General features: G+C 42.6%; 5 protein-coding genes across 6 annotated transcripts in view; 3 read left to right on the top strand and 2 right to left on the bottom strand.

Moving 5' to 3' along the window:
• Positions 1–1,297: 1,297 nt before the first annotated feature.
• On the top strand, positions 1,298–8,879 carry LOC311147587 (macrophage colony-stimulating factor 1-like; the record flags this gene model as incomplete). Its single annotated transcript, XM_084184330.1, has 8 exons — positions 1,298–1,339; positions 3,742–3,852; positions 6,640–6,702; positions 7,097–7,267; positions 7,434–7,629; positions 7,868–8,019; positions 8,691–8,740; positions 8,837–8,879. The coding sequence occupies 8 exons, from the start codon at positions 1,298–1,300 to the stop codon at positions 8,877–8,879; spliced, it is 828 nt and encodes a 275-aa protein (XP_084040456.1).
• An 18,244-nt stretch (positions 8,880–27,123) lies between these two features.
• On the bottom strand, positions 27,124–59,375 carry LOC311147586 (MAP kinase-activated protein kinase 2-like; the record flags this gene model as incomplete). The annotated part of the gene is made up of 12 exons (XM_084184329.1): positions 27,124–27,281; positions 32,665–32,800; positions 33,046–33,126; positions 33,971–34,056; positions 34,197–34,321; positions 34,430–34,505; positions 34,688–34,722; positions 35,070–35,161; positions 35,259–35,338; positions 38,569–38,633; positions 38,708–38,847; positions 59,133–59,375. 12 exons carry the CDS (start codon positions 59,373–59,375, stop codon positions 27,124–27,126), a joined length of 1,317 nt encoding a protein of 438 aa, XP_084040455.1.
• Positions 59,376–64,675: 5,300 nt separating this feature from the next.
• Positions 64,676–81,566, top strand: eif2d (eukaryotic translation initiation factor 2D). The gene is made up of 15 exons (XM_084184447.1): positions 64,676–64,931; positions 77,612–77,802; positions 77,897–77,980; positions 78,080–78,170; positions 78,280–78,387; positions 78,879–79,144; positions 79,471–79,588; positions 79,743–79,788; positions 79,988–80,094; positions 80,193–80,351; positions 80,452–80,541; positions 80,700–80,795; positions 80,887–81,007; positions 81,098–81,272; positions 81,390–81,566. The coding sequence occupies exons 1-15, from the start codon at positions 64,876–64,878 to the stop codon at positions 81,461–81,463; spliced, it is 1,782 nt and encodes a 593-aa protein (XP_084040573.1). The 5' UTR covers positions 64,676–64,875; the 3' UTR covers positions 81,464–81,566.
• A 5,038-nt stretch (positions 81,567–86,604) lies between these two features.
• On the bottom strand, positions 86,605–88,374 carry LOC311147585 (putative G-protein coupled receptor 139; the record flags this gene model as incomplete). Its single annotated transcript, XM_084184328.1, has 3 exons — positions 86,605–87,351; positions 87,821–87,969; positions 88,296–88,374. The coding sequence occupies 3 exons, from the start codon at positions 88,372–88,374 to the stop codon at positions 86,605–86,607; spliced, it is 975 nt and encodes a 324-aa protein (XP_084040454.1).
• A 43,846-nt stretch (positions 88,375–132,220) lies between these two features.
• LOC311147327 (solute carrier family 12 member 5-like) overlaps positions 132,221–144,179 on the top strand; it is a gene marked incomplete at both ends in the record, with an annotated part of 75,007 nt that continues 63,048 nt past the window's right edge. For both annotated transcript variants that reach the window (XM_084184015.1, XM_084184014.1), the window contains one exon: positions 132,221–132,275. In XM_084184015.1, the coding sequence (XP_084040141.1) occupies positions 132,221–132,275 (55 nt within the window). The remainder of the gene's footprint in view (positions 132,276–144,179) is intronic.

Genomic DNA, 144,179 nt, shown 5'->3' with positions numbered 1-144,179 from the left:
CATGATATGTGCCTGTATTGATGATGAGTGTTATGATCCCATGTACTGTGTGGTAATTTGGATGTAATATCCTAGGCATGCTAGTGCAGTATATTGATATGTGTGATTTACAACAGTCAGAATGACATCCTCAAAATGACAATTGAACAGGTAAAGCGGTATGCTTAGATAAACTATTCTGGAAAAAAAATACATATTTTTTACATAGAATTAGGCATAATGATTTTGGCTCTAGATTGCAAGAAAAAGCTGTTTCTCCAACCCTCCATCTTCACGTACTTCGTGGCCCTTCAAAAATAATGGGTTCATGACACCCCTGAGGACAGCACACCAGATGACAAGAGGAGAAACCAGGCATAAACAAGTAAGCAAAATGGAAACCAGGCGAAGATCTGTTTTGGATCAAACGTTATATTGTTATTATGATACTGGTATGTGTGTCGCTAGGTGTTGGGTTAAGGAGTGAAAAGTGTGCTCCCTGTTCGCTTCTCCCTTAGGGTGATCTAGATGTGGGCTATTGATACAGTGATAAAGAAACTCAACCTCAAACGCAAAGAAATGCAAACTGGCATTCTTAATGGTACACAAAGTTGAAATAGATTGTAAAAAACACAATGTTTGAGTCAATGTACTTTCACCAGGATTTACTTTATTTTCTCTGCCAGATGTTTATTTGGCATATTAACATCCATACTGGGAGAGCTGAAAAGTTAAAGAGAATTTCCTATGTCCAGGAATTTACTCTAAAATATATGGCACAATGTGTTGAACATCTGTAAGGCATTATCACCTTGCGCTACCTGTGTTTCTGTGAAGCATTGCATCTAAGTGTAGTTGCACAGTGGTTCCAAAAGTTTATTCTGTGCAGGGAACCAAGACCACATAAAACATTTTAGTTATCTAGAAAACTAGACCAATATTTGTCTCAAGTCATGACCCTCCAGCGGTTAATGGAAAAACACCAAGCTGGGATACGGAGCATAGTTTCCTGTGGACCATATGAGAGAGAGCAGGAGGAGGGAGATCTTAAAACAGTTTCTGAGTTACAGCTAAGGCAGGCAGTCACACTGTGAGCGCTAAACCTTTCGGAGGGGAGTAAAACCACATCACTCCATGCTGGGGGAACCTCAGATCCTTCCACGCCACAGGACTGTCAGGTTCTCTTTAGTGCATACCTTGTCTCCAGAGGTTTACTAGAGGGATTGATCAGGGCTAGAAGAGGAGAGACTCATCCTCTATCGGCTCCAATGCTTCTGACAGAGGAGTCTGGTCTTCTCTATTTTCGTATGTGAGCCAGATGAACCTTCACGTGCCAGCCCACATTCAGTGCAAAACCAAGGTAAGAGACACAGTTACTTCTGCATGATACAATGCTCTTTTGAAGGAAATCTTTTGTCAAAACTTCCTTTGACATTGACGGTATTCTGTTTGATTCGTCTACAATTGCAGCATTTTTCCCTGCGAGTTGATCTTAAAATAAAACAATTAAATAATCTACAGTATGTCCCTCATTTGTAAGTGTGAATGTACTTCTATTTTTTGTTTTAGTGACATCAAATAAAATCAAATTGTATTTGTCACATACACGTGTTTAGCAGATGTTATTGCGGGTGTAGTGAAATGCTTGTGCTTCTACTCTGACAGTGCAGTAATAAAATAAATAAATAAATAAATAATATCTAACAATTTCACAACATGCAACAATTTCAAAGATTTTACTGAATTACAGGTCATATAAGATAATATAAGTCAATTGAAATACATTTATTAGGCCCTAATATATGGATTTCACATGACTGGGAATACAGAAATGCATCTGTTGGTCACAGATACCTTAAAAAAAGGTAGAAGCATGGATCAGAAAATGCCTGCCCATACCATAACCCCACCGCCACCATGGGGCACTCTGTTCACAACATTGACATTAGCAAACCGCTCGCCCACACGACGCCATACACGTGGTCTGCGGTTGTGAGGCCGGTTGGACGTACTGCCAAATTCTCCAAAACGACGTTGGAGGTGGCTTATGGTAGAGAAATGAACATTACATTCTCTGGCAACAGCTCTGGTGAACATTCCTGCAGTCAGCATGCCAATTGTACGCTCCCTGAAAACTTGAGACATCTGTGGCATTGTGTTGTGTGACAAAACGGAACATTTTAGAGTGACAAGATGCACCTGTGTAATGATCCTGCTGTTTAATCAGCTTCTTGATATGCCACACCTGTCAGTTGGATGGATTGTCTTGACAAAGGAGAAATGCTCACTAACAGGGATGTAAGCAGATTTGTGCACAGAATTTGAGAGAAATAAGCTTTTTGTGCATATGGAAACTTTCTGGAATCTTTTATTTCAGCTCATGAAACATGCGACCAACACTTTACATGTTGCGTTTATATTTTTGCTCAGTGTAGTTGTACATTTTCAGGTTTGTCTCCAACAGGTTTGAAATGAATAGATGTAACTACTGATGAAAACGATCAAACACGGCATGGGTGGTTAACTTCACATCATGTGACTATAATGTACAGTACTGCATGAATGTGGATCATCTGTATGGAAGCTCGTTGATTGTTATTTTCGATTATTACAGAATTCCCCTCAACTAAAGGCCCATCTCAAACAACAGGAAAACAAAAACCTGAGTCCATTTTTTAAAAACAAAACCAGGAGATGGGATGATGTAGAAACAGAGAGAAAACATTGTGTGTCTCATAGGATTCTAAGAACAGTGTAGTAAAGTCCAAATGCTATTCAATCATCCACTGTGCAACAAACCACAAAATATGGTTTCAATATTCATAGGAACAAAGTCCATTGAGAAATAGGAAATATGATGTTTTATATATTATTTAAAGCTATATTCCACAGTTGAAACAATAACAAAGCGTCACCCTGCCTTTGATTTGGTAAAAAGCTGAGGGATGGTCCTGGAGAAATGTAACCACTCTCAAATTCATAGACAGAGCTAAGGATGCAAGGACTGACCATCCATGATATAAAAATTATAGTTGTACCATGTTTTGACACTATACAGTGTTGGATTACATTTACGTTGTTTAAAAACAAATGGAGTAAAACCAGCGTATATTTTGGGTTCTGATGGGGTATGACATGTGAACTAAGCTCATGAGGGATTTATAAGTTAAATTTTTTAAGAATCAATGGGTATATACAGGTAACTGTCTAAATAAAGTCTTAATTGGGCGCTGCCATGACAACTTCAATGCGCCTTGGCATAGATTGTCTGGAACTCTATTGGAGGGACACAAACCAATTTTTCCACAATAAATTCCATAATTTTGTGTTTTGTTGATGGTGGTGGAAAATGCTGTCTCAATTGTCGCTCCAGAGACTCCTCTTTCAAAGTCACTGAGATCTCTTCTTCTAGCCATGGTAGCCAAAATAATGGGCAACTGGGCATTTTTATATATGACCCTAAAGATAATGGGATGTTTTATTTGCTTAAATAACTCAGGAACCACACCTGTGTTGAAGCACCTGCTTTCAATATACTTTGTATCCCTCATTTACTCTTTACTTTATTTAGGCAGTTATCATTAATGTATAAGTCAAAAAATTGATGTATCAACAAAGGATTTTAGCTTTAACATATAATATTCAAAAAAAGTCAACACATTTTTTACTCTTTTATTTTTCTGTTCATGAAGCTGATACGTTTCACCATTGGTTTCAGATCTTCATCAGAGCAACAATAAACATGGTTTCCCTCCCTTTCAGGTAAAGTGTCTCTGTGTGATAGTGTTCCTGAGTCTCCCCTTGACCATGGGAGACCCTGGTCCATGCAGACACTCTATCACCAGACATCACCTGCTGACCATAAGACGCCTGGTGAGTAGTACAGCTAGAACGAACAATAGAAAAAAACATGAACAAATTAAAGTTGTATAAAACTCGTATAATATGAAAAAATGAATCAAATCAAATCAAATCAAATTTTATTGGCCACATGCGCCGAATACAACAGGTGCAGACATTACAGTGAAATGCTTACTTACAGCCCTTAACCAACAGTGCATTTATTTTTAACAAAAAAGTTAAAATAAAACAACAACAAAAAAAGTGTTGAGAAAAAAAGAGCAGAAGTAAAATAAAATAACAGTAGGGAGGCTATATATACGGGGGGTACCGGTGCAGAGTCAATGTGCGGGGGCACCAGCTAGTTGAGGTAGTTGAAGTAATTTGTACATGTGGGTAGAGTTAAAGTGACTATGCATAAATAATTAACAGAGTAGCAGCAGCGTAAAAGGATGGGGTGGGGGGGGGGGGCAGTGCAAATAGTCTGGGTAGCCATGATTAGCTGTTCAGGAGTCTTATGGCTTGGGGGTAGAAGCTGTTGAGAAGTCTTTTGGACCTAGACTTGGCACTCCGGTACCGCTTGCCGTGCGGTAGCAGAGAGAACAGTCTATGACTAGGGTGGCTGGAGTCTTTGACAATTTTAAGGGCCTTCCTCTGACACCGCCTGGTTAGAGGTCCTGGATGGCAGGAAGATTGGCCCCAGTGATGTACTGGGCCGTACGCACTACCCTCTGTAGTGCCTTGCGGTCGGAGGCCAAGCAGTTGCCATACCAGGCGGTGATGCAACCAGTCAGGATGCTCTCGATGGTGCAGCTGTATAATTTTTTTAGGATCTGAGGACCCATGCCAAATCTTTTCAGTCTCCTGAGGGGGAATAGGCTTTGTCGTGCCCTCTTCACGACTGTCTTGGTGTGTTTGGACCATGATAGTTCGATACATAACCAAGAGTGATCTATTGGTGAGATTTCCAAAAATACATTTTTGATCAAAGTGGGAATAACTTTGGGGAGTATATCACTGTGGGGAGCATATTAAAGTTATGGCCAAGTTTACATTTTTGCAGTTAGACAAGAACCATTAGACATTCATTGGGATTGTTGAATGTAGATCATATTCCTGTCATGAACACAAGATATGAGAAGTTGATATACAGTTGAAGTCGGAAGTTTACATACATTTAGGTTGGAGTCATTAAAACTCGTTTTTCAACCACTCCACAAATTTCTTGTTAACAAACTATCGTTTTGGCAAGTCGGTTAGGACATCTACTTTGTGCATGACACAAGTAATTTTTCCAACAGTTGTTTACAGACAGATTATTTCACTTATAATTCAATGCATCACATTTCCAGTGGGTCAGAAGTTTACATACACTAAGTTGACTGTGCCTTTAAACAGCTTGGGAAATTCCAGAAAATGATGTCATGGCTTTAGAAGCTTCTGATAGGCTAGTTGACATCATTTGAGTCAATTGGAGGTGTACCTGTGGATGTATTTCAAGACCTACCTTCAAACTCAGTGCCTCTTTGCTTGACATCATGGGAAAATCAAAAGAAATCAGCCAAGACCTCTGATTTTTTTTTTTTTTACCTCCACAAGTCTGGTTCATCCTTGCCTGATCTGTACAAACAATAGTACGCAAGAATAAACACCATGGGACCACGCAGCCGTCATACCGCTCAAGAAGGAGACGTGTTCTGTCTCCTAGAGATGAACGTACTTTGGTGCGAAAAGTGCAAATCAATCCCAGAACAACAACAAATAACCTTGTGAAGATGCTGGAGGAAACAGGTACAAAAGTATCTATATCCACAGTAAAACTAGTCCTATATCGACATATCCTGAAAGGCCACTCAGCAAGGAAGAAGCCACTGCCCCAAAACCGCCATAAAAAAGCCAGACTACGGTTTGCAACTGCACATGGGGACAAAGATCGTACTTTTTAGAGAAATGTCCTCTGGTCTGATGAAACAAAAATAGAACTGTTTGGCCATAATGACCATCATTATGTTTGGAGGAAAAAGGGGATCCTTGCAAGTCGAAGAACACCATCCCAACCGTGAAGCACGGGGGTGGCAGCATAATTTTGTGGGGGTGCTTTGCTGCAGGAGGGACTGGTGCACTTCACAAATAGATGGCATCATGAGGAAGGAAAATTATTTGGATATATTGAAGCAACATCTCAAGACATCAGTCAGGAAGTTAAAGCTTGGTCGCAAATGGGTCTTCCAAATGGACAATGACCCCAAGCATACTTCCAAAGTTGTGGCAAAATGGCTTAAGGACAACAAAGTCAAGGTATTGGAGTGGCCATCACAAATCCCTGACCTCAATCCAATAGAAGATTTGTGGGCAGAACTGAAAAAGCGTGTGCGAGCAAGGAGGCCTACAAACCTGACTCAGTTACACCAGCTCTGTCAGGAGGAATGGGCCAAAATTCACCCAACTTATTGTGGGAAGCTTGTGGAAGGCTACCCAAAACGTTTGACCCAAGTTAAACAATTTAAAGGCAATGCCACCAAATACTAATTGAGTGTATGTAAACTTCTGACCCACTGGGAATGTGATGAAAGAAATACAATCTGAAATAAATCATTCTCTCTACTATTATTCTGACATTTCACATTCTTAAAATAAAGTGGTGATCCTAACTGACCTAAGACAGGGAATTTTTACTAGGATAAAATGTCAGGAATTGTGAAAAATTGAGTTTAAATGTATTTGGCTAAGGTGTATGTAAACTTCCGACTTCAACTGCATATGTTATTAATGACTTCTAACAGATATGTTGGTTTCTGTGTTTATTTCTGTTTAACATAGATAGATAACCAGTTGCAGAGTGGATGCTCAATAACCTACACATTAATTGAGCGGAGAAGTTTGGTAAGGTCATTTTTATACATCATGTGCAGTGAAAACATGGGAGATCATAGGCAAATTCATAAAGAACATTAGTTTATACTTTTAGTTAACTATTTTTTGTTTTTTTACTTTAAGAAATAAAACTTTGTTTGGTTTTGGTACGAAAGGTTACAAATGATGTGCTATTATTTGAGAGGAGTGCCAGAAAGTATCCAATGTCCACCACATAATTGATCCTAAAAGGACTGTAAAAATAAGCATTACCTATTAGTATTATGGCCAGGTTAATCTCACCTACCAGCCGGCTCTATGCGGTAGCAATTGCACCTGGGGATGAGGTTATGGCTAGGCCAGAGTAAGTCACTGATATCAAACTAATATGAATATTGACTGTTCTTCTTCCATTCCCTGACAGAGTAAATGTTGCTATGTGAAAGCTGCCCTGCCCTGGATCTTGGAGCTCCTGACCAGCCACTTCAGATACACCCAGGGCTCAGACAACCACAGCTACGTCCTGTCTCTGATCGGTCTCATCCACAACATCTACTCTCAGAGATGTGTACCACAGATCAACGAGGAGCTGGAGGTGAGGGGGTGGTTTGATGCTGAAGATATCTCTTGAATAACAGCCTAAGTTGGGTGTTTTAAAGAGGATTTAAGGAACTTAAAACTAAGCTCATAACACTCTTGTATAATTGTATTGATAGGACATGTACATTTTACCAACATTCCTCTCTGACTCTATTGACCAGGATGACCCAGTGAGGTTTGGGATGTCATTCAGCAGTTCCCCATCAGAGGCACTGGGGAGGGTGCAGGATGTCCTGTCTGAGTACTGGGAGCTGGTGACCACCAGGGACTCCCCAGTAGACTGGAGCTGTGAGAGGGAGTACACAGACACAGCAGAGCCCCCCACAGCCCTCCCTACAGCGCTCTCTCTGACTACAGGTGGACAACTTCCTCAAGGTTCTTGAGAGGTTCCCTGGCGAAGGCCTAAAACTGGGAATTACATTATTATAGAATATAATGATACAGTATGGCAATTTATCAAAGTAGCTTACAGAATCAGACCCACTGTCCTCTGGTGTTTGTTGTATGCTTGAACTAGCCGAGCGATCTGATGATCGTAACCTGGACCTTGTCCATATTTTAACCCGGCTGTTATGACCTATCTCGTCGTCCACAGTAAGCACCTTTTGGGACTCAGCGAAAGCCCCTCAGACTGGTCTAGATGGAGACCAAGATGGAGACCTGAAGTTTGATTTCATGGTCATAGCTCCATCAGTCTGTGGAGTACTGATGTTCATATTCACTCTCTATTGCCTCATCACACACAAGGTAATAATGCAGACTGACAAGTTACATTTACATTGCATTTTAGTCATTTAGCAGACGCTCTTATCCAGAGCGACTTACAGTAGTGAGTGCATACATTTTCATACTTTTTTCATACTGGTCCCCATGGGAATCGAACCCACGCGTTACAAGCACCATGCTCTACCAACTGAGCCACACGGGACCACGTGTGAGTTGAAGTTAACCTTTTACTGCGGTGGGCTAAATCAAGGTCACTCAGAGTGTTTCTTGGTAGTCTTAAACAAATCTACTTTGAAACAAAAGTATACACCTCACACACATTGTTATGGTATTAAGAAAAATAGTTGAAATGTATTCAATTCTGAGTTTGCATCCCAATATTACACTTTATGTACATCACAGAAGACTGAAATATAACTAAACCATTTGACATAGAAACATAGGATTTTCGGCATAAAAATATATATAATGTTTATTAATTATGAAATTATGAAAAATATTAATAGAATTCCATCCATGAGACAATAAGCGGGCAATTTGGTCATTTGACTGCAGGAATTCATAATCAGCATTAAAGACCCCTGCTGCGTTTAAATTCAGTATCACAGTAAAAAGGAAGAAAAGGCAGAAAAAAACATGTTTTAAATGCAATTGACACATTTGTTTATTTGTGTGATTTTGTTCCACCACAGATGTTCCACAGTACTTATCAACACACATCACAAGTGTACCAAAACTCAAGGTAAAGTATCACACAGTATCTAGTGTAATCAAGGCAATGCAAAATGATGACAAACAACACATATATGTAACTTCTAATTCAAAGTTTTACTTATAGTTTGCGTACAGATATTCAGGACATAGAGATGCAGGTGCAATAAAGTGAGTATTATTTTCAGTCCATCTATCATCTGTCAGTCTGTCCATGTATCTGCTGAATACTGAATACTCTTCCTCTCTGCCAGAAGGCCATAAAAGACAGATTGCTACTGATGGAGGAGCACATCTGGAGATGAGGATTTACCTGAAGCTCTCAACTCTAATACATAAAGTCCAATAGTGTTAGACATTCCATAGAAATTTCCAGTATTTTTCTGGCCGGCAGGCACCATAAGCACTATCAATGGATTTTAATGAACCTTCTCTTTTTGATAAGCCTTTCAAGTAGGGGATGTTTTGATAATCTATATTGTATATTGTGTGTGTATACAGTGCATTCAGAAAGTATTCAGATCCCTTGACTTTTTCCACATTTTATTATGTTACAGCCTTATTCTAAAATGTATTAAATTAAAAATGTTCCTCATCAATCTACACACAATACCCCACAATAACAAAGCGAAACATAAATACCTTATTTACATATGTATTCAGACCCTTTGCTATGAGACTCGAAACTGAGCTCAGGTGCAGCCATTGATCATCCTTGAGATGTTTCTACAACTTGATTGGCGTTCACCTGTGGTAAATTGAATTGATTGGACATGATTTGGAAAGGCACACACCTGTCTAAATAAGGTCCCACAGTAGACAGTGCATGTCAGAGCAAAATCCAAGCCATGAGGTCGAAGGAATTGTCCGTAGAGCTCCGAGACAGGATTGTGTCGAGGAACAGATCTGGGGAAGGGTACCAAAAAATTTCTGCAGCATTGAAGGTCCCCAAGAACACAGTGGCCTCCATCATTGCTAAATGGAAGAAGTTTGGAACCACCAAGACTCTTCCTAGAGCTGGCCGCCCAGCCAAACTGAGCAATCGGGTGAGAAGAGCCTTGGTCAGTGAGGTGACCAAGAACCCGATGGTCACTCTGACAGAGCTCCAGAGTTCCTCTGTGGAGATAGGAGAACCTTCCAGAAGGACAACCATCTTTGCAGCACTCCACCAATCAGGCAATTATGGTAGAGTGGCCAGACGGAAGCCACTCCTCAGTAAAAGGCACATGACAGCCCGCTTGGAGTTTGCCAAAAGGCACCTAAAGAACTCTGACCATGAGAAACAAGATTCTCTGGACTGATGAAACCAAGATTAAACTCTTTGACCTGAATAACAAACATCACGTCTGGAGAAAACTTGGCACCATCCCTACGGTGAAGAATGGGGGTGGCAGCATCATGCTGTGGGGATGTTTTTCAGCGGCAGGGACTGGGAGACTAGTCAGGATGTAGGGAAAGATGAACGGAGCAAAGTACAGAGAGATCCTTGATGAAAACCTGCTCCAGAGCGCTCAGGACCTCAGACTGGGGTGAAGGTTCACCTTCCAACAGGACAACGACCCTAAGCACACAGCCAAGACATCGCAGGAGTGGCTTCGGGACAAGTCTCTGAATGTCCTTGAGTGGCCCAGCCAGAGCCTGGACTCGAGCCCGATCTAATATCTCTGGAGATACCTGAAAATAGATGTGCAGCGACGCTCCCCATCCAACCTGACAGAGCTTGAGAGGATCTGCAGAGATGAATCGGAGAAAATCCACAAATACAGGTGTGCCAAGCTTGTAGCGTCATACCCAAAAAGACTTGAGGCTGTAATCACTGCCAAAGGTGCTTAAACAAAGTACTGAGTAAAGGGTCTGAATACTTATGTAAATGAAATATTTCAGTATTTATATTTTTAATACATTTGGAAACATTTCTAAAACCTGTTTTTGCTTTGTCATTATGGAGTCTTGTGTGTAGATTGATGAGGAAAATGTTATCCAATTTAATCCATATTAGAATAAGGCTGTAATGTAACAAAATGTGGAAAAAGTCAAGGGGTCTGAATACTGTCCAAATGCACTGTGTATACGGCATATGTGCTCTCCATCATGTTGTACAGTACCAGTCAAAAGTTTGGACACACCTACTCAATCAAGGGTTTTTCTTTATTTTTACTACACTGCTCAAAAAAATAAAGGGAACACTTAAACAACACAATGTAACTCCAAGTCAATCACACTTCTGTGAAATGAAACTGTCCACTTAGGAAGCAACACTGATTGACAATACATTTCACATGCTGTTTTGCAAATGGAATAGACAACAGGTGGAAATTATAGGCAATTAGCAAGAGACCCCCAATAAAGAAGTGGTTCTGCAGGTGGTGACCACAGACCACTTCTCAGTTCCTATGCTTCCTGGCTGATGTTTTGGTCACTTTTGAATGCTGGCGGTGCTTTCACTCTAGTGGTAGCATGAGACGGAGTCTACAACCCGCACAAGTGGCTCAGGTAGTGCAGCTCATCCAGGATGGCACATCAATGCGAGCTGCGGCAAGAAGGTTTGCTGTGTCTGTCAGCGTAGTGTCCAGAGCATGGAGGCGCTACCAGGAGACAGGCCAGTACATCAGGAGACGAGGAGGAGGCCGTAGGAGGGCAACAACCCAGCAGCAGGACCGCTACCTCCGCCTTTGTGCAAGGAGGAGCAGGAGGAGCACTGCCAGAGCCCTGCAAAATGACCTCCAGCAGGCCACAAATGTGCATGTGTCTGCTCAAACGGTCAGAAACAGACTCCATGAGGGTGGTATGAGGGCCCGACGTCCACAGGTGGGGGTTATGCTTACAGCCCAACACCGTGCAGGACGTTTGGCATTTGCCAGAGAACACCAAGATTGGCAAATTCGCCACTGGCGCCCTGTGCTCTTCACAGACGAAAGCAGGTTCACACTGAGCACATGTGACAGACATGACAGAGTCTGGAGACGCCGTGGAGAACGTTCTGCTGCCTGCAACATCCTCCAGCATGACCGGTTTGGCGGTGGGTCAGTCATGGTGTGGGGTGGCTTTTCTTTGGGAGGCCGCACAGCCCTCCATGTGCTCGCCAGAGGTAGCCTGACTGCCATTAGGTACCGAGATGAGATCCTCAGACCCCTTGTGAGACCATATGCTGGTGCGGTTGGCCCTGGGTTCCTCCTAATGCAAGACAATGCTAGACCTCATGTGGCTGGAGTGTGTCAGCAGTTCCTGCAAGAGGAAGGCATTGATGCTATGGACTGGCCCGCCCGTTCCCCAGACCTGAATCCAACTGAGCACATCTGGGACATCATGTCTCGCTCCATCCACCAACGCCACGTTGCACCACAGACTGTCCAGGAGTTGGCGGATGCTTTAGTCCAGGTCTGGGAGGAGATCCCTCAGGAGACCATCTGCCACCTCATCAGGAGCATGTCCAGGTGTTGTAGGGAGGTCATACAGGCACGTGGAGGCCACACACACTACTGAGCCTCATTTTGACTTGTTTTAAGGACATTACATCAAAGTTGGATCAGCCTGTAGTGTGGTTTTCCACTTTAATTTTGAGGGTGACTCCAAATCCAGACCTCCATGGGTTGATACATTTGATTTCCATTGATAGTTTTTGTGTGATTTTGTTGTCAGCACATTCAACTATGTAAAGAAAAAAGTATTTAATAAGATTATTTCCTTCATTCAGATCTAGGATGTGTTGTTTAAGTGTTCCCTTTATTTTTTTGAGCAGTGTATTTTCTACATTGTAGAATAATAGTGAAGACATCAAAACGATGAAATAACACCTATGGAATCATGTAGCTAATCAAAAAAGTGTTAAACAAATCAAAATATATTTGAGATTTGAGATTCTTCTAATAGCTACCCTTTGCCTTCATGACAGCTTTGCACACTCTTGGCATTCTCTCAACCAGCTTCATGAGGTAGTCACCTGGAATGCATTTCAATTAACAGGTGTGCCTTCTTAAAAGTTAATTTGTGGAATTTCTTTCCTTCTTAATGCATTTGAGCCAATCAGTGTTGTGTTGTGACAAGGTAGTGGGGGTATACAGAATATAGCCCTATTTGGTAAAAGACCAAGTCCATATTATGGCAAGAACGGCTCAAATAAACAAAGAGAAACGACAGTCCATCATTACATTAAGACATGATGGTCAGTCAATACGGACAATTTCAAGAACTTTGAAAGTTTCTTCAAGTGCAGTCATAAAAACCATCAAGGGCTATGATGAAACTGGCTCTCAGGAGGACCGCCACAGGAATGGAAGACCCTGAGTTACCTCTGCTGCAGAGGATAAGTTCATTAGTTACCAGCGTCAGAAATTGCAACCCAAATAAATGGTTCACAGAGTTCAAGTAACAGACACATCTCAACATCAACTCTTCAGAGGTGACTGTGTGAATCAGGCCTTCATGGTCGAATTGCTGCAAAGAAACCACTACTAAAGGACACCAATAAGAAGAAGAGACTTGCTTGGGCCAAGAAACACGAGCAATGGACATTAGACCGGTGGAAATCTGTCCTATGGTCTGGAGTCCAAATTGGAGACTTTTGGTTCCAACCGCCGTGTCTTTGTGAGACGCAGAGTAGGTGAATAGATTATCTCTGCATGTGTAGTTCCCACTGTGAAGCATGGAGGAGGAGGTGTGATGGTGTGGGGGTGCTTTGCTGGTGACACTGTCAGTGATTTATTTAGAATTCAAGGCACAGTTAACCAGCATGGCTACCACAGCATTCTGCAGCGATACGCCATCCCATCTGGTTTGCATTTAGTGGGACTATCATTTGTTTTTCAACAGGACAATGACCCAAAACATACCTCCAGGCTTTGTAAGGGCTATTTGACCAAGAAGAAGAGTGATGGAGTGCTGCATCAGATGACCTAACCTCCATAATCACCCGACCTCAACCCAATTGAGATGGTTTGGGATGAGTTGGACCGCAGAGTGAAGGAAAAGCAGCCAACAAGTGCTCAGCATATGTGGGAACTCCTTCAAGACTGTTTGAAAAGGCATTCCTCATGAAGCTGGATGAGAGAATGCCAAGAATATGCAGAGCTGTCATCAAGGCAAAGGGTGGCTACTTTGCTAAACACTTTTTGGGTTACTGCATGATTACATATGTGTAATATCATAGTTTTGATGTCTTCACTATTATTCTACAATGTAGAAAATAGTAAAAATAAAGAAAAACCCTTGAATGAGTAGGTGTGTCCAAACCTTTGACTGGTATTGTATGTATATATATATGTTTATAACTTGACTTAAAATCAATATGTTCTAATAATGTCTATGGCGATTGGTGAATGATGTGCCCTTGTCCACTGTATATAAAAAAAAAAAAAATGTTTTGTTGTTTCAAGTCAATTAAATAAATGTAGTTAAACTGTTACAAAAGTTTCATTAGACAAATTCCTATCCAGTTACCGCCAACATTACTGGTAATAATACTGAACTAATAGGTTTTGTACCATTATATTGCTTCCAGTTCTTTGACTGTGGGGGAATTTTGCGAACTTGCTTCAAAACAGCCAATCAACGAACTCATTAAAACTTTATAGCCACTAAATCCTTTTTCTCTCACCACTTTATGTTACCTTTTTAAAAATGTTTAAGCCTACCCAAGGGCAGATTTAGTGATTTGGAGGCCCCAATTTTAATGATAACATTCACCTAGGATCTCTCTTGGTGAAGGCCACAGGACTGAAAATGTACGAATTCAACAACCATGTCTCTGTCACTAACAAATACAGTCATGGGTGGTAACTCTACAATTCACTCAAAAAGGCTAGGCACACTGGAAAATATGCAAATTAAGCTTTACACCATGCAGTGTTAAAACAACACCCCAAAACGAGTTACTGTAACACAACACTATGCAAAGTGTTAATTTAACACTGAAAAGTGTGGACCCGTATAGCCACTGGAACAGTGTTAAATGTAACACTCTCAGTGCTGATTCAATACTGGAGAATTTGCTATGTAACTGAAAATACTTTAAATGCCCTTCACTAGTAAAGGTCTTTGCATAACCATATAGAACAGGGGTGGGAAATGTTGACTTGAGTGCAACATCAGGATTTCAAAATTCAATGGAGGGCATCAAAGATTTTCTGGGGGAACGATTTGTTTGTCAAAAACCATTTTCGGGCCAGAAAAAGGGCAGAGGCCCACTATAATTTCTATATACACTGCTCAAAAAAATAAAGGCAACACTAAAATAACACATCCTAGATCTGAATGAATGAAATAATCTCATTAAATACTTTTTTCTTTACATAGTTGAATGTGCTGACAACAAAATCACACAAAGATTATCAATGGAAATCAAATGTATCAACCCATGGAGGTCTGGATTTGGAGTCACCCTCAAAATTAAAGTGGAAAACCACACTACAGGCTGATCTAACTTTGATGTAATGTCCTTAAAACAAGTCAAAATGAGGCTCAGTAGTGTGTGTGGCCTCCACGTGCCTGTATGACCTCCCTACAACGCCTGGGCATGCTCCTGATGAGGTGGCAGATGGTCTCCTGAGGGATCTCCTCCCAGACCTGGACTAAAGCATCCGCCAACTCCTGGACAGTCTGTGGTGCAACGTGGCGTTGGTGGATGGAGCGAGACATGATGTCCCAGATGTGCTCAGTTGAATTCAGGTCTGGGGAACGGGCGGGCCAGTCCATAGCATCAATGCCTTCCTCTTGCAGGAACTGCTGACACACTCCAGCCACATGAGGTCTAGCATTGTCTTGCATTAGGAGGAACCCAGGGCCAACCGCACCAGTATATGGTCTCACAAGGGGTCTGAGGATCTCATCTCGGTACCTAATGGCAGTCAGGCTACCTCTGGCGAGCACATGGAGGGCTGTGCGGTCCCCCAAAGAAATGCCACCCCACACCATGACTGACCCACCGCCAAACCGGTCATGCTGGAGGATGTTGCAGGCAGCAGAACGTTCTCCACGGCGTCTCCAGACTCTGTCACGTCTGTCACATGTGCTCAGTGTGAACCTGCTTTCATCTGTGAAGAGCACAGGGCGCCAGTGGCGAATTTGCCAATCTTGGTGTTCTCTGGCAAATGCCAAACGTCCTGCACGGTGTTGGGCTGTAAGCACAACCCCCACCTGTGGACGTCGGGCCCTCATACCACCCTCATGGAGTCTGTTTCTGACCGTTTGAGCAGACACATGCACATTTGTGGCCTGCTGGAGGTCATTTTGCAGGGCTCTGGCAGTGCTCCTCCTGCTCCTCCTTGCACAAAGGCGGAGGTAGCAGTCCTGCTGCTGGGTTGTTCCCCTCCTACGGCCTCCTCCACGTCTCCTGATGTACTGGCCTGTCTCTTGGTAGCGCCTCCATGCTCTGGACACTACGCTGACAGACACAGCAAACCTTCTTGCCACAGCTCGCATTGATGTGCCATCCTGGATGAGCTGCACTACCTGAGCCACTTGTGTGGGTTGTAGACTCCGTCTCATGCTACCACTAGAGTGAAAGCACCGCCAGCATTCAAAAGTGACCAAAACATCAGCCAGGAAGCATAGGAACTGAGAAGTGGTCTGTGGTCACCACCTGCAAAACCAGTCCTTTATTGGGGGTGTCTTGCTAATTGCCTATAATTTCCACCTGTTGTCTATTCCATTTGCACAACAGCATGTGAAATGTACTGTCAATCAGTGTTGCTTCCTAAGTGGACAGATTGATTTCACAGAAGTGTGATTGACTTGGAGTTACATTGTGTTGTTTAAGTGTTCCCTTAATTGTTTTTAGCAGTGTACTTTCTATTTGGTTTTAGTTAGTTAGGGATGCACTGATGTGGAAATGCTGTACCAATACCTATATTTAATAGTTTTTCATTGTATTACCTTTTTAACCATTCTAGCACAGATACAAACTGCAACCAAGTTTCTATTTTCATAAGGCCAATAAGAAAATATGTCAAATGACTTGAATATGGGAAAGGTGTAATAATTTCAATTTGCATCAAAAAGTTTGTGAAATGCCTCAAAAAGGTAGGCTAATGGAAAGCTGGGGAAACGTCAGGGAAGATCATCAGTTAATAATTGTGTGTAGAAAAAAAGATATGCATTGTTTTCAATGGCAGACATTACACACCATTGTTTTCAATGGCAGACATCACACACCCAACAGCCAAGTATTTATACGAGGGGTGTATTCGATCAGACCTAGACCATAGCAAACCGTTACAAAACGTATTGCAATTGAAACCATTTACTCCAAAAGGAAAACATCTTGTAAAGAAAACAAGAATTTCTATTGGGCAAATGCAGGTAGTTCCCTCCCCGTTTCATTCTGTTCGCTTCCGTTTGGTTTGTTTGGTTCCCAGTGGATTTATGCTTAGTGATTCCATCGTTGTGGGTCTGCATCAGGTGTGGTCAGAGAGAATGGCAGAGCTTTTGATATGAGATTAACCTGTTCCAAACCAAACTAACCAAATGGAAGCGAGCAGAACGAACCAGTGGTTCCCAACTTCAGTCCTCCAGTACCCCCAATAGTACACATTTTTATTGTAGCCTTGGACAAGCACACCTGATTCAACTTGTCAACTAATCATCAGGCCCTCAATGAGTTGAATCAGGTGTTTTTTGACCGAGGCCACAACAAAAATGTGTGCTGTTGGGGGTACTCAAAGACTGGAGTTGTGAACCACTGTCATAGACAATAGACTTGCAGGCTGTCAGTGCTGTTGGTCTACTGGCTCTAGTTTCCCCATAAACACTTTTTCAAGAAGCCAAATGTGTTTTATTTCTCTATAGCCTGCTTCTTACATGCCCCACTAAAACATGTTTGAGTGCATTTCACACACTATCATACAAACATCTTCTGTTCTGTACTATAATGTATGGTACAAGTGAATAACATATCCTCAGTGTGGATGCCATGGTATGAGCTGTATGATGTGTAAATAATCTCTCCATTCCTGCTCCGTTTTGAGAAGTGGGGAAACGTTCCTATAATTCGATTGAACTGCTGTCTGTTAGAGATTAAAACCAGCTGTTAAAGATGAAAAGAGAAGTCTTTGACAGATGTCCCAATATGATTTAGTTCAAATATGTGGAAAATGGCCCCAGAATAAGAGAAGTATTGTCTGGAGAGCCGCCCACCCTCTGAGTGAGAGCGTTAAGGTGAAACATGAAGGAGAAGGCATAGCAGCAACATGAGGCTGGTTTTGATTCCTGCAAACAATGAGCTGGTAGAAATCGAATTAAATATGACAGGCAATTAAGTGTGTTTTTTTATTTCTATATGACTCTAAAAAAAACACAGTTGAATTGCATTACACTGGTTGGTCAGGCTTAAATGATGTAATTATATTTGATACTTTAAGATCCAAACATGGTCTTTGTCAATCTCTGATTATCCATCATCACATATCTAGCGAATCCATTAATATCACTGTGCACACATAATGGATACGTGCAACGCGAAAACACATACAAAAATTGTTGACCTCGAGACCTCTCTGAATCATGCATACGAGAGTATCGAAGATCTTAAACGCGCAAACACTGCAACCTCTGATAAATGTACTGCACAGGAGAAGACCATCGCCGACATGCAAGAGCGATACCAGAGAAGGTGGGGGATACGGCTTTATGGTGTCCCCGAGGACCAGGGTGAGAATGTGAAGCGCAAAGTAAGTGACATCTGTAACTGTGTGGCCCCGGACTTCCCCAAAGGATATATGGACATGGCTGTGGATGTCGCTCATCGTATTGGGAAGAAGCAAGATGCCATCGGCAGCCACTCGTGTAATATATGGAGCTATACACCTTTAATGATAGTCCATAACTCCCTTGTGTTTAACAGCCAATCAGTATCACTCGAGGTTGAGGGTCTACCGTGCTATCTAGAGCACGACATGGGGTCAGAAGTGGCAGAAGATGGAACAACAAAATGAGGAAAAAATTCCAGTGCTAGCTGCATGAGTGAGAATGTGAACTTCACCAGCAGACTACTAAAACGAGTGGCTAGTTAGCAGGCTAATGCTAACGTGAGTGAAACAACATACTTTGATATTGTTAGCTATCAAGTTTGGGATTAGCAGCAATGCAGTCGTTTACACCACCAACTCCGTTGTTATTGACTGGAAACCTCTCAGAAAATTTGCAGAAAGGGAACAAAGACTGAACTTGTACTACTTAGCCAGTGGGCTAAATGACAAGCCAGAGGCTAGGAAAATGGGAGTTTTGCTATACTGCATCGGCGAAGACGTGCTGGAGATATACACTACCAGTCAAAGGTTTGGACACACCTACTCATTCAAGGGTTTTTCTTTATTTGAGATTCTTCAAGTAGCCACCTTTGCCTTGGTGACAGCTTTGCACACTCTTGGCATTCTCTCAACCAGCTTCATGAGGTAGTCACCTGGAATGCATTTCAATTAACAGGTGTGTCTTCTTAAAAGTTAATTTGTGGAATTTCTTTCCTTCTTAATGTGTTTGAGCCAATCAGTGTTGTGACAATGTAGGGGAGTATACAGAAGATAGCCCTATTTGGTAAAAAAACTAGTCCATATTATGGCAAGAACAGCTCAAATAAGCAAAGAGAAACGACAGTCCATCATTACATTAAGACATGAAGGTCAGTCAATACGGAACATTTCAAGAACTTTGAAAGTTTCCTCATGTGCAGTCACAAAAACCATCAAGGGCTATGATGAAACTGGCTCTCATGAGGACCGCCACAGGAATGGAAGACCCAGAGTTACCTCTGCTGCAGAGGATAAGTTCATTAGAGTTACCAGCCTCAGAAAATGCAGCCCAAATAAGTGCTTCACAGAGTTCAAGTCACAGACACATCTCAACATCAGCTGTTCAGAGGGGACTGTGTGAATCAGGCTTTCATGGTCGAATTGCTGCAAAGAAACCACTACTAAAGGACACCAATAAGAAGAAGAGACCTGCTTGGGCCAAGAAGGACACATTAGACCAGTGGAAATGTGTCCTTTGGTCTGGAGTCCAAATTGGAGATTTTTGGTTCCAACCGCCGTGTCTTTGTGAGACGTGGTGTGGGTGAACAGATGATCTCCGCATGTGTAGTTCCCACCTTAAAGCATGGAGGAGGAGGTGTTGTGGTGTGGGGGTGCTTTGCTGGTGACACTGTCAGTGATTTATTTAGAATTCAAGGCACACTTAACCAGCATGGATACCACAGCATTCTGCAGCGAGACGCCATCCCATCTGGTTTTTGCTTAGTGGGACTATGATTTGTTTTTCAACAGGACAATGACCTAACACACCTCCAGGCTGTGTAAGGGCTATTTTACCAAGAAGGAGAGTGATGGAGTGCTATATCAAATGACCTGGCCTCCACAATCCCCCAACCTCAACCCAATTGAGATGGTCTGGGATGAGTTGAACCGCAGAGTGACGTAAAAGCAGCCAACAAGTGCTCAGCATATGTGGGAACTCCTTCAAGACTGTTGGAAAAGCATTCCAGGTGAAGCTGGTTGAGAGAATGCCAAGAGTGTGCAAAGCTGTCATCAAGGCAAATGGTGGTTATTTGAAGAATCTCAAATATAAAATATATTTTGATTTGTTTAACACTTTTTTGGTTACTACATGATTCCATATGTGTTATTTCATACTAGTGTTATTTCTGTAGCTCAATTGGTAGAGCATGGCGCTTGTAACGCCAGGGTAGTGGGTTCGATCCACGTGACCACCCATACGTAAAATGTATGCACACATGACTGTAAGTCGCTTTGGATAAAAGCGTCTGCTAAATGGCATATTATATTATTATTATTATTATTATTTCAATTTCATTCTACTGTGCACCACGCAGGAATACTGTGTTCGAGAGACATCGTTTTTGGGCACACAAGTTCAATGAACAGGCAGGTATTGACAAGTTTGTAACTGAACTGAGACTGAAAGCACGCAACTGTGAGTTGAAAGACACTGAGGATCTAATGCTAATGGACAAAATTGTGTTTAGCGTCACAGATAATGGACTAAGAGAGAAATTACTCTACATTTCAGATTCAACCCTAGCTAAGGCCATAGATGTTTGTCGTGCAAAAGAAGTTACATCAGCTCAGGCTAAATCTATGTCAGCTAGCAATAGCACAGAAAAGTGTGTGCATGCTATGGAAAAAAAGGGCCGCCATTTTAAGCATTCACAACCACAGTCAGAACAAAGGCAGGCCACGCACTCAACCAGCGAGCAGCAGACAAAGACTTGTGGCAAATTTGGAAAAACACACAAACCAAAGAGGTGTCCTGCATTCAATGTTGAGTGTAAAAGATGTGGCAAGAGAAATCACTTTGCAGCTGTGTGTATGTCAGGGACAGATGTTGGTCCTGTTGAAACAGAGGTCAATGAAGTGGACATTGCAGTGACACAAGCATACAAAAAAGATGCTGTATAGGGGGACAGACGGTCAACTTTAAGTTAGACACAGGAGCTGAAGCTAACGTGCTCCCACAAGCAATAGCAGACAAATTGCCTAAGCAATTCAAAGTGAAAGAGACTGAGACTGTACTCATAGCCTATGGACGCACCCGCATTAAACCAAAGGACATCATGACATTGCAAGTGCACACGTGGCACAAACAAGCCCATCTACAGTTCTATGTTACAGATGCATCTGACACACCACTACTAGGCAGAGAGGCCTGTGTGCAGCTTGACCGCATCAGAAAAGTTACAACAGTTACATGCCATGCTCCGCCATGCTCCAAGGAAGAGCTCCTCAAGCACTATGCATCTGTGTTTAAAGGACTCAATGAGTTTCCAGGCCAGCACCACATCTACATTGATCCAAAAGTCCCTCCTGTTGTTCATGGACGTACGAAAATACCATATGCTGTGCTTGACAGGCTGAAAGAGACATTGGACAATCAAGAGCAGAGGGGTGTGGTCAGAAAATTAACAAAACCAACAGCGTGGGTGAGCAGCCTAGTCATAACAGGAAAAAGAAGCATGGGTGTGTTTGGATCCTTAGTACCTGAACAAGGCCATACAGCGCCAACACTTCTCCATTCCCACCTCAGAGGATGTGCAATGCAAACTAGCAGGCAAGAAGATCTTCACTATCCTAGATGAGAAGGAGGGGTATTGGCAAATCAAGCTGGATGAGGAATCAGCTGATCTCTGCACATTCAATACCCCATGGGGGAGGTACCGGTTTAATCGCTTACCTTTTGGCATAAAAAGTGCCAGCGAGGTATTTCAGCAGATCAACTCAGAGAGCTTTGGCGACATTGATGGTGTCTATGTAATTGCAGATGACATGATAATTGCAGCAGCCACCAAAGAAGAGCATGACGGCATTCTACAGCAGGTGATGGACAGAGCTATCCGTCTGAATGTGAAGTTCAACGCTAACAAGATACAATACATGGTGAGTGAAGTGAAGTACATGGGGCACATCATCAACGCAGATGTAGGTTAAAGCAGACAACTCCAAGGGGACAGCAATCACACAGATGCCCCCACCAGAAGACAGAAAAGGTCTATAGAGGTTACTGGGTATGACACGTTTCCTAACCCAGTAGATCCAAGATGAAGCCACGCTCACTGCACCACTCAGAATGCTCCCCAGGAAGGACATGGCATGGCAGTGGCACCCAGAACAACAAGCAGCACTGGAGAGACTGAAAGAAGCCGTCTCCACTGCGCCGCTGCTGAAATTCTTCAACCACAGGAAGAGATTGAAATACAAGCTGATGCACCCAAAGATGGACTTGAAGCTGTTCTGATGCAAGGTAAACCGCCTATAGCCTTTGCATCCAGAGCTCTGTCTGGGGCAGAACAAAATTATGCCCAGATAGAAAAATAACTCCTGGCAATCGTGTTCACACTGAAGAGGTTTCCCCAGTATGTCTATGGTGTCCCGGTCAGAGTTCAATCTGACCACAAACCACTTGAGGCTATAATCACCAAGCCCATTGGAAAGGTGCCTACCCGTCTTCAAAGGATGTTGCTTCAAATACAGAAATATGACATTCACATCGTCTACACCCCAGGTAAAGACATGTTAATAGCAGACACGCTAACCAGGGCTGTACCCCAGACTGCCACACATGAAGAGTGTGACCTCAGTGACAAGAAAGTAATTTATGCAGTCTCCGCACATCAGCCACTGGAGGGTACTGTTATACAACAGCTGAGAGCAGACACAGACGCAGACAGTGAGATACAGCTGCTGAGGAACCTGCACAGAGATGGATGGCCAGACAAGAAGAAAAGTGCACCACTGAAAGTGCAACCCTACTGGCACATCAGAGACTCTCTTTACATTGAAGATGGACAACTTATGGTAAACGAACGTATTATCATTCCCAAAGACTTTGGAGCTGAGGTACATAAGAGGCTCCACATTGCACATCACGGCATTCAACGCTCCTTAGCGCATGCCAAAGCTCTCATGTATTGGCCAGGCCTTACTGATGATGTACGAATGATGGTCGAATCGTGCACTTCCTGTCAATCAAAATATATACAGGTAAATGGCATAGGTTTACTAGATAAGAAATTAAACAATTGTTTATTAAGGGATATTTTCTACAGGAATTCTATTCCTTCTGCTATAATTTGTTGGGCTTCATCGTTTGATGTGAACTGGCGCCGTGCTTGGCTCACTTCACACATTTATGGTGACCAATAAAGTAAAGAGATCTCCTTTAAGATTATCCATAGATTCTACCTGTGTAATAGCTTGATTTCTAAATATATACCTGACGTTACCAGTGAATGCAGTTTTTGTGAACTAGAAACTGAATCTATTGAACACTTATTTTGTAATTGTTTACATAGAGAGGTGTTCTGGACTGATGTGAAACTATATATTGTCAACAAAATGCATACAACCATTGAAATATCTAAGTTTGACATATTATTTTACTACACTGATTACACAATTGAACGTCAGTACGCCATGAAGCTCTATTTTATTAGGAAAAACTTTCATACACAAATCAACATTTATGAAGAAAAGGCACTTTTTAAAACTGATTTGGAAACCTATTTAGAATCATTAAAGCATATGCAAAACAAAATGTATCAAATGTATTTCCTACATGTCTGGATTTGTTTTGCTTTTTGCTCTTCGTTATTTCTTTGTGTAATCCCTCTGGCTGTTCTGTTTTTTGTGTTTTGCATGTTACGGTAGTTTTATAAAAATAAAATTAATTCTCAAGTAAGGATTCGGCCCTGGCAGCAGCGCAAAGAGCCAGTCAAGAGCAGTTACTTCAAATAAAGTGTCACTAAAATGTTATCTGTGCACCTTTAGAGCATCTTAGCAAGAATGACTGTAGCTAAGTACAAAAGCTTCAAGCATCGTGAATTTCACATTGTTTATGACAGCTTTAGTGGTAGCCGAAAAGATTGTAAAACAGGATAAGTATCATATAATAAAGACTGAGTGTTGTCCAATGTTACCTTGATACAAAAACATAAATAAATAAAAAATAATTTGAATACTAATTTACCCCCATAAAACATAATACAGGTAACTGCCAAAATAAAGGAAACACTTGAGTAAATGAGGGATACAAAGTACAGTTGAAGTCGGAAGTTTACATACACTTAGGTTGGAGTCATTAAAACTCGTTTTTCAACCACTCCACAAATTTCTTGTTAAACAAACTTACATACAGTAAGTTGACTGTGCCTTTAAACAGCTTGGAAAATTCCAGAAAATGATGTCATGGCTTCAGAAGCATCTGATAGGCTAATTGACATAATCTGAGTCAATTGGAGGTGTACCTGTGGATGTATTTCAAGGCCTACCTTCAAACTCTGTGCCTCTTTGCTTGACATCATGGGAAAATCAAAAGGAATCAGCCAAGACCTCAGAAAAAAATGTGTAGACCTCCACAAGTCTGGTTCATCCTTGGGAGCAATTTCCAAACACCTGAAGGTACCACATTCATCTGTACAAACAATAGTACGCAAGTATAAACACAGCCGTCATACCGCTCAGGAAGGAGACGCGTTCTGTCTCCTAGAGATGAACGTACTTTGGTGCGAAAAGTGCAAATCAATCCCAGAACAACAGCAAAGGACCTTGTGAAGATGCTGGAGGAAACAGGTACAAAAGTATCTATATCCACAGTAAAACTAGTCCTATATCGACATAACCTGAAAGGCCGCTCAGCAAGGAAGAAGCCACTGCTCCAAAACCGCCATAAAAAAGCCAGACTACGGTTTGCAACTGTACATCGGGACAAAGATCGTACTTTTTTGAGAAATGTCCTCTGGTCTGATGAAACAAAAATAGAACTGTTTGGCCATAATGACCATCGTTATGTTTGGAGGAAAAAAGGGAATGCTTGCAAGCCGAAGAACACCATCCCAACCGTGAAGCACGGGGGTGGCAGCATCATGCTGTGGGGGTGCTTTGCTGTAGGAGGGACTGGTGCACATCACAAAATAGATGGCATCATGAGGAAGGAAAATTATGTGGATATATTTTAGCAACATCTCTAGACATCAATCAGGAAGTTAAAGCTTGGTTGCAAATGGGTCTTCCAAATGGACAATGACCCCAAGCATACTTCCAAAGTTGTGGCAAAATGGCTTAAGGACAACAAAGTCAAGGTATTGGAGTGGTCATCACAAAGCCCTGACCTCAATCCTATAGAAAATGTGTGGGCAGAACTGAAAAGGTGTGTGCGAGCAAGGAGGCCTACAAACCTGACTCAGTTACACCAGCTCTGTCAGGAGGAATGGGCCAAAATTCACCCAACTTATTGTGGGAAGCTTGTGGAAGGCTACCCGAAATGTTTGACCCAAGTTAAACAATTTAAAGGCAATGCTACCAAATACTAATTGAGTGTATGTAAACTTCTGACCCACTGGGAATATGATGAAATAAATAAAAGCTGAAATAAATCATTCTCTCTACTATTATTCTGACATTTCACATTCTTAAAATGAAGTGGTGATCCTAACTGACCTAAGACAGGGAATATTTACTAGGATTAAATGTCAGGAATTGTGAAAAACTGAGTTTAAATGTATTTGGCTAAGGTGTATGTAAACTTCCGACTTCAACTGTATATTGAAAGCAGGTGCTTCCACACAGGTGTGGTTTCTGAATTAATTAAGCAATTAACATCTCATCATGCTTAGGGTCATATATAAAAATGCCCAGTTGCCCATTATTTTGGCTACCATGGCTAGAAGAAGAGATCTCAGTGACTTTGAAAGAGTGGTCTCAAAGGAGCATAGGGGGTTTAAAGGTAGCGTGTTTGTGTGTGTGTGTGTGTGTGTGTGTCTCTCAGTCACCAGATCTCAACCCAATTACACTTATAGGAGATTCTGGAGCGGTGCCTGGGACAGCGTTTTCCACCACCATCAACAAAACACCAAATTATGGAATTTCTCATGGAAGAATGGTGTCATATTCTTTCAGACACTTGTATAATCTGTGCCAAGGCGCATTGAAGCTGTTCTGGTGGCTCGTGGTGGCCCAACACCCTATTAAGACACGTTATGTTGTTTTCCTTTATTTAGGCAGTTACCTGTATATGTACTAGACCCATTTGAAATAAAAGCATATGATACTGAAAACAATACATGGTGGAAATTCCCTCTTGCCCATGCTTATGTCAATACAATGCATTTGAGTACATGAGGGGGCGTGATCAAGTAGGCAACATACCTCTGGAATTGGAATGCAGCCAATAATGGTAGAGGATAGGTAGGGTTACAGATGGATGGAGGCGCAGGCAGTAGACGGCCTAAGCAGGGACATCTTTGGCACTGATCTTGTTGACTTCCATACGCAGCACTCTGAGCTGGGAGTAATTCATCATGTCCAACACACACCGGAAACCTCATTGGAAGAACTCTGACATGAGGACAGAGAGAGAAGGCACAGTTTATTGGTGATTTCTTCTTGAATACCTCCCTGACAGCAATGGTTGGGAATGTTGTTTTGTTGTTGGTCATGTGTTGGTCAGGTGAGAGAGAAAAACAATCTGAAAGTTGAAAACATTAAACAATAAGCCATCTCTTCGTAATAAAAATGTAAATCTTAGGCAACTATATTGTGAAATTCGATGCAGTAACTTTTCAGATTCGACCACGGCCACTGGATCTTGGAGATCTTGCTGTGACACAGGTGTAGATCATTGATGGACTAGGGCAGGTTCGTGGGCACGCAGGTCACCTCATTGTTATGCCAGTACAGGCGGTCCAGGTTTTTGAGCTTGCTGAAGACGTTCTTGCCCACCTTTGTCGGAGCTGAGCTGGTTCTGGTGTTGCATGACCCAGACCAGGCTGGTGGCGTTGTCAAAGACCCCGTCCTGGATGCCTGTGATCTGGTTGCGCTGTAGGTAGACATACTTCATACGGGAGGGGACATACGGGATGTGCTGTTGGTTGCAGCTGTGGCCGTACATGACTACGGGGAAGCTGGCGGGGCAGTCACACTACAGGGTGCAGTCATCGTCCAGCCGCTCGGCCCACATGGACGAGGGGTGGTGGCGGCTTCGCAGGTAGTTGAGCCACTTGAGGGCATTGGGGTGATGGGTGTAGCTCAGGTTCACCAGTCCAGCCACGATCAGGTGTACCACTGTCCGCATGGTCACTGCAGGGAGAGGAAAGGGAACATAGATCAGAATACAGGTATAAACTGTGGTGATTTGAATTCTACGTAAAAAAATTTTATAATTGAAGGTTGTCCATTACTCACATTGTCAAAGCCTTTCATTGGTGCTCAATGAAAACTCAAACTCTCCAAGTATGTTTATCCACAAACAATGACTTTAATTTAAATACATAATTTTACAAATGAATGGAAATAAGCATGAATTAAAATTCCAGCTGTTGTTTAGAGGCAGTCGCTCCTCCCCAGTCTCTGTTGCAGGGTCTCCTTCAGACTGAGCTGGAGAGCGGTTTTAGCATGGTGTAAATAGCCCTCTCCCCTCTCTCGGTCATCCCTCTCTCTCCCTCCCCAGCTGCATCCCAGCCACTCTGTCTCTTTACAACACATACACTTTCCACAACTATGTAAGACAACATATCACCCCCAGCCATGTCAATATACTGTAAATCCCATCTGTGTGTTGGCGGCGCTACCATCTGGTCTTTAACAACCTTGTTTCCCCCCTCTCTGTTGTAGCTTATCATTAGCTTTATATCAGCAAAGGGCTATGCCTTGATGTTTCTATCTGAAGGCTTTCAGGAAAGGAGTGCAGGAAAAGGGGGGTATGGTACGACATATAGTACCTTAGCATGTATTGCATGATTGGATATTGTCAGCATTGTATCCTGCAATCAAATTAGACCTTCATACCAGGGCAAAAGTTATCTATCTGGATTTCGCCTATCAGATAGGATTAACTGCATAGAAATAGAATCAATTAAATGGACGAATCATAGACTTGAACGGTGACTCCCATTCTATTCATTCTATTTCTAAACATTTAATCCTATCCGATAGGAAATCCAGTCCAAATTCAAGTCAATGATTCTTCCGTTCTATTCATTCTATTTCTAAGCATTTAATCCTAGAAAAATGGTCCCTGGATGTGCTCTTCTCTGTGTCTGACCGCCTCGGGGCACAAACTCACAGCTTTGAAGCCTTAATGCAAATTATATTAATTTAACTGGAAAGACAAATAGGCTCCTCTTTCCTCCATTACCTGGAAAACAGCAAACAATTGCCTGAACTTTCCAAATGATCTCAACTTATCTGCATCCTGTGGAAAGAGAAAGTCCAGAACCAAAGTAGTGTTGTTAACACTTGCCACAGTTAATTACCATTGTCTTTTATCACAAAGAAACTGCCCTTCCATTGAATGGGGTATGAACATGGTCCTCTGTAGCTCAGCTGGTAGAGCACGGCGCTTGTAACGCCAAGGTAGTGGGTTCGATCCCCGGGACCACCCATACACACAAAAAAAATTTTATGCACGCACGACTGTAAATCGCTTTGGATAAAAGCGTCTGCTAAAAGGCATATTATTATTATAACATGGCAAGAGCAATGGATGAATATTGGGTATACCTGGATATTGCCAGGACACTGCTGCACTTACTGAAACATACAACCTCAAACTACAAACAACCTCAGGATCTAAATCCATGACTTAAACACCATTAAAATGCTATATTTGTGCCCAAGTGTCTGCATCTAAACATACACCTCTGTGATAAGGGTGCTGGCACCACTGATTCTGCCTGAGGAGCTCCAAGTAGACTTGATAATGGAGCTCTCCATGCGTAGTGAAGATAGGCCAGGCTTGTGATCCGAATGACACCAAGCAGAAAGAATGCAAAGTGCTTACCGGTGCAATGCCTTGGTCCTTGTGGTGGGCGCATAACTGTGTTTTAACCCAGCAGTAACACACCTGATTCAACTAATCTTCAAATCAGATGATTGCAGGGTTGGAACAAAAGCCTAGCTGCACATAAAGCAGTCTTCTATGGCCAATACTGGTCACCCCTGGCAAAGGAAAATAAGCCAAAAAATAAAGTTTGAATAGGAAAGATATGTTTTGTTGAAGCAAGATGAATAAATAGAATAGAATGCATATTTCTTCCATTTGAGCATCGTGCTTTAATTAACACATCCAATAGTGTGTATATTTTATCTTTGATCTAGAACAGGGATAGGCAACTTTGATGGGGGTGTGGGCCACAAAAAATCTGAACTATATTATGAGATCCATACACACATGCAGTCAGAGGGACATTTTGTTGGGGGAGCAAACCACCACCTTGTGAGCAAAACATTTTAGCTGCGCCACTCTTGAAAGCGGGGAGAAAAAAATGTTTTAGAGTTAATTTCCAGCAATTCTACACATTTTGCCATGGGGTGGAGAGAAATGTTTGCAGTTTTTAATATGATATCAGAGTGAGAGTGACTAACAAACTCAATGGGGCCCCCCCGGTCGACCATGATTCCTACAAGTTTAGATAACTGGATAGACTAACTTACCAATCAGAAAATGATTTACTGACGTGCTAATTGAGTGACTGTCAGTGATTGACGAGAAAAACTGCTGATTCAAAAACAAATATCACCTTGTGTATTTCTACTATTCTAACTCCCAACAGTAAGTTGGGGGAGAAGGGGGGAATTGATCTGCTGGATGTAACCACACATCTAACACATCAGGGGAAATGGCTCCAAGCCACCTTGAATTTGTCCAAATTGTGTTGTGTTATAGCCTGAATTTAAAATTGTTTCAATTTAGATTTATTGTCACTGGCCCTCACATAATGTCAAAGTAGAATTATGTTTTTAGAACTGTCTTTGTCATTAAGTATTCAACTCCTTTGTTATGGCAAGCCTAAATGAGTTCAGGAGGGGAAAAGGTCACATAATAAGTTGCATGGACTCACTCTGTGTGCAATAATAGTGTTAAACATTATTTTTGAAAGACTACCTCATCTCTGTACCCCGCACATACAATATCTGTAAGGTCCCTCAGTCGAGCAGTGAATTTCAAACACAGATTCAACCACAAAGACCAGTGAGGTTTTCCAATTCCTCACAAAGAAGGGCACCAATCGTAGATGAGTAAAAAAAATAAAAATATATCGCTTTGAGCATGAAGTTATTGATTACACTTTTAATGGTGTATTAATACACCCAGTCACTAGAAAGATACATGCGTCCTTCCAAACTCAGTTGCTGGAGAGGAAGGAAACCACTCAAAGATTTCACCATGAGGCCAATGGTGAATTTAAAACAGTTTAATGGCTGTGATAGGAGAAAACTGAGAATGGATCAACATTGTAGTTACTCCCCAATACTAACCTAACTGACAGACTGAATAGAAGGAAGCCTGTACAGAATACAAATATTCCAAAACATGCATCCCATTTGCAATAAGGTACTAAAGTAATACTGCAAAAAATGTGGCAAAGCAATTAACTTTTTGTCCTGAATACAATGTGTTATGTTTGGGGAAAATCAATACAACACATTACTGAGTACAACTCTCCATATCTTCAAGCATAGTGGTGGCGGCATCATGTTATGGGTGTGCTTGTAATCGTTAAGGATGGGGGAGTTTCAGGATAAAAAAGAAACGGAATGGAACTAAGCACAGGCAAAATCCTACAGGAAAACCTGGTTCTGTCTGCTTTCCACCAGACACTGGGAGATGAATTCACCTTTCAGCAGGACAATAACCTAAAACACAAAGCCAAATCTACACTGGAGATGCTTACCAAGACAGTGACTGTCCTGAGTGGCGATAATGGTTGTCTAGCAATGATCAACAACTAATTTGACAGAGGTTGAAGAATTTTGAAAATAATAAATGGGCAAATGTTGCACAATCCAGGTGTGGAAACCTCTTAGAGACTCACAGCTCTAATCTCTGCCAAAGGAGATTCTAACAAAGACTCAGGAGGGTAAATACTTATCTAACCATTTTGTCTTTAATTTTTCTTCCACTTTGACATTAGTATTTTCTGTAGATCGTTGACCCAAAAAAAAGACAATTCAATCCATTTTACTCCCACTTTGTAACACAACAAATGTGGAAAACGTCAAGGGGTTTGAATACTTTCTGAAGGCACTGTGTCAGAGGTTGTCTTTCCATCTCCATGACAGCAGAGGGTGCTCAGGGCTGCACAAACAGGATAATATCCTGCATTGCCCCAGTATGACATCAAGGTTACTTTAGGATTCTGGCACAACACCATCAGTCACAAATGAATCAACACATTCGCGTGGATAAGGGAGTTTGTACAAGTTTTAATCCACAGTAAAAGACAGCCAGGACATTAGTATAGCAGTTTGAGACTAGACGTGCTACATGTCATATGTGTCCCACCATTCCCCCATGCATTACAATGGTGCCCTTACCCTCAGTGTTCCCCATCACAGCAGAAACCCTCAACAACATTATTGCTTCTGCGTGGAAACTGATAGTGACACTTCTGTTGTATAGTTCATTAGTAGAAATTCACTGATAAGATATTTAAACAAGTGCAATCAGCATTGAACTGTGACTTTCATCAGGATAGTTGTGAAGTGGGCTACACCATCGGTGGGATGTGGGGATTTTGTGAGCTCATTTTATGGGTTGGATATTTGATAACATTATATACATTTGCTACCTCCACAAAGTGGCTTGAATATTCCCTCACCGTCATCACATTGGGAAAAATCCGAATTTGAGATTAGTGCACAGATCTTGAACTTCAATCATGCATAACCTCAATGGGAGATTTGTGTGAAAAGTTAGGCTACGTGCACAGATCTCAAGTAAGTATTTTTTCCCAACGTCCTCAAGGCACACAGTCTCTCTAAACAGTCAGTCCACTCGAAAAAGATGCTGGCTATAACTCTGGCCACAGGTGCGTTGGCTAAGAAATCAAACCCAACCAACAATGAAAACACTTTCAACTGCGTTCATACAATTCAGAGGTCCAATCAAAACAAAAGCATTCATGGCAACAAAAACCCCACACAACAAATAGAAAATGTATACTGTTGGTGTGAGGTGTGAATAAGTATATACAACTAAAGGAACTAAAAGACATTCAATTATACACAAACAAAAACGATGCTTCCTCCATTGTGTAGAGTTAACCAGTGCATAGCAGAAACCAACTTAGCCATGTCCTTAAAGCAGTGGAACCACAGTATAACTGGAGGGTCATTCACATTGTTGTCATGGTCTCTCAGCTAACCATGACAGTATCATCTGAAGACCCATAGATACAGTATGAAAAACATGTGGCCAATACTGAGGGGACTCAACAATGAAAAACACAGAACAGAGCTGGGTCAGATCCTGGATTAGTTACAGTGCTGTCAGCTTGCATAGTGATCAGTAACAACGACAGAAAAACCCACTGCATCACCGAGACGTGATGATAAACATTGGATCTCTATGTGGACAAGAAAGCAAATTAACAAAATATGGTTCTTTACCTTGAATGGCAATGTAATGTGTGTGTGTGTGTGTGTGTGTGTGTGGTGTAAGTTATTTTGTTTCACGGGCCTGGTGGCTCACTGGCTGCATTTCTTGCTTTCTTCCTCCTCTTAATCAGCAGGGGATTGATCGAGTGCTCGATGGCCTTGATTTTGGTTTGCTCACAGTCCACTCTCATAGTTGCCAGGGCATTCATAAATTCATCCTAGTAACAAAAATCACACCATTAGCATATCGCAAAGAAACAATTAAAATATTGTGTAAAGCACAGAGAAAATCCAAAGGAGCAAATGCGCAATTGTGTGGATAGAAGCAGACCAAAACACTGTATTTTGTACAATCTAGAGTAGGATATTGTTGTTTTTGTGCCCAATCTGCATGCTAGAGGTGTGTGGATCCAAGTAAGAAGCAGAAAGAATGCATTCACATCACTGCAGTGCCAGTGCTCACCTTGATCTCTTCCCAGATGTCCTGTTCCTCCTGCAGCACACGACTGGTGTGGAGAGGGGTCTGAGGAACCTCCATAGACTGCTGCAGGGAGACCAGTATAGGTTAGCTCATTGCTCTGGAAAACACATTGTGTCCAATCAAGGAACATGAATATAGGATCAAACTGGAAATGTGAAAAGTATTCAGCAACTCTAGGAAGGTCAATTATTATAAAAAAACATTGTAACAAAAGATGAGCCCGGTCCCATACCGTATGTGGTTTTATGGTTGCCAAGTTAACATTGCAGTGAGGCCAGTTTCTTTGGCATGACAAAGAACCAAAACTTAGTTAGCTTAAACACAAACAGACTGGACAACCAGGCAAGAAAAGGATGCGAGTGCAACAACATAATATGCTATGACAGCAAAGATGTCTTGTGTTGACATTACATGGCCAGTTTAGTTTGGTTGACTCACATGTTAATGAGGAATGTGGTTGTCATTAGGACTTCATGCGGTGGTACATATGATTAACTTTATCCATGACGCTTCTATGTTTCTGTAATTGTAATGTATCTGTGTTATGTTTGATATTTGTCTGAATCATTGTTCCCCTCTGCTGCTGTCTTGGTTCGACCAGGTCTCTCTTGAAAAACAGATGATTATCTCAATGAGACTAACCTAGATAAAGTAAGGTTAAACAAAAATGTAATACGATCACTGGAGACTTTTGAGAATTGTGAAATTCCATTCTGAAAAAAACTACCATTAATTGCGCTCTTCTGTTTTCTTCTGGTGGTCTTGTTGCATTGAAAGTTGCTCGTGAATAATCAGTATGTATCATCATAACATTGCGTTCTTTGTAATTAATACACAAATGCGACAACGATTGCTTCATGGTCATACTGCCTGGACTAGGGGGATAACAGAACGGTGCTGTGCTTACTTTGATCCAGGGGTGGTTCATTAACTCTGTGATGCTCATCCTCTGGGTGGGCTCAGTCTTCAGTAAGTGGCAGATCAGCTCATTGGCTGGGAGAGAGAAAACACAGGAAAACAGAGTTACAACTTTTGTAAGCAATTCACATAATTGCCCAGCATTATTACCATCAAAGTCATGATATTCATTTTGAATCCGGCCCATATAAATACCCCTGTCTTCTCTCTCTTACCTTCCTCTGACACGTCAGACCACTCTGCGTTGGGGAACTTGTACTCTCTGTTCCTGATGCGTTCTTTCATCCCAGGGGAGATGGCCAGGCCGTGGTTAGAGTAGAAGGGAGGATATCCACACAGCCTAAGTGGAGGAGAGGAGAATGTATAAGAACCACGTAAAGTGCTACGTCCTGTACACTGCTGTTATTGGGAATTGATTCATGCTGTCAACCTATTTTGTATCACTTACAGCATATACATGATGACGCCCAGAGACCACATATCACAGCATTTGTCGTACTTCTCTGGACCAAGAACCTCAGGGGCTGGGATCAAGGAGAGGAAATACGGACTTAGAATACATTCAAGCCTTATATTTTATGAACCTAATAATCAGTGCCACTGAAATATTCATGAATAATTGTACCAACAGGGTTTAGACTGTATTATAAACCAGTCAGTAAGACTGTTGAACAGCAAGCATGTAGACCGAGTCGCGTGCCCTTACCAACATAAAAGGGGGTGTAGCATGGCGTTGCCAAGGAGTTGTGTCACGGTCGTTGAAAGGATTGGACCAATGCGCAGCGTGGAATGCGAACATACTTTATCATTTAATTCACCACACGAACAAAACAATACGTGAAGTCCTTGGTAACAACCCACAAACCATACACAGAACAAGATCCCACAATACACTGTGCCAAACAGGCTGCCTAAGTATGGTTCCCAATCAGAGACAACAAGCAACAGCTGATTCTCGTTGCCTCTGATTGAGAACCACCCCGGCCAACATAGATACACATGAACTAGAAACTGAAACAAGGAACACAAAACATAGACTCTACACACCCTGGCTCAACATAAAAGAGTCCCTAGAGCCAGGGCGTGACAAGTTGAGTGTGGTGCTTTCTTTGGCAAACCCAAAATCAATAAGTTTGAGGAGTGCGTCTGGCCTTTTGGAGGTGTACAACAGATTCTCTAGCTGAGGGATGAGAAAATAGCATGATTATTTATTGGACTGATCATGTATGTAAAATAAGGGATGTTTTAGTATAATTCTGTTCATTGACAGACTTTACCTTAATGTCTCTGTGAGCGATGTTAATGGAATGCAGGTACTGGATGGCTTCTCCTATACTCTTCATGATGTCAGAGGCCTCTAGATGGGGTGGGAGAGAAGAGAAAGACTGAGTTAGAGAGGCATAACTGAGCGAGTGAACAGAGTTGAATACCAGTGGAGTGAAGGGAGACATTATTCAAATGGTCAGAAATTAGAGAAAGGATTTCTCATTACTAGGGCTGTGGTGGTCATTACATTTTGTCAGCCGGTGATTGTGAAGCAAATAACTGCAGGTCTCACGGTTACTGACCGTTAATTAACATAAACACATTTAGCATCTCCTGGCTTCCATGCATAGCCTACAAACCACTGATGCAGACCTTTGGAACATCTACATTAAAAAAAGTCTAATAAATCCATGTAATATAGCCTACACCATCACAATAAATGCATTATTTATTTTAGACAGGTCTAAAGAAACATGATATGAAGAAAATGTAGTCTATTTCAGAAGAACAGAATAGCATACTCTGAGTTGTCCTTATGTTAGGCCCTGATCTGGCTATGCCATATGGCTTTGGCTAGTTCATTTAGCAGACAAGATTTGCTTAGAATTCTGTGGCATTCTTTTATATTATTTTATAGTATGAAGAATACAATTGAACAAAGCTGAATAAAATAGAAAGGATATTTTCTCCAACCGATTTGAGGGAGTGCGCACATGCGGCTATTCTGTGTTAAGCGGTTAACAAAGAAACAGGTACTCCTATATGCTTCATTTAGAGTTATTTATGTAACTTTAGTTGTGATACAAACGTTGGGCTATATGTTTAGATTTTTAATACATTCTAAGGCTGCATGATGTGACTAATGATGATTTGAAAAAAGTTGCATGAAAGGCATGCGCAACAGCACTCTGCATTGTTTTTTGCGCAGGCTGTACACACTTCATCAGTTTATGATTTGGAAAAAGTCACAAAAAAAGCATGCGCAACAGCAGTGCATCATTCACAAATGAAAATATATCATTCACAAGCGATAGGCTAATAGTCACCCATCACACTATTCTTGATTTAATCTTGTCTTTACATATACAGTTGAAGTCGGAAGTTTACATACACTTAGGTTGGAGTCATTAAAACTCGTTTTTCAACCACTCCACAAATTTCTTGTTAACAAACTATAGTTTTTGCAAGTCGGTTAGGACATCTACTTTGTGCATGACACAAGTAATTTTTTCAACAATTGTTTACAGATAGTTTATTTCACTTATAATTCACTGTATCACAATTCCAGTGGGTCAGAAGTTTACATACACTAAGTTGACTGTGCCTTTAAACAGCTTGGACATTTTTAAAAAATAATGTCATGGCTTTAGAAGCTTCTGATAGGCTAATTGACATAATTTGAGTCATTTGGAGGTGTACCTGTGGATGTATTTCAAGGCCTACCTTCAAACTCAGTGCATCTTTGCTTGATATCATGGGAAAATCAAAAGAAATCAGCCAAGACCTCAGAAAAAAATAATTGTAGACCTCCACAAGTCCTATATCGACATAACCTGAAAGGCAGCTCAGCAAGGAAGCCACTGCTCTAAAACCGCCATAAAAAAGCCAGACTACGGTTTGCAACTGCACATGGGGACAAAGATCGTACTTTTTGGAGAAATGTCCTCTGGTCTGATGAAACAAAAATAGAACTGTTTGGCCATAATGCCATCGTTATGTTTGGAGGAAAAAGGGGGCTTGCAAGCCGAAGAACACCATCCCAACCGTGAAGCACGGGCATGGCAGCATCATTTTGTGGGGGTGCTTTGCTGCAGGAGGGACTGGTGCACTTCACAAAATAGATGGCATCATGAGGAAGGAAAATTAAGTGGATATATTGAAGCAACATCTCAAGACATCAATCAGGAAGTTAAAGCTTGGTCGCAAATGGGTCTTCCAAATGGACAATGACCCCAAGCATACTTCCAAAGTTGTGGCAAAATGGCTTAAGGACAACAAAGTCAAGGTATTGGAGTGGCCATCACAAAGCCCTGACCTCAATCCTATAGAAAATTTGTGGGCAGAACTGAAAAAGCGTGTGCGAGCAAGGAGGCCTACAAACCTGACTCAGTTACACCAGCTCTGTCAGGAGGAATGGGCCAACATTCACCCAACTTATTGTGGGAAGCTTGTGGAAGACTACCCAAAATGTTTGACCCAAGTTAAACATTTTAAAGGCAATGCTACCAAATACTAATGGAATGTATGTAAACTTCTGACCCACTGGGAATGTGATGAAATAAATAAAAGCTTAAATAAATCATTCTCTCTACTATTATTCTGACATTTCACATTCTTAAAATAAAGTGGTGATCCTAACTGACCTAAAACAGGGAATTAAATGTCAGGAATTGTGAAAAACTGAGTTTAAATATATTTGGCTAAGGTGTATGACTAAGGTGTATGAGTGGCGCAGTGGTCTAAGACACTGCATCGCAGTGCTAACTGTGCCACTAGAGATCCTGGTTCGAATCCAGGCTCTGTCGCAGCCGGCCGTGACCGGGAGACTCATGGGCGGCGCACAATTGGCCCAGCGTCGTCCAGGGTAGGGGAGGGAATGGCCGGCAGGGATGTAGCTCAGTTGATAGAGCATGGCGTTTGCAACGCCAGGGTTATGGGTTCGATTCCCACGGGGGGCCAGTATAAAAAAATAATATATATATGTATTCACTAACTGTAAGTCGCTCTGGATAAGAGCGTCTGCTAAATGACTAAAATGTAAATGTGTATGTAAACTTCTGACTTCATCTGTATGTGTGAAATTTGTTCTGATTTAGAATGGACCATTATCATGCACCTGTCTCGAAACAGGGGCAGCGGGGGAAAAAAATACAGGTAATCTATGCACTTAAATAGCGTATGGAGGATGCTTTTCCCGTTGTTCATTTTCATGTCAGCCAGGTAGGCTATACTCCTATTGTAAAGAGAAGCATTGTGCTTAATATTTGGAGAGTTTATAAATAAATATAGTAGGTCTAGTCTATAGAAAGCTGATGGGATCCTCCTCTTTTTAATAGAGGCCATCTCATGAAGTGTTTGATTAGATTTTTGATTACATTTGCATTGATGTCAGAGTGATTAGAGAGACAATAGAGTGCTGAGTACCAGGCAGTTAGCAAGTTTGGTAGGCTACTAATGACCATCAGCAGCATCAGAGCTTGGAGAAGCCTAGTTACCGTGACTAAACGGTCACGTGGAATTTGACTCTCATGACTTGTGACCGCCGTGTGGCGGTAATATGTGTGGCGGTAATATGGTCACTGTAACAGCCCTACTCATTACCTCTTTCTGTGAATGCTTGGTTCCCTCGGTCTTGAAATTGGCGGAATAGCTCACCTCCATGCATGCTAAAATGGAGAGAGAAAACATTGAATAACATAGACTAAATTTGTGTGTGTGTGTGTGTATGTGTGTGACCCACCACTCCATGACGATGAGCAGGCACTTCCTGCCTTGGTAGAGGTTTTCGTAGACGTCCATGATGCGTACGATGTGAGAGCAGGGCGACACCCTCCAGTGGAGCTCTACCTCCCGACGAGCATCCGCACAGTCCTGCAGCATCTGAAAAGAGGGGGCGGAGTAGATGAGAAGAGAGAAGGGTATCAGAGATTACATCTGATCTTAATGGCTTCCTTTCCTCCTCTCCTTACCACCATTACCACTGATATCAAAGATAATAGGTCTAAATAAAAGTTAAAGCAATATGATGGAAGAGGAAGAGTGAGAGACAATTACCAGCATGAGCAGGGGATTTTTAGACCCGAACCAATAACCAACAATGGTTATGGTAAACCACACAGAGCTGAGCTGCTGACTAATGTCTTTCAAAAGGTTACATCTAGATTTCTCCCCAACCAGTGTCTAGTGTAGCCTACTTTCTCCACTATTGATAGTACATCAGGCCAGGGGTCTCAAACATGCAGTGTCTAACTTGTCATTGTTTCTGAATTAGAAAAAGAATGCAGTAGATTTTCCGTCCTCAGTTCACTCCAAGTTGAGACCCTCAAACCACGACGGAGCAAAAGCCATCCAGAGGTAGTCACTTCCCTTATTTTGACAATCAGATCTGATTACGGCAGCCTCAGACACATTATAATACAATTGCCTTCCTTCCTAGATGGAACAAGCCTAATGCAACCTAATGACATTACTCACCCATTTGGGAGTTCAAGAACAATACCACACAAAACACCAAGCTGGTTGAAAAGGTGAATGCTTAAACCTTGGCCTGCCTGTCGTGTGGCTAGTAAGCAAACACACATTGACAATCACTTTACAGTCAGATGCATGAATAACCTCCTAGAGTCGATGTCCGCGCCACAGTGGAAATTGAATTAGCATAATAATAAAAAATCCCCATCAGTCTGTTTAAGCTAGACATGTTTTTGTGTCTCAATCCACCGCGTCCGCCAATGGTGGCCTTCCGCATCAGCGGTGGAAGGCGGCCGAGCTACAGTGGTGTTTGTCAGACCATGAGACACGATGGTGTTCTCGGTTTTGCTCTACGACACCTACAAGTGTCAAGTGACTCGTCTGAAGTCGGTACTGCCAATCTGCCCACAGTTTAGGCTACACACTAATATGAAACCTCCATGAAAAGGTGAGACTCTCAAAACACGTACAAATATGTTTTAGAACACCTACTCATTCAAGGGTGTTTCTTTATTTTTACTATTTTCTACATTGTAGAATAATACTGAAGACATCAAAACTATGAAATAACACATATGGAATAATGTAGTAACCAAAAAAGTGTTAAACAAATCAAAATATATTTTATATTTGAGATTCTTCAAATAGCCACCCTTTCACTTGACAGCTTTGCACACTCTTGGGATTCTCTCAACCAGCTTCACCTGGAATGCTTTTCCAACAGTCTTGAAGGAGTTCCCACATACAGTGAGGGAAAAAAACTATTTGATCCCCTGCTGATTTTGTCCATTTGCCCACTGACAAAGAAATGATCAGTCTATCATTTTAATGGTAGGTTTATTTGAACAGTGAGAGACAGAATAACAACCAAAAAATCCAGAAAAAAGCATGTCAAAAATTTTATAAATTGATTTGCATTTTAATGAGGGAAATAAGTATTTGACCCCTCTGCAAAACATGATTTAGTACTTGGTGGCAAAACCCTTGTTGGCAGTCACAGAGGTCAGACGTTTCTTGTAGTTGGCCACCAGGTTTGCACACATCTCAGGAGGGATTTTGTCCCACTCCTCTTTGCAGATCTTCTCCAAGTCATTAAGGTTTCGAGGCTGACATTTGGCAACTCGAACCTTCAGCTCCCTCCACAGATTTTCTATGGGATTAAGGTCTGGAGACTGGCTAGGCCACTCCAGGACCTTAATGTGCTTCTTCTTGAGCCACTCCTTTGTTGCCTTGGCCGTGTGTTTTGGGTCATTGTCATGCTGGAATACCCACCCACGACCCATTTTCAATGCCCTGGCTGAGGGAAGGAGGTTCTCACCCAAGATTTGACGGTACATGGCCCCGTCCATCGTCCCTTTGAAGTTGTCCTGTCCCCTTAGCAGAAAAACAACCCCAAAGCATAATGTTTCCACCTCCATGTTTGACAGTGGGAATGGTGTTCTTGGGGTCATAGGCAGCATTCTTCCTCCTCCAAACACGGCGAGTTGAATTGATGCCAAAGAGCTCCATTTTGGTCTCATCTGACCACAACACTTTCACCCAGTTCTCCTCTGAATCATTCAGATGTTCATTGGCAAACTTCAGACGGGCATGTATATGTGCTTTCTTGAGCAGGAGGACCTTGCAGGCGCTGCAGGATTTCAGTCCTTCACAGCGTAGTATGTTACCAATTGTTTTCTTGGTGACTATGGTCCCAGCTGCCTTGAGATCATTGACAAGATCCTCCCGTGTAGTTCTGGGCTGATTCCTCACCGTTCTCATGATCATTGCAACTCCACTAGGTGAGATCTTGCATGGAGCCCCAGGCCGAGGGAGATTGACGTTTTTTTTGTGTTTCTTCCATTTGCGAATAATCGCACCAACTGTTGTCACCTTCTCACCAAGCTGCTTGGCGATGGTCTTGTAGCCCATTCCAGCCTTGTGTAGGTCTACAATCTTGTCCCTGACATCCTTGGAGAGCTCTTTGGTCTTGGCCATGGTGGAGAGTTTGGAATCTGATTGATTGATTGCTTCTGTGGACAGGTGTCTTTTATACAGGTAACAAGCTGAGATTAGGAGCACTCCCTTTAAGTGTGCTCCTAATCTCAGCTCGTTACCTGTATAAAAGACACCTGGGAGCCAGAAATCTTTCTGATTGAGAGGGGTTCAAAAACGTATTTCCCTCATTAAAATGCAAATCAATTTATAACATTTTTGACATGCGTTTTTCTGGATTTTTGTTGTTGTTATTCTGTCTCTCACTGTTCAAATAAACCTACCATTAAATTTATAGACTGATCATTTCTTTGTCAGTGGGCAAACGTACAAAATCAGCAGGGGATCAAATACCTTTTTCCCTCACTGTATGTGTTGCCACCGTAGGGTCATGCACTACTAATAAAGCAAAGAAGGGCTTTGTATCCGTCACGGAATAGAGAATAACAATGGTCCAATGTATGCTTCTCCCCCCAAAAATAAATACAATTAAATAAAATTAAAAATTAAAAGATGCGTTGGTGAAATTTCGGGAGATTTTTCCCAAAATGTCCTTTGTTAAAGTACAATGAATAAGGCCTCTGGATATGCTGTTTCCAATTTGTTCCAAGTCCCGTGTAATTCCTTGAGTGCCAGCGTGGTGTCGGATTGTGGGGGAATGTACACAGATGTGATACAAACAGCTGTGAATTGTCTCAGGAGATAATGGGGTCAGCATTTGATCGTGAGGTATTCCAGGTCAGGGGAACAGAAACTCTTAAGTGTTTGTACATTCCTACAATCACACCATGAGTTGTTATTCATGAAACATACAGGTGACCCTGTAGCAGGTGACCCAAAAGTGGTTTATGACTACTATGATTTCCCATTGTAGCCAATTAAATTGCAGTAATTCTGTAATTTTTCAGTTTTCCATTACAAATTTGGTAACAGAATTACGAGTTTTATTCACTTAATAATTCATAAACAAACTTAATATCAGTAAAAACACAATAACTAAATTGGTACGTTTACCTTTACTTGTTACTTCTGTGAATTTTCATTACCCTCCCTCCTCATGACGCAGAGAAATTAGAAAGTATGTTAAAAATACAGTGCATTCAGAAAGTATTCAGACCCCTTCCCCACATTTACAGCCTCATTCTAAAATGGATTAAATAAATAAAAATTCCTCAATCTACACACAAACACCATAATGACAAAGCGAACAGGTTTTTAGAAATGGTAGCAAATTTATTAAAAATAAAAACAGAAATACCTTATTTACATAAGTACTCAGACCCTTTGCTATGAGACTCGAAATTGAGCTCAGGTGCATCCTGTTTTCATTGATCATCCTTGAGATGTTTCTACAACTTGACTGGAGTACACCTGTGGCAAATTCAATTGATTGGACATGATTTGGAAAGGCACACACCTGTCTATGTAAGGTCCCACAGTTGACAGTGCATGTCAGAGCAAAAACCAAGCCATGAGGTAGAAGAAGGAGCTCCGAGACAGGATTGTGTTGAGGTACAGATCTGGGGAAGGGTACCAAAACATTTCTGCAGCATTGAAGGTCCCCAAGAACACAGTGGCCTCCATCATTCTTTAATGGAAGAAGTTTGGAACCACCAAGACTCTTGCTAGAGCTGGCCGCCCGGCCAAACTGAGCAATCGAGGGAGAGGGACCTTGGTCAGGGAGGTGACCAAGAACCCGATGGTCACTCTGACAGAGGTTCAGAGTTCTTCTGTGGAGATGAGAGAACCAACCAGAAGGACAACCATCTCTGCAGCACTCAACAAATCAGGCCTTTATGGTAGAGTGGCCAGACGGAAGCTACTCCTCAGTAAAAGGCACATGACAGCCCGCTTGGAGTTTGCCAAAGGGCACCTAAAGGACTCTCAGACCATGAGAAACAAGATTATCTGGTCTGATGAAACCAAGATTGAACTCTTTGGCCTGAATGCCAAGCGTCACGTCTGGATGAGCGTAGCAGAGAGAAACGTGCTCCATAGCGCTCAGGACTTCAGACTGGGGCGAAGGTTCACCTTCCAACAGGACAACGACCCTTAACACACAGCCAAGACAACGCAGGAGTGGCTTCGGGACAAGTCTCAATGTCCTTGAGTGGCCCAGCCAGAGCCCGCATTTGAACCCGTTCGAACATCTCTGGAGAGACATGAAAATAGCTGTGCAGGGACGCTCCCCATCCAACCTGACAGAGCTTGAAAGGATCTGCAGAGAAGAATGGAAGAGAACTCCCCAAATACAGGAGTGCCAAGCTTGTAGCGTCATACCCAAGCAGACTCGAGGCTGTAATCGCTGCCAAAGGTGCTTCAACAAAGCACTGAGTAAAGGGTCTGAATATTTATGTAAATGTGATATGTTTTTTTTTTTTTTATAAATTTGCTAAAATTTATAAAAACCTGTTTTTGCTTTGTCATTATGGCGTTTGTCTGTAGATTAATAAGAAAAACAAAACAATTTAATCAATTTTAGAATAAGGATGTAACGTAACAAAATGTGGAAAAAGTCAAGGGGTCTGAATACTTTACGAATGCACTGTATGTGGGTTTTTGGTAACGGAATTACAAGGCACAAGGCAATGTTTCTTAAACTTAAAGAAGGCAAATCATTTCTACAAAACTTAATATAAAAGTGTTGATATTAGTTGGCAGGGGTCTTTTAATTTAATATTCTGTTTTTACATATTTCTAAATAGCTTTTAAGCCTTTTTCTGGTAGAGGTCTAAAACCCCTTTTCCATCTGTTTGACCAGAAATCAAACCCTTTGCTTATTCCTAATTGTAGGATGGCAAATGGTAGAAAAATTTATACAGTGGGTATAGAAAGTCACCACCCCCTTTCAAAATGTTCACCTTTTGTTGCTGTAAGCCTGAAATGAAAACACATAAAATTTAACTTTCTTTACACAATATCCAAGTAAAAAAAAAAAAAAAAAAAAAACTCTGAAAATGATTTACAAGTAAAACAATAAAATACCCTATTTGGATAAGTGAACACCCCCCCCCCCCCCCCCCCCCTTAGAATTGCAATTGCAAACTGGCTGAGGTATAACCAACCACTTTCCAGATCACAAATCAAGCTAATTGGCTTCCATCTGTGATCAATTGTAGTGACTTTGATTAGTTCAGAATAAAAGCAGTTGTTCATAGAGGACTCCACTGCTTAGTAATGCAATTCAAAGCAAAGAATCCACTATGGGCGGAAAGGTACGTTCAAAAGACCTACGAGATAAAGTTGTGGAAAGGCACAAGTCAGGGGATGGATACAAAACAATCCCAAAGGCTTTGTCTATCCCTCAGAGCACAGTTAAGACCATTATTAAGAAGTGGAAGGCATATGGTACCACTCAGACCCTGCATACATCAGGCCATCCCTCCAAACTGGATGAGCGGGCAAGGAGACTGATCAGAGAGGCTACCTAGAAGCTAATGGCGACTTTGAAGGAGCTTCAGGCCTTTATGGCAAAGACTGGTCAATGTGTGCATGTGACCACAATATCACAAGCACTCCACAAATCTGGCCTTTATCGGAGGGTGGCAAGAAAGAAAACACTCCTCAAAAGAAGCCACATCAAGTCTTGGTTGAGTTTTGCCAAAAAGCACATTGTTGATTCCGAGGCCAAGTGGCAAAAGGTACTATGGTCAGATGAGACCAAAATTGAACTTTTTGGCCTGAACGCAAAACGATATGTCTGGCGAAAACCCAAAACGTCTTCCACCTAAAGAACACCATGCCTACAGTAAAGCACGGCAGTGGCAGCAACCTGTTGTGGGGGTGTTTCTCTTCAGCAGTGACTGGAGCACTTGTCAGGATAGAAGAGAAAATGGACAGTGCAAAATATCGATTCTTGAGGAGAACCTGCAGCCCTCTGCCAGGAAGTTGAAAATGGGAAGATGGTTCAAGTTTCAACATGACAATGACTCAAAGCACACCGCCAAAGCAACCGTACAGTGGCTGAAGGACAAGAAGGTGAATGTCCTTGAGTGGCCTAGTCAGAGCTCCGACCTAAATCCCATCGAGAATCTGTGGAATGACTTGAAGAGTGCAGTCCATGAGCGGTCACCATGCAATTTGACTGAGCTTGAACAATTCTGCAAGGAAGAATGAGCAAATATTGCACAGTCTAGGTGTGCAACGTTAGTAGAGACATATTCAAAGAGATTCATGGCTGTAATTCAAGCAAAAGGTGGTTCCACCAAGTATTAACTCAAGGGGGTATTCACTTATCCAAATAGGGTATTTTACTGTTTTAATTGTAAATCATTTTCAGAGTTTTTTTGATTTTTTCCCCCCACTTGGATATTGTGGGTTACTGTGTGTAAATAATGCCGGATTATATGTGTTTTCATTTTAGGCTAAGGCAACAAAAAGGGGGTGGTGACTTTCTATACCCACTGTATATGCCTTAATTTCAACAACAAAAAATATATAGACTCTTTACTTTCATTTGACACTCAATTTGACATGCTCCTATGAACTTCACGTTGGTGCTCATGGGTCCTTTACATGGAAATGCCCAACCCACACAGAAACAGATACAAGACAGAGATATTTTCCTCATTAAAGTATTGTATACATTTGGAAATACCCAGTACCGTTGACTCCTGATATCAACTCAATGTAAATAGTCCTATATGTACTAAACCAGAACATGCCGAAATCCAGAGCAACTAAAAAGTAGGCAAACTGATTTTGAACAGGTGAACGGCACTAATAGGCATAAATAGTTAGCACTTAATCCATGTTGGAGGTTTAAGGCGCAAGGTGTCAGCGATGTTGCGTCCTCATGACCCTGCTTACTGCATGTAGCCTACCCACTTCCACATCACAAACATGAGTCACTCCCTGACGTCATTCAGTATTCCCGGGAGGAGGGGGCGCCGTACAGCTGGCACTGCCATTCCCTCAGCATGACACACACCAACCACACGTACATACACACACACCAGACATGTCTATGGGCCACCTAAGCATTGTTACGACAGCAGGATGTGATTGTCACAACTTTTTCTTTTTTATCAGGGAGAACGCTACTAGCCAGTCAGTTGTAATGATAAGATGGACAATTCCACGGTGACGGAATTACACTTTGATTCCGATTTGTCTCAAAAAAAAGATGTATGCCAAACAAAAAACAATGATTTCAAAAAGTTACTCAAAAAGACTACTTTGTACAATTTACACAGAAAAGTTCAGAAAAACACATTTACTGGATGAACTGTCTAGATGGAAAGTTGATGCAACCAGTCAGGATGCTCTTGATAGTGCAGCTGTAGAACATTTTGAGGATCTGAGGACCCATGCCAAATCTTTTCAGTCTCCTGAGGGGGAATAGGCTTTGTTGTGCCCTCTTCACGACTGTCTTGGTGTGTTTGGACCATGATAGTTTGTTGGTGATGTGGACATCAAGGAACTTGAAGCTCTCAACCTGTTCCACTACAGCCCTGTCGATGAGAATGGGGCCGTGCTCAGTCCTCTTTTTTTTCCCCTGTAGTCCACAATCATCTCCTTTGTCTTGAACACATTGAGGGAGAAGTTGTTATCCTGGCACCACACGGCCAGGTCTCTGACCTCCTCCCTATAGGCTTTCTCATCGTTGTCGGTGATCAGGCCTACCACTGTTGTGTTGTTGGCAAACGTAATGATGGTGTTGGAGTTGTGCCTGGCCATGCAGTCATGGGTGAACAGGTAGTACAGGATGGGTCTGAGCACGCACCCCTGAGGGCCCCCATTTTGAGGATCAGCGTGGCAGATGTGTTGTTACCTACCCTTACCACTTGGGGGCGGCCCGTCAGGAAGTCCAGGATCCAGTTGCAGAGGGAGGTGTTTAGTCCCAGGGTCCTTAGCTTAGTGATGAGCTTTGAGGGCACTATGGTGTTGAACGCTGAGCTGTAGTCAATGAATAGCATTCTCACGTAGGGGTTCCTCTTGTCCAGGTGGGAAAGGAGTGCAATAGAGATTGCATCATCTGTGGATTTGTTGGGGCGGTATGCAAACTGGAGTGGGTCTAGGGTTTCTAGGGATAATGGTGTTGATGTGAGCCATGACCAGCCTTTCAAAGCACTTCATGGCTACAGACGTGAATGCTACGGGTCGGTAGTCATTTAGGCAGGTTATCTTTGTGTTCTTGGGCACAGGGACTATGGTGGTCTGCTTGAAACATGTTGGTATTACAGACTCAGTCAGGGACATGTTGAAAATGTCAGTGAAGACACTTGCCAGTTGGTCAGCGCATGCCAGTTGGTCAGTACACGTCCTGGTAATCCGTCTGGCCCTGCGGCCTTGTGAATGTTGACCTGCTTAAAAGCCTTACTCACATCGGCTACGAAGAGCGTGATCACATAGTCATCCGGAACAGCTGATGCTCTCATGCATGCTTCAGTGTTGCTTGCCTCGAAGCGAGCATAGAAGTGATTTAGCTCGTCTGGTAGGCTTGTGTCACTGGGCAGCTCGTGGCTGTGTTTCCCTTTGTAGTCTGTAGTAGTTTGCAAGCCCTGCCACATCCGACGAGCATCGGAGCCGGTGTAGTACGATTCAATCTTAGTTCTGTATTGACTCTTTGCCTGTTTGATGGTTCTTCAGAGGGCATAGCGGGATTTCTTATAAGCGTCCGGGTTAGAGTTCTGCTCCTTGTAAGCGGCAGCTCTACCCTTTAGCTCAGTACGGATGTTGCCTGTAATCGATGGCTTCTGGTTGGGGTATGTACGTACGTACGGTCACTGTGGGGACGAAGTCATCGATGCACTTATTGATGAAGCCAGTGACTGATGTGGTGTACTCCTCAATGCCATCTGAAGAATCCTGGAAAATATTCCAGTCTGTGCTAGCAAAACAGTCCTGCATCTGCGTCATCTGACCACTTCCTTATTAACCGAGTCACTGGTGCTTCCTGCTTTAGTTTTTGCTTATAAGCAGGTATCAGGAGGATAGAATTATTGTCAGATTTGCAAAATGGACGGTGAGGGCGAGCTTTGTACACATCTCTGTGTGTGGAGTAAAGGTGGTCTACAGTTTTTTTTCGTCTGGTTGCACATTTAACATGCTGGTAGAAATTATGTAGAATGGATTTAAGTTTCCCTGCATTAAATTCCCCGGCCACTAGGAGCGCTGCCTCTGGATGAGCATTTTACTGTTTGCTTATGGCCTTGTACAGCTCATTGAGTGCGATCTTAGTGCCAGCATCGGTTTGTGGTGGTAAATAGACAGCTACGAAAAATAGAGGTCCTGGATGGCAGGAAGCTTGGCCCCAGTGATGTACTAGGCCGTACGCACTACCCTCTGTAGTGCCTTGCGGTCAGAGGCCAAGCAGTTGCCATACCAGGCGGTGATGCAACCAGTCAGGATGCAACCAGTCAGGATGCCCTCGATGGTGCAGCTGTAGAACCTTTTGAGGATCTGAGGACCCATGCCAAATCTTTTCAGTCTCCTGAGGGGGAATAGGCTTTGTTGTGCCCTCTTCACAACTGTCTTGGTGTGTTTGGACCATGATAGTTTGTTGGTGATGTGGACACAAAGGAACTTGAAGCTCTCAACCTGTTCCACTACAGCCCTGTCGATGAGAATGGGGGCGTGCTCAGTCCTCTTTTTTTTCCTGTAGTCCACAATCATCTCCTTTGTCTTGATCACATTGAGGGAGATATTGTTATCCTGGTTTGTGGTGGTAAATAGACAGCTACGAAAAATATAATTGAAAACTCTCTTGGTAGATAGTGTGGTCTACAGCTTATCATGAGATACTCTACCTCAGCCGAGCAAAACCTCGAGACTTCCTTAGTATTAGATTTTATGCACCAGCTGTTGTTTACAAATATACACAGACAGCCACCCCTTGTCTCACCGGAGTCAGCCGTTCTATCCTGCCGATGTAGCATATATCCCGCCAGCTGTATGTTATCCATGTCGTCGTTCAGCCACGACTCGGTGAAACATAAGATATTACAGCTTTTAATGGGACATTGGTAAGATAACAAAATGGACGACCTAAGATCAAGGTTTTCAAATGATTGTACGTTGGCTAATAGAATTGATGGAAGAGGCAGTTTACTCGCTCGCCGTTGGATCCTTACAAGGCACCCCGACCTACGTCCACGATATATCCATCTCTTTCTCATGCGAATGATGGGGATTTGGGCCTTGTCGGGTGTCTGTAGAATATCCTTCGCGTCCGACTCGTTGAAGAAAAAATCTTCATCCAATACAAGGTGAGTAATCGCTGTCCTGATATACAGAAGCTCTTTTTGGTCATAAGAGACGGTGGAAGAAACATTATGTACAGAATAAATTACAAATAACGCGAAAAAACACACATAATAGCACAATTGGTTAGAGGGCCGTAAAACAGCAGCCATCTCCTCCGGTGCCATCACCATCTGTTGTGACAATTTTATCATGGCTGTGACGTGGTCATAGCCACGAGGCGAAGCCAAGTGTATTATTGTATTATTGCTTAAATCAATGGGAGCCCATGCCATGACATTTTTTGAATTTTTGATTCTTGCTGAATGTCTAGTTTATTTTTGTGGAAATTGCAGGAAACTAGCTTTGAAACTGCAATTTCTCTCTCAGCCCCATGGCAAAATGTGTAGAATTGCAGGAAATAAGCTTTAAAGAGAAACTTTCATTTGTTTTTTAATTCATAGAAAAACATGTTTTAGGCTAAGTTATAATGAAACAGTTTGTTGCAAAAGTGATATATTTTGGTCTTTTAGTAGTAAATCTACTTATTTTTGCCCCTAGCGGTTCAACTCCATTGAAATCGTGATGTAGAGGCACCTTGAAAATACACTCCCTTTTAGATGTGCTGGGTGGTACCACCTCAAGGCTTACTATAACAGCAGGTGACAGCACGCATTATTTGGCAATGGTCCTGGTAAGTGGAGTGTGCCAATATATTTTGAATGATGCTTCCTTGACTAGACTACTGACGTTACACAAAATTCAAAAGGCAGTAAGGCACATTTCCGCAAGTTTTTGCTTACCATTTCACACACATCTATGGGCTTTTATGAAGATTATACGTTTATATTCGTAGCTACATCCATCGTAACAAGAAATATATGACAATGGTGGTCATGTCTGTGAGTCAAAGTTTCAAAATATTTTTTTGCGTGCAATGGGGTATTCAAACTTACACCGCAAGTGGAAATAATTTAGATGTCAGGAACTCGGTTCCTTACCACTGTGAGCTAACTGTCCTGGGCTCGGTTTCCCAAAAGCATTTTAAGGCTAAGTTCATCGTTAGAACCTTAGTAGGAGCATCGTTAAATATCCGAGCTGTTTCCTAAAACCATTGTTATTAACATCACACTTAAACGCGTGTAATCTAACACCAGCCTCAGACCACTCATAGAACAGCTAAGTGCGTTGTTAGAGGCTTTTCGCCCTCACGCGTCACTTTATAAAGAGAAGATCTCCAGTAAACAATCACAGTGTTTATCAGTCTCTCCATGACGGCCTATAACTTCACAATGAAGTTGAATACATTTTATTGTCAGCGGGGGCGAATTTCATGTTGATTCAATTGAGTTTTATTTGGCTATTTGGCTACTGTCAAATTTTTGCCTCAATATATTTCATAATGAACGAAGCTACTCAGTGCCACGTATGTCTTCACTTGGGTCATACACCTAACATGTGCAATGATCTGCCAAATCTTGATTTAGTGCATTATTATAGGGTAAGCATTAGAATAAGCCGCTTCAATATTTACAGCCATAGAGTGCCTTGCAAAAGTATTCATCCCCCTTGGCGTTTTTTCCTATTTTGTTGCATTACAACCTGTAATTTAAATGGATTTTTATTTGGATTTCATGTCATGGACATACACAAAATAGTCCAAATTGGTGAAGTGAAATGAAAAAAATAACTTGTTTCAAAAATTCTAAAAAAATTAATAACGGAAAAGTGGTGCGTGCATATGTATTCACCCCCTTTGCTATGAAGCCCCTAAATAAGATCTGGTGCAACCAATTACCTTCAGAAGTCACATAATTAGTTAAATAAAGTCCACCTGTGTGCAATCTAAGTGTCACATGATCTGTCACATGATCTCAGTATATATACACACACCTGTTCTGAAAGGCCCCAGAGTCTGCAACACCACTAAGCAAGGGCAAGGGGCACCACCAAGCAAGCAGCACCATGAAGACCAAGGAGCTCTCCAAACAGGTCAGGGACAAAGTTGTGGAGAAGTACAGATCAGGGTTGGGTTATAAAAAAAATAATCTGAAACTTTGAACATCCCACGGAGCACCATTAAATCCATTATAAAAAAATTGAAAGAATATGGCACCAAAACAAACCTGCCAAGAGAGGGCCGCCCACCAAACCTCACAGACCAGGCAAGGAGGGCATTAATCAGAGAGGCAACAAAGAGACCAAAGATAACCCTGAAGGAGCTGTAAAGCTCCACAGTGGAGATTGGAGTATCTGTCCATAGGACCACTTTAAGCCGTACACTCCACAGAGCTGGGCTTTATTGGAGAGTGGCCAGAAAAAAGCCATTGCTTAAAGAAAAAAATAAGCAAACACGTTTGTTGTTCGCCAAAAGGCATGTGGAAGACTCCCCAAACATATGGAAGAAGGTACTCTGGTCAGATGAGACTATAATTGAGCTTTTTGGCCATTGAGGAAAACGCTATGTCTTACGCAAACCCAACACCTCTCATCACCCCGAAAACACCATCCCCACAGTGAAGCATGGTGGTGGCAGCATCATGCTGTGGGGATGTTTTTTATCGGCAGGGACTGAGAAACTGCTCAGAATTGAAGGAATGATGGATGGCGCTAAATACAGGGAAATTCTTGAGGGAAACATGTTTCAGTCTTCCAGAGATTTGAGACTGGGACGGAGGTTCACCTTCCAGCAGGACAATGACCCTAAGCATACTGCTAAAGCAACACTCAAGTGGTTTAAGGGGAAACATTGAAATGTATTGGAATGGCCTAGTCAAAGCCCAGGCCTCAATCAAATTGAGAATCTGTGGTATGACTTAAAGATTGCTGTACAGCAGCAGAACCCATCCAACTTGAAGGAGCTGGAGCAGTTTTGCCTTGAAGAATGGGCAAAAATCCCAGTGACTAGATGTGCCAAGCTTATAGAGACATACCCCAAGACACTTGCAGCTGTAATTGCTGCAAAAAGGTGGCTATACAAAGTATTGACTTTTGGGGGGGTGGGGGGGGGGGGGGGGGAATAGTTATGCACGCTCAAGTTCTGTTTTTTTGTCATATTTCCTGTTTGTTTCACAATAAAAAATATGTTTCATCTTCAAAGTGGTAGGCATGTTGTGTAAATCAAATGATACAGACCCCCCAAAAAATGTATTTTAATTCCAGGTTGTAAGGCAACAAAATAGGAAAAATGCCAAGGGGAGTGAATACTTTCCCAAGCCACTGTAGGTGATAATCTCTCTCTAGGAGCTGATCCGTCGTCAGTATTGTGGAATAATTATAATGTTAAGGTAAGATTTGAAAGGAGAAAGCTGACCAGAGAGCACCGCCGCCTTTCTTTTCTTCCTATCAGTATCGACAAATGCCTCAACGACACACTTAGCAAAAGTTCTCTCTGCGTGGTGTTTTGGGAAACGCATATTTGGCCGTTATAGGAAAGATGCATCGTTAAAAAACACTCGAAAGCCTAAATTTCATCGCTAAAGGGAAAACTGGCCTAGAGCCATATTTGCTTGTGGTGCACAATTTAATTATCAGTGTGCCAGTGGACATCTAATAAAAAATACTTTAGTGAGAAAGTGTTGGGATCAGGTATGACTACGTTTACCACCCCCAAAATGACTATTTATGAGCAATTCCCCAAAACCCACAACTTCTCACCTCAACACTTTATTTATTTGAAGAGGTTGGGCAAAGGCTGAAATTGGGATTGAGTTACCCTTTAACCGCAACATTGTCTCTGTGGCCTCTATTAACCGTGCCATTAGGAAATGGTTGAAAAATGTAATCTATCCATCCATCCATATACAGTGCATACGGAAGGTATTCAGACCCCTTGACCTTTTCCACATTTTGTTACGTTTAAGCCTTATTCTAAAATTGATTAAATTGTTTATTTTTTTCTCATCAATCTACACACAATAACCCATAATAACAAAGCAAAAACAGGTTTTTAGAAATGTTAGCGAATTCATAAAAACCAACTTAAATATCACATTTACATTAGTATAGACCCTTTACCCAGTACTTTGTTGAGGCACCTTTGGCAGCGATTACAACCTCAAGTTTTCTTGGTTATGATGCTACAAGCTTGGCACACCTGTATTTGGGGAGTTTCTCCCATTCTTCTCTGCAGATCCTCTCAAGCTCTGTCAGGTTGGATGGGGAGTGTCACTGCACAGCTATTTTCAGGTCTCTCCAGAGATGTTTGTCCGGGCTCTGGCTGGGCAACTAAAGGACATTCAGCTCAGCTCTGTCATGTGCCTTTTACTGAGGAGTGGCTTTCGTCTGGCCACTCTACCATAAAGGCCTGATTGGTGGAGTGCTGCAGAGATGGTTGTCCTTCTAGATGGTTCTCCCATCTCCTAAAATGTCTAAAAACCGGTTTTCGCTTTGTCATAATGGGGTATTGTGTGTAGACTGATGAGGATTTGTTTTTATTTAATCAATTTTAGAATAAGGCTGTAACGTAACAAAATGTGGAAAAATTAAAAGTGTCTGAATACTTTCCGAATGCAATGTATAAATTGCACAACAATTTTATATTTATGGATTTAAGGTATTGCTCTCTTTATTCAACCTGCCCGCCACCCACCCACCCTTCATCCACACGATATTTAACAACCCTAAACCAGTCCACCCCGCTTATATAACTATGGGGACTGCGGATTATTAGTCAACCCGCGCATCACTATAAGGTAGTATTCTGGTATTCCAGTTTGCTGATGTCAGAAGAATTCATCATGAATCATAAATTCCGGCTAATTAATTCAGGCAAAAACAGGAAGGAATCTTTTCCCTCCTCACAGACAGGCTAGCTATTGGCAGATATATGGGAAAAATCTTCCCTCCGTATACCGGTAAGCATTTGCAGATAGGGAAGAATCTGCTCTACTCACGCAACAGCCCCTGAAAGAACTCCGTTGGGAAGGGCAATGTTGGACTTATTTCCAGCACAACAGAATTTCAGACAAACACACACACACACAGGGCCAGATAATCATACAGTACTACGCTCAAGAGCCCAGTCAGCCCAGCTTGTTGATAGAGGAGTTGGCTATAGAGCATACAGATCTGAGGCCAGGCTAGTAGGCAAACCCCTATCCAGAGTGGGAAAGGCCATCTAAGATGGTGGTTCGTCATTCCAGGGAGGTCTCTCTGCTGTTTGTGCAGAGTAAGTTTACCCGTCTCTGGACACCTTCCCTGCCCAATAATTGCTGAGAATATATCACTGTGGAGCATGGTGCTGTAGGAATCCAGACTGAATAATCCCCAATCCTCTCTGGCCTCTCGCGCCAGGCTCATTTTAGACTTAGGTATGTCCCTCTCTTTCTCCTCCAGTGAAAAGTATTACCATGGGCCAAGCAGTGGAGGAAAAGACAGCAGGGATGGGGTTATTCATTGCAAACCTGTCATCTTCAGATCGTAAATGATCTTGACTTAAGGTAGAGTAAGAACAAAGCAGTGAGCGTGGTTGTCGATTACGCAAATGCTGTACAGTGAACACGTGCCATTCTCTCTAGCCCTGTTAGGCCTAATAGTATTAGCCTGACCCAGGCAGAGGAGGAAAGGACAGGGATAGGGTGTAAACTATAAGCCTAAAAGCAAAGCTCTCCTTCTCAAAGACTTTGGATGCAGTAGAAAGGAAGGATTTGTGAGGTTACAAAAAATTCAGAAGTTCATGATCTTGAGTCTGTATTCGGATATGGCCTGAGAAAAAATTGATCTAAATATCTAGCCTTATATGACTGTGGGAAAGGAAGAATGACATAAGTTGTTGTATAATTCCTCCTAAAGGCAATGTGTAAAATACACTGGATCAACAAACCACTGATCAATGAAGCCCATCTACTGTATAAGCTTAAGGGGCCTGACACAGAGCCAAAGCCACGGACACAATACACCACTACAAGCTGCTAAAGGGTGATCGATGAGTAAGGGATAAACGCTGACGTCCTGTACATTACCTTGGAAAATATGGACGACGCAGTGCCTCGTCCCTTTGCGGAGTTCATATTTCCAAGGTAATGTACAGAACAGAGGCGTATATCCTGCTTATACCACAGTTGGCAAATAAAACAATACTAAAGCACAGTATAATTTTTTAAAAACATTTTTCATTTCTATAATTCATACTTCCGCATGTTTTGGTTGCTAGAGACTCGACCCAGTTGTTTGTTCGATTAGTTCTATATTTATGGACGCGACCCGGTTGTTCGTTCTACATGTTCCGTTGCCATGCTCGCTGGCAACGTTCTTATCCCTTGCTTATTAGCTAGCCAACTAGCTACGGCTAAAACAGTCACGACCTCTGCAGCCAGAATAACAGCAAAGTAGCTGCATTTGCTTAAGCTGTTTTCTATTGACATTCATTTGGATACATCAATAAAAATGAACTAACAATGCCCAATTTTGCATGGCATAACTAGAAAAGTTTGCCTTCTCATCAGGACACAACACTGTTCCTTACGAGGAGATCGCATTGCATATCAAACATTAAGCTAGAAGCTAGCTAAATTCTTTGTTGCTAGCAAACATGCCAATATGACAACCACATTTTTTAAAAATCAGTTGCTGAAAAAAACTGCTGGTCAAACTAGAAAATTGTGGGAGGATGACAGTGTCATGACTGCAACAGTAGGGACTGGAGAAATTCATGTTCATCACTCACCACGTTAGGTCATCAGATGCTCCAAAATAAATGTCTCTACAAAAACAAATCAGCTAGCTAGCTTAGTTTTTCATTTTTGGTACTGCGTTTACAATTTCAGTTTGTGTGGTTATTGGTTTAGCTTTCTGTAACTGTGTAGCAAGTACGGTCTGCATGTATAGGCGCATATTGCTTCAAGATTGCAAGGTGTCCTGATTTATTTTCCAACTGTCCATTATCTGGTTTTAATACCAATCAAAAACGAGTAATCAACAATGCTGTGGTATAAACGCATTTATGCATCTGATACCTCATCCTCATCTCCACTGCAAAGTCAAGCTGTGCTCAGCATCCCAAAGCTGCCAACCCTGGTCCCCCAATCAGAGCAGGTGTCCAGGTGGAGGGGAACATGTGCATCAGGGCTGACTAATAGAGCCCAGAGGAGCAGACTGAGGAACTATCAGGGGAAGTGATCCATTTTCAATGATCTTTGCTTGCCCACTAACACTGGGGCTTGCAGGCAGAAACACTACCCCGAGGGGTAATGAAAGGAGGAAGAGTGTGTGTCTGTGAGATCAGAGGAAGAGTGTGTGAGGTGAAAGGAGACAGGAGGGGGTGGGATGCTGTTATTGGTTAAGGTTTATCTGGGAGATCTAGAAAACAGCATGGGACATCTGTCTATTTCAAGTCTGTCAATGATCTAGAAAAGGGGTATTCAACTCTTACCCTACAGGTACAGAGCCTGCTGGTTTTCTGTTCTACCTGATAATTAATTGCACCCACCTGGTGTCCCAGGTCTAAATCCCTAATTAGAAGGTAAAAATGAAAAAACGCAGCGGAACTGGCTTCGAGGTCCATAGTTGAGTTTGAGGGATCTAGAAGATCTTAGGGTTGACTAAGAGCAAAGGAGTGATAGTGGACTCTTACAACAATGCAGTGAGTGAAGAGAACAAATTAGTGGCATATCAGTTACTGAATTTCAGAAATAACCGTTTAGGTGTACAGTATTTGAAAAACATTGGCCCTTTTCTAAAATGTTTCCTGGAAACCTCTAATGTTATAAAAGCTGTGGAGACAAATGGTTTAATTTTAGCCTTGAAAGACAAAGTTGCCTGCGTAAAACTAAATAATCTGATTATCACTTTGTATTACTAAACATATCTTCATAAACAATGGATTATTCGTAACTCATTGAATCAGACAGTTGCTGAAATTGCCTGTACTGTAGTAGCCTACTAAGTAAATAATGGGGCAAAGACAGAATGACTATATAACTGTGTGTTATATAAATAGGCCTACAGATCTGATAATGTGTTAGACTCTTTTTTTTTTTTTTTATATACTCTGAAAAATGAAAGCAATGTCAGAATTGGTGCAGCAGAGGAGGCCTAAATGCAGACATATTCAAACAAGATCAGAAAGTATTCCCATTTTAAAATGAAAGGAGAGGCTTACCGTAATGCAATCAAAAGAGCAATGATTTGCACTATCAACAACCCTGAAGGTCGGATATGAATCATAGGATTTCTAGTGTACAGTCAGGGCCTCAGAGAGAAAGTGGCATCCACAAGAGACTAACTAGGTATCAGTGGGACTCTGGTCTGCTCTCTTATGAGCAGTATACAGTTGAAGTCGGAAGTTTACATACACTTAGGTTGGAGTCATTAAAACTCATTTTCAACCACTCCATACATTTCTTGTTAACCAACTATAGTTTTGGCAAGTCGGTTAGGACATCTACTTTGTGCATGACACAAGTAATCTTTCCTACAATTGTTTACAGTCAGATTATTTCACTTATAATTCACTGTATCACAATTCCAGTGGGTTAGAAGTTTACATACACTAAGTTGACTGTGCCTTTAAACAGCTTGGAAAATTCCAGAAAATTATGTAATGGCTTAAGAAGCTACTGATAGGCTAATTGACATCGTTTGAGTCATTTGGAGGTGTACCTGTGGATGTATTTCAGACCTCAGAAAAAAAATTTGACCTCCCAAAGTCTGGTTCATCCTTGGGAGCAATTTCCAAATGCCTGAAGGTACCACGTTGATCTGTACAAACAATAGTACGCAAGTATAAACACCATGGGACCACACAGCCGTCATACCGCTCAGGAAGGAGACGCGTTCTGTCTCCTAGAGATGAACGTACTTTGGTGTGAAAAGTGCAAATCAATCCCAGAACAACAGCAAAGGACCTTATGAAGATGGAGGAAAAAGGTACAAAAGTATCTATATCCACAGTAAAACGAGTCCTATATCGACATAACCTGAAAGGCCGCTCAGCAAGGAAGAAGCCACTGCTCCAAAACCGCCATAAAAAAGCCAGACTACATTTACATTACATTTACGTCATTTTACAATGATCGTACTTTTTGGAGAAATGTCCTCTGGTCTGATGAAACAAAAATAGAACTGTTTGGCCATACTGACCATCGTTATGTTTGGAGGAAAAAGGGGGATACTTGCAAGCTGAAGAACACAATCCCAACGGTGAAGCACGGGGGTGGCAGCATAATACTGTGGGGGTGCTTTTCTGCTGGAGGGACTGGTGCACTTCGACTGGAAGTTGAATAAGTTAATGTGCTTTGAAAAGTGTGGGTATGTCTTAAGGAATTGATCTGCATTTTTGCTGTCGAAATGTAAGTCCTTCTATTGCACATCGAAGTGCACTACCATAATGTATCATTCATCAGTGAGATGGTAAAAATACTCATACTCCATTGTTTTCAAATATGCATGGCTATTGGCTATAATAGCACCATTCCTCAAAATGTAAAATGGTTCCACTTTCTTGACCACTTTACTTGGACAGTTTCACTTGGTAGTCTCAAATAAAAAGAATAAAGCAACATTGTTTCAAGTCGTGTTATACACAACACATTTACCTTCAGAGCGTATTTATCTCCACTTCCTTTTTGGAATATTTCAAATACTTTCCCATTCCTGCCCGTGCCAAGGATCTGATTTGAAACTTTGTAGTCGTCAATTATGGAATTCTTTTTTATTTTAAGAGGGTTGTGGGGTTTGACGAAAAATGGAGGAAAGTGAGCAGAGTTCAGATTTGGCGCTTGTTGTTGTTGCTGGTTCGGAAATGATGGTTGGTTCTGGTTTTGAGCATTCGACAACATTGTTCTGATTTGGTTTGAGAGCCCTGGTACACTGATGACAATTCAAAATTTTCTGCCGTGAAATCCTCCGTTAAAATACAAATCGTGGCTTCCTTAGTGGTTCGCTAAACGCTAGCTACCTTCTGATATGTGGTTGCACTAGCATGCTAACGATCTAGCTATAACTTCAACGGTGCCCTTAAAATAACTTTAGATAGATAGCCAAAGAGCTAGTTGCTCATGAACTGTCGCTTCATATTCGCAGATAGCAAAGTTATCTAGCGGCAAAGCTAAGTTGACTTGTTCCGACTCACTCACTGCCATTGAAGTCACCGCCAGAAAAAGTAGGATGGGTTATTTTTCGTGAAGCGGACGCCACAGATAGAACAATGAGACAGGTATTTCAGTGGATGTATAAATATGAAGCATCCGCTTGGCGTTTCCACTCATTACCTCAATTTGACCTGACTTGATTGTACAGTGTAATCAATGTACAGTATGTCCCTCAGAGGGCTTTTTTATTGCTTTTTATTCACTTCACCTCTTGAGCCAAAAAGGAACACTTGAACTTCTTATTCTATTGTAGCGATCCTCACTATATGAGCTACGTTACAATTCTCTCTCTCGCTCCAGTTAATGTCGCCTCTCTTACTGACACCTACCCATGAGCCGCCGCTCTTTCCATTTACCGTAACCAGCATCCTCACTCACTGAGCACCAACACCGGACGTCCATGGACGTTGAAAAGCAGTTCAGTCGTTTTTTGGTCCGGTCTGGACCGGCCTTGATTTCAAAATGGCAAAGGCTATACAGACACTCCTGATTGCAAAACACTATTTAATTTTAGAATTGGTTGAAGTTAGGGTAACGGTCAGTTTTAGATTTTGGTTAGTCTTTTTACAGGTCAAGAGTGTCCTTATAGCCTCTCCCTTACAAAGTAGAGTTTTGGGCATTGATTTGGCCCAAACATAGACGTCTATGATTGGTTCAGATTTGGTCTGGTCCAGACAGCACTGTACACTACAGTACGGTAACGTAAAGAATAGTAAAGTATAGTTCAGTACAGTCCCGTACAGTAGAGCTGAGTACATTACAGTACAGTAGTGCACAGTTTACCCACATATTATTTTTACCTCTACGTCACTGCTTTGTGTACCGATTCAGGATACATCACCATGAAGAGAATGACATTCATATCCATAATGATGCATTTCTGTGTAGTACTGATCAGAGACCTATGATGTAATACCATTACCATAATTCTGTTACCGGGTGTAAATCCACTTCACGTACTGTAGTTCAATAACCAAGAGATTTTTTCAAACTCAAGGTGGCATGTCATAGCTGACACCCCATTCTTTCTGCAGATATCTTTTAATCTAAATTCGGGGGGCAGAGATTTGTCATATAACAAACTGAGGGAGATTGTACTGTAATTCTATTACCAAACTTTGCATCTGCACAGTTCTTCCAGTAAATGTGTTTTTGTACAAATGTAACATTTTGAAATCAATACATTTTAAAGTGAAAAAACGGAGTCTCAGTGTAATTCCGTAACTGTGGAATTGACCTAATGCAAGTCAATGTCCTTATCATCCTCTTTGGTCAGCCAACATTTCATTGGAGCCAGGTTTCCTGATTAAATATCACAATACAATTCCCTAACCATGTCAAATTTTTCCAAAAACACACTTGGATACTTATGGTTGGTGTCAAATATTATATACGTGTGATTTTGCAAATATGGGCACTTTAAGCATTTCATATATTTTTTTTTATAGAATTTTATTGAAAAAAAACTTTTATCAACAGAACAACTTTTCTCATTTTGTCAGGAACCATAAACTGGTATTGGTTGTGACCATTTTATACGACAATACATGGATTTGACTCAGTTTTCCCAAAACATCTGCAGATGTAATTACCTTCACAACATAAAACATTTAATTTAATTTTATGACAAACACAATGGGTTTTTTGATTATTTGGTTTATCTATCTATAGAATCACAATAAGAAATAATTATTTGAATTCCTTAATCCATAAATATGGGCCTGTGCTGGCTGTGCTTGTATACCTGCACAGAGGCTACCATCAACAATGCAATTTCTTGTAATAAAAAGAAATATATATACAGTGAGGGAAAAAAGTATTTGATCCCCTGCTGATTTTGTGCGTTTGCCCACTGACAAAGAAATGATCAGTCTATAATTTTAATGGTAGGTTTATTTGAACAGTGAGATACAGAATAACAACAACAAAATCCAGAAAAACACATGTCAAAAATGTTATAAATTGATTTGCATTTTAATGAGGGAAATAAATATTTGACCCCCTCTCAATCAGAAAGATTTCTGGCTCCCAGATGTCTTTTATACAGGTAACGAGCTGAGATTAGGAGCACACTCTTAAAGGGAGTGCTCCTAATCTCAGTTTGTTACCTGTATAAAGACACCTGTCCACAGAAGCAATCAATCAATCAGATTCCAAACTCTCCACCATGGCCAAGACCAAAGAGCTCTCCAAGGATGTCAGGGACAATATTGTAGACCTACACAAGGCTGGAATGGGCTACAAGACCATCACCAAACAGCTTGGTGAGAAGGTGACAACAGTTGGTGCGATTATTCGCAAATGGAAGAAACACAAAAAAATGGTCAATCTCTCTCGGCCTGGGGCTCCATGCAAGATCTCACCTCGTGGAGTTGCAATGATCATGAGAACAGTGAGGAATCAGCCCAGAACTACACGGGAGGATCTTGTCAATGATCTCAAGGCAGCTGGGACCATAGTCACCAAGAAAACAATTGGTAACACACTACGCCGTGAAGGACAGAAATCCTGCAGCGCCTGCAAGGTCCCCCTGCTCAAGAAAGCACATATACAGGGCCATCTGAAGTTCGCCAATGACCATCTGAATGATTCAGAGGAGAACTGGGTGAAAGTGTTGTGGTCAGATGAGACCAAAATCAAGCTCTTTGGCATCAACTCAACTCGCCGTGTTTGGAGGAGGAGGAATGCTGCCTATGACCCCAAGAACACCATCCCCACCGTCAAACATGGAGGTGGAAACATTATGCTTTGGGGGTGTTTTTCTGCTAAGGGGACAGGACAACTTCACCGCATCAAAGGGACGATTGACGGGGCCATGTACCTTCAATTCCTGGGTGAGATCCTCCTTCCCTCAGCCAGGGCATTGATAAAGGGTCGTGAATGGATATTCCAGCATAACAATGACCCAAAACACACGGCCAAGGCCACAAAGGAGTGGCTCAAGAAGAAGCACATTAAGGTCCTGGAGTGGCCTAGCCAGTCTCCAGACCTTAATCCCATAGAAAATCTGTGGAAAGAGCTGAAGGTTCGAGTTGCCAAACGTCAGCCTCGAAACCATAATGACTTGGAGAAGATCTGCAAAGAGGAGTGGAACAAAATCCCTCCTGAGATGTGTGCAAACCTGGTGGCCAACTACAAGAAACGTCTGACCTCTGTGATTGCCAACAAGGGTTTTGCCACCAAGTACTAAGTCATGTTTTGCAGAGGGGTCAAATACTTATTTACCTCATTAAAATGCAAATCAATTGTTAACATTTTTGACATGCGTTTTTCTGGATTTTTGTTGTTGTTATTCTGTCTCTCACTGTTCAAATAAACATACCATTAAAATTATAGACTGATCATGTCTTTGTCAGTGGGCAAATATACAAAATCAGCAGGGGATCAAATACTTTTTTCCCTCACTGTATATACACTACCAGTCAAAAGTTTTAGAACACCTACTAATTCAAGGGTTTTTCTTATTTTTTTTTTTACTATTTTCTACATTGTAGAATAATAGTGATGACATCAAAACTATGAAATAACACATATGGAATCATGTAGTAACCAAAAAAGTGTTAAACAAATCAAAATATATTGTATATTTGAGATTCTTCAAATAGCCACCCTTTGCCTTGATGACAACTTTGCACACTCTTGGCATTATCTCAACCAGCTTCATGAGGTAGTCACCTCGATGCATTTCAATTAACAGGTGTGCCTTCTTAAAAGTTAATTTGTGGAATTTCTTTCCTTCTTTATGCTTTTGAGCCAATCAGTTGTGTTGTGACAAGCTAGGGGGGGTATACAGAAGATAGCCCTTTTTGGTAAAAGACCAAATCAAATCAAATTTGATTGGCCACATGCGCCGAATACAAAACGTGCCGACATTACAGTGAAATGCTTACTTACAGCCCTTAACCAACAGTGCATTTATTTTTTTATAAAAAGGTTAAATAAAACAGTGTTGAGAAAAAAAGAGCAGAAGTAAAATAAAATAACAGTAGGGAGGCTATATATACAGGGGGTTACCGGTGCAAAGTCATGTTGCAATTGTGGTGGGAACCATGAAGCCACGTCTTCCGAATGCCCGACAAGGGTGAAAGAGAATGAAGTGGCCAAAGTCAGGGTTGTCCAGAGCATTTCATATGCAGCAGCTGTTAAAAGGGTTGAGGATTTAAATGGTGCTCCTGAAGAGTCCATGGTGGTGGATAGGCCTTCACTGCAGGCTGCAGGGGTTGCCTTTCACCAGCAGGACCCTGATATTTTATTTTTGGCACTGCCAAGGTGGAGAGAAGGTCCAGGAAAATATATATTATTGTGGATGCGGCGGAGCGGTTCTTGGGACTGAAAGATTTCTCGGCGGAGGAATTACATTGAATATTGTCACAAGCCGTACCACCGTCTCAGGCCCTAGAGCCTGATAAGGGAGATATGGAGATTTGAAAGAAGTGGGAGTTTTTTGTCAATGTACTATTTTTATTTGGGTGGATTAAGTTAGTTTCCCTATCACGTATGGATTTGATTTTTCCATTCTTTTTTTGTTTTTTTACCCGTCCAGTTGGTGGCGGCTATACACCTTTTTGGGTAGTAGTCCTCCATTAAACAGAAGAAGAAGAAGTGCATGTCAGAGCAAATACCAAGCCATAAGGTCGAAGGAATTGTCTGCAGAGCTCCGAGACAGGATTGTGTTGAGGCACAGATCTGGGGAAGGGTACCAAAAAATGTCACAGCCGAGGCCGTGCAAGAAATTCTGTCGACGAATGTTCCGCCATCACAGGCCCCTGAACCTGTGTAGGGATGTATTTAGGAGTGGACTGTGATTGAAGAAGTGGGGTGGGTTTTGTTAGTTTAAGTGTTTAATTTTGTATGATGTCGTTATCCCACTTTCCCTCAATGTTTTTTTAGTTTCTTATTCAATACCCCGTCCAGTTGGTGGCGCTAATGCATTGGATGCCAACCGCCGTTAAACCCCATCGAAGAAGAAGGTAGCTATGTTAGCGTATATCCTAGGAACCAATGAGCAGCAATGGCAGTGTCTTATCGGACGTAGTTTGTGATGCACCAAAATGGACACGCTGCTGTCCATTTCAAGTGCTGTATTTTTTTACGAAATAACTTGCGAAATGTGGGTTTAAACTTAGTAAATATACTTGAATACATGTCAGGAGTAAGAGCTTGAATTAACGACGGTACCCCTTTCAAGATGTTTGCGAAATCGTTCCGTGTCAAGTCCAACACAGTGATCAAAGGATCCGACAGGTGAGGAGAGTCCCTTGCTCCATTTGCCAGCTATAGCTAGGCAGGGCAAACCCGTTCTGGTGATTTATTACATTTACATTTACATTTTAGTCATTTAGCAGACGCTCTTATCCAGAGCGACTTACAGTTAGTGCATACATTATTTGATCGAACCCACAACCATGTCATGCTCTACCAACTGAATTTGGCATTTATGTGTATCACAGCACGTTTTTGGACTCATTCAGCAGTTTCTACCTTGTTAAGTACAATACCATTAGAAATTAATGGTATTGACAGTTATATTCCTAAAACTGAAGTTGAAAATGGTGATGCTGCTTCCTGTTGACAACATTTTGATAAATAGCCAAAATGTCACAGTTTTAACGTGTCCAAATCAATAACCAATATGCAGAAACAGTTCGTGATATATTGAAAACGTAAAATGTACTATTTACACACGTGCATCAATAGTAACCGTATTACTTGTATTTATTTAAACGAAAAAACACCAAAAACACTGTTTTGACAAGTGGCAATAAATCACATGCAGTGCTTTCGGAAAGTAATGGTTCGAGATTTCAGTTTTGCACGAATGCTGCCATCTATCCACGGGTTTTGGTTTGAATAAATTCCAAACGTCACAGTGGGAACCACACCCTCTATGCACTTCATGATGAACGCATTCACCGATTCCGTGTACACCTCGGTACTATTCTCACAGGCTAGACCTCCCTGGAATGACGAACCACCATCTTAGATGGGCTTTCCCACTCTGGATAGGGGTTTGCCTACTAGCCTGGCCTCAGATCTGTATGCTCTATAGCCAACTCCTCTATCAACAAGCTGGGCTGACTGGGCTCTTGAGCGTAGTACTGTATGATTATCTGGCCCTGTGTGTGTGTGTGTGTGTGTTTGTCTGAAATTATGTTGTGCTGGAAATAAGACCAACATTGCCCTTCCCAACTGTGTTTTTTCAGGGGCTGTTGTGTGAGTAGAGCAAATTCTTCCCTATCTGGAAATGCTTGCCGATATACGGAGGGAAGATTTTTTCCCATATATCTAGCCTGTCTGTGAGGAGGGAAAATATTCCTTCCTGTTTTTGCCTGAATGAATTAACAGGAATTTATGATTCATGATGAATTCTTCTGACATCAGCAAACTGGAATACCAGAATACTACCTTATAGTGATGCGCGGGTTGACTCAAAATCCGCCGTCCCCGTGTGGAGGACTGGTTTAGGGTAATTAAATACAGTGCATTTGGAAAGTATTCAGACCCCTTTACTTTTTGTTATTCACATTTTGTTACATTATAGCCTTATTCCTCATCAATCTTCACAATACCCCATTATGACAAAGCGAAAACAGGTTTTTACAAATTTGTGTAAATTAATGAAGAATAAAAAACCGATACCTTATTTACATAAGTATTCAGACCTTTTGCTATGAGACTCGAAATTGAGCTCAGGTGCATCCTGTTTCCATTGATCATCCTTGAGATGTTTCTACAACTTGATTTGGAGTCCAACTGTGGTAAATTCAATTGATTGGACATGACTTGGAAAGGCACACTCCTGTCTATACACGGTCCCACAGTTGAAAGTGCATGTCAGCAAAAAAACAGGCCATGAGGTCGAAGGAATTAGCCGTAGAACTCCGAGACAGGATTGTGTCGAGGCACAGATCTGGGGAAGGGTACCAAAACATTACTGCAGCATTGAAGGTCCCCAAGAACACAGTGGCCTCCATTTTTAAATGGAAGAAGTTTGGAACCACCAAGACTCTTCCTAGAGCTGGGGGAGAAGGCCCTTGGTTAGGGAGGTGACCAAGAACCCGATGGTCACTCAGACAGAGCTCCAGAGTTCCTCTAGAAAATGGGAGAACCTTCCAGAAGGACAACCATATCTGCAGCACTCTACCAATCAGGCCTTTATAGTAGAGTGGCCAGACGGAAGCTACTCCTCAGTAAAAGCCAGATGACAGCTCGCGTGGAGTTTGCCAAAAGGCACCTAAAGAACTCTCAGACCATGAGAAACAAGATTCTCTGGTCTGATGAAACCAAGATTGAACTCTTTGGCCTGAATGCCAAGCGTCACGTCTGGAGGAAACCTGGCACCATCCCTACGGTGAAGCATGGTGGTGGCAGCATCATGCTGTGGGGATGTTTTTCAGCAGCAGGGACTGGGAGAGTAGTCAGGAATGAGGGAAAGATGAATGGAGCATAGTACAGAAAGATCCTTGATGAAAACCTACTCCAGAGCGCTCAGGACCTCAATCTGGGGCGAAGGTTCACCTTCCAACAGGACAACGACCCTAAGCACACAGCCAAGACAATGCGGTAGTGGCTTCGGGATAAGCCTCTGAATGTCCTTGTGTGGCCCAGCCAGAGCCCGGACTTGAACCTGATCGAACATCTCTGGAGAGACCTGAAAAGAACTGTGCAGCGACGCTCCCCATCCAACCTGACAGGGCTTGAGAGGATCTTCAGAGAAGAATGGGAGAAACTCCCCAAATACAGGTGTGCCAAGCTTGTAGCGTCATACCCAAGAAGACTCTAGGCTATAATTACTGCCAAAGGTGCTTTAACAAAGTACTGAGTGAAGGGTCTGAATACTTAGGTAAAGATGACATTTTCCGTTTTTAATTTGAATACATTTGCAAACATTTCAAAAAACCTGTTTTTGCTTTGTCATTATGGGGTGTTGTGTGTAGATTGAGAAACAATTTAATCAATTTTAGAATAACGCTGTAACATAACAATGTGGAATAAAGTCAAAGGGTCTGACTACTTTCCGAATGCACTGTATGTATTAGTGGGGAAATCAGGTTGCATGAACTGTTGAAACTACCACAGCTTAAAAACCACATTGAAATTGGAGGTATTTTTACATCACTGATTAGAGAACAACCTGCAGGAGACCGACAGCTATGTTATATAATGTTGCATTTTTGTATGTGAGTCACCAAAACAGAAAGAAAAACTCAACACCTCAATCATTCATCGATTATCACATTAAAGAGAATTTGTTGAATACACCCTTACAAAAAAATATTGCAGTCAGAGTGCAGTAGGAGATGATTGTGGACTGCAGGAAAAAGAAGAGGACCGAGCATGCCCCCATTCTCATCGACGGGGCTGTAGTGGAGCAGGTTGAGAGCTTCAAGTTCCTTGATGTCCACATCACCAACAAACTAACATGGTCTAAGCACACCAAGACAGTTGTGAAGAGGGCACGACAAAACCTATTCCCCCTAAGGAGACTGAAAAGATTTGGCATGGGTCCTCAGATCCTCAAAAGGTTCTACAGCTGCACCATCGAGCGCTACCCAGACTTGTTGGATGGAGATTCCGGGAGGCTGCCGAAACGGGGCAGAAACAAGGACCGAGTTCGGGAAACCCTGATTTAACTGATAGTTTGACTCTCAAATTGGTGTATTGGTGTTCGGCCATCAATTTTTATACAGAGAGCGTTCAGAATTATCTGTGCCATGCAGCGGTCTAAGGCACTGAATCGCAGTGCTTGAGACGTCACTACAGACACAGGTTCGATCCCGGGCTGTGTCGCAGCCGGCCGCGACCGGGAGACCCATGAGGCGGCGCACAATTGGCCCAGCATCGTCCGGATTAGGGGAGGGTTTGGCCGGCTGGGATGTCCTTGTCCCATCGCGCTCTAGCAACTCCTGTGGCGGGCTGGGCGCATGCACGCTGACACGGTCGCCAGTTGTATGGTGTTTCCTCCGTCATATTGGTGCGGCTGGCTTCCGGGTTAAGCGAGCAGTGTGTCAAGAAGCATGTTTATTTTTGAGAAAAAAATAAGTCATTCGACAGACAGGCGCGTATAACAAAATCAACGGTACCAAACCAAATATTTGAATATGTTTAAAACAATTGATTTAATGTGTTTTATTAACATTGCTAATCTGAAGCAAAAAGGATGTGTAGCCTAATTCCACTCAATTTTATGTGGTGAAAATGCGAGCTTGTGTAATGTAGTAGGCCTGACACTTCACCATAGGGGAAATATAATGTAATATAACATAATTAAATGTAAAAGTAAGTCAATATATGATCATAGTCAATGTAGCACACAAACACATTTTTACAACAATGACATCTACAGTGCCTTGTAAAAGTATTCAGACCCCTTGGATTTCTTCATTTTATTGTGTTACAAGGTGGGATAAAACATCTTTTAATTGTCATTTCTTTTAACAATGTACACAAAATACTTATGTCAAAGTGGAAGAAAAATGTGAATAAAAAATATTAATAAACATTAAATAACTAAATATAGTAGTTGCATAAGTACATGTTAGAAACACCTTACAGTGGTGAGTCTTCTTGGGTAAGTCTATAAGAGCTTTGCACACCTGGATTGTGCAATATTTGCCCGTTTATATTATTTTCTAAATTCTTCAAACTCTGTCAAGATGTTGGGCATCATGGCTAGACAGCAATTTAAGTCTTGCCATAGATTTTCAAGCAGATTTAAGTCAAAACGTTAACTTGGCTACTCAGGAACATTCACTGTCTTCTTGGTAAGCAACTCCAGTGTATATTTGGCCTTGTGTTGTAGGTTATTGTTCTGCTGAAAGGTGAATTCCTCTCCCAGTCTCTGGTGTACAGCAGACTGAAGTAGGTTTTCCTCCAGGATTTTGCCTCTGCTTAGCATCCATCCCGTTTCTTTTTTTTCCTGAAGAAGTCCCCAGTATTTGCTGTTGTCAAGCATACCAATGCCACGATGCAGCCACCACCATGCTTAAACAGGAGGAGGCAGTTACTCAGTGATGTGTTGTGTTTTGTTGGATTTGCCCCAAGCATAAGGCTTTGCATTTAGGCGGCAACTTTTTTTTGTAGTATTACTTTAGTGCCTTGTTGCATACAAGATGCATGTTTTGAAATATTTTTATTCAGTATATTTGTGTTCTTTTCACTCAGTCATTTTGGTCATTATTGTGGAGTCACTACAATGTTGTTGATCTATCCTCAGTTTCCTCCCATCAAAGCCATTGAACTCTGTAGCTGTTTTAAAATCACCAATGGCCTCATGGTGACATCTCTGAGCAGTTTCATTCCTGTTCTGCAGCTCAGTTCAGAAGGACGACTGTATCTTTTGATGTGTCTGGGTGGTTGAATTCTGTAATTATTAACTTGACCATGCTTAAAGAGAGATGTCATGTCTGATCTGTTATTGTTTCCCATCTTCCAATCACTGACCTTCTTTATGAGGGTTTCGGAAAGCCTTGGTCTTTGTAGTTGAATCTGTGATTGAAATTCTATACTTGACTGAGGGACCTTACAGAGGTTGTATGTATGTATGTATGTATGTATGTATGTATGTATGTATGTATGTATGTATGTATGTGGGACACAGGAAGGGTTAGGCATTCAAAAATCATGTCAACCCGTATTATTTCACACAGTGAGTCCATGTAACTTATTATGTGGTTTGTTAAGCCAAATTTGACTCCTTAACTAATTTAGGCTTGCCTGAACAAAGGGGCTGAATACTTATGCAACGACTGTATTTTAGTTATGAAATTTGAATGTATCTTTTAAACATTTTTTATCTTCCACTTTATTTTGTGTAGATTGTTTACAAAAAAATGACAACCATTTTTAATCCAACTTTGTAACCCAATAAAATATGAAGAAATCCAAAGGGTTTGAATACTTTTGCGAGGCACTGTATTCCTCCCAACTTTAACCATGGAGAGAGAGATTACAAATGCTCCTATGCACAATTTAACCATACGCTCTAGACTAGAACGTCCATAGGGTCTGTGCAACAGGCTGAACGTTTGACATCCCTACAGCTAGTAACGTTATAGGCATCCCAGAGATAAAAGGGGAAAGTTAGCAGAAACTATGCGCATCCTGCCTCTTTGCTAGTTAGATTGTAGGACAGCATAGTAACAATACTGGACTAAAGGAGCCTAACGTAAGGCCTACAATTTATAGTAGGGGAGAAAATGAATCTGTTGTTCAGGTGTTATACTTTGTATTCCATGTTGGAGAAGCTTCTCAGGAACACAGATCCTCGTTTTCATGAGGATAAGACTTACCATTTCTGAGATCTTATTTTCAAGTTATCGGAAAAGGTCAAAAATGTTGCGGACAGGTCAATCTTAATCCCTAGTCATAAGGCACCAAATCATCTGTCTGAATTCTTAAATTCAACACTTTTTGTCCAATAACTGCAAGATAGGGTGGTCATATTGGTATGACTTTTTCATGGTCCACGTACAACAGAGATGATAAGTGCAAATTAGGCACTTAATATGTAAATTAGACCGTGTGGAATACATTTCCATAATATTGCTCTATGCATCCGTAAGGGAGCGTGGTTTATAGCATACAGTAGAATTTAACAGGTGAACAGAGTTTTGCATTGAAGTGTGTAGGCTACCACTGTAACTAGGCCTACTGTAGTTTTTCATTTTTTTCAGAGTAGACAATGTTTCTGAATTCGCTGGCAGTGCAGCATATTTATGTTCGGGACAAAGTAAGTTCAAAACATTATTGAATTCAAACGATCTGGTTACAGGTCCACAACAATTTGCAATAGGTTTTTGTTTCAGAAACCGTCAGATACAGCAAATGGCACTGATTTAAAAAAAATCTGCCAATACCTCCAAAGACATCTGATCAAGTTCGGCATTTATACCGATTTTGCAGGTTTTCCTACTTACAAAGCATGTAGAGGTCTGTAATTTTTATCATAGGTACACTTCAACTGTGAGAGACGGAATCTAAAACAAAAATCCAGAAAATCACATTGTATGATTTTTAAGTAATTAATTTGCATTTTATTTTATGACATAAGTATTTGATACATCAGAAAAGCATAACTTAATATTTGGTACAGAAACCTTTGTTTGCAATTACAGAGATCATACGTTTCCTGTAGTTCTTGACCAGGTTTGCACACACTGCAGCAGGGATTTTGGCCCACTCCTCCATACAGACCTTCTCCAGATCCTTCAGGTTTCGGGGCTGTCGCTGGGCAATACGGACATTCAGCTCCCTCCAAAGATTTTCTATTGGGTTCAGGTCTGGAGACTGGCTAGGCCACTCCAGGACCTTGAGATGCTTCTTACGGAGCCACTCCTTAGTTGCCCTGGCTGTGTGTTTTGGGTCGTTGTCATGCTGGAAGACCCAGCCACGACCCATCTTCAATGCTCTTACTGAGGGAAGGAGGTTGTTGGCCAAGATCTCGCGATACATGGCCCCATCCATCCTCCCCTCAATACGGTGCAGTCGTCCTGTCCCCTTTGCAGAAAAGCATCCCAAAGAATGATGTTTCCACCTCCATTCTTCACGGTTGGGATGGCGTTCTTGGGGTTGTACTCATCCTTCTTCTTCCTCCAAACACTGCGAGTGGAGTTTAGACCAAAAAGCTCTATTTTTGTCTCATCAGACCACATGACCTTCTCCCATTCCTCCTCTGGATCATCCAGATGGTCACTGGCAAACTTCAGACGGGCCTGGACATGCGCTGGCTTGAGCAGGGGGACCTTGCGTGCGCTGCAGGATTTTAATCCATGACGGCGTAGTGTGTTACTAATGATTTTCTTTGAGACTGTGGTCCCAGCTGTCTTCAGGTCATTGACCAGGTCCTGCCGTGTAGTTCTGGGCTGATCCCTCACCTTCCTCATGATCATTGATGCCCCACGAGGTGAGATCTTGCATGGAGTTCCAGACCGAGGGTGATTGACCGTCATCTTGAACTTCTTCCATTTTCTAATAATTGCGCCAACAGTTGTTGCCTTCTCACCAAGCTGCTTGCCTATTGTCATTTAGCCCATCCCAGCCTTGTGCAGGTCTACAATTTTATCCCTGATGTCCTTACACAGCTCTCTGGTATTGGCCATTGTGGAGAGGTTGGAGTCTGTTTGATTGAGTGTGTGGACAGGTGTCTTTTATACAGGTAACGAGTTCAAACAGGTGCAGTTAACACAGGTAATGAGTGGAGAACAGGAGGGCTTCTTAAAGAAAAACTAACAGGTCTGTGAGAGACGGAATTCTTACTGGTTGGTAGGTGATCAAATACTTATGTCATGCAATAAAATGCAAATTAATTATTTAAAAATCATACAATGTGATTTTCTTGATTTTTGTTTTAGATTCCGTCTCTCACAGTTGAAGTGTACCTATGATAAAAATTACAGACCACTACATTCTTTGTAAGTAGGAAAACCTGCAAAATCGGCAGTGTATCAAATACTTGTTCTCCCCACTATATGTAGTGTATCATTTACAAAACGGTTATGAGGCCCCTGGAGGGCATGCAGTGTGCCCCCGGTGATGCGTTGGGCTGACCGCAACACCCTCTGGAGAGGTGCAATTGCCATACAGCCCAACGGGATACTGTATTTTTCCTCTCTGACAAACGGTTTCAACTCGCTATTTGCATTTGAGGTTTGACTTAAACTGATGTACCAATTAACATTAATTCTGGAAAATTAATGCTCAGTTTGTCAATAAAGATTGCCATACTAGCTGTTTAGTCTGTGTTTTATAAATGTGCAATAAGCATAAAACAATGATATAAGGAATTGGAAACTCATTCTCATTCTGAGAAATAAGGTAGGCCACTCTGAACAAAGTGGACAGGCTAGCATGCTGTTCAAACATTTGGAGACTGAGAGAAGGTTGTGTTCATAACAATTCAACTGTTTTGCCTTGTTAGCTGAATTCAGAGCTTGTGAAATTATACCTAGATCTAAGTTGGCTAAACTTGAAATATAATTATTAGCTGGCTACTCACTAGCACGTGGGCTTGAGTGTTTTAGACCCTAGTTCATTTTCTATGCCTGTTATTTATTAGTGAAAGTGCGTTATGCATGGTTCTGGTTAAATGTGTAACAAAAAGGGCATTTTTATAGACCTGAAAGCCAGATCAGTGATTATTGCAATAAAAGCAGGTACAACTATTTTGATTAAATTATTAGTGGGTCTTATGGTTGTGGAAGGCATATATTCAGCCTAGGTATAATTTCATAAGATCTGAATTTATTAGATTATTGCTGACTGTTTTAAATGCAGTGTATTTGACCTTTTAATTGTACAACAAAGCTTATTTAGAGAGAATTTAAAATCGCGATATAATTTATATTGTGACTCGCCCATGAGTTTTATGCCATATCGCCCAGCCCTAACTTGAAGCTTTTGACCCTCTCTACTGCGGCCCCATGGATGGGGGTGTGCTCTCTCTGCTGTGTCCTGTAGTCCACGATCAGCTCCTACGTTATTTTCCAGGCACCACTCCGCCAGGGTTCTCACTTCCTCCCTGTAGGCTGTCTCGTCGTTGTTGGTAATCATGTCTACCACTGTTGTGTCGTCAGCAAACTTGATGATTGAGTTGGAGATATGTGTGGCCACGCAGTCATGGGTGAACAGGGACTACAGGAGGGGGCTGAGCACGCACCCCTGTGGGCCCCCATGTTGAGGATCAGCATGGCGGAGGTGTTGTTGCCTACCTTCACCACCTGGGGTTGGCTCATCAGGAAGTCCAGGACCCAGTTGCACAGGTTGGGGTTCAGACCCAGGGCCCTAAGCTTAGTGATGAGCTAGGAGGGCACTATAGTGTTGAAAGCTGAGCTTTAGTCGATGAACAGCATTCTTACATATGTGTTTCTCTTGTCCAGGTGGGATAGGGCAGTGTGATGGCGAATGCGTCGTCCATGCATCTGTTGGGGCGATAAGCGAATTGTAGTGGGTGTCGGGTAAGGTGGAGGTGATATAGTCCTTCACTAGCGTCTCAAAGCACTTCATGATGACAGAAGTGAGTGCTATGGGATGAAAGTCAGTCATTTAGAACAATGGTGGACATCTTGAAGCAAGTGAGGACAACAGACTGGGATATGGTAAGATTAAAGACATTCAAACACTCCAGCCAGCAGGTCTGCACATGCTCTGAGGATGCAGCTTGGGATGCTGTCTGGGCCGGCAGCCTTGCAAAGGTTAACACGCTTAAATGGCTTACTCATGTAAGCCACGGAGAAGGAAAGCACATAGTCCTCATGAGCGTCAGGGGCCCGTGTCGGTGGCTCAATGTTTTCCTCAAAGAGGGCAAAAAAGGTGTTTAGCTCGTCTTGGAGCGAGGTGTTGGTGTCTGGGACGTGGCTGGTTTTCCCTTTAGAATCTGTGATTGTCTGGAGTCCCTGCCACATGCGTCTCGTGTCTGAGCCGTTGAATTGAGACTCCACTTTGTCCCTGTACTGTCGTTTTGTCTCTTTGATTGGCTTACGGAGATCGTAGCTGGTCTGTTTGTACACATCCATGTTCCCAGTCACCTTGCCATGGTTAAATGTGGTGGTTCGTGCTTTCCACATTGTTACGTTATAGCCTTATTCTAAAATGGATTAAATTGTTTTTTTTCTTCATCCATTTACACACAATACCCCATAATGACAAAGCGAAAACAGGTTTTTAGGCATTTTTGCGAATGTATTAAAAATTAATATAAAAAATACCTTATTTACATAAGTATTCAGACCCTTTGCTATGAGACTCGAAATTGAGCTCAGGTGCATCCTGTTTCATTGATCATCCTTGATGTTTCTACAGCTTGACTGGAGTCCACCTGTGATAAATTCAATTGATTGGACATGATTTTGAAAGGCACACCTGTCTATATAAGGACCCACAGTTGACCGTGCATGTCAGAGCAAAAACCAAGCCATGAGGTCAAAAGGAATTGTCCGTAGAGCCCCGAGACGACAGGATTGTGTCGAGGCACAGATCTGGGGAAGGGTACCAAAACATTTCTGCAGCATTGAATGTCCCTAAGAACACAGTGGCCTCCATCATTCTTAAATGGAAGAAGTTTGGAACCACCAAGACTCTTCCTAGAGCTGGCCGCCCGGCCTTACTGAGCAATCGGGGGAGAAGGGCCTTGGTCAGGGAGGTGACCAAGAACCCGATGGTGACTCTGACATAACTCCAGAGTTCCTCTGTGGAGATGGGAGAACTCTTTGGCCTGAATGCCAAGCGTCACGTCTGGAGGAAACCTGGCACCATCCCTACGGTGAAGCATGGTGGTGGCAGCATCATGCTGTGGGGATGTTTTTCAGCGGCAGCGACTGAGAGACTAGTCAGGATCGAGGGAAAGATGATCGGAGCAAAGTACAGAGAGCTCCTTGATGAAAACCTGCTCCAGAGCGCTCAAGACCTCAGACTGGGGTGAAGGTTCACCTTCCAACAGGACAACGACCCTAAGCCCATAGCCAAGACAACGCAGGAGTGGCTTCGGGACAAGTCTCTGAACGTCCTTGAGTGGCCCAGCCAGAGCCTGGACTTAAACCCGATCTAACATCTCTGGAGAGACCTGAAAATAGCTGTGCAGCGACGCTCCCCATCCAACCTGACAGAGCTTGAGAGGATCTGCAGAGAAGAATTGGAGAAACTCCCGAAGTACAGGTGTGCCAAGCTTGTAGCGTCATACCCAAGAAGACTCAAGGCTGTAATCGCTGCTGAAGGTGCTTCAACAAAGTACTGAGTAAAGGGTCTGAATACTTATGTAAATGTATATTTCGTTTTTTTTATTTTAATACATTTTGGAAACATTTCTAAAAACCTGTTTTTGCTTTGTCATTATGGGTTGTGGTGTGTATATTGAGGGGAGAAAAAAAACAATTTAATCCATTTTAGAATAAAGCTGTAACAAAATTTGGAAAAAGTCAAGGGGTCTGAAACTTTCCGAATGCACTGTGGTGTCCAAGGACCTTTACATGTTCTGTTTAGAGGTGAATTGGCTCCGGCAGCCAAATACTCCATCTTAACGGGAATCAAATAGATTCTCAATTGCGGTACGGTTCTAGAAACATAAAGCCCTCTACTTTCATATCCCATCAAAATATACACTTACTGTACACTGTTTTATCCGGTTTTAACACAACTGCAGCCGACAGTATTTTTCAGTGACAACACGTTTGTGGCGTCCATCTTCTGTTTACACACAGGTGTTCGGAGATGCAGATATCTAATTAGCACTGGTACGCCTCTCTTCCGTCTGTTTTCCGTAAACAAGTGCTGTAATAGGGAAATATGGCCGTGTGGTAACCCTATAAAGGTGTGTAGTACTTAAAAAAAAAATACTTTATTTGTTTTAGTATTTTTACATTTTTATATATTAATTTTTTTTTTTTTCTCACTGATTTATTGAAAATGTGTTCCTTAGGTTTCCAAAACCGTACAGCAAGGGATGCGTATTCACATTTAGAGCAAGCGTCGGGGCTCTTAACAAAAGTACCCCATGAAGCGCCTATTGATCCCCCTTCATCAATAGACGCTAAAGGTAGTTAGCATCTACGATTAGCTTAGATGGGTACCTAGCTGCTATTATTAACAACGCTGGAGTATTTACACTGCAGCATTGCTCCCTATTGTATTGGGTTGCACAAAAACTGTTTGTGGGAAGACAGAAATTACATTTCAATTTACTGTGCCGGTAGCCCGAAGGCCGGCAGATGGCGATGAAACGACTAAATATCGTCATCTGGCTACTAAAGATTATTGCATACATCTGTTCTAGGTTTTGGCTATTTGTCCTGTTCCATTTCCTACTCTCACCACTAAGATGCAGTTGGTGGTTGAAATTCAGTTATTCTAGGCTTGTGGAAATGAAAGCATCACAACATTTCCTGAAAACTATTTCAGATATATATTTCATAACACCTCTCTACCCACCTTAGGAGGAAGCTGAAAGCTGACGTATCCACAGCCTTTCCCTCTCTGTCTGTGGAGGAACTGTCTGAGTTGGTCCCAAACAAGGAGGAGCTGAATGTAGTGAAGATTTATGCCCACAAGGGAGATGCAGTGACCCTCTACGTACTTCATAAGAACCCAGTGTTCTTTGAGCTGGAGAAACGCCTCTATCCCACAGGTAGGGTTACAGTCAAGTGGCAGAGATGCACTGACCATATAATTCAGAAAAAAAGGGAAATCTTGACTGTACTGTATGTCTTGTTGGTTTTCAGTGTATACGCTTTGGCATTATCCCCATGTCTTGCCAGCATTCACAACATGGCCTCCAGTGCTACAGAAGCTGGCTGGAGGGGCAGGTAAGGTTATTTGTCTTATGTAAAACCTGGACTAATATTAATCAATGTATCAGTCATTAACATGTATTCTGAAACTCTATCCTCCCTGCTCCTCCACAGATCTCATGCTGCCTGGAGTGGTGGTGCCTCTAAGTGGTCTCCCAGAGGTGAAGAAGGGGGACTGCTGCGCTGTTAAAGTTGTTAGCAACAGGTAGGCCTAAGCTAATCACTGATTGGCTGTTACTGCTGTCTATAATGAACACATTGACAATGGCAGGCTTCATATTCTTGTTCAGAACGTCCTGGTTGTTTCTTTCCAGGGCTCCCATGGCAGTGGGCACTGCCACCATGTCCAGTGCTGAGATGCGGAGCTTGGGCATGAAGGGCAGAGGGGTGTCAGTCCTCCACACCTACCTGGACAGCCTGTGGTGAGTGCCTGGTCAACCTCAACACACACACACTGAAGCGTGGTCAGACTGTCAATGATTATAACCCTGACACAACATTTGTTTGTCAATAGCTAGGTTTCCATCCAATTACGGACAGATTTTCATGCGTATATTCTAAAATCCACATCAAGAAAATATCCGCATTTGGTGTGTTTCCATCCAACAGACTTGTTGCGGATTAAAATTAGTGCGTGATGACGTTTTGCAAACAAAATGACACTTTTTCGCTTAAGTTTTCATGTACCGAATAGCCAACAGCTTGCAGAAACAGTGTGATTAGTCTAGTCTACATGATGATATTATTATGGATAAGAGAATATTTTTATTTGTGGAACGGCAGTCAAGCATCGATCATCATGTCACCAGAATAAGACCCTTGATATCTATTGGAAAGGATCATCAAGATCACTGTGCACTTTCACCACCCTGAGAAGTTCCTCATCACTTATTTCATCTGTTACTCTCTTTAGGGCATTTGGAGACAAGTCTGGTCCTCCCTCCATTCCTGATGTGGACGCTGAGGGTGTCGAGGCAATGTATGGAGAAGAGGAGGAGGATGAGGATGAAGAGGCAACAGAGGGGGTTGAAGAGGAACCGTGTCCCAACTCTGATGGTGACAAGGCCACAGATGCCCCCTGTCCTGGTATCCAGGAGCTCAGCCTGGCTGACAGGGAGGAGGGGGAGCAGGGGAAAGAAGAAGGAGAAGAATACCCAGAGGACCCGAGGAGCCAACAAGGTAGCTATTACTGCTCAAATGGAGATCCAGTAAGAGGAGAGTTTGGCAGTTATTATGATATGTGTCCATGTGTTTGGGTCTAAGGGAATTGAGAAGAGTTCTGGTATTCTTTGCTCTAGTGTTCTGTTAATATTTTATTCCCAACACAATTACATTGTCCTTAACAAATCAAAATCCTTAAAACAAAGAGATTGATGGCAAACATATTTGATTTTATGTGTATTTCTTTGAAAGCAAGTATCTTATTGCATAAAAGAGTCATGAATTGACAAACAAAAAAAGAGAGAATTACAGTGTATATCACAAACATAGTCCTGTCCTTACAGAGCAGATGGACGCCCTGCTGCTGCAGTGTTTCCTCCAGGCGCTCAAGAGCAAAGTGAAGAAGTCAGAGCTCCCCCTGCTGACCAGTAGCTTCCTGCGCATCCACATGTTCTCCTGCTGGTGAACACTACTCGGGGACATTGAGTTTCCCACTGACATCAGTGCATAAATGCAAAAGTTTGAGTTGTGTGCATGTGGCCTATCTCAAGTTAGCATTCTGCTTAAGAGAAGTAGCTTTGAACTGAATATTCATAAATTTTGTTTTGTTTTACAGTCCAAGTGGAAAGCAACTTGACATCAAGAAATCAAGCTATAAAAAGGTAACCCGTCTTAGAATAAGAGTGGTCCTCGACTTGACTTGTAAAGGACGTCTCATTTCATAATGCTATGATGTTTCTAATAAACTTGAATCTTGAATTTTGGAAAGAGGATGGCAAAACCCAGACATTTTCAATTTGACTATTCATCAATAATCACTGAATTATCCCTTAAATCCTAAATCTAATGTTTTGTCCCCAGTTATCCAAGTTCCTTCAGAGCATGCAGCAGCAGCACAGCCTGGTGAGGGTGAAGGAGCTGAGTAAAGGGGTGGAGAGCATCGTAGAGGTTGACTGGAAGAACCCAGCGTGAGTATATCCTCTTCCACCTACGGCATTTATGGGGGGGACTTGAGATTAGCAATAGTGAAGTGTTTTTTTTATGCTGTCTTTTCTGCTGCATCTAGACTGCGCTCCTTCCGCACCCCAGAGGATCCTGGGATAGAGGAGGCCCCAGTGGAGGTGGGAGGAGCGGAGGGTGAGAAGCCCTACCATCCCCCTGAGATCACTACTCTCTACATGGTGTCCTCTCGTCTGGAGCCTCTGTTTCAAGATGCCAAGAAGAGGTGAGTCTGGGTACATGCCTGCAAGCGTCTGTGTAGTCTTTTTTATGTTTTTAAGTAAATGTTTTGAGTTGTACTGACATGTCGGTGCTCTCTCTCAAAGGAAAGGAACAGTACTCCAACCAGCGGAAGTGAGAGAAATCATCACAGATTATGTGAAGAGGAACGAGCTGGTGGATGAGAAAAATAAAAAGTGAGGAGATTGCATGGATTCAAAGCTTTCACTTTCATTCAGGATTTAAGACTTTCAATATCCAGTTGTTTGGGAGATGCACTGCCAGCGCAAATATCTGTTCAAGGTGGTAGCTATCAACTCTCCTATATTAACACAGTCTGTGTGAACTCCACCAGTTATGTCGTCATTAACCCGATCCTATGTGACTGCCTACTGGAGAAGTCAGAGTACCAGGAGGTGGAGGCACTCAAGTGGGATGACCTCTTCAGCAGGTAAACAGCTATGGGTAGTGAAACACTGGCCTGAAGTCATGCTGCATCACGCCTTGGATTATGATTTAACACCACCATCTTGTGTCCACAGGACGCTATACAAAATGCAGCACTGCCACCAGCTGGTGTTCCCTGGCCAGCCACCCATAATAAAGAAGGGCCACATTGAGCCCATAGACATCTCTGTGGCCTCCAGGGGCTCCAACAAGAAGGTACACCCATGACAACATGTTTTTAAAGCAGCACTCCTCAATCTTTGTGATTTTATAATAAAATATCCTTCCTTCCTCCCTTCTCTTTAGGTGACAATGATAAAGAACCTGGAGGTGTATGGTCTGGACCCCATGGCGGTGTCAGTCGCCCTGCAGCGCAGAGTCCAGGCCAGCTCAGCCCTGAACCCCGTCCCCGGCTCCAAGGACCGAGTCCTGGTCCAAATACAGGGAAACCAGGTCCAGCAAGTCTGCAAACTGCTACTAGGTTCGGAAATATGTCCTCTTGGAAACCTCATGACAAGACTGTCTTGATTCCGGCTCTTGATTTAACAGGTGTTTATGTGCATCATTTCTAAGGCTTTTTCCCCACTTTTTTTTGCAGATAAGTATCAAATTCCCTGCAAGTACATCCAGGGACTAGACAACAAAGTTCAGAAGCCTGGGAGGAAGAAATAGTAGAACTTCAATATTTCATCAACGTGTATGTATAGCTGTGCAGAAAAAGCCAAACAACAACAACTAATTGTTTATCGTTCATGAAATAAAGTCTACTCCAGGATTTGGCTAAATTGGTGTTGTCATTCATGTTTCATGGTGCCAGCCTGAGATGTCTGTTCAGTAAGAATATGCTACACAATTAGTGTGACCTGGCCAAGCATCATCCTCTCTGTCTATGGGTGAGGTTAGCAATACCTGACATTGTGCATTCTGTGACCATGGGTTACTTATGACAAAATGACCAAGTCATTAAAATATGACCGCCCTGTGTTCCATAGAAACAGCCCCCATTAATGAAACAATGGCAAAAAGTTTCTTTGCCAGAATTACCAGGCTGAGAAAGTGAAGCAAGTCTCTTTCTTGCATCCAGGCTAACATTGTGCTCTCTGTAGCCTTAAAATGAGGACACCTGCTTCAATGAATAGGCCTTATTATTGTACATTTAAAAAAATGTGTAAAGAATGGGTTGATATTCTTTTTTTTGATGAGTTTAGGATCTCTATTAATCCATCCCCTTAAACTAAATTATGCTGATATGAAGCTATGAGATTTTGCACTACATGTATATGACATCTGCTTTGAATACATTTTCTACTGAATGACTCAAAACGTCAGTACGGGATGCTACATGTAAGTGTCCACACACTTCCATAGTGACAGACAGAATGCAATGACGTATCTCTGACAAAGCCTAAGCTGTTAGAAGTACTGGTTTTGTAATTGTTATTACACGGCAAAATCAGTGCTAAGCAGTAAACATGTCATATATTTACATTTTTGGAAGATTTTAATCATGGGAAAATACTGTGGTCAAGAGATGGAGCGTTGCACCAAAACCTACCATCACATAGTTCTGTAATGGAGTCACTGGTGAATTTCCATCACAGGCTTTACAGAGGTGAGAAGTTTACACTGCATTATCAGATTAAATCGATATCCTTGATTTCCTTTACTAATACATTTTAATGTAAAATGTATTTTAATTTCCTTCCAAATGTAGTGGTTTAAAGCAACAACAAAAAAATTATAGCCCAATCGATAAATAAATACATTTTAGTATTGAAGAATCATATAAAACTGAGTCACAGTATATGCACATTCAATACTATAGTAGCTAAAAAAAAATGTATGCCTTTTGCCCAATTCTATACAGTATATTTGATATTTATAGTGCGTAGTGGTCTACACACCCCTTGCACAGTCTTCACATTTTGCTGCCTTAAAATGTAATCTAAAACGGGATTACATTTGATATTTTTCTTACTGATCTACATAACGTTCTCCACATTTTGAAAGTGAAGGAAATTTGAAAATGTTCCCAAAAAAATTGGAACAGCTGTGAATCATTTTGAATAAGATTCTACCAACCTTGCACAACTCTTAGGGCAACATAACTGCCAAAATAAAGAAAACAACAAAGTGAATTAATAGGGCTGCCAGAACAGCTTCAATGCGCCTTGGCATAGATTCTGCAAGTGTCTGGAACTCTATTGTAGGGATGTGACACCATACTTCCACAATTTATTATATAATTTTGTGTTTTGTTGATGGTGGTGGAAAACACCGTCTCAGGCCCTAAGCGTGGTGAGATGTTAATTGATTCATTAACTCAGGAACCACACCTGTGTTGAAGCACCTGCTTTCAATATACTTTGTATCCCTCATTTACTCGAAGTGTTGCCTTTTATTTTGGCAGTTACCTTTATAATAATAATAATATGCCATTTAGCAGACGCTTTTATCCAAAGAGACTTAGTCATGTGTGCATACATTTTTACGTATGGGTGGTCCCGGGGATCGAACCCACTACCCTGGCGTTACAAGCACCATGCTCTACCAATTGAGCTACAGAGGACCATTGTTTTTGTCAAAATTGCTGAAGCTCAGTAAATTTGGTTGGGAATCATAGATGGACAGCAATATTCAAACATTGTCTCAGATTTGTTTAAGCAGATTAAAGTCAGGACTGAGTGGACCATTCTGGTGTGTCTTTCGCATAAACATTTGTGTAATTGTCCTGCGGAAAATAAAACTATCCCTCCCAGGGTTAGGTTTTCAGAAAACTGAGGATGGTTTTCCTCAAGTTTTTACCTGGGTTTTGCTCTGTTATTTATTTTGATCCTGACAAACTCCCCAGCTCGAAGTAGCCAATCACACAGTGTCTGTTGAAGACAGACAGGTCGAGTGGCGAATGAGGTGAGCCCCTCTCCTCCATAAAGGGAGCCACTTGCCCACCCAACTGGTCTTTCTCGCCTGTCTTCCTTGCGGAAGTTGACTGCGTTCACTAAAGCGCTCTTCAACTCGACTGGATTTCTGTTTTCTTACTGAACCGTAGTCAGGAGAACCGTGAGGTTAACACTGCCAAACGTAGGACCTCAACTCAAATGGTTTTGCTTAGTAGAATTAATTTTCTACTCATCAGTCTCCGTTTAGCAAGCACCACAAGGCTAGCAAGGCTTTAGCTAACTAGTTGCAAGGCTATCTAACCACGCTAACAAAGGATTCGCTTTCGCCGTAAGGCAAGCTAACCGTACCAGCACTACTACACAGCAACGGTAGTGTTGCTAGCTCCGGTCTCTCGTCTAGCCAGCTAGAAAGCTAGCTAATGACACTACAAAGATTAGCTCTCGCCGTAAGGCTTAGCTAACCCGGGTAACTCGCCGGAAGGCTAGCTACCCCAAACTAGCTTTTTCAACCGCGAGTCCTGCTGTGTAAAACACTCGCTGCGCTTACCCATTCGCCCTCAAAACAGCCTATGGACGAGGAGGCTACCCCGCAGCCTCAACCCACTTGGGTCGGTTCGAGCCGGTGATCGAGCCTTCACAGGCTTACCACTTCAACCCCAGTGCTTCGTTTATGACCAGCACTACACTCCCTGGAAAGATATTTGTGTCTGGGGCATGTTCAGTTGGGCTTACCTGTTTGCTTTTCAGGCCAATTTGCTACTAGAGATGGGAGATCACATTGTCGTGCCATTCATCCGCCGCCATCACCTCATGTTTCAGCATGATAATGCATGGCCCCATGTCGCAAGGATCTGTACACAATTCCTTGAAGCTGAAAATGTCCCAGTTCTTCCATGGCCTGCATACTGACCAGACATGTCACCCATTGAGCATGTTTGGGATGCTCTGGATCGATGTGTACGACCGTGTGTTCCAGGTCCCGCCAATACCAGCAACTTTGCACAGCCATTGAAGAGTGGGACAACATTCCACAGGCAACAGCCTGAACAACTCTATGCAAAGGAGACGTGTTGTGCTGCATGAGGCAAATGGTGGTCTTACCAGATACTGACTGGTTTTCTGATCCAAGCCCCTACCTTATTTTTAAGGTATCGTGACCAACAGATACATCTCTGTTTTCCCAGTCGTGAAATCCATAGATTAGGGCCTAATTAATTTATTCCAATTGACTAATTTGCTTATATGAACTGTAACTCAGCAAATCTTTGAAATTGTTGGATGTTGCATTTATATCTTTGTTCAGTGTAATACATTTTGAATTCAGGCTGTAACACAACAAAATGTGGATTAAGTCGAGGGGTATGAATACTTTCTGAAGGCACTGTATCTTTTTCCATCACAGCTGTCATGATTTTTGTTTTTATACGAAATGACTTTACTTGCATAAAAACTGTGGATGGAAACGTGGTTAGTTATGACATAATCCTGTGGTTGAAATGTCATCCTCTCAACAACAGTTTACATTGATGACAGTTTTCAAAGCCAATGTATTTTCCACGTAGATTCCACCTACCAATACGTTGACAAATTACGTTGATTCAACCATTTTGTGCCCAATACACAGAAAAAGCATATTTTCCATAATTTTTGTCAAACCTGGGCATTAGCACACAAACATACCTTTCTCTGACATTGTAGATTCCCTCAAACTACTTAGAAAATCACTTCTGAATAATAAGCACTTTACCTTTTGAGGATCTGACATTCTGGGGCAGAGATATTTGGATAATGATAGATTTCGGCCGTTGGGCACCAGATTGCTATGATGTGGATAACTGAAATGTAAATTACCTATCCAGGCGGCATAAGGTCTGGCATGCTTCAGCAACGTCTGAGCAGGCGAACACGACCTGAACCTGCCATCCTGTAAATCATTTGTGCTGACTTCAAAATGGTGTGATATATGATTTGTGTAGGCCGACAGCACAGTCGTTGATGTGGCACTCAACCATTGGTTGATGCATGCAACGTCTGAGCAGGAGAAGTCGAACTCATTGGGTATGTTCGAGTTGTAAGGCTACTGAAAGCGACTACAGACCGAAGTCGTCAGGGTAGGTGCATCTGCAATCTGAAATCATATGTGTGTACATTGTACAATCAATTGGTGAGAGTGTCTCATATCACACACATTTGTATATCCATTGTATACATGAATCCTATCACACAAACACTTGTTCTCTCTCTCTCTCACACGCACAACACATACACCATATTATACTTAAGCTAGCATACGTGGGTAAGGAATGTGACGACACCGTTACAGCAGTATCCATAACATATGTCCATGTTGACGTGACCCTCCATAATGTAGCTCATTAAATATCAAAACAACTCTAGCAGGCTTAAGCAAACAGCAGACAATGCTACCACTCCAAAAAATGTGTTGACAAATCAATCAAGATAGCATTTCTTAATCCCAGACACCTGTTTTAGGAAATGAAAAATGCTACTGCCAGGAACAGAGCTCTCCCTTTATTGTATATCTGTCTCCTTTTGTTTGCATTGTGACTGGAAACCTATTCTAGGAAATTAATTTTGACTGCAGGGGCAAACAATGCTGCAGATGTGTGTAATTCTGCTGTGAGCATTGACAGGGTGATGTTATCCTACTTTTACAGAGCAACAAAAGGCGTAAAGTACACAAATACTAACCGGGTGAGAATATTAAACTGAGTTTTATGGAGTTCCTAGTCAATTATAGATGTCTGGAGAAACGGTAACCATTTATGAACGTGTGTTATGAGAACTCATCCATTTTCCATTGTTCTGAGAAACTAGGGTTTAAAACAGGCTCACTAACCCCAAGTACCTTCAGCTTGGTCCAGACCAAGTGTACTGCTGGGTAGGGTTTTGTTAGTCTTGGGACAAAACCTGTCTGACACAAGTTGTGAACTCCCGACGGAACTTGGCCTGAGTGCAGGCGTACAGGTACATGTTGATGGCTGCATTACTGAGGCTCAGCATGCTACCAATGTCAGCCACCACATTGATCTGCAGGTTGTAGTCGTTGCGATCCTGGCCGTAGAAGAAGGTGGTGCGTAGGATGATCTGGGTGATTGCGCGGGTGACGGATAGCAGCACAAAGCTCATGGACACGGTCACCAGGAGCACTACAGACTTCCTCTTCCTGGAGCGCAGCAGGGGCGTCACCCTGTAGGCCCCTGAGGTCAGGTCGGCAGCCGCCACCATGTGGACCCTGCTGCTAAGGGAGATCTGTCGCAAAGTCAGCCCGTTGAGGGTGAGGATGATGAGGAAAGGTAGGACGTAGACCACTAAGGTCTGGGCCCCCACCAGGGCATGCACATAACCATGAGGGGCCTCAGGTTCGTATATACAGGCCCATCTGGTCTGGTTGTGGTCGTAAACCGAGACATTGGACCAGTAGTAGGGTATGGCCAGGAGGTGGCTGAGGAGTAAGATGGTGGCGATGGCCAATAAGGCACTGCGCGGGGTGCAGAGTTTGGTCTTGATGGCCCAGGTGTGGATGGCTATGAAGCGCTCTGCGGTGAAAACCACCACCAGCCAGGTTGAGGTGTTGTAGGCCCCGTAGCTGAAAATGTCTCTCAGGCGGCACCAGGGCTCACGGCTCCAAAACGGCTCCTAAAATCAAATCAAGCCTTAATTAATGTGCATTTAAAATGGAGGGAATAGTAATAGCGACTATTCCTAATGCCGTCAGTGTAATAACAACAAACACTAAAAATCCAATACAAAGAAAGGACAAAACAATTAGTAAAGCAGGCCAGGGTTTCCTAAACTCGGTCCTGGGGCCCCCCGTGGGTGCACGTTTCGGTTTTTGCCCTAGCACTACACAGCTGATTCAAATAACCAACTCATCATCAAGCTTTGATTATTTGTATCAGCTGTGTAGTGCTAGGGCAAAAACCAAAGCGTGCGCCAGAACAACATTAGGAAAACCCTGAAATAGGCTACTAGGTAATGGCATGTTGATACAATGCTGTTTGCTGTTACTGTAGTAATTACAGCATTACTATAGAAATCCAATGTAAAGTGTTACTGACAGAACTATAAATTAAAAGAGCAGTGACATTTCTGACTAAAGAAGTACCTCCTGGTAAAATTTGACAGTGATCTCCAGCACCACAATGAAGACGAGGACCAGAGTGTCAGCTACAGAGATGGCCATCAGATAGAAGGTGCTGGACTTGGACAGCAGGCAGTTCCTCCGCCAGAAGATGAGGAAGGTAACAATGTTGGCTGGAGGAGGGATTCGTATCATTAGGGTTTTTCCATTGGAAACAAATGAAGCATTTAATCATAATTAATTAATTAAACTTCATGTTACTATAGCCATATATATTTTACTCAAATAAATATTCATTATAACCATTAAATTCATTATCCATTTGATCCATTCAATGATTTGACAAATTCATTTGTGGAAAAAAATAACATGCATATTCCGATGTGTGCTGAACAAATTTACCAATTTTCCTACAACACCCCTAGTCATTGTACTCATCCATCTGTATAAGACAACCATACCTAGCAGCAAGTAGTTCTATAGGTTTAGGTATACTCACATGGGATGCCCACTATAGCCAAGGCTGGGTAGAACACACCCTGCAGAGTGTCCATCCAGTGTTGCTCTTGGGGGTTCATGTCTTTACCCACCAGATATAATGTATACTATTAGCAGAAACAGCATCCAGGAGAGTCCCTCTCCTCTCACCATCACTAGCACATATCTGTGCTATGGTCATATCACTGAGAGTTAACCCCTCACACGCACACAGACATGCAAACGTGCACACACAGTGTCTTTATTTACCTATTGTTAATTATTACTCTGTGAGGATCTCTGAGGCACAGACAAGCTTATTGGTTGGACTTCAGAGGTTGGATATTCTACTCACCTTTTGTGCATCTAAAGATACTTCTTCCACTCATCTACTTTTCTTGTCTCATACTGTCACATTGTGTAATGATTAGAAGACAGGCGCAGGAATATGTATTAGGGGTTTTATTTACTCTACCCAACACAAACATAAATATATATATATATCAAAGGGATGTAACCCAAACAAAGAGTGAGGTGTAACCTCTACACAATACACAGGACGAGACCCGTAAACAACAAGAGCACAATACATGGTACTCACGAGATCAACGGACATGGGACAATAATGGACAAGGACAATGGGGAACAGAGGGCACATATATACACATACTAATCAGGGGGAATGGGAACAAGGTGTGCGTAATGAGACAAGACAGTCCGGGGTTGGTGGTAATGATCCATGTCAGTGACGCCTAGAAAGCCGGTGACGTAGACCTCCGGAACTGGTGAACGGAATGAGTAGCAGTACGGGGGGGATCCGTGACACATACTGACATCCAAGCTAACAATTCTAGGTAGAGAGAACGTTTTTGTAATACCCGTAATGTTCCTCTGATGTTTGAGTGTCCAGTTTTCCGTTAGATAAGGGAACAACAGCAAAAACCTCCTGAGAACCTATTTAGCATGTATTGTTGTTAGAGTTAGGAGAACATTCCCTTAATGTCAAACAAAACTTACCCAGAACGTGGTTAGCATGTTCTCAGAATATCCTGTATTAATGTTCTAGACACGTTTCATGGGACATTGCAAGAACATTCGTGTCCAGTTTTCTAAAGGTTAGGGGAATATTCCATCAATGTCACACAAACCATACGCCGAACATGGTTGCCATGTTCTCAGAATAAAGATAGCAATGTTCTAGATAGGGGTATGAATGTAAACATGAAATTGGGATTGTTAACATTTAGAAAAAATCCCTAACCGGAAAAGTACATTTCAATCACAGTGCAGTTATTGCAAAACTACCACTAACAGGTCCCGATCATCATCATAAAGGGGGAAAAAATGTTTTAACAAATACCTAACGCAACAATGCTGTGACATTAGTAGGAGGAGATATGCATCTTTCAAATTATAAAGTGCTCAGCATGTCATCGTCGTTGACAGTTGGAAAAATGGCAGAGAGAGAGGGAAGCGACAGCAGGGAAGTACTGTCTGGCAATACTTTCACAAGTTAAATGAGAAGGTGGTGAGTGAAACGCAAACTTTGCAAGGTGGAATTGAGCTACAGAGGCAGTACAGGTGCAATGCTTAAAGCGATGCTACAGAGGTTTTTTATAATTTTAGCCAGGAGTTTTAAAAGGAGTGCTCACGAGCCAAAACTGGTCCACAAAAATGTTGCACAATTGTGTACTATGTCATCCATTTTGTTTTGTGGGGGGTGTGGCGGCAATTCATATGATAGGTTACGAATTTCAATTCGTATGATATGTTATGAATTTCAATTCGTACAGTATGTTATGAATTTGTAAGTGCTTAAGGTCCCAGAGTGGATCTTTAACCATCTGAAAGGGAGGCACTGTGAGACCCAAACCGTTGCTGGCAGCAGCGGAGGCCCCCAACCACAGACATTAGACAGGCTCTTCACACGAAGGAAGTGCGATAATGGACGGAGTGAGAAAATCACAGCGCTGATTACAGAAATGATTGCAGTTGATATGCAGCCATTGTCAATGGTAAAGGATGCGGCTTCAATGTCCTGATGGCATATCTAGAACCAGACTACAAGACGCCATGAAAATGATAGATAATGACCTAATGAGACTCTTAAGGGAACGTTCTCTTACGTTGTGTTAAAGTTTGTTGTTAGCTGGGATGTGTGTATGTTCTATCTCTTCTCATTCAAAATATAATGGCCCAATACTTTAGCCTGTCAGAATGGGAATAACACTTCTCTGAGTAGGTAATATCTGCTCTGCTGTTCCATCTCCACTGTGACATGACAGTAAGCACTTTAGACTGGAGAGGCAGGGGCTGGATAGTATAGGCTATGGCACTCCATTACTGCAGTTATCTGCTAAGAAATGAGCTCCGCCTCTATGGATTTTATATTTCTGCAGCTAACAACTAAGGGACTGTTTGTCTAGACAGTTAGTGTCTGTGTTCTCTTTCACAGTCCCTTTTTGAAGTGATACTGAAGTGAAAAAAAATCATAGCTCTGACTGGAATATGGCTTGAAATAGAACATTAATTAAATGAATGAGAGAACGTTTTTCAAAACTCGCTCTCAGACTCATTGTGTGTTTCTGGACATGTTGCCTCAGGCTAGAATATGCAGACTCACCCTTTCTCTCTCCTCTCATGGCTGACTGAGTGGGGGGAGACAACATCCATCTGTGTATATGCCTAGTGGTGCAGCATAAAGCACTGTTTCCCAGGCAGCATAGCAGGGAGTCTGTAGATGATGCATTCCTACTCCATCCGTCTGCCACTGCCATAACCTGTAGGCTATGACGTCAAAAGTAATGCATTATAAGGTATAGGGTGTCATTTTAGACAGCCTATGACATTACTATTTTGGCAGTCTTGACAAACGGGTTGGTGCATGCCAACGAACACTGTGCTGACGTTGGCAATGAATGACCTTCTAGAAGGCAGAATGAGCATTCTATTTTGTTTCCTGCTGAGAGACCATAGACCGTATGAGACAGGCGGGATAAGGCTGCTGTGACTTGCCCATTATCAAGTCACAGGTGTTATAGCGTCAGAGGTTAAGTGAAGTGCTTGGTGGAAGTTTAACTGGTTTCCGCCTTAAGGGGTGAATTGCTATTACTCCAATGTGAAATTGGTTGTAGGCTAGAGTTGCATAATCAAGTTTAATGCTGAACATTTGCCCTTTAAATTGATGACACAAATTCTTCCTGCTCAGATCTAATCTCATCAGATTCCAACCTGGACTTAGGTATAGATGTAACATAGTAAATGTAATACTGTCTTCCTCCATTTAGTACGATATGTTACATTTCATATGGTATGTATTAATTTGTGGATGTCCATCATCCATTTCGTGTGATATGTTACGAATTCCACTTTGTTGTGGCTAACGTTAGCTAGGTGGTAAACTTTAGCTAGGCTAGGAGTTAGGGTTAGGGGTGAGGAGAAGGGTTAGCTAAGTAGTTGCAAAATAGCTAAAAAGTAGTAAGTCGTTTCTAAAATTCTAAAGTTGTCTGTGATGTGATTCAAACATGCAACCTTTGGGTTGCTAGACGTTCGCATCAGACGCTCACTTATCCTCCCAACCAACCAACCTTCCTCCTTTTGTTTTTTTGGCTTAAGTTTGAGTTTGAGTTTATTTTTTTATGAACGTTTCAGTAAAAGTGCTGGCTAATTTTCAACCGCAGTCCCTGGGCAGGTTATTAAAAACAATTACAATATCAATACAGACAAACAATGAGCAGTGAGCACATGCAAAGCAACAAAACAAAATACATAAAAGCAATAAAGTGTTTACACACTTCAAAAGCTACAGATAACATGGAAAGTAACATTTTGTCTTTTTGTAACCATACCAAATGTGATATCAAGCTAATTTGAGTTTTACGGATTTACATTTACTATGATACGTGTAGTCTTTGAGGCCAGGCTGCAGATGCAGATGAAGATTAGGTTTTATTGAGGAATTAGTGTAATGCTGAAGCCAGCCAACAGATGGCACTGTGTGGGTACTTTGGATAAAGGATTCCTTTCTAACGGTTTGATATTTTTTTAACTCACATTTTCTACACCACAAGCAAGGAATCTGTTCTGCACTGCATTGCACAATACTACACAATCGTACATGGCAATTAGCTGGCCTAAAGACATCTCTGTGCAAAGGTTATACGCTGAAGATAGTTTACAATTTTTCCCATAATATGACTGACCCCAGGCAGTGAGTGATGGCATTTTGGGCACCAACAATGACAGTAATGACAATAATTATGCCTTCAAGGCTCCGTTTATTAGGTACCAGGATCCAGCTATGTGATTTTCCAACTTAACCTAAATTAGTCCTTTGTCCTGGGGTGCTTACATGCTTGACATTTTACAACGTACAACAGCACGCCAACTACACTGATTAGAGGTGTATAGAAAAGGATTTCTGCTGCTCATAAAACATGTTGAAAGCAGAGGGGAAAGCCTTGGAGGAGTGAACAAAACAGGCATGGCACTGAGTGAAAAGACAGGAAGAGAGTAAGGGTTGGTTTGTTGGAATTATAAAAAATTAAAACATCTGACACGTGCGCTGGTTGCTATATTAGAAGAGGAGCCTTGTTGCCAGGGAAACCAGGGTTCCATGATCAGTATTCTGAGCAGTGAAGAGGAATTGCTGCGGAGGATTCGACATCTGGGGTCATCTTGTACTTCACCCCCCAAGGGACAGAGAATCCTACATACCCCCCCCCCCCCCATCCCTGCTCCGTCGTAGTCTCCCCAGAGGTGAATTATGGGTATATGTGGCCATTCATACAGTATCTGTGCCCCAAAATGGCACATATAGCGCACTACTTTTGACCAGTAAAGCACCATTTGAGCCAGAGTCAGTGTGCCTCCTCACACTAAACATGACCATGAGCACTCAGCGCCTGAGGATATTATGTAACCCTTTAAGCTGTAAGCTGGTCATTGGGAGATATGTTTTTCAAGGCCCAGTGCATAAAAAAAAGTGATTTTCCTGTGTCCACACTATGAGGTTGGAATAATACTGTGACATTGTGAAAATGATGATAATGCTGTTTTAGTATAAGAGCTGTTTGAAAAGACAGCCTGAAATTTCAGCCTGTTTTGGCCTGCCTGGTGACATCACCAGTTGGTAAATTAGTTAATAGACCAATAAGAAAAATAGTTCCAAACCTCTCTGCCAATAACATATAGTAAGGTACTTCATTGTTACCCATAGCATTTTTTACATTTACATTTTAGTCATTTAGCAGACGCTCTTATCCAGAGCGACTTACAGTTAATGCATACATTTTACATACTGAACCCCCGTGGGAATCGAACCCACAACCCTGGTGTTGCAAGCGCCATGCTCTACCAACTGAGCTACAGGAGACTAAAATGATATGATATTGAGATAAAAACGGCATTGGACCTTTAAATATTTCTGTATTTGGCATCTGTTCAATCCCATTCAGTAGATGGCAATGGTGATGATAAAAGGGTATCATTCTACTGCAACTGCTGAGGACGGTTTTATCTCCCACAGTTCCATTAACTCTGGCCCAAATTGCAGGGCAGGGGTGTGTGCACAGCAGTAGTTTGTAAACAAGACATGGCGTAAACATTTCCATGGCAATTTCGATAGAAGTCCAGATTCTGTTGTATCTGCTCACTGTACCGTTGTACACCACTGTCAGTTATATACTGTAGGCAGGAGTCAATACATAACTGAAGTCATGCACCTGTTCTTCAATATGGTTCAAAGTCTTTATTTTCTCATAAATCATATACAGTGAATCTTTGTGATGTATCCATTATTTCTGGTGGAAAACCGTACAAATGCATGAAGAAGTGATGTAGGTATAGATATGCTCATTGCTCACCAACTGTGTCTCCCTCCTGTGTAGCTGCGTGTCAGGATCTATGCGATCATTTACGCATGACTGCCTGTCTAACCACCGCCTGAGGGGAAAACGAAGAAAAGGACAATTGTTTCTGTGTTGTTTTACAGAATTTCATGTAGCATCTACACAAAATGTTTCTTACCTTTTTATTCTGTAATGCATTATTAGATAGTTGATTTGATCTTATGTGGATTTGGTATATTGGTCCTCAGAAAACGATGGGGAATCAGGTTTGGAGCTCTTACTGTTATTAAAAAGGAGGAGTTACAGGTGCACTTCTTCGTTGGTAGATTGTTGGACAAGGGAAACCACAGACACCAGTTGAGCTGCTCCTTCATAATAAGGTGAACTGAGTGGATCTCATCAAACGGCTCTCTTGCCTAGGACAGGTCTGGGACAGGTCTTTACTGGCTGTCAAGATAATGCCTTTTCTGGATGGAAGTAAGGCTGGTTTGAGAATACTATATCCATTACAGACAGCATCGATCGCTTTCGTCAGCTCACTACACAAAGATAAAAAGGTGTCACCGGACCCAGGGTGGAAAGACTGGTACCTGTTAAGTGCGACATGTCACACTGTCATTGACTTCAACACAAGTCCATTACCTTGACCTTCTGCTGTGTTTCTGATGTGGTGCCTGGAGCCACAATCAGATAGAGAGCTTGGCCACTACGGCTTGGAACAGAACAACATTTTGATGCTTTAGATGACATTGGAAGCCAGGTGATTGCCAACAGGGCAACCTCAACCAGTGGGTTGCTCAGTGGCAGCTACATGGCATCCTTAATATGTGATTCTGGTTGTGCCAAACTGTTAATAGACAGATCATCAATGAACTGGAACAAAAACAAAGAGATCTCACAGATGCAGTCAGTTAGTACCTGACTCTAAGGGGATGACACAGCAGACTCCATTGACTTTAACCATGTCCATGATGACTAATCTTAGGGCCCAAGGTGTCGGGATAATTAGGTCCCAGGAGAGGAGACATGTTTTGGGATGCTGCCTGGTGTTGGGGCCAGGTCACTCCTGTTGTGATGGTTGTGTTATTATACTGACTCCATCTGCCCTGGGATGGAGCTATGGGATACTGCTGGAGAGAGCTACAGTACACTGAATTTTGTTGTTTCACTAAGTTTACCCTGTATCCTGCAGAACTGTCTGTATTGCAAAGTTCGTTTTCCCTTTGATGGAAGGTTACTATTAAAATGGATCTGGTGAAAAGAACTACACTGATTACTATCTTGTTTCATTGCTTTCTCTCTCTACCCCCTCCTTCTCTCTCTCTCTCTCTCTCTCTCTCTCTCTCTCTCTCTCTCTCTCTCTCTCTCTCTCTCTCTCTCTCTCTCTCTCTCTCTCTCTCTCTCTCTCTCAATGTGTTATCCCTCCTGTCAGGCCCCTCTCTCTCAATGTGTTATCCCTCCTGTCAGGCCCCTGTTTGTTTTATGAGACATGGAGTGAACTCTGGAGATGCTCCTCGTCACTGATCCATTGAACAGAATACGTTGTCATGCTGAGAGGATTGGGGATCTAAAATGGATTACACTGCTTGACATGTTTTTCCCCAACCCAAACCTGCTTAAGCGCTTTGATGAGAGAAGAAATATAACATTTATGATGACGGAGGTAGATCAGATTTTTGGGCCCGATCCTGACTCCCTGGGATTGATGTGGTTGAGTCACGGATAGATGATGGGCATCATACAGCCCCCCCCCCCCCCCCATATGATAGAGTACAGCCGTATCGCCAGCCTGGTCTCAGAGCAAAACATATCATATTTTACTAAAATCCGTGCCACTCCATTTAGTATGTTACTTTACGTTACGTTACATTATTTAACTCTTTAGTATGATATACTATGTTCTACTGCTTTAGTATGATATGCTACGTTCGACTGCTTTAGTATGATATGCTACGTTAGGTTAGTGGTTAAGGTTAAGGTTAAGGTTAGGGTTAGCTAACATGCTAAGTAGATTCAAAGTAGCTAAAAAGTAGTAAGTAGTTGCAAAGTTAATGAGATTCAAACACGAAACCTTTGGGTAGCTAGATGTTTGCGCTATATGGCCACCCATCCACCCAATCACCCATCCACCCCGAACAACCACCCTCCTTTCGTTTTTCTGTTAAGTAACCTACTGTTGTATGTAACCATATCATACTAAAGCAGTCAAATGTAATATATCATACTAAAGAGGTCAAATAATGTAACGTAACGTAAAGTAACATACTAAATGGAGTGGCATGGATTTTAGTAAAATATAATATGTTTTGCTCTGAAACCAGGGTCCGGTTTCCCGATAGCAATGAAACTTTGGCTTATGAGTGTTTTAACTATGATTCTTTCCTACAACAGCCGAAGATGTAGCATGCGTTTCCCAAAACGGAGCATGTGTCGATATTGATACGATTGAAAGAAAGGGAGCGCTCCTCTCGGACCAGCTTACTCCATTCAAATCTTACTTTAACGTTATAATTATTTCACAAAGCTGACGATGGATCAGCTCCTAGGGAGATATTACCACCTACGGCTGCAAATGTTGAGATGGTTTATTCTAATGTTTACCCAATAAAAATTCACAAAATCACCAATTTGGCACATCATTGCACACGTTAGGCTACACATTCTAAACAGTGGAGGCTCTTCAGAGGAGGAAGTGGAGGACCATCCTCCTCCGAAAAAAAAAAAGAAAGAAAAGTGAAACATTTAAGAAGTTATCCTTTTGGAGCCTCCAGAGTGGCGCAGCAGTCTAAGGCATTGCATTGCAGTGCTAGAGGCGTCACTACAGACTCGGGTTCGATCCCAGGCTGTGTCGCAGCCGGCCGCGACCGGGAGACCCATGAGGCGGTGCACAATTGGCCCAGCGTCGTCCGGGTTAGGGGAGGGTTTTGCCGGCCGGGATGTCCTTGTCCCATCATGCAAGCTGACTTCGGTCGCCAGTTGGATGGTGTTTCCTCTGACACATTGGTGCGGCTGGCTTCCGGGTTAAGCGAGCAGTGTGTCAAGAAGCAGGGTCATGTTTCGGAAGACACATGGTTCTCGACATTCGCCTCTCCCGAGTCCGTATGGGAGTTGCAGCGATGGGACTGTAACTACCAATTGGATATCACTAAAAATAAATTAAAAAGAACAAAACCAAAACGTATCCTTTTTAGATAGAACTATACTAAATATATTGACGTCACCAAATAATTGATTAAAACAAACTGTTTTGCAATGGTCTACATTAGCCTCAACAGCACTCTGTAGGGTAGCACCATGGTGTAGCCAGAGGACAGCTAGTTTCTGTCCTCCTCTGGGTATATTGACTTCAATACAAAACCTACGAGTTTCATGGTTCTCACCAACTTCCATAGACATACACAGGTATTATGACAACTTCCAGAGGACGTCCTCCAACCAATCAGAGCTCTTGCAGCATGAACTGACATGTTGTCTACCCAATCAAAGGATCAGAGAATGAATCTAGAACTGAAAGCATAAGCTACACCTAGCTAACACTGCAGTGCATAAAAAGTGGTGAGTAGCTGACTCAAAGAGAGAAAGACAATAGTTGAACAGTTTTTAACAAATTAATTTCTTCAAAAATGAAGGAGAAGCAAGAGAGAGAGAGAGAGAGAGAGAGAGAGCTAGCTATATATATATATATATATATATATATATATTTCCACTTACTTAGCTAGGGAATGCAGCTAGCTAGTTTAGTTTAGCCTACTCAAACACCCGGCTCAAACAGAGAGGGATGCCATGTTAGCTAGCTGGCTATGGCTATCCAACACTGGACATTTTCCAAGTCAAGGTAAGCTTTTGGTTTTATTAATGTATTGTCACCGGGGCCCGCTGGTGTAACTGCTGTACTACTTGCTGACTGTACACTGTACTGCATGATTGTAGCAGGTTTACTAACGCGTTAGTTCTAGTAGCTATGTTGACTATGACGTTAGCTAATATGGTGACAACAATGTAGGCTGTGTGTAGCGGTTATGATATGAAGGTTTGGCTTGGAAAGGATTTTTCGCCTGGTCACAGACAGCTAATGTGTTGTGCACTGAAGTCCACAAGCGAATGGAAAAGTTGAGAGGAGGAGATGCGTAGATGCGAGAAGGAATTAACGAGCAAAGTGATCATGCTGTTTGGCTGCTATGAAACTGAACTGTGCTTGTGTGTGATCAGGGGTGTATTCATTCCTCTGATTCTGTTGAAAAACGTTTCTTAAACGGAAGCAAATGGAACAAAACGGGGACAAACATACCTGAATTTGTCCAATAGAAACTCTTGTTTGCAACTGTTGGACTAATGATTACACCCTAGATCAGCTATATGCAGGCAAGAATGTACAAGGCAATATTGAAAGTGTCACTGTCTGTCGCCTTGATTACTCAAATGTTTCTCTCGACGTGTGCACCTACGTTGGAAACTTTCAATCATAGGCGAGGTTGTAGCAACCTGATGATGGGTATAGGGAAAATTTGAGTATGTAGTAATCTAAACCTATCGATGTTACACTGAGCTAGGTGAATGGAATAGGAATGAAAGTCATCCAATATGTTGTAATAGAAATAAGGCCATGCTCATAAAAAAAGAATCGTGCTCCCTCATCGTAAACGGCACTGACCGCCACTGATTCTGAAATATATTGAACAAATTACAAGTACCAAAATATAACTCAATTTATTGAACATAAAATCTACACTACAGGTAAAAGTATGTGGACACCTGCTCGCCGAACATCTCATTCTAAAATCATGGGCATTAACATGGAGGTGGTCCCCCCTTTGCTGCTATAACAGCCTCCACTCTTCTGGGAAGGCTTTCCACTAGATGTTGGAACATTGCTGCGGGGACTTGCTTCCATTCAGCCACAAGAGCATTAGTGAGGTCGGGCGCTGATGTCGGGCGATTAGGCCTGGCTCGCAGTCGACGTTCCAATTCATCCCAAAGGTGTTCAATGGGGTTGAGGTCAGGGCTCTGTGCAGGCCGGTCAAGTTTTTCCACCCTGATCTCAACAAACCATTTCTGTATGGACCTCGCTTTGTGCACGGGGGCATTGTCATGCCAAACAGGAAAGGGCCTTCCCCAAACTGTTGCCACAGGGTTGGAAGCACAGAATCATCTAGAATGTCATTGTACTGTATGCTGTAGCGTTATGATTTCCCTTCACTGGAACTAAGGAGCCAAGCCCCAGACCCTTATTCCTCCTCCACCAAACTTTACAGTTGGCACTATGCATTGGGCATGTAGCGTTCTCCTGGCATCCGCCAAACCCAGATTAGTCCGTCGGACTGCCAGATCGTGAAGCATGATTCATCACTCCAGAGAATGCTTTTCCTTTGCTCCAGAGTCCAATGGCGGACGGCGAGCTTTACACCACTCCAGCCGACGCTTGGCATTGCGCATGGTGATCTTAGGCCTGTGTGCGGCTGCTCGGCCATGGAAACCCATTTCATAAAGCTCCCGATGAACAGTTATTGTGCTGACGTTGCTTCCAGAGGCAGTTTGGAACTCGGTAGTTGAGTGTTGCAACCGAGGACAGACGATTTTTATGCGCTATGCGCTTCAGCACTCGGCGGTCCCGTTCTGTGAGCTTGTGTGGCCTACCACTTTGCGGCTGAGCCAACTGACTTGTTGGAAAGGTGGCATCCTATGACGGTGCCACGTTGAAAGTCACTGAGCTCTTCAGTAAGGCCATACTGCCAATGTTTGTTTTTTGAGATTGCATTGCTGTGTGCTCAATTTTATAGACCTTTCAGCAACAGGTGTGGTTGAAATAGCCGAATCCACTAATTTGAAGGGGTGTCCACATACTGTTTTATATACAGTGTATTTCAATATAATTGAAATAGGCCTATAGACTACTGTTTATATTAATCTCGGTTTTCATTTTTATATGTCGATTGTATCAATTGCAAAGACAGTGGCAACTTTCTATTTGTAGTCAATTTTGTTCTGAAGTTATCGGTGGTGAGAGAGACGGATAAACCATGTGATTCTATGTTTAGCGGAGATATTCTGTGTATAAAGTGACGCAAAAAAGCATCTATCGATGCACTTAGCTGTTCTAGTGGGCTGAGGCAGGCTTTAGATTACGAGTGTTTTCAAGTGCAACATTGGAAACATTACTTAGATTTAACGATGCTCCTACGAAGGTTCTAACAATTAACTTAGCCTTAAGATGCTTTTAGGAAACCGGGCCCTGGTTGGTATCTCAATAGTTCAAAAACCACTTCCTTTCCTCATTTCCTTTCCTCCAGCTGCACTTGTGTAAGAGATGGACATGTGAAAGCTGGTATTTCAATTAGTTATGGTAAATATAGCTTTAACCTATCCTGTTTTTAGTTAGTGACCACGTTTACATGAACACCAATATCCCTTTATTTTTCGATATACTCAAGTATTCAGTTCTTGAGATGATACATATAAACATCATACCCATTTACAATAACCCGAAAAAGATTGTATCCCGGTTATGAGAAATCCGTCTAGAATGCCTGGGTTATGCTGATCTTAGATGGAATACTGTGGCATGTAAACATCTTATCCTGTTTACTGTTGTTTTTCACGGTCTGAGCAGGCTCAGTTTCGCATATCATGGTGTTGTGTGATGACGTTTTCATCTGATTGTCAAACAAATCACTTCAAAAAGTAGGCTACCTGCGCAGTTCGATCCACCATAATAATGTATGTTGCTGATACTCCATACTGGACCGTATAGCCTACTGGCTACTTTCACCCCTAATTTAGACAAGTTTCTCCTTATAATTTCCGACATTTGGTAGGCCATACTATAATTTCCGACATTTGTTATGACATTTGTCTGTTAGACACACGCAGCTACTCTTCTGTCATAACTTGTTGCCCTAGAAGACTAAATAACGTGCTCATCAGAATAATGTATTACATCAATAGAATGAATGCATTAGTAATCTAGTTATCACCGGTTAAGTTGTCTGTTTCGGGGAGAAAATGCAATAACTCCAAAACAGTGGAAAGATTGGTCCTGTGCAAAATGTCCAAATGTCATCAGTTTGACCGGTTTCAAGAAAATGAAAAAGCTGAGAAAAATATGAAACGCGTTTCTGATAACGCTAATAGCAGACCATATTTGTTGTTGAAATATGGTCTGCTTGCATAACAATGTCAAAGATAACACAATACACACACATTCACATTTTCTCAAGAGATGCTGAAAGAAAGAAATCACTCCTGTTCCAGTGACAAAATTAACATTTGTTGTATCATTTTACTGCAAGCAATGCATAATTCTGCAGGAGTTCATATTATATTATGCTATATGTGAGAGGTTATAGGCCTACAGTCAGTGTTCATATTTCAGTTACTATTCCATTTAACCCATATTAACTTAAGTGAGGAATATTCTGTTTATTCATGGATACAGGGATACTCATGAGCGGGATATCAAAGGTGCATGTAAACATCTTATCCCGAATAAGACCTTAAGCGGAATATGAGCTACTATCCGGAATACTGTGCGCATGTAAACGTGATCAGTAATACCGCAGAAGCAAGTGCAGGAAAGGAAACAACACCCCCTGTCGAGATTGTGAATAGGTCTGTTTGCTGTACCTGCGAACAAAGCCTGTGTCGAGCTGGGAGCTTACCATCTCGACAGGCAGATCAATTGGCTTTATGTTCAGCAGAAAACCTCAGAGGCCTGTTCTCTGGAATTCTATCTGGCATCAAAACCCCTTTAAATCACTTGTTCCGCCGAGTCGAATAACCCAGCCCACAATGGAGGCTTTATCGCTAAAATTGATTTTTAAAACCAGACTTTATTTGGGTACGGTCCAAACTTAATAGCAGCGTCCTGAAAATACTTTGTTGATGTTGAGCGGAAAAGGAGAGAGAGCGGGAAAATAGAGGCATAGTGATTCCTGGATAGCATGGCTAAACTCTGCCTGCCACTGCTTGACCAACAGATATACAGCCCTTCATTAGGGTGAATAGCTACCGCACAGCACAGAGCTCTTCCAGGCAGGGCTCCAAAGTGCGACTAAATATTTTTCTGTGTGGCTTGGAGTTTTGGGTGATGGGGGAGCATCCAATAAAAAAATGGAGTGCTTATCAATATTTCGTCACAACAGTCTTCTCTACACTGTTCAAACAAGACAAGCTGCCTCCCGTGGCTGCTTGCTTCTAGTGCCCGGGCCACACACACCAAGCCCTGCCCCCTGTCACTCAAGCAGGCAGCACACAGTTCCTCCACTAGTGATGGGAAGTTTGACTCTTTTTACTGACTCTGAGCTTTTCAACTTGTTCAGTCAAAATACCAAATATTTTGACTAATTTTGTTCATTTCATTCAGTAATGCCCAGAGCATGCAGAACCCCCCAGCTAACAATTCTAGGGAAAGAGAACGTTTTTGTAATGTTACCTGTAATGTTCCCCTAATGTTTGAGTGTCCAGTTTTCCGTTAGTTAGAGCAACATACTATCTATGTTAGCAAAAACCTTCTGAGAACCTTTTTAGCATCTTTTGGCATTAGAGTTAGGAGAACATTCCCTTAATGTCAAACAGAACATATCAAGAACGTCGTTACCATGTTCTCAGAATATTCAATATTAATGTTCCTGACACGTTTCATGGGACGTTGCAAGATCATTTTCATTTATCAGTGGTCAGTGTCAACACAGCCACTATTATAGCTATCTGGATAACACAACAACTAGCTAGGCCTAGCTAGCTACACTATACAAACGTATGTGGACACCCCTTCAAATTAGTGGATTCGGCTAATTCAGCCACACCCGTTGCTGACAGGTGTATAAAATCGAGCACACAGCCATGCAATCTCCATAGACAAACATTAGGTGTAGCATGGCCTTACTGAAGAGCTTTCAACGTGGCACCGTCATAGGATGCCACCTTTCCAACAAGTCAGTTCGTCAAATTTCAGGCCTGCTAGAGCTGCCCCAGTCAACTGTAAGTGCTGTTATTGTGAAGTGGAAACGTCTAGGAGCAACAACGGCTCAGCCGCGAAATGATAGGCCACACAAGCTCACAGAACAGGACCGCCGAGTGCTGAAGCGCGTAGCGCGTAAAAATCATCTGTCCTCAATCATTACCAAGTTCCAAACTGCCTCTGGAAGCAGCGTCAGCACAATAACTGTTCGTCAGGAGCTTCAAGCCTAAGATCACCAATGCGCAATTCCAAGCATCTGCTGGAGGGGTGTAAAGCTCGCCGCCATTGGACTCTGGAGCAGTGGAAACGCATTCTCTGGAGTGATGAATCATGCTTCCCGATCTGGCAGTCCGACGGACAAATCTGAGTTTGCCGGATGCCAGGAAAATGCTACTTGCCCCAATGCATAGTGCCAACTCTGAATTTTGGTGGAGGAGGAATAATGGTTTGGGGTTGTTTTTCATGGTTTGTGCAAGGCCCCTTAGTTCCAGAGAAGGGAAATCTTAACGCTACAGCTGTGCTTCTAACTACTGTGCTTCCAACTTTGTGGCAACAGTTTGGGGAAGGCCCTTTCCTGTTTCAGCATGGCAATGCCCCCGTGCACAAAGCGAGGTCCATACAGAAATGGTTTGTCAAGATCGGTGTGGAAGAACTTGACTGGACTGCACAAAGCCTTGACCTCAACCCCATCGAACACCTTTGGGATGAATTGGAACGCCGACTGCGAGCCAGGGCTAATCGCCTTAACATCAGTGCCTGACCTCATTAATGCTCTTGTGGCTGAATGGAAGCAAGTCCCCACAGCAATGTTCCAACATCTAGTGGAAAGCATTCCCAGAAGAGTGGAAGCTGTTATAGCAGCAAAGGGGGGACCAACTCCATATTAATACCCATGATTTTGGAATGAGATGTTGGACGAACAGGTGTCCACATACTTTTGGTCATGTAGTTTATATGCCTAAACTATAGAAATCATGATGATGATAACTAGGGGTAATGTATAGTGTCTATGCTAAGTTGTCATACATTCTTCTTCTCTACCACAGATTCCCACAAGGTCTCAGACTCCAGGATGAGAAATGCTTACAAGAAAGAAGCGGATGAAGACAGAGTCAGAGACAGAGTTGTCGATTTCCATTGTTACTTGTAATGTTATAAAGGCAAGAAAAATTTGCTAGGTATCTAGGCTACTCACCATATTATAGGCTACAGATTTTAATCACCACTAGAATAGTTATTTTATATTATTGAGTAAGCCTATGTATCTTTGTTTAATCTAATGATTCTAATTATTAATCTAACAATAAAAAACATTATTATTTTGTAAGAAATATAAGGTATTTTTACATGTAGAAATAAAGTTGACTAAAGTAGAAGCTCATCTTTTGTTTAGGTATTTTCACTTAGTAATGAGTAATAAGTACTGAACAAAAATATAAACGCAACAATTTCAACTATTTTACTGAGTTACAGCTCATATAAGGAAATCAGTCAATTGAAATAAATTCATTAGGCCCTAATCTATGGATTTCACATGACTGGGCAGTCAATCAGAATGAGTTTTTCCCCACAAAAGGACTTAATTACAGACAGAAATACTCAGTTTCATCAACTGTCCGAGTGGCTGGTCTCAGACGATCCCGCAGCTTAAGAAGCTGGATGTGGAGGTCCTGGGCTGGCGTGGTTACATGTGGTCTGCGGTTATGAGGTGGTTGGATGTACTGCCAAATTCTCTAAAACAATGTTGGAGGCTGCTTATGGTAGAGAAATTAACATTATATTCTCTGGCAACAGCTCTGGTGGACATTCCTGCAGTCAGCATGCCAATTGCACGCTCCCTCAAAACTTGAGACATCTGTGGCATTGTGTTGTGTGACAAAACTGCACATTTTAGAGTGGCCTATTATTGTTCCCAGCACAAGGTGCACCTGTGTAATGATCATGCTGTTTAATCAGCTTCTTGATTTGCCACACATGTCAAGTGGATGGATTATCTTGGCAAAGGAGAACTGCTCACTAACCAGGATGTAAACAAATTTGTACAAACATTTGAGAGAAATACGCTTTTTGTGCATATGGAACATTTCTGGGATATTTTATTTCAGCTCATGAAACATGGGACCAACACTTTACATGTTGCGTTTATATTTTTGTTCAGTAAATATAAAAATTGCTCATAAGTAACAATAAGTTACACTTCACTTTAAATAGCTAAATCCTGTGTAAGAACTAGCGACAACCTTGTACTTATGCAGATATACAGTGGGGAGAACAAGTATTTGATACACTGCCGATTTTGCAGGTTTTCCTACTTACAAAGCATGTAGAGGTCTGTAATTTTTATCATAGGTACACTTCAACTGTGAGAGACGGAATCTAAAACAAAAATCCAGAAAATCACATTGTATGATTTTTAAGTAATTCATTTGCATTTTATTGCATGACATAAGTATTTGATCACCTACCAACCAGTAAGAATTCCGGCTCCCACAGACCTGTTATTTTTTCTTTAAGAAGCCCTCCTGTTCTCCACTCATTACCTGTATTAACTGCACCTGTTTGAACTCGTTACCTGTATAAAAGACACCTGTCCACACACTCAATCAAACAGACTCCAACCTCTCCACAATGGCCAAGACCAGAGAGCTGTGTAAGGACATTTACATTACATTTAAGTCATTTAGCAGACGCTCTTATCCAGAGCGACTTACAGTTAGTGAGTGCATACATTATTATTATTATTTATTTATTTTTAATTCATACTGGCCCCCCGTGTGAATCGAACCCACAACCCTGGCGTTGCAAACGCCATGCTCTACCAACTGAGCTACATCCCTGCCGGCCATTCCCTCCCCTACCCTGGGCCAATTGTGCGCCGCCCCATGGGTCTCCCGGTCGCGGCCGGCTATGACAGAGCCTTGATTCGAACCAGGATCTCTAGTGGCACAGCTAGCACTGCGATGCAGTGCCTTAGACCACTGCGCCACTCGGGAGACATCAGGGATACAATTGTAGACCTGCGCAAGGCTGGGATGGGCTACAGGACAATAGGCAAGCAGCTTGGTGAGAAGGCAACAACTGTTGGCGCAATTATTAGAAAATGGAAGAAGTTCAAGATGACGGTCAATCACCCTCGGTCTGAGGCTCCATGCAAGATCTCACCTCGTGGGGCATCAATGATCATGAAGAAGGTGAGGGATCAGCCCAGAACTACAAGGCAGGACCTGGTCAATGACCTGAAGAGAGCTGGGACCACAGTCTCAAAGAAAACCATTAGTAACACACTACGACGTCATGGATTAAAATCCTGCAGCGCACGCAAGGTCCCACTGCTCAAGCCAGCGCATGTCCAGGCCCGTCTAAAGTTTGCCAATGACCATCTGGATAATCCAGAGGAGGAATGGGAGAAGGTCATGTTGTCTGATGAGACAGAAATAGAGCTTTTTGGTCTAAACTCCACTCGCCGTGTTTGGAGGAAGAAGAAGGATGAGTACAACCCCAAGAACACCATCCCAACCGTGAAGCATGGAGGTGGAAACATCATTCTTTGGGGATGCTTTTCTGCAAAGGGGACAGGACGACTGCACCGTATTGAGGGGAGGATGGATGGGGCCATGTATCGCGAGATCTTGGCCAACAACCTCCTTCCCTCAGTAAGAGCATTGAAGATGGGTCGTGGCTGGGTCTTCCAGCATGACAACGACCTGAAACACACAGCCAGGGCAACTAAGGAGTGGCTCCGTAAGAAGCATCTCAAGGTCCTGGTGTGGCCTAGCCAGTTTCCAGACCTGAACCCAATAGAAAATCTTTGGAGGGAGCTGAAAGTCCGTATTGCCCAGCGACAGCCCCGAAACCTGAAGGATCTGGAGAAGGTCTGTATGGAGGAGTGGGCCAAAATCCCTGCTGCAGTGTGTGCAAACCTGGTCAAGAACTACAGGAAACGTATGATCTCTGTAATTGCAAACAAAGGTTTCTGTACCAAATATTAAGTGCCGCTTTTCTGATGTCATGCAATAAAATGCAAATTATTACTTAAAAATCATACAATGTGATTTTCTGGATTTTTGTTTTAGATTCCGTCTCTCACAGTTGAAGTGTACCTATGATAAAAATTGCAGACCTCTACATGCTTTGTAAGTAGGAAAACCTGCAAAATCGGCAGTGTATCAAATACTTGTTCTCCCCACTGTATACTCTGTGGTGTATTAGTGTGTTCATTTTCTCACTTGGATGGCGCTTTCAGAAGCTGACGATTAGATTGTCAGAATGGGTAACGTACTTTGTAGGTACACAATAATTACAAGTAAGTACACCTCAAGATACACTTCATTTTAACTAGCTACATTTATTTTCTCACTTGGATGGTGCTTCCGGAAGCCTTAACATAATGGTCAGGATGGGTAATGTAGTACGTAAGTAAACATTAATTACAAGTAAGTATCCCTCAAGTTACACTTCATTTTAACTATCAAAATTATGTGTAACACCTAGTAATACATTATACTTATGCAGATATTGCATGTACTCTGTGTTGTACTAGTGTGTTTATTTTCTCACTTGGACGGTGCTTCCGGAAGCCTTAAAATAACATACACATTCATTATATATATATATATATATTTTTTTTTTTATTATAATCTGGGGTGACACCTCTATGGTAGACCCCAGTCAGTGAGGTTGACCTATATCTGATCTGTTTTTGTAAACTCAACCAAGTTAACCCAGATGGCACACTTTTTGGGGACAAGTGCTAGCAACAACATTGAGTGGAGATTTTGAAGAGTGCGCATTATAGGTAATTAGAGCCTATGAGCCTCCAACCTTCGTAGTCTCGGACACCCAGCGCATCTGTCCACAAGAGATGACAACTTTGTGACAGTTATTACTGAATCAGATGCAGCTGAGAAGAAACGAAACACAAAATTGGTGAATTTAGTAGAAACTTGCCCATTTGTAACAAGCATGGTAACAAACATTTGTTGTTACACCTCTGTAATTACAGACTGCAATTACCACCGGTTACATTTTGTCATTACAGTGTAACTATGAGTTATTACAATTAACTACAATACTTGTTACAGTGTTATTACACATGTAATAACACCGTAATAAGGACCCCTTAAAATGAGGTGTTACCAAAATGAGCGAGTCACTCTGAAAAATAAATCATGACTCTAGAGTCAGTAAAAATAGTTGTTCAAAACTAACGAATTGTTCGCCAACTGCACATCACTATCCTCCACACTGTGATGTCAATTCATCCACTCAACATATTCTTCCAAAACAAGAACAATGCTGCTTTCCACTTTGCTTTTCTCTATTATACTATTAGGTTGTGTATCTTGCTCTCTGAAAAACATGAGTTAGTCTAAAGAAGCTGGCATATACCTCAAATAATGCTAATCGCTAATGCTAATCGCTACTAGCTAGCTGGCTAGCTAAATGTCATTTAGCTAAATGCACAACCTAGGGCAAAGCAAACATTAGCTCTAATACAGGTTGCTACCAGTGGTGGTGTAGATCAACATGTTGCTTGTGCAATGGCATGTTCTGAATCAGATAGCCTATTCTAAAATCTTTGTCTCAATGCAACATCTATTCAAATGTGATAAGGGTCCCCTGGGAAACACTGACTGACACTTTGGTTTCTACCCTGTCATAAACCCTACGTAACTTTTTCATTTGTTGTCATGACAATGTCTATGATTCCAACAGTTCACTGAAGTGTTTTGATCTATATCGCAAGTCAAATCGCAATATTTGGTTGAAAAATCACAATTAGATTAATTTCACAACTATACACTTTCTGTACACAGTTTTAAATGGTTTTAAAGGGATGTTTTGGGATTTTGGCAAGGATGCCCTTTATCTACTTCCCCAGAGTCAGATGAAATCGTGGAAACCATTGTCTCTGCATAGGGTTTGAAGGAAGTTGCTAACTACCTTCCAGTCATTGTTTTAACGCTAGTTGGCATTGGCTCGCGAAACAACTTCTAACTTCCTTCATACTGGACACAGAGACATAAAAATGGTATCCACAAGTTCATCTGATTCTGGGGAAGTAGATAACATCCCAAAGTATCCCTTTAACACAGTTGTAGCTGACAGTATTTTTCAGTTACAACACGTTTGTGTTACACACAGGTGTAACGAACTGTGAACTGCACATCACTATCCTCCACGCTGTACTGTCAATTCATGCACTCAACATATTCTTCAAGAACGATGCTGCTTTCCACATTGCTTCTAAATATGCTGATGATGAATGGTGTTCACCTTTAGAAAGATGCTTAGCGCTAGCTGTGAAGAAACACCACTCTAGGGGTCTTTCCCTGCTGTTTACTGTAAGGGGAAAAGATGAGGGATCATAATGTTGTTAGGAGAGAGAAAGAGAGAGAGAGTGTGTGTGTGTGCTGGTGTGTGTGCATGCTGGTGGGTGAGTGCATCCATGGTGCATGAGTGCGTCACATTCTTGTGTCTCAGCATGTGGTTGAGGAAGTGTGCGTGGGTATATGAAGTTAGTTCTATAATGATTGGCACCCTTTATAAAGATGAGCAACTGCCCTCTTCAATTCAAACCACAGGTTTTCAATGGGGTTTAAGTCCGGAGACTGAGATGGCCATTGCAAAAAGCTGATTTTGTGGTCAATTAACCATTTCTTTGTGGATTCTGATGTGTGCTTGGGGTTATTGTCTTGCTGGAAGATCCACTTGCGGCCAAGTGTCAGCCTCCTGGCAGAAGCAACCAGGTTTTTGGCTAAAATCTCCTGGTACTTGGTAAAGTTAATGATGCCGTTGACCTTAACAAGTGCCACAGGACCAGTGGAAGCAAAATAGCCCCATAACATCAAAGATTCACCACCATATTTTACCGTAGGTATGAGGTACTTTTCTGCATATGCTTCCGTTTTTCGACGCCAAACCCACCACTGGTGTGCGTGGCCATCATGTCATCTCAGCCTTGCGAGGGTTAACACGCTTGAATGTCTTACTCACATTGGCCATGGAGATCGGGAGCACATAGTCCTTGTGAGTGGCAATAGGGTGGGCGATAATTTTGACACTTTTTAAAATTATTTGTATTACTTGTTAAACAATATATATTTCTCTGAGCAATTGTGTTGGTATAAAATAATACAATTTCCCTTTTTTTTTGCATACAATATAGCTCAGTATATGTATTATTTATTTTATACAGTATTAAAATAAATAATACATATGGACCTAACTGTATGTGCTTTCAGATGTATTTCATGCCAGAGCTAGCTGTTGCAAATTGCACTTTCATGATGTACTGCTGTTTGGAATCCTGTTATGGTGACAATAGTGAATTATGTATGTTTGCTGCAAGCGGTTGTGGCTGGAGAGGAGAGCTAAACACGCTGTTCTGAATTCTGATGAAGATGCAGGCATTTCAGAGCTAGGCTACAGGGAAGCATGCCAGATTATATCTGATGATATGAGCATACTGTATGATTTTGTTTGTGTAATAACAATAACTGTGCTGCTGTCGCTATACTGTATGGCTTTTTCATTCACATTTGAAAGAAATTGAATAGCCTATAATCCATGACATGAAATCGATCATTTCAATGCACTTTTCGAACTTCCTCTCAAAGTAGGTGAAAAATATATTTGAGTAATGAGCAAATGCATTTATACAGAGGCATTTCCTCCTTCAATGTCCCTCTAACATTAGCTTGCCATTTGGAAGATGATGCATACAAGATTCATTGCCAGCAATCCAGAATTAGCTTTGCATGTTAGCTCTCTGCAAATGTCTAGTCTTTGCACTCTTTGCAGTGTCTTGAAACCAAACCCAAATTCCTGCAGTAATAATTCAAATTTAATTTAAGCTGTAAAAGAGATGATCTAAAGGCCCAGCTATCTTTCCCAGTCTGTACCCCCCCCCCCAACCCTCTCTCTCTCTCTCTCTCTCTCTCTCTCTCTCTCTCTCTCTCTCTCTCTCTCTCTCTCTCTCTCTCTCTCTCTCTCTCTCTCTCTCTCTCTCTCTACTTAAAGGGATCTCTCATCACCTTTTTTACGAGCCTAACTTTAATTTCGAGAGGAAATCGATTCTGATCAATAATGTTTACGACCTGATAATCTCACTGTCTGAGATTGTATAGCATCACAAAGACAACGTTTTTTTTTAACAGCAAATCAAAAAGAATTACATCAAAGTATGATAAATCTATTTTGGGTTATAAGATGAGTTGGTATTTCACACAGAAAGAGTTAGAAACTTAGAAAGTCACACCATCGATATACAAATCAATATGAGTGGACCGAGCAGGGAGCTCTTTTGAATTAAAACACTGTTACCAGGTTTCCGTGATAAGGCGAAAACACAATTTATCTTGAACAATTTAAATGTAAGGCTGAATATTCCAATATTATAATATAATATTCAATTTTCGTTTTTTCCAGGAAAACGTTATTGATTGAACATAGACTGTGTGTGTATCTGACGTAGGTAGCTAGCTAGCTAGCGTGGTCATCTGCAGTGCCCTTGTCGAGAGATTCCCAGTAAGCGTGTCTCCCTCACGCCACTGGGCTGTTACTCTGCGTAAGTGGAATGTGAACATAATTGTCATTCTGAATATCTCTCACAGTCTGTTGCATAATTCATCAGCCGAGACTTCTTCCTCCTCCCTTCTCTGGGCTATTTATAGCCCGGCCTTACTCTTAATTCATTTACAGACTTTAATTCTCTCCATCTAGGCTGTTAAGACAGCACAACAGCACCTTTATATTTTCATCAAAAAGCTCTCTATCACTCTCTCTCTCTCTGGCTTTCATTCAGTCTTTTCCTGTCTCCCGCTGACTCGCTTTCTCTCCATCTCTCTCGCTTCATACCACTTTCTCCATCTCTCTATCTCTCTCTCTTTCTCCATCTCTCTCTTTCTCCATCTTTCTGTCCATCTCCTCCGCTCTTCTGTATTCAGTCTCTTCCTATCCACTTCCTCTAGGCCTCAGAGGGAAAAAGAGAGAACCCTGGTGTTCCTTGAGAGATGGAGATACTGTATCTCGCTGTCAGGTTTCACTGTGACTATGGCAGAGTGAAGCAGGATTTCACATACAGTATGCATGTAGATTACACTCACTCAGTAGGCACTTATCATGTCTGGAAAGGCTTGAAATGTCAGCATTCATAATTCATACTCCAGATTACGAGTGTCTTTAGACCCTTTATTAATGCATTAACATGTATGAGCATCCGCTCTTCCACAATGAGATAGTCAAACTTTTTATAATTTGACAAACCGGTTATCTGCATTTCTTCTCCGAACTCTCCTGGATGAGAAGTGTGAGGTTAATCTTCAACACTTGACATTCTACAATGACATAGAACAAACAATGCTCTAGATCTGAGAGAATTACATTAGTACACCTATATGGTCCTTCTGACTGCTGCCATGTCTCTGAGGTCTCTGAAATCAAAGCCGGAGCCCCTGATTCTCATTCCTCTCTCTGCATCTCTTTCATTATGCGTAGCTCAGCTCATTCCCACACTACAAAAGCTATGCGGTTTAATCTTACGCCCTTTAATGTCATCAGGCTTGTAATATCACGCTCGAACAAAATGCCTGCCTACTACATTTTGATTCATCCGATTCCTCCTACCTCTTTACACATCTGTTTAATTTGCCTGTAACATGGTGTACTTTGGAAGAATCTCAAGGGCTTATATAAAGGCAGACAGGCACTGTAAGATGAAAAGGGCTTCAGAGTGGAAGGTAAGTTAGTCAAGTTAAAGAGATGTGTTAATGAGAGAGCCAAACTCTTCAGAGATGTTCCTATTCTTCCAAAGCCTGAAGGATGACTCAGTGTAAAGGCTTGGTGTTGTCTCTGCTGTCTCACTGCTGCCCTCTTGGCAGGTAGGAACTTAACCCTCCTCTCCTTTCAGCAAGGAGATGAGGGACCTGTAGTATATACAGGCGTTCTAGGTAAAAGTTGGTTGTAGACACAGATCTAGAATCAGTTTACCCTTCCAATCTAGCCATTAGGGAGATCAGTATGGGCAAATTCATCCTATTCCTAGACATGCAGTCTGAAAATACGTCCCGAGATCACTCCTTCTTCTCTTTATTGACTTTCCCATATTTCATCCTCATTGACGGTGGCCATCAATCTTTTATTCAAGCATAATTTGAGAAATAATTATTTTCCTGTATGAATCTTCCATAGGATTTCCATGATAATTATGACTATGCAAATTAAGGAAGTGTATGATTAATGTGTTATCATACATGCTTGATGATTTATCTAGATATTATACCATGGCATTGTTGAATACTTGTTTTTGATTGGCTTGAGCGTGCATTATTTCCCTATAACGCACGGTATATTTGTACAGTAGAATTCAATGGCTGTAATTTATTCATACATGCTCTATGTTTGAAGTCAAATCGAAAAGTCGAATCGAAAACATTATTGGCATTGTTGAATTCGATTTTCATAATGGCAAGCTAGGACTGATAGTTTGGTAAGCTATACTAGCAAGTCTGTTTGTTTGGTTACCATGGCAACTACTGTAGCTATCTAGTAAACTTGCTACCTACTTCAGTGGATGTTGAACACATTTCTTATCGGCAAATGAACACATTTCTAGCGGCAAATGTGTTCAATTATAGCCATGGTATAAAAGGGATAATCAACTCAGGGCTCTTTACGTTTTCTGGAAAACAATTGAACTCCGTGGAAGGTCAGTTCCACTCCTCTAGGTGTTATCCGTTACATAATAGATAGCCTATAGAGATATGACTGGGATAGTCTCCATGGTGATGACATAATTATGATTTTATGGTTATGCAGCATTTGAATATAAAAGGTCAAATCTATTTAATGGAACCAGGATTTACACATACACTACCGGTCAAAAGTTTGGACACACCTACTCATTCCAGGGTTTTGTTTATTTTTACTTTTTCTACATTGTAGAATAATAGTGAAGACATCAAAACTGAAATAACACATATGGAATCATGTAGTAACCAAAAAAGTGTTAAACAAAGGAAAATATATTTTATATTTGAGATTCTTCAAATAGCCACCCTTTGCCTTGATGACAGCTTTGCACACTCTTGGCATTCTCTCAACCAGCTTCATCTGGAATGCTTTTCCAAGGAGTTCCCACATATGCTGAGCACTTGTTGGCTGCTTTTCCATCACTCTGCGGTCCGACTCATCCCAAACCATCTCAATTTGGTTGAGGTCAGGGGATTGTGGAGGCCAGGTCATCTGATGCAGCACTCCATCACTCTCCTTCTTGGTAAAATAGCCCTTACACAGCCTGGAGGTATGTTGGGTCATTGTCCTGTTTAAAAACAAATGATAATCCCACTAAGCCCAAACCAGATAGGATGGCGTATCGCTGAAGAATGCTGTGGTAGCCATGCTGGTTAAGTGTGCCTTGAAATCTAAATAAATCACAGACAGTGTCACCAGCAAAGCACCCCCACACCTCCTCCTCCATGCTTTACGGTGGGAAATACACATGCGGAGATCATCCGTTCACCCACACCGCGTCTCACAAAGACACAGCGGTTGGAACCAAAAATCTCTAATTTGGACTCCAGAACAAAGGACACATTTCCACCAGTCTAATGTCCATTGCTCATGATTCTTGGCCCAAGCAAGTCTCTCATTATTATTGGTGTTCTTTAGTAGTGGTTTCTTTGCAGCAATTCGACCATGAAGGCCTGATTCACGCAGTGTCCTCTGAACAGTTGATGTTGAGATGTGTCTGTTACTTGATCTCTGTGAAGCATTTATTTGGGCTGCAATTTCTGAGGCTGGTAACTCTAATGAACTTATCATCTGCAGCAGAGGTAACTCTGGGTCTTCCATTCCTGTGGCGGTCCTCATGAGAGCCAGTTTCATCATGGTGCTTGATGGTTTTTGCGACCGCACTTGAAGAAACTTTCAAAGTTCTTGAAATGTTCCTTATTGACTGACCTTCATGTCTTAAAGTAACGATGGACTGTCGTTACTATTTGCTTATTTGAGCTGTTTTTGCCATAATATGGACTTGGTCTTTTACCAGATAGGGCTATCTTCTGTATACCCCCCCCCCCCCCCACCCCACCTTGTCACAACACAACTGATTAGTTACTACATGATTCCATATGTGTTATTTCCTAGTTTTGATGTCTTCACTATTATTCTACAATGTAGCATAATTCAATGTCCTATCCAAATTGTGTGATGCGCCATAGTACGAGACACAACAGAAATTATGCTCATGATAATATGTAATAATATTAGCTGAGCATCACATTTAGATGACGTTTAGAAATATGTCCAAAACGACAAAAAAAATATCATGCTGTTTACGTAGGGATTCACTGACAACAGTGTCAACAACATACAGTTGCATCTCATGGCTATCAACTAACCATGGCTGTTGTAGCAAAGCCATCAAACACTGAATTACTAATGAGGGTCGAATCCCTTTAAAGAGAGAGTGGACCTTTAAACCAGATCTCCTCATCACTGGCTGTCCCTCTCCATTGGCAAGGCCAAAGTGGAGGAGAGGTGATTAAGTAATGGATTAAAGATTTCCTCTTCGCTTCATCTATCAGTGTCAATGACCTTATGGGGTCATGCAACAAATGTTTTAGTGATGGCACTGATGGCTAAAGTACAGTATGTGTGTAAGAAATGATATATTTTATATTTCTATCCAACAAATGGATAACATTGAATAGACACGTGGGCCCTCCTTTTCAATCGGGCTGACATTTCTACATGACAGCCCCTTAGACAAGGGAAAGTATGGACTCAACTGATATGGAAAAAAGGGAGGTGAAAAGGAGGACAGGCCTGCTGTCTGTCTGGTGCAATAAAAGCTTAAAGTCCTCACGTTGACAGGTGGCACTCACTCCATCCTTGACCCTTCAACAGAAGTGCCATTGTTAACAAGCTGCATTGGAATTCTGCAGATTGTAGTTTCCTACTCTGTATTCTACATGTTTCTCATATCTCATGTTTTATCATAAAATATTTTTTTCAGCTGGTAGAAAGTGTGTGGTAGCAATGGGTGCTACAAAGAATTCATGGCATGTAATGGTGCTAGTTTTAATGAATCCCAAAGCAACCAGCAAAATAAATAACTATGTCATTAAATGTAACTACAATTTTACCATGTTATTTCTAAATAACACCAAGTAAATTAGTGAAGGTATAGTTGAGTTCCTGGAATCTGTGTGTTGAATGGAGCAGTGCTACCTGATCAAATAAAATAAAATAAATAAAAGAAATGGTCACATGCGCCAAATACAACAGCCCTTAACCAACAATGCAGTTTTAAGAAAAATAAGAGTTAAGAAAATAATTACTAAATAAACTAAAGTAAAAAATAAAAGAGCAACAATAAAATAACAATAACGAGGCTCTACATTTACGTCATTTAGCAGACGCTCTTATCCAGAGCGACTTACAGTTAGTGAATGCATACATTATTTATTTTTTATATATTTTTTTCATACTGGCCCCCCGTGGGAAACGAACCCACATCCCTGCCGGCCAAACCCTCCCCTACCTTGGACGACGCTGGACCAATTGTGCGCCGCCCATGGGTATCCCGGTTGCGGCCGGCTGCGACAGAGCCTGGACTCGAACCAGGATCTCTAGTGGCACAGCAAGGCCAAAGTGGAGGAGAGGTGATTAAGCCTTAAACCACTGCGCCACTCGGGAGTCAAGGGGATACCGGTACCGAGTCAATGTGCAGGGTTACAGGTTAGTCGAGGTAATTGAGGTAATATGTACATGTAGGTAGGGGTAAAGTGACTATGCATAGATAATAAACAGCGAGTAGCAGCAGCGTAAAGGGGGGGGGGGGGGGGGGGGGTAGAAGCTGTCATATGGCTTGGGGGTAGAAGCTGTTATGAAGCCTTTTGGACCTAGACTTGGCGCTCTGGTAACGTTTGCCGTGCGGTAGCAGAGAGAAAAGTCTATGACTAGGGTGGCTGGAGTCTTTTCCAATTTATGGGGCCTTCCTCTGACACCGCCTGGTATATAGGTCTTGGTTGGCAAGAAGCTTGGCCCGAGTGATGTAGCGCCTTGCGGTCGTAGGCCGAGCAGTTGCCATACCAGGCGGTGATGCAACCAGTCAGAATGCTCTTGATGGTGCAGCTGTCTTGGTGTGTTTGGAACATGATAGTTTGTTGGCGATGTTGCTCCACTACATCCCCGTTGATGAGAATGGGGGCGTGCTCGGCCCTCCTTTTCCTGTAGTCCACGATAATCTCCTTGATGAAGTCATGTGTAATAGGTCACATTATCCCAGGCCATTTGGTATCAGGCTCTGCTACTGGAGAAAAGAAGGTCACGGGTGTCTTATCTGAAGCTTTGACTATGTTGTGCTTTTGGCTTTGAGCTATAAAATCAAAGAGAGTGACACACTCCATATGTATAAACTCCCAGTAATCTATTATTCAGGGTAATAACATGAATGCTTGAACCAGGTTATGTAGACAAACAGTGCAATTAGTGCAACCAATGGCAATAGTGAGGGGTGTGTCATAATTATTAGGTTGATTAGAATGAATTGTTAAAACTGTTAAAAGACAATAGTTTACAGCAAATTGAATATATTAGGCTATTGTTAGCATTAGCATAAGATTAGCATCAACATACATTATTGTTTAATTTCATTTCACATATATATTTAATTGTTTCCAATTGCATTAAATGTTTGTTATATGTAATTTTTTGGTTCAACCATAATGCATAATAAACATAATCAACAGGGGGAACGTATTGGGTGTACGCTGATAAGCTGTAGAAAGAATATATTCATAGAAAATAGAATTGTTCATAAGGGCCTGAGATCAAAGTCAATATTCAGACCACTAGGGGTCAATGTTTTTAAATAGGATATCCAGTAGGTGTCCCTCTGTAGTAGTAGGATCTCCATGTTACCTCCTCTCCTTGGTAGAGCAACACGCTCAATACCTGTGTAGTTGAGGGAGGAGATGGGATGGTTAGCTTCAACAAAGTGAACTGCTACAGGATAGTCAGTGTTCTTACACCTGATTGAGTTGCGGTGTTCAGCTATGCGTTGTTTTACTTGTCTTTTCGTTTGTCCTACGTATGCTTTCCCACATGAACCGGTGATGAGATAGATTGCTCCCGTTGTCTTGCATGAGATGATACCCCTAACAGGGATGTTTCGACCTGTATGTGGGTGTCTGAAGAAGGATGCTTTTGTAGTGCTATTGCTTTTGGCTTTGAAAATAATCAATTCACCTCATTTACTCACCGCATGTTTTTTTTTACCCATATCTTAATGACAAACATGCAAAATATATGTGCTCCATCAAGCTTAGATAATGTGACACAGACTTCTCTGTACGGTTGCCACATCACTATGTGTGTGTGTGTGTGCGTGCGTACGTGTGTGTGTGCGCGTGTGTGTGTGTGAGGTGTGAACCAGTGTGTGTATGTGTGACTCTCTCAGAAGTTTTATGAGAGCACTACAGCTGGCAGAAAGATGGTCTGGAGGTCAGGGCAGCATAGCCACAGAGCTCAGAGACCATCACTCCTACCTTTGGTTGCCCTTGAATAGTCCTGGGGACAGATTCAGTACAGCTCAATCTCTCACTCTTTTTTCACACTGCTCTCAGAGTCCCATATCAGTCGTAAATCTCAAAACCCTATGGACTGCATTCCCCATATGCTTAAATGAATTTAGCACACTGCACTGTATCAACTTCAGCACTGCACTGCTAGCATAAAAAAAAAATCTGCTGGTAGAATAGGGAAAAAGCTTGAGAAGCAACAATATAGCAACTGACACGCTATACTCATTTGTGGTATATCCATACATCCATCACACAGGGAAAAATGCATGATATTGGAACTTACATTATATACTGTGAACAATGTTCAGTGGACATGCATTATTGAACAGAAACATAGAAATATGGCTAACAACATCTAACATGACATGCACCGTGCAGCATCAAGTTGTTTGTGTAGCAGTTTGGTGAGATTTCATCTTTACAGTGCTCTTAATAACAAGCCCCATCAAGATCTGACTGGGCCCAAGGTCTTCCCAAGGCAGGCCCTGAGCAGTCAGGGAAGACATGCCATCTGCAAGTCAGCATCATCAGCAACTAGCCTGGAGGAAACCTTATGGATAGGACCTGGTCTGGTCAAGGCATCAGGGAAAAACGTGATTTTTTATTTTATTCACGGCTATGGCCAGGCGATATCCTGACCATGTGACCAGACTAGGAAAAACTGATCAGATCAGTGGCATGTTAGGGAAGGAGATAAAAAATTACGCTATTTAAACGTAGTGTGCCTGAGCGGGAAAAAGTAAAAGTGAATCAACCAAGCCCAGGGCTCTATGGCCTTAATCTGAGGGATTAGGGCATCAGAAATGCTGCTGTGACTGTATGTGTGTGCACGTGTAAGTGCGTGTCTGTGTGCATGCATGCGTGTGCACGTGTGTATACTTGCGAGTGAATCCATGTCTGCGCAATGCGCGCATGTGTATACGTGCACGTGCATGCGCGAGTGTGTGTATGGGCATGCGTGTGTGTATACTTGTGCGTGCATGTGTGTTTGTGTGTGTGAGATTGTGTTGCATGTGCATCAGGCAGGCAGACAGGCAGGCAGGGATGTGCCCACAGGTTAAGAACTAAAGCCGCTTGGCCCAGATGAAGATGGCTCTCAGGCTCTCTGCCAATCCCACCACAGCCAGCAACCCACTTTCACTGACGATGAGCTAGGACACACCCACACAGCAATGACTGGCAGACTTATGCGTTCTCTCTTTGAACAACTGCATTCACTTTCTCGCCTGATTGGTTGAATCAGATGTGTTAGTGCTGGGCTGGTAGAAAAGCCTGCACACCCTGTGAGTCCCCAGGACCAGAATTGAAGAAGACCATTTCAAATGTAATTACATTGCAATGTTTTTAAAAACATCACTTATACATCTTGCCAATTTGCCTTCATGACTGGTTCACTGAATATGTCAGTGCAATCATGCATGATCTGTTACTAATACAGTGTTGTTGTCCAAAGGACTGCAATTTGGGCATTGTGCATTTAAGATACACTATATTTACAAAAGTATCTGGACACCCCTTCAAATTAGTGGATTCGGCTATTTCAGCCACACTCGTTGCTGACAGGTGCATAAAATCGAGCACACAGCCATGCAATCTCCATAGACAAACATTGGCAGCAGAATGGCCTTACTGAAGAGCTCAGTGACTTTCAATTTGGCACCATCATAGGATGCCACCTTTCCAACAAGTCAGCTTGTCAAATTTCTGCCCTGCTAGAACTGCCCCGGTCAACTGTAAGTGCTGTTATTGTGAAGTGGAAACGTCTAGGAGCAACAACGGCTCAGCCGCGAAGTGGTAGGCGTAGCTCATAAAAATTGTCTGTCCTCAGTTGCAACACTCACTAACAAGTTCCAAACTGCCTCTGGAAGCAACATCAGTACAAGAACTGTTCGTCGGGAGCTTCATGAAATGGGTTTCCATGGCCGAGCAGCCGCACACAAGCCTTAGATCATCATGCGCAATGCCAAGCGTCGGCTGAAGTAGTGTAAAGCTCGCCGCCATTGGACTCTGGAGCAGTGGAAATGCGTTCTCTGGAGTGATGAATCACGCTTCACTATCTGGCAGTCCGACGGACAAATATGGATTTGGTGGATGCCAGGCGAATGCTACCTGCCCCAATGCATAGTGCCAATTGTAACATTTGGTGGAGGAATAATGGTCTGGGAAGGAAATCTTAACGCCTTAGCGTACAATGACATTCTAGACGATTCTGTGCTTCCAACTTTGTGGCAACAGTTTGGGGAAGGCCCTTTCCTGTTTCAGCATGACAATATCCCCGTGCACAAAGCGAAATGGTTTGTCGAGATCAGTGTGGAAGAACTTGACTGGCCGGCACAGAGCCCTGACCTCAACCCCATCAAACACCTATGGGATGAATTGGAACGCCGACTGTAAGCCAGGCCTAATTGCCCAACATCATTGCCCGACATCACTAATGCTCTTGTGGCTGAATGGAGTCCCTGCAGCAATGTTCCAACATCTAGAGGAAAGAGTGGAGACTGTTATAGCAGCAAAGGGGGGACCAACTCCATATTAATGCCCATGATTTTGGAATGAGATGTTCAACAAGCAGGTGTCCACATACCTCTGGTCATGTAGTGTATATTGAATTGAGGCATTCTGGTAAAGAGTAGATTGTTGTCTTCTTTGGATGAGATAGTGTATCACTGAATTGGTGGTCCTGGTCTCTATAGGAGTGTATAAAGGATGAATAAGCAAGAGGAAATAAAACCATGATCAATTGTACTGAACAACATCCCCTGGGGTGTGAATCCATCTTAATTTGCTCAGTTTTACAAGAGCAATTTAGCCATATCAGGTTCTGTCATGCTGGATATGATTTAGCATGTCTCAAGTAAGCAAGCAGAAGCCTGTGCTCGGAGAGAGAGAAGAGAGTGCCTTCCCTTCCCTGACTCAATCTCTCCTTCCCTTCCCCTAAGGGAGAATACATAGGAAAGTTAGCTCTCAATTGCAGCTCCTAAAAATAGTCAACATTAAACTCTCAAATGCTTTACGGAGGAAACATAATTTTCCACCACCGTTCCCAGGTAGAAACCCACCATGACCGTTCGCCATTCATCTTCCACCAGCATCCTCTGAGGACAAATCAAATGCTGTATCATCTTCCCCCCATCTGCACAAAGATGAAAGTCTCCTTATTGAAATGGTTTTAATGTTGGATCCGTCTCCCTGACAACATACCTGCTACATAATGTAAACAAACAAGTGATTTTGCAGAGGGGCCTTCCACAACGGGTCAAAGGAGACGGAAGCATCTGGAGGATTTCATGATTTATGTTTGAAGCTTAATGGTCAGGAAGTTTCTCTGTGGTTCATTAAAGATGTTCCTCATTAGCAATACTTTTAATTAGGCTGCCAGTGAGTCTTCTCTAGCTCACAGCACAGCACAGCCATACAATACACTGTCTGTATGACCCAGATTTCAATACTCCCTCAGAGATCCTAGTGTGCCATGTATAGTGTGCTGGATAAATCCTTTGCTGCTAAGATGCCAGGGAGTTGAAAGGTTTTGTGGTTTGAGGATGAAGTATCAAACATAAGAAACACTTAAATTGTAGGGGAGCGTGAGGTAAATTGAGCCACCCCTTGTTTCTAGGAAACCATACACAAAATGGATCATGTGACCAAATATTTAGGAAGAGGTCATCATTTCATGGAGTCTGTGAAGGAAGAAACCACATGGAAAAAGTGGTAAGCAAGTTAGGTCCAAAAAACAGATTTTCACAAATTCAAATGAATTTATTGTGTTATGTTTCATGATGCTTGTATCTAAACTAAATTAGATAGTTTTAAGATTGTTTTGTACATCAGTCAGGGTCTCTATTAAGGTAGTCTCGAGGTATTACTCGCCTGAGGTAGAGTACGATAAGTTGTAGGTCACACTATCTACCAAGAGAGTTTTCATCTATATTTTTCGTAGCCGTCTATTTACCACCACAAACCGACGCTGGCACTAAGACCGCACTCAACGAGCTGTATAAGGCCATACGCAAACAAGAAAATGCTCATCCAAAGCGGCGCTCCTAGTGGCCGGGGACTTTAATGCAGGAAAACTTAAATCCGTTTTACCTCATTTCTACCAGCATGTCACATGTGCAACCAGAGGGAAAAAAACTCTAGACCACCTTTACTCCACACTCAGAGACGTGTACAAAGCTCTCCCTAGCCCTCCATTTGGAAAATCGGACCATAATTCTATCCTCCTGATTCCTGATTACAAGCAAAAACTAAAGCAGGAAGTCCCAGTGACTCGCTCAATACGGAAGTGGTCAGATGACGCAGATGCTACGCTACAGGACTGTTTTGCTAGCACAGACTGGAATATGTTCCGGGATTCATCCAATGGTATTGAGGAGTATACCACCTCAGCCACCGGCTTCATCAATAAGTGCATCGACGACGTCAACCCACAGTGACCGTACGTACATATCCCAACCAGAAGCCATGGATTACAGGCAAAATCCGCACCGAGCTAAACGCTAGAGCTGCTTCTAATCCGGGCGCTTATAAGAAATCCCCCTATGCCCTCAGATGAACCATCAAACAGGCAAAGCATCAATACAGGACTAAGATTGAATCCTACTACACAGGCTCTGACGCTCATTGGATGTGGCAGGGCTTGCAAATTATTACGGACTACAAAGGGAAAACCCAGCCGCGAGCTGCCCAGTGACGCGAGCCTACCAGACGGGCTAAATGCTTTTTATTCTCGCTTCGAGGCAAGCAACATTGAAGCATGCATGAGAGCACCAGCTGTTCCGGACGACTGTGTGATCAAGCTCTCCATAGCCGATGTGAGCAAGACCTTTAAACAGGTCAACATTCACAAGGCCATGGGGCCAGACAGATTACCAGGACGTGTACTCAGAGCATGCGCAGACCAACTGGCAAGTTTCTTCACTGACATTTTCAACCTCTCCATGACCGAGTCGGTAATACCTACAGTTGAAGTCGGAAGTTTATATACACCTTAGCCAAATACATTTAAACTCAGTTTTTCACAATTCCTGACATTTAATCCTAGTAAAAATTCCCTGTCTTAGGTCAGTTAGGATCACCACTTTATTTTAAGAATGTGAAATGTCAGAATAATAGTACAGAGAATTATTTATTTCAGCTTTTATTTCTTTCATCACATTCCCAGTGGGTCAGAAGTTTACATACAGTCAATTAGTATTTGGTAGCATTGCCTTTAAATTGGTTAACTTGGGTCAAACATTTCAGGTTGCCTTCCACAAGCTTCCCACAATAAGTTGGGTGAGTTTTGGCCCATTCCTCCTGACAGAGCTGGGGTACCTTCAGGCATTTGGAAATTGCTCCCAAGGATGAACCAGACTTGTGGAGGTCTACAATTGTTTTCTGAGGTCTAGCCTGATTTATTTTGATTTTCCCATGATGTCATGCAAAGAGGCACTGAGTGTGAAGGTAGGCCTTGAAATACATCCACAGGTACACCTCCAATTGATTCAAATGTTGTCAATTAGCCTAGCATCATTTTCTGGAATTTTCCAAGCTGTGTAAAGGCACAGTCAATTTAGTGTATGTAAACTTCTGACCCACTGGAATTGTGATACAGTGAATTATAAGTGAAATAATCTGTCTGTAAACAATTGTTGGAAAAATTACTTGTGTCATGCACGAAGTAGACCAAAACTTTAGTTTGTTAACAAGAAATTTGTGGAGTGGTTGAAAAATGAGTTTTAATGACTCCAACCTAAGTGTATGTAAACTTCCGACTTCAACTGTACATGTTTCAAGCATACCTTAATAGTCCCTGTGCCCAAGAAAGCGAAGGTAACCTGCCTAAATGACTACTGCCCCGTAGCACTCACGTCGGTAGCCATGAAGTGCTTTGAAAGGCTGATCATGGCTCACATCAACACCATCATCCCGGAAACCCTAGGCCCACTCCAATTTGCATTCTGCCCCAACAGATCCACATATGACACATTCCCAATTGGACTCCACACTGCCTTTTCCCACCTGGACAAAAGGAACACCTATGTGAGAATGCTGTTCATTGACTACAGCTCAGCGTTCAACAAAATAGTGCCCACAAAGCTCATCACTAAGCTGGGACTAAACACCTCCCTCTGCAACTGGATCCTGGACTTCCTGACTGGCTGCCCCCAGGTGGTAAGGGTAGGCAACAACACATCTGCCACACTGATCTTCAACACAGGGCCCCTCTATGCATAGTCACTTTACCCCTACCTACATGTACAAAGGACCTTGACTCACCTGTACCCCTGCACATTGACTCAGTACCGGTACCCCCTGTATATAGCCTCATTATTATTCTTTTGTTGTGTACTTTTTTACTTTAGTTTATTTAGTAAATATTTTCTTAACTCTATTTTCTTAAAACTGCATTGTTGGTTAAGGGCTTGTAAGTAAGCATTTCACGGTAAGGTCTGCACCTGTTGTATTCGGCGCATGTGAAAAATAAAATGTGATTTGATTTGATCTATAAGCTACAATATGAGGTCCTAAACCTAGCATGAAAGTGCATCCTTGTAGCTGTGTGGGCTAATATAGTCCAAATGTTTGCCTTGGGGTAAGTTGAGTCAATGGCCACCATACCCCAAACAAATGATACATTTTTGTCCATTTGATGCATAATATGCATATTATCTTTGCATATAAACTCAAGATTGTACATTTGTATTGTTACAGAGCAGACATCGTCATGCCCTGTGTATACAAATGTAAAATAAGCAGAGATCTTGAGGTTCTTGAGAGAGCAGCCAAGGAAGTGAGAGAAGGGAAGTCCATTTGAGCAGCAGCAAGGGATGAAAAAATTGACTGAATTACACTAAGGTACATTAACAAAAAAGAAAATGAACATGTACCTGTGTAAAAGAGAGGCTATGATGTAGTAGCAGAAGCACACATCTGATGACATGTAGTCTGAGCTTGCTTAACATTATTAAGAATCTCGCAGACCAGTTTCATGGGCTTAGTAGCCTCCAATGCAGAGAACTTGCCTGTGAATTGGCACATCGAAACAACATCCCTGTCCCAGATAACTGGGAGAGATCTATATCTAAATGTAGATATACCTGTACATTTAAGATATACAATATACCACTCCCCTAGCCTGACGACTCACACTCAATTCTTCCGCTGCTCTGTCGTTCGCTACATACCTTGGTCTGAGAAAGCCATCATTGAAGTTGTTTGTGGTGACGAGGGGCACGAGAAGCGTTGTACAAAACAAAGTAATCAGCGATTGGGTCTTCTCTAACCAATCAGAGTATTACCCATGTGTATTTTGGCTCTGGCCCAACCCATCGGTTTCTGGACCAATCAGACGGCCCCGAATGTGTTTGCATTCGGTGAATCGTAGTGGAGGTGCTCAAATCCAGAAGAAACTAAGTCTGTGGGCGTTGTGTAGCATTTGGCCAGAGCAAGGAAAGGGGATACCTAGTCTGTTGCACAACTGAATGCATTCAACTGAAATGTTTCTTCCACATTTAACCCAACCCCTCTGAATCAGTGAGATGCGGTGGGCTACCTTAATCGACTTCCATGTCATCGACACCCAGGGAGCAGTTGTTGGTGGTTAACCGCCTTGCTCAAGGGCAGAACGGCAGATTTTTACAACTTGCCTGCTCAGGGATTTGAACCAGCAAACTTTCGGTTACTGGCCCAACGCTCTTAATTGCTAGGCTACCTGCCGCCACACCCCCATTACACACCTCCATTCCATGAAAGAATTTAAAATTCCACACATAGAATTGCAAATTATGTAATGCCATTCTGTAAAAAGGAAACAGTATAGATACATAATGCGATGTCAAAACAAATTGATTTTGCTAACCGTTACTTTGGACACAATCAAAACTGCAATATTCTTGTAATGCTTTTTATTCCTATTTTGCACCTCCATCACTCGGTTGCGTCATGCCATTGTTATGAACATTCTCAAGCCGCCCTCTATTGGCGGCACCATAGTGGTGCCCTAAAGTTGTGATCAGCCCAGTCATTCTGGACGGAGGCTAACGGCTGTTTAGTCTAAATTAGACTATAGTGCCTGGAAATACGAAGACATTGCTAAAGTAGTCAAATATTTAGTAGGAAACAACTTTGCCAGCATTATCATGTCGTCAAATTTACTTTAGACATGGAAATGTTGTCATTAGATAGCAAAGTTCGTCCAAAATAGCTAGCAATGCTAACGGTAGCGAGCTAAAATCCGGTGTCCTCCCCTCAATCTTAGCTAACTAGCTAACGTTATACTGCATCTAAAGTCAATCTGGCGACATCAAAATTATGACAAAAAGGGTTTCCTACTAATTATTTGCCTCCTTTTGAATGGCATTGTATTTCCAAGCCACTGTAATGCACTTTTGCTGAAATCTTCACCAGCGCTCATTGACGATGCATTGAGTAGAATGCTCATTTGGGCATCAGTCCAAAATGAAAATTTCAAAAAATATATTGTCTAAACATGCAACCCATGAATATACAAAATCTTAAATTACAGCTAAATTTGAGCAAATTAGGAATTTGCCATTAATCGTGATTAATAACATGCAACAAATCCTGTGATAAACTCGATTACATTTTTGAATCATGTAGCTACATTTTCAAGTGCATTTTCACAATTTAAGGTCAACTACGGGCTGTCAAATGATTCAAAAATGTAATCGAGTTGTAATTTAAGATTTTGTATATTCATGGGGTGCATGTTTAGTCACAATATTGGCCCAAATGGTCAAGACGTTGGCTTTTCCCGTGGGAGACTCAGGTTCTAATCTCGGGTTACAAAAGCACACATGTGAAACGTATAATATCACGTGAAATGTTGGGAAACCACGAGTCTGAGTCATGTGAAAAATGTACGTGAAACTTCACACGTGTCTGTTTTTTCCACGTGACATTTTTCACATGTGCATTCAGAAAGTATTCAGACCCTTCACTTTTTCCACATTTTGTTACGTTACATCCTTATTATAAAATGGATTAAATAAAAAAAATCCTCATCAATCTACACACAATACCCCATAATGACAAAGCTAAAACAGGTTTTTCAAAATGTTGGCAAATTTATTTACAATAAAAAACGGAAATACCTTATTTACATAAGTATTCAGACCCTTTGCTATGAGACTCGAAATTGAGCTCAGGTGCATCCTGTTTCCATTGATCATCCTTGAGATGTTTCTACAACTTGATTGGAGTCCACCTGTGGTAAATTCAATTGATTGGACATGATTTGGAAAGACACACACCTGTCTATATAAGGTCCCACAGGTGTCAGTGCATGTCAGAGCAAAAACCAAGCCACGAGGTCGAAGGAATTGTCTGTAGAGCTCCGAGACAGGATTGTGTCGAGGCACAGATTTGGGGAAGGGTACCAAAAACTGAGCAATCGGGGGAGAAAGGCCTTGGTCAGAGAGGTCACCAAGAACCCGATGGTCACTCTGACAGAGCTCCAGAGTTCCTCTGTAGAGATGGGAGAACCATCCAGAAGGACAGCAATCTCTGCAGCACTCCACCAATCAGGCCTTTATGGTAGAGTGGCCAGATGGAAGCCACTCCTCAGTAAAAGGCACATGACAGCCCGCTTGGAGTTTGCCAAAAGGCACCTAAAGGACTCTCAGACCATGAGAAACAAGATTATCTGGTCTGATGAAACCAGGCTTGCACGACAATGACAAGCGTCACATCTGGCCTGAAAGGCCTGAATGACAAGCGTCACATCTGGAGGAAACCAGGCACCACTCATCACCTGGCCAATACCATCCCTACGGTGAAGCATGGTGGTGGCAGCATCATTTTGTCTGGATGTTTTTCAGCGTCAGGGACTGGGAGACTATTCAGGATCGACGGAAGATGAACGGAGCAAAGTACAGAGAGATCCTTGATGTAAACCTGCTCCAGTGGCTTCGGGACAAGTCTCTGAATGTCCTTGAGTGGCCCAGCCAGAGCCGGACTTGAACCCGATCGAACAGCTCTGGAGGGACCTGAAAATTGCTGTGCAGCGACGCTCCCCATCCAACCTGACAGAGCTTGAGAGGATCTGCAGAGAAGAATGGGTGAAACTCCCCAAATACAGGTGTGCCAAGCTTGTAGCGCCATACCCAAGAAGACTCGAGGCTGTAATTGCTGTCAAAGGTGCTTCAACAAAGTACTGAGTAAAGGATCTGAATACTTATGTAAATGTGATATTTCAGTTTTTAGTTTTAATACAGTTGTCTACATTTCTAGAAAACAATTTTTGATTTGTCATTATGGGGTATTGTGTGTAGATTGTTGTGGGAAAAAAACGTTTGAATCCATTTTAGAATAAGGCTGTAATGTAATAAAATGTGGAAAAAGTGAAGCGGTCTGAATACTTTCCGAATGCACTGTATGTGAAGTGTCACACGTGTCCAAAAACCACATCTCTGAATCAAGATATTTTTTTACATGTGACATTTTTCACGTGTTTTGCTTACTTTTGCCCTCTCACCAACATACCATCATATCCAAAACCCAACTCCTTCCCAATCTATCGCCCTATCTTCTCCCCGACCACGGCCCACTCTGCCCCCTCCACTAACCAGCAAAGCAATCAGCAAAGCAACCTACAGTACCCACCCACCACCACCACCACCACCACCACCACCACCACCCTCCCCTAGCCTGACTCTGAGGTCCTACGGGGTTGGCTATCTCACACAGAGAGTAGTAATTGCATTCTCCTCACTGCTGTATCATTGTCACAATATTTCACCAAACAGTCTTTCTCTGACTGCGGGCTGTGTGGAACTCAAAAGCCAATATAATCTTATTTGTATTCAGTTTACTGTAATATAACTGTTATTTGTACAGTTTGTACATTTGTACAAATGTATGTTTTCTTTATTTTTTTATTTTTATTTTTTTGCATGGTCAATGTAGAAAATAATCCATGTTGGTGTATTTTTCAACAGGCTCCAGAAAAGACATACCTGCCGATTCAATGTATTGTCATATCACACTGACATTGTCATTACTTAACTCAGGGGCACAGTAATATAATTTGATGTTAAGTTACCCTCCACTGAGCCACTGAGCCACTGATCTTAGTCTGAAGTGGTTAGGTTTAGCATCCCCTGACAGTTAGAATAACCAGCTGTGAAGATGTGGTTTTGAGTGGACTGTTGTTGCTTTCTGTGAGGATAACATACTCCTGAATGGCTGCCAAGAAATCAAATCATCCTGACAGAGGTGGTCGCATAGGGCACTGAGGCTACAGGTGCAAACATACAGTATATGTACTAATGGTTTTAAAAAGCCTTTTTTATCCCTAAAGTGCTAATTGTGTCGTTTTCTCTCTCTCTCCATCTATCTCTCTCTTTCTGGTGCCTGGTCACATGTACAATATGTGTATGTTTTATGTGCACCCCAGGAAGAGTAGTGTGCAGTAGCTAATGGGGATCCCAATAAACTAAACTAAACCTGGACCAGCAGAGGCACAGTGAGTGCTATGGATTAGTACTTTCCACTCCACTGCTGCACTGTGCACACCCATCTGAGATGAATCTATAATCCATGAACATAGCCGCTGTCTTCACTACTCTCCCTCTCTCGTCCCTCTTCTCCTAGTTTCCCATTTTCTCCCCTCCTCTCCCCATACTGTACTGTTCTTCTCTCCTCTTCGCTCTCCTCTTCCACTCCCCCTATACTCACCCACGGTCCCCTACTCTCCCCTTCTCCTTCACTCTCTCCATTCACTTCCACCCCTCTCTCTGGCCCCTCCTCTACTGCCCCCAACCCCTTTTTCCCACTCTCCCCTATTCTCCACAACTCTCTCCATTCTTTCCATCTCTACCCTTCTCTCCTCTCTTCCACTCTCTCTCTCCCCTCTCTCCTCTTCTCTTCCCCTCTGTGTTGAGTGGCTTTACCCTCCCGGTCGGTTACATTTCCACTGGATCTCAGGCACTTTTCCAAGTCCCTTTTCAGCTCTTTCAGGAGCACCGTTTTCACATTCAACCCATCTCTGTCGTTTATTTTTAGAAGGTGCCCCCTCTCTCTCTCTCATGTGTGCTCTGTCATGTTTAAAGCATTAAAGTTTAAAAGTTACCACTGGAGTTGACATGGTGTTCCAGTAAAAGCTTCAGTGAGAGACCATTGACATGACTTCTTAATGTAGAACCCGCTGCTGTACTTCTTTTTCCAAACATAAACCCCAGAAACTGTGTGTGATAAAATATGTAGAAGGTCCTGTAATCAGGAGCTCCCCAGCCCACCTACCCCTCTGTGTCCTGTATGCTACCCTTACGGAAACACCACATGATTTCATGATTTTCACAGCATATTTATTTTGTATCTGTTCACAATGAGGAAAATCACGTGATGAAAACATATGGTTTTGGAACACTTCACATGTGACATTTCACATGTGAAAGCCATATGTTTTCATCATGTGATTTTCCTCATGTGAAATCATGTGGTTTTTCTGTTAGGGCTATGTCTATTCAGAACACCCTGTTCTTCCCATTGAGTTTCCCACCATAGGTAATTTAGAATCTCAACTGTAAATGTCTCATTGTGAACAGATACAAAATAAATATGCTGTGAGTGGTTCTTTGCCCCTTATTCATATAAGTAATGATTTGTTCTGTATTAAAGGAAAAGTCATGAACCTTTGACTGAAGCTGTTGGTGAACCAATGTAGTCTTTCAGCTTGACCTTGTCAGGCTATTAACAGTAAGACCAGTGTATCCACAGCTTGGTGACGGTGAAAGCATCAGTTTCAAATGATTAGGTTCAGAGAATGCTATACATGCCCTGCAGCCCTACTGCAGATAACTGGCAGTAACCATACAGGATAAATATTAAAGGGAGAAGTAGAAAAATATATTAAAAGGGATAAATAATCAATAATGAAATGGACATCAAAAGAGATGCTTCATCTCAGAAGGCAGCACTCCATTTGATGTACATCCTCTCTCTCTCTCGCTCTCTCTCTCTCTCTCTCCCTCTCTCTCCCCCTATCCCTCCCTTGCTCTCTCATGATGAGATGGTGGATGGTGATGAGTGTGTGTGCGAGAGAGTGAGAGAAAGAGAGAGAGATACTTTTTTTCTGAACGCCTGAGGAATTTAGTCAACAGCTTAGGCTGACTGGGTACCGATTGTAGCTGTGTAGCGCACAGATCGTGCATGTGAGTGAGAGACCGTGCTCACAGGCACTCCATCATCAGCTATACCCTGCAGCCTCTCTCACTCTCCTTATCCTCCTCCTGAAAAGAGAGAGATAGAATCACGCAACACGCCAGGGAGAAGACGACAAGGAGTGTAGGAGAGAAAAAAATCTGCAGAGGCAAAGACTCTCTCCTCTCTGCACTGCTCTTTTTCTGAGCGTGAGAAGATAGAGAAGAGGGAGAGACTGGACGGCAGTGAGCCGCAGAAATAAAAAAAGTGCTTCTTGTCATTCGTGCTGCTTTCCCTGCCGTGGCTCCAACCCACAGAGCTCTGGTTGTCAGCCAGCGAGGAGCGGAGTGCTAGAACAGTAGCAGTGTCTCTCTCTCTCCACAGACAGCAGCCTGAGGAAGAGAGGATGCTAAACAACTTGACAGACACCGAGGAGGGAGAGGGGGGACCCAACAGCCAGGGTGAGTGATGAAATCTATCACGGAGATGTGAGGGGGTGTGCGGGGGTGACTGTGTTTGTGTTGGGAGGTGGAAGGGGAGGGAGGTTAATAAGTGTGTTTGTGAGGGGGAGTATAAGGTGTTTACAGCAACAGTAATTTGGGGGAGTGTATGTGTGTGCATTTGCTCATGCATGTGTGCATGTGAGTACAGTGTGTGTCTTTGCAAGTTACAGTATACAGTATGTGGGAGATAGTGTGTTTCTGTTTTCAGGAATATGCGGGGGTGTGCAAACACTCATGTGTATGTCACTCTATGACTGAGAGAGAGAGAGAGAGAGAGAGAGAGAGAGAGAGAGAGAGAGAGAGAGAGAGAGAGAGAGAGAGAGAGAGAGAGAGAGAGAGAGAGAGAGAGAGAAAGGGATGGACAGAGGAAAGTATCTGAATCTCTGCACTCCCTTTCATCCACTGGCATTTACAGTGTTCAGCTGTAGCTGGTACTGCAAGGCTGCTGTGATGCTGTGACAGGAATAATAATGGTGGGAAGAAGAGGAGAGAAGCAGCAGATCTACTGTAGTCCTGTAGTGTGACAGCCAGAGGACCAGTCTGCTTCATGGCACTGTCACTTGGCTCCCAGGCAGAGTCATGTTTGGATAAAAGGACCGCCTGGGGATGCATATGTCAACCCCCGTCTGTTTGCCAAGCGTTCAGACCATTTCCTTTTTTTCTTGACTATAATCCCTCTGCTTTTTCTGAAGTTTAGTAAATACAGTGGCAGGACGGATGTCCCTGGACCCCTGCGTCTTTGCAGCAGAGCAGTGCAGTAACGTTTCTGTGTATCTGCAGAGACACTGTTTTCATGTTTTGTGTGGACCCCAGGTAGAATAGCTGCTGCTTTTGCAACAGCTAATGGGCATCCTAATAAAATACCCCCCAAAAATACTTATTTCCTTCAGATGTGGCTTGCAGTGGTTTCAGCCTCTGCTTGTAGATTCTTGTATTCATGTCATAGTCATTTTCTCTGCTCTATGATAAGGCTTAGAGTGAACAGAGCAGAGTGCAGCCCCTGCAGAGGGTCTGGGGAATCCTGTCCTTAGCTGCTTAGATTAAACTCCAGGGATCTACAGAACTCATTCATGCTGATGGCTCACCCCATCAAGGATATTGTCCCAAGGGGGCATGATGAGCCATTCACAATGGTGTGAATTACGATAGCCTGATAGCCCCTGTTAGTGTGTGTGTGTGTGTGTGTGTGTGTGTGTGTGTGTGTGTGTGTGTGTGTGTGTGTGTGTGTGTGCATTCACATTGAGCTCACGCTTCATTCATTTTGGATCATATTGAAAAGCCTTTTGATGGGGGTTGACAGTATGCATATGTGTGCAAAAACGGACTTTCCATGACAGGCTTGTGAGTGCTCCATCTGTGTATGCATGTGCATGCATGCACATTTGTGTGTGCTCTACAGCTCACCACTGCTGTAAGGCAGGATTAATTATGTGCTGATAAGACAAATTAATTATGAATCACAGGGATTTCCCAAAATGTATTAAGCTGATGTTATTTCTGAATACTTCAATTATGCTTTTGAACTACTTACATTTATAAATGTGAAGCAACGCTTTCAAAGCCACTGCAGTCTTAACTCCATGGTGCAAGCATTAATCTTGGTATTCACACAGTCGCTGTCCGTGGTTCTGAAATTGGACTGTTAAGGTACTGTTGTTCTCTGGAAGTATGCAATGCTGTTCCAGTCTACTGCATTTGTTAATATAGTGGACTGCACACATTGCTGGGATTAGTCTCTGTCCATGGTGCTGAAACTAGGCTGTGCGGAAAGCTCTCTCTCTCTCTCTCTCTCTCTCTCTCTCTCTCTCTCTCTCTCTCTCTCTCTCTCTCTCTCTCTCTCTCTCTCTCTCTCCTCTCTCTCTCTCTCTCTCTCTCTCTCTCTCTCTCTCTCTCTCTCTCTCTTTCTCTCTCTCTCTCTCTCTCTCTCTCTACTACTGCCCCCAGTCTGCTGCAAATGCTCACACTCTGCTTCTTGTTCCATCCCCAGCTGTGTGGGATTTTAGGATCTCACATCACCAAGGAATAGTGCAATTCCTGTTAAGCTATCTTTCCTAGAGTGTGTGCATGTGTGTGCACATTTGTGCGTCCATGTGTTTTTTTGTGTGTGTAGGAGCGTGTGCACATTTTAAACTCATTCTGAATTCTCCTGGGTTTCTCATTGGACCCTTGTGGTGCAGTGGTCCTGGCTGGTTTTGGCTTGTCATTGGTCATTGTCTGGACTTAAATTATGACCCGGTACTGCATAGAATGGGCAGAGAGCCCGAATGTGTGCTGCCCAGGGAATAAAACATTAGGCAATTAAAACTGCTGCAGCAACATGCATGAGAAAGATATCTGTTCATCAATCAGCATATGAGCCTTCTTCATTATAAATGCATTATAAAAGTTGATGCATTTCTAAAGGATCTTATAAGGAACCATGAGCAATTATATATGTTTTAGAGCATGTTTTATAATGCATAATGCTAGAGGGAACTATAAATTAATTCATATTGCATTATACGGGTGGTTTATAAAAAGTGTTACCGTAATCCCTGTCCAACTCATGTCTTTGTCAATGAGGGGTTGATCTGGTCTGTAATATTTTGGATTGACTGCCTGACTTGGCATTTGTCACAAGGCCTGCAGTTGTACAGGATTAAGGGCTGTATTCAATCTGTATTGCTGAAGCGTTACAGATTGCACGATAGAAATGTAATGGTAATTTCTCATTGAGCCGACTAATGCAGTGTTTACCGTGAATGCAGTCTCCACTAACGTGGGAACATTGCCTTTACATCTCAATCACACTGTAACCAGTGGAGGCTGGTGACTTGAAAAATTGAGGAGGGAGGGAGACCCACAGTATAGGTGCGGACCGCACAGAGATTAAAAAGCATTTTCAAAAATCGTCAAAGACTTACACAGCAGTGATTGAATGAGGGTATGAGGCATAAGTTGAGGTGTTCAGAGGCTTGACTTAAGTGCAGGACAGGGTTTGAGGTGTTCAGAGGCTTAAGTGCAGGACAGGCTCAACATGGATGGATGGTGTTGGAGAAGAGCTCACCTCTTCCACTGAGGGCAGGACAGGATTTAAATCAGGTGACAAAAAACAATAACACAATACACTACACAGTTAGACAATAGAGCTAAGAATGAGTTAGTCCCAGCAAGGAGTAAAATCATTGACATGTAATAATGTGATTGTGTTTGTGTTTGTGTACAGTGGTGGAAAAAGTGCCCAACTGTCATACTTGAGTAAAAGTAAAGATACCTTAATAGAAAATGACTCAAGAAAAAGTCACCCAGTAAAATACTACTTGAGTAAAAGTCTAAAAGTATTTGGTTTAAAATATACAAATGTAAATGTAATTGCTAAAATATACTGAAGTATCAAAAGTAAAAGTAAAAGTATAGTATTCCTCTGAAGCTGCCTCCTCTCCTTGTTCGGGCAGGCTTCGGCACTCGTCGTCACTGGCCTTCTAGCCACTGCCGCTCCTCATCTCAACATTACATTTGTTTTGTCTTGTTTTTACACACACCTGGTTCATATCCCCTCATCAGTACCTGTATAAGTATTCCTTCTGCCCCCCATGTCTTTGTGTGTGATTGTTTTCATGACGATAGCTCGGTGGAGATTTATTGTATTGTATCGCCGGGATTTTCACCCGTGTGTGTTGTTTTACGCAAGGCTGCGTACCGCTGTATCTGCCGAATAAACCATTTATTCTGTGATTTACCCTCCTGCGCCTGACTCCGTCCAAATCACCTGCTACAGAATCACACACCCAACAGCATGGAGTCAGCAGGAAGGGACTATATGCCTGGAGTTGTTGAGCGGGTCCGGGAGCATGCCAACATATTAGCCAGCTTGGGCGAAGCGGAACCAGCTGAGTGACCGGATCCAGCCACCCACACCCCAGCGCCCAGAGGTATTCACCTGTCTCGACCGAGGGAATATGACGGGACAGCGGCCCACTGCCAGGGTTGCCTCTTGCAGCTGGATCTCAATTTTTCCATGATCAGCCCGGCTCCATTGGATCGGGAGAAGGTGTCCGCCCTCGTCTCCTGCCTCTCGGGGAAAGCCCTGGAGTTGGCCAATGCGGTCTGGAGTGAAGGAGGAGACGCTTTGGACAACTACGGGGAGTTCGCTCGCCTCTTCCGGGCCGTCTGGTCAATCTGAGACAGGGACGAGGACGGCGCAAGACTTTGCCCTGGAGTTTAGAACTCTAGCGGCAGGGTCCGGATGGAACGAGCGGGCCCTCGTCGACCACTTCCGATGCAGCCTGCGTGAGGACGTCCGAAGGGAGCTAGCCTGCCGGGATGCCACGTTGACCTTCACCCAACTTGTGGACATGGCCATCCGGTTGGACAACCTGCTGGCTTCGAGAGGACATCCTGGTAGTGGCCTGCCCATTTCACCCCCCCTTCAACTCAGATCACGTTCCGATGGAGTTGGGTGGTGCAGCAATCCGGGAGAACGGAGGACGACAGATCCAATGTCACTCTTGTGGCAAGAGAGGACATTCTGCTGCACGCTGTCGTCAGCGTTCTTCTGGGTCTGGAGGCGGCAGGCAGGGCACTCTCGCGTCACCCCAAGTAGCGCAAAACTACTCTTGTTCAGAGCCCTCTGCTGCACACCTCACCATCCACGTCCACTTCCCTGATCACACGGTAGCTCCCCAGTGTAAGGAGCTGGTTGATACAGGCGAAGCTGGGAACTTTATGAACCTGACCCTAATAGTCTAGGTATTACTTTGGTTTCCCTACCCATTCCATTGCCCATCAAGCACTTGACAGTCGACCATTAGGATCAGGTTTTGTTATGGAGGTTACAGCACCAGTCACGATGATTATGCAGGAGACACGTAGGGAGCAAATCACCTTTTATATTATTGAGTCCCCTGATTTCCCTGTTGTGTTGGGCCTTCCCTGGCTCGCACTACACGATCCCACCTTGTCATGGCCGCAGAGGTTTTTCAAGGGGTGGTCGTGAGAGTGTTAGGGCAGGTGTCTAGCTGTTTCCGTTGGTGCAACCACGGTGGAAAGTCCAGACACTACCTCCACCGTGTGCATTCCCCCCGAATACCTCGATTTGGCGCACGCGTTTTCCAAAACGCAGGCGACCAAAGTACCACCCCATCGGGCAGGGGATTGCGCGATAAACCTCAGGTTAGACGCTGTGCTTCCCAGGAGTCATGTATATCCCCTGTTGCAGGCTGAAACGGAGGCTATGGAGACATACGTCTCCGAGTCCCTGCGCCAGGGGTTCATACATCCCTCCACTTCGCCTGCCTCCTCAAATTTATTTTTCGTGAAGAAGAAAGACGGATGTCTGCGCCCTTGCATTGATTACCGGGCACTTAATCAAACTATCATTCGCTATAGTTACCCTCTACCCCTCATCTCCTCTGTTATCAAATCAATGCATGGGGCGCGCTTCTTCACGAAATTAGATCTCAGGAATGCGTACAACCTGGTGCGTGTCCGGGAAGGGGACGAGTGGAAGACAACCTTTAGCACAACCACAGGCATTATGAATACCTGGTGATGCCGTACGGGTTGATGAATGCTCCATCAGTCTTCCAGTCCTTTGTGAACGAGGTGCTTCGAACATGCTTGGTCGTGGTGTGGTGGTCTACATCGATGACATTCTTGTATATTCCACTACGGGTCGCCGAGTATGTGTTCTTCCAACAGTCCGTCTCCTTCCTCGGATACCACATCACCACCTCAGGTGTGGAGATAGAGGGAGACCGCATTTCAGCCGTGCATAATTGGCCGACTCCAACCACGGTAAAGGAGGTGCAGCGCTTCATTGGTTTTGCCAATTACAATCAGAGGTTTATCCAGGGCTTTGGAAAGGTCACAACTCCCATCACCTCTCTGTTGAAGGGTGGGCCGTCCTGGCTCCGCTGGTCTGCTAAGGCTGACAGGGCTTTCAGTAACCTGAGGGCTCTGTTCACCTCAGCCCTGGTACTGGCCCATTCCGATCCATCATTGCTGTTCGTAGTGGAGGTGGACGTGTCCGAGTTAGGGGTAGGCACGCCACCCAAGCTCCGCCCCTGTGCCTTCTTCTCTAAGAAGCTCAGCTCGGCGAAGCAGAACTACGACGTTGGTGGTCGGGAGCTGTTGGCTGTTGTCAGAGCCCTGACCATGTGGAGGCACTTGCTCGAGGGGGCGAAACACCCTTCCTCTTCTGGACTGACCACCGTAACCTGGAGTACATCCAGGCAGCGAGGAAGCTGAACCCTCGCCAGGCCAGGTGGGCCTTGTTCTTCACCCGGTTTGATTTCACGCTGTCCTACATTCCAGGCACAAAGAACGTGAAGGCTGATGTACTGTCACGGCTGTACGACACAGAGGAGAGGCCTATAGACAACGCCCCCATAATCCCGGCCTCCTGCATGGTGGCGCCGGTAGTGTGGGCGGTGGACGCGGACATAGAGTGGGCGTTACGCACAGAGCCATCTCCATCTCAGTGCTTAGCTGGGCTGCTGTACGTGCCTGCTCTTGTCCGTGACCATCTGATCTATTGGGCACACACAACCCCCTCCTCTGGTCACCCAGGCATCGGCCGTACAGTGCGCTGCCTGACCGGGAAGTACTGGTGGCCTACCTTGGCTAAGGACGTGAGGGTGTATGTCTCCTCCTGCTCGGTGTGCACCCAGAGTAAGGCACCTAGGCACCTTCCAGCGGGTAAGTTACATCCCTTACCAGTTCCACAATGGCCATGGTCCCACTCATCAATTGACTTCCTAACCGATCTTCCCAACTCTCAGGTAACACCACCATCCTGGTCGTTGTGGACCGCTTTTCTAAAGCCTGCCGCCTCCTTCCTCTGCCCGGTCTCCCCACGGCCCTGTAAACTGCGGAAGCCCTGTTTACTCACGTCTTCTGGCACTACGGGGTGCCAGAGGACATAGTGTCTGACCTGGGTCCCCAGTTTACGTCCAGGGTCTGGAAGGTGTTCAAGGAACGTCTGGGGTTCTCGGTCAGCCTGACATCTGTGTTTCATCCCGAATCTAATAAGCAGGTGGAACGGGTGAATCAGGATGTGGGTAGGTTCCTACGGTCCTACTCCCAGGACCGGCCGGGGGAGTGGTCGGTTTCTTGCCATGGGCCGAATATTCCCAGAACTCTCTCTGCCACTCCTCCACTAACCTATCTTATTTCAATGTGTTTTAGGTTATCAGCCGGTCCTGGCACCGTGGCATCAGAGCCAGACCGAAGCTCCTGCGGTGGATGACTGATTTTGGTGCGCGGAGGAGACGTGGAATGTTTCCCACGTCCACCTCCAGCGCGCCGTGCGTCTCCAGAAGGCCAACGCTGTTTGTCACCGCAGTGAGGCCCCGGTCTTTGTATCGGGTGATCGGGTCTGGCTCTCGACCCTCCGCCTGCCCCTCCGCCTACCGGAAGCTGAGCCCGCGGTTTGTGGGGCTGTTCAAAGTCCTGAGGAGAGTAAACGAGGATACCTATAGGTTACTACTCCCTCCTGATTACTGTATTAACCCCTCATTTCACGTGTCTCTCCTCAGGCCGGTGGTGGCTGGTCCGCTCCAGGATTCTGAGGTGCGGGAGGTTCCTCCACCCCCTCTGGACATCGAGGGGGCCCCGGCATACTCCGTCCGTTCCATCCTGGATTCAAGGCGTCGGGTGGGGGGCCTTCAGTACCTAGTGGTGTGGGAGGGGTACGGTCCGGAGGAGCGGTGCTGGGTCCCGGTGAGGGATGTCCTCGATCCCTCCCTGTTGCAGGATTTCCACCGTCGCCATCCGGCTCGCCCTGCTCCGCGTCCTCCTGGCCGTCCCCGAGGCCGGTGTCGGCGCGCTGCCGGAGCTGCGCGTCAAGTGGGGGTTACTGTCACGACTTCCTCCGAAGCTGCGTCCTCTCCTTGTTCGGGCAGGCTTCGGCGCTCGTTGTCACCGGCCTTCTAGCCACTGCCGCTCCTCATCTCATCATTCCATTTGTTTTGTCTTGTTTTTGCTCACACCTGGTTCATATCCCCTCATCAGTACCTGTATAAGTATTCCCTCTGCCCCCCATGTCTTTGTGTGTGATTGTTTTCATGTAGAGGTGACGATAGCTCAGTGGAGATTTATTGTATTGTATTGCCGGGATTTTCACCCGTGTGTGTTGTTTTCTCCAGTGCGCCGTTATACCGCACTGTAGTGTTTTACACAATGCTGCGTACCGCTGTATCTGTCGAATAAACCATTAATTATGTGATTTACCCTCCTGCGCCTGACTCCGTCCAAATCACCCGCTACGTTCCTTATATTAAGCAAACCAGACGGCACCATTTTCTTGTTTCTTTTATTTATGGAAGGCCAGGGGCACACTCCAACATTCAGACATAATTTACAAACAAAGCATGCGTGTTTAGTGAGTCCGCCAGATCAGAGGCAGTAGGGATGACCAGGGATGTTCTGTTGATAAGTGCGTGAATTTGACTATTTTCCTGTCCTGCTAAGCATTCAAAATATAACTCTGGTAGCTATCTATCTACTTGCTACTGAAGTTAGCAAAGCGAATTGAATGAAATTACACTAACTCGACACAAAACAATGTAGTTCTAAAAACAAGCAAGCAATATATAATCCATCTCCTGTAGATTGAAGAAACTAATTTGAATTCAATAATATCCTAAGAATGCTCAACTGTCACTATTCATAATCTTTATCTATCCAACAATGTCACCAACTCACCAAGCTTCTAAATCAGAAATGTGTAGGACTAGGTTCATTTGCTGATCCTTTGATCGGATGGACAACGTGTTAGTTCATACTGCAAAATCTTTGATTGGTAGGAGGACTTCCTCCGGAAGTCATCATAATTACCATGTACAGTAGGTCTATGGAAAGTGGTGAGGAGCACGAACCTCTTAGGTTTTGTGTTGAATTCAATGTAGCCAGAGGAGGACGGAAAATAGCTGTCCTCCAGCTACACCATGGTGTTACCCTAGATGGTGATGCTGAGGCTACTGTAGACCTTTATTGCATAACAGTTTGTTTTAATCAGGTATTTAGTGATGTGAATATATTTAGTATAGTTTTATCTAAAAAGGATAACCTTTTTAATGTTTATTATTTTAAATTTTTTATGAAATTCACTGAGTAGAATGGTCCTCCCGTTCCTCCTCTGAGGAGCCGCCACTGGCTGTAACGCTGAACTTCCGCGATACGGATAGAATGGAGCCCTAAGATTGAAATTGGATTAACAGGGAAGATGTGCTGTATGTTTATTGACTTGAAACTCAGTGAGCATTGACCCTGCTGCTGTCTGCTGGAGTTGCTGAGAACACTGACACATTCACACACACATGCGCGAACACACTCACGCACACACTGGTCCCTCTGATGAGTTAAGAGGTTATGGTTAATAGTCTGAGTTATTGGACTGACACAGCAAAATATGAATGTTCCAAGAGAAGGTGCTAATTTGCAGCGCTGTGACACAAGGACAGGACGACAAATCAAACTGTTATTAGCCAACATGCATACTAAACACCCACCTCAGGAGAGCAAATTTCATTCAAACATTTAAACTTAAAATAGAGCTTCATGGTACATTTTGCCCATAACTTTACTGCCATAGATATCGTGCAATATTATCACCTGTTTTCATGCAATGATGTTGGAAAGGTTTATTCACAATTAAACGTTGGCACCTGCTATTTTCAGAAGGGAGCAATAACAGGTATCACAGTAATAACCAATGTGAAAAGAGCAGGTGCAAACTTTGCACTGACGCAAATGGTTAATTAAATCTGCTCCGTAGTATATTGCCAATAAAGGCTGAATATGGAGGAAAAAAATATATATAGAAAAAACGTAATTATGCAGCAGGCTCTGCCATCTACTTAATTGTAATTGCTTGGTGACTGTTTAAATATATAACTAGTCATTACTTCGGTTCCAACCTGTACTTATTCTATTTGATGGAAACGGCTGATGCAAGTCCCTCCCTGGTGAGAGAGTGAAATGTTTTTGGTTAGTTTTTTTGGCAGTGATTAAAACTGTTTTTGTAGCGCTGAGCTTAATGCTAATGGAAGGTGAGGGACTGTGACCAGAGAGGCCCTGATCCTTGTCTCTGAGTTTTATCCCTCCCAATCAGCTCTGAAATACTGTATGTTTCAGAGCGAGACAGGCAAAATCTGATGACAGGTTTAATTTTACACATTTGTGAAAATTGCTAGGGAGTAAGTGGACAGCCACAGAGGAGTGTAATGGCAAGACAAATGGAAATTGATACGCTTGATAAATAAGCCTTGGCCTGCTGTCAGACCAACAGACGGATTGTTATCTCTGGGGGTCCTGTGGGAGGGAGGGAGGGTTCGAGGGAGGGAGGGTGGGAGGGAGGGTGGGTGATTAGGTGGTTTGGAGGGAGGGAGGGAGAGAGGGAGGGAGGGAGGGAGGGAAAGAGAGTAACCTGAGTCACTCCTTTCTTCGCCTACCTCCTCCTCCTGTACTCTGATCTATACTTTGGTTAAGTCACAGTCTGACTGCATGCGGCTCCATTTGTCCCCTGCGTGTGATCCCAGATAATGACTTCTCTATTATTATTCTGTACATCGAGCCAGACATCAGCACACACATGCCTGGGAAGGACACAGTTAGCTGGCTGATACACAATCTAAAAGAGCAACTGTGAAATTGAAAGTTGAAATACCCCTCAAAGGTCCCCACCCCGACCCCCCCTAACCCCAATCCCCCCATTTGAACGTACAGTGCAGAAGAAATGTGTGCATCACATAATGCACCCACAATATACAGTGAAACAGTCAGTACAGGACATAGTCCTTGAATCCACATGATTTTCACTGCCCACCCAATATGGCTCCACATCAGAATTGTCCATTGTTTCCTGTGTAGATACGAGACTGGGAAATGCACCAAATTCTAATTGTTTGGGTATCAGACACGGCTCACAGGTGGAGAGTGACCTTTTGTTTTCAATCCAACATTTGAGATACATCATTATGCCAAACAGTGGGATAATGAGGCAGTCTGCGGTCTTAACATATAAAACACACACGCAGACACGCACACGCACACACACACACACATAGGTGACTAATCATCGGCCCCATAGAGGCAGACAACGGGAACATACTAATGAAACAGGCCTTGGAGCAAACAACCCCATCCCCCATAAAAACTAAAAGATCCCTCCTTCTACCCTCTCAATTACTCTGATAGCCTTCAAAGACAAACTACATAAAACAAAAGTTGGAATGTGAAAAACGACCCATTCCAAGGGAAACTGAGGCTGCGGAGTCCCCAGAGCCCCAGCCCACTGCCTGCCAAGCAGCAATACAAATATACGCATTGGGGGCTAATCAATAGTCTATCAATGGGACTGGCACTAAGGTGAGGAGAGAAGACGGGAGGCTCTCTTCTGGAATGGGCTTGCACATCAGAAACACTTTAATTCACTCCATTTCTGTATCGACTGCTCTCGTAAATTATCTTCCCTCTCCCATCCCACGCAATGGAGTTCTGATGTACCTAATCCCCCAAGCTATCTGCTACGTGCATACTGCAGCAACACTCGTCATTGGCTAATTAAACAGCATTGTGTTACATGTTTGCAGCTTTGAATTTAGGAGAGTATGCATTACTAATGAACTCAATAGATTATTTTATATTGGCGCAGTGAACCACATAGCAAAACATCCAATCAGGTTTTTAAGGACCATATTTCCTATCTCTACAGAATCAATTATGTAAACTGATAAATCCAGGCTATGTGCGTCCATCTGAAAGCCATGTGTTTTTTTGTTTTTTTATCGCACTTCTCGTAACCTCTGAGATTTAATTCCCTTAAACATCTATCGGTCTTGATACACATTGATTTTCACCAATTACAGTAAGATTGAAAGG

This window comes from Coregonus lavaretus (assembly GCF_964263955.1).
Source record: "Coregonus lavaretus genome assembly, chromosome: 20".
NCBI classification, from domain to species: Eukaryota; Metazoa; Chordata; class Actinopteri; order Salmoniformes; family Salmonidae; genus Coregonus; species Coregonus lavaretus.
Note: the sequence above shows the minus strand (reverse complement) of the source record. Positions and strands in the feature narration are given on the sequence as shown.

Coding starts and splice junctions, on each gene's coding strand:
- eif2d (XM_084184447.1), top strand. CDS start 64,876: ATGTTTGCGAAATCGTTCCGTGTCAAGTCCAACACAGTGATCAAAGGA. Junction 77,981..78,079: donor GAAGCTGGCTGGAGGGGCAG/GTAAGGTTATTT, acceptor GCTCCTCCACAG/ATCTCATGCTGCCTGGAGTG. Junction 80,352..80,451: donor TTTCAAGATGCCAAGAAGAG/GTGAGTCTGGGT, acceptor TCTCTCTCAAAG/GAAAGGAACAGTACTCCAAC.